We start from the raw sequence: 144179 nt of genomic DNA, 5'->3' as shown, positions 1-144179 counted from the left end.
ACCTAACCAACAATGGAATACACAAGGTCAACCAGGCTTTAATGTTTCGCCGCGTGGACGTATAGCCCCTGGTCCAACAAATAATAACGTACGGCGTCAAGGAAACAACTACGTACAAAGAAGACAGTATTTCAATTCCTATCGTAATGCACCGTATAGGAATGACTATTACGATAGACGTAAAATTAATGAGGACAATTTTCAGCGAACATCTAACAACAGTCGGTCATACCAACAGCAAAATCATACGCAAGAACATATTCTCATGAATGAACCCGACAGTAGGTACCATCCAGAGCGTAACACGTCTGGAAGAAGTAATAGGACAGTTCAAATAATCGAAATGCCACAGAATCCTCCTAATAATAATAACACGTCAGATAGAATCTGACTAGATAATGTACAGGACGCATCTTCCAATAATACAAGCACTACCTTAGACACGCAAAATGTTGTTCACGAAAATGTAATTACTTTTGACGACATCAGAGACACTCTTTTACAGGAAAGACCAGTTATTCAGAAAACCATTTCACATCCTGTTATCGAAATTAAAATTGGTTCATCGAAATTTTCAGCAGTAATCGATTCCGGATCACCTATATCAGTGGTTATTAATGAGGAGACTTTCAACGAGTGCAACAAAGAGAATACTTATCCGACGTTACCTTTAGGCAAAACAAAAGTGAAAGGAGCAGTATCGGGTAAAGGTGTAGACGTTAAATTACAGACGCATTTATCATTTTGTATTGGAGGTCATACTTTTCACTCTAATTTTTGGATTGTGCCTTTATTGACAACAGACGTTATTTTAGGTACGAATTTTCTGGTACAACACGACGCAGTCATTGATTTTCAGAATTCTTATTTAATGTTAAAGGATGAAAATGTACAACTTGCTTTAGAATTTCAGCACTCATTATCTGCGGAAGAACAAACAATCAACCGCACAGAGGTCATTTCCGCAACACGTGACATAGACTGTAATCCCACATTGTTAACGGATACGTACGTACACAACTATAATACTCCAGATGAAGCTGACTACGACGTTATGCAGTTAATTTCTGATAAGGTTAAAGAGAGCAGTGCAACTACAGACGACGAACGAACGCAATTACACAAAATTCTTTTACAGCAAGCTCCAGTTTTTGACAACATTCCTGGTACTATGTCCGGCTTTATGTATGAATTTCAAGTGAAACAGCACGACACATTTAAAGCAAAACATTATCCTATTCCATATATCCACAGAGAACAAGTTAAAAAAGAATTGCAGGATATGCTTGATCAAGGAATTATTGAACCAGCAGTTAGTCCGTACATAAACCCGCTACATATTGTTAAGAAAAAAGATGGCTCACTTCGCCTTGTACTTGATTCTCGTCACATTAATGACATTATTATTAATGAAACAGATCGACCACAGACACTAGAGGAACTTTTACAGAAATTTCATGGTACAGCTATTTATTCTACATTAGATTTGAAATCGGGATTTTGGCAAATTCAACTTCATCCGAACTGCAGAAAATACACCGCTTTTCTCTGTTTTGGCGACTGTTATCAATTTTGCAAATTGCCGTTCGGCTTAACTATTTCTTCTGCAGCTTTTATTCGCGGTTTGAACACAATACTTCCGCCGGAGAAGACAGCAAAAACAGGTTTGTACACGCCGCGACTTTCACGTTGGACAGAAGATATTGATACGTACACACTATTTATCCAGTAAATTAAAAGGTAAGTGCAGTAAATTTGAACTTCTATACGCAGGTCCATATCGGATTCGCAGCATCCCTCACCCCAATGTTGTACACGTCGAAACTTTGAGAACCAGAAAATCGAAAGGCAATCACCATATCTCAAACATTAAACCGTTTATTGAATGAAACCACTGTATGATTCAACACACTATGATGTCATTTACTAACGCAATTATTTCACGTGACTAATTACTGATGATTATCGTATTTTTTTTCTTGGCAAGTGCCCGGCAAGGTAAGGAGCAGGTCGCTTTTCTTGTCGTTACACATCAGACCGTGCACATTTTCCACTTTTTTTGTGTGTATGATTGTACTCCAGTTTTGTTTGTATGCACTATGAAATAGTTAAGATATAACACACACCAGTCGACTTTGACATTTTTTTTGCCTTATGACATCTCAACATCGTGACTGTTTCACATTTTTTTTTTTTTTTTTGCTACTGCATTGTATTATTCTGTGTACATTTTTGCATCTGAACACTGTCAACGTCTTTAACATATTACGTTTTCTGTCATGTTATGCTGTATGGTTAATTGTGTCACCATAAACCAGTCATTATTTAGTGGGTATATGATTTAAATGCAAGACATTAATCTCTGTTCATCAATTTCAGAAAGAAATGATGTATGTAAGAAATAAATTCAACAGAAATGGGAATTTAACCTACGGAATAAACGAAAGAAGATGCAATAACTTTATGAGGAAGAGTAAATGGATCAGGATTACCAAACATTAACAAGACTATACTATACTCATCACAGAATAGCAGTCTTAACTAATTTTTTCTTTCAGAATACAAGGTGATTGATGCAGGCTGTCAGACTGAACTACACATCTTAGTTTTAGTGATGAAATATGCTAGAGATAAGGAATAATTGTATAATGAGTAATGAAGTGATTTTTTGCAGATGATAATGAATACTGATGAATAATGATGAAGGATATGATGTTATGAATAATGAAGTTTTTCTTTACAGATGATGATAATAGTGAAGTTATGATGATATGGATAATGAAGTTTTCTTTACAGATGAGGATAATGTTGAAGTTACGTATTTATGTTATGTAGTTATTTAAGTATTTGTTGCAGTTTGCTTTGACAGCAGGTGTAATATTGCATAGTAGGATGACGGAAAGTTTTGGAAAGGACAGCTATGAAACACATTTTTATACACATTTCGCTACCTGTTAATTCGAAGTTCACTACTTTTCAGCATAGTGTGCGTTTCTTCTTTCAGGCCAATAATCCATTTTGTAATTTTTCCAGGAGAAGTTTTTCATGATACTTACTAAACCTGTTACTTATTATACCTGTTCTAGTACTTGCATTTTTATATTTTTACCCATTTGTGTCTATCGTTTATAAATGTGATCACATGTACTGCCTTGTTACATAATCTTGCTACAGCTGACTCATGACGAATGACGTTACCTATCCTCATTTGCTGCAATAGGTCAAAAGCAAATAGTGTTATGTTTCAGCAATTAATTATCGATCCCAACGCAATGCATTGCTACCAAAAAAAATGTATTACCAGTCCCACATAATGTCACTAGTTTATGATAATTCTGAATAATACTGATCAACTATGAATAGCATGTCACTTGAGTAATGACCTCTTAATGAGACTATATTCAAAATAATGCTTTGTCACTAGCTAATAACTGCCACTGTTTATTGTAATGATACTACTTATAGTGCCTGTGATTACTAATGATTTGACTGTAATTAACTGATTTTAATAATGACTTTGTAATGATCTGAATACTACTGAAGGAGGAACACTGTTTATTGTAATGATACTACTTATAATGCCTGTGATTATTAATGATTTGACTGTAATTAACTGATTTTAATAATGACTTTGTAATGATCTGAATACTACTGAAGGAGGAACACTGTTTATTGTAATGATACTACTTATAATGCCTGTGATTATTAATGATTTGACTGTAATTAACTGATTTTAATAATGACTTTGTAATGATCTGAATACTACTGAAGGAGGAACACTGTTTATTGTAATGATACTACTTATAATGCCTGTGATTATTAATGCTATGATTAATTAACTGATTTTTAATAATGACTTCGTAATGATCTGAATAATATTGAATGATGAACTATGTTTTATTATATTCAATACTTGCTGGCCACTGAGTGCCAATAATTAATGTCACTCCACGAATTGTTATTAATTATGCCATTGATTAGCTCTTGTTTCCAATGTTGATACTTTGTAACCAGAAAGGAATGTGACTGTTTAATAATGCTTTGTAATTAGGAGAAGACTAATGATTCTTACGTTTGGAATGACAAATGATTAATTAACGACAAATGATTAATTAACTGTAATTAGACAAATGATTAATTAACGACAAATGATTAATTAACTGTAATTAGGAAAAGGCTAATGATTATTATTGAAATGACAAGTGATTAATTAACTGTAATTAGGAGAAGGTTAATGATTCTTAATTATACTCTGTAACTGAAAAGAATGCGATTATTTCATAATACTTTGTAACCAGGAAAAGAAGGCTACTGATTCTATGTAAAACAATTAATGAACATTTTTCTGTAATACTACATACTTGGTACAGAAATGTTCAATAACTGGGCTATGAATGCCACAAACTATCAATGAAGACTGTAATTGTCAATATTATGTGACTTGATGTCCTTCACCTCATAAGCTGACTATCCTGAATTACTGCAATGTCCATTTGTCCTGTTTATCCTAGTGATCATGGAGCACTATATTTGGTTTTTGCACTAATTCTGCGTTGGTGTGCCTTGTAAGAGTGTGGTGTTGACACGACATGCTGTCCACCACCATGAGCGATGAAGACATTATTATGGTCCCACTGTTTGGTGTACGTAATGTACTGCCAAAATGAAAACATGGAACATTACTACGACAGTTCAGTGTCTTGGCTACACTGATAAATTCTGATGGGAAAAGAACTTCAAGTTGTGTCACTTGGTGTTGTACTACTGTGGAAAGATATGGACTTTCAGAGCAGCTGTGTGCAATCTAAAGTGCTACAACCATGATGCAATCCTTCCCTTTCCTATCCTGATTCTTGTCACATAAAGAAAAAAATTTTTTTGGTAACATCATTTATGTTCATAGGTTATACATTTTTTCGATTCCTAAACTCCAGTGCGAGTACACTTATGGCACTGGTCGACATGATGTTTGCCATTATGTTTATTTGTTGTGAAAATGCTAAAGACATTTTTCAGTGCATGAGCACTTTGGACATGATTTTCTTGCCATTAAGTTTATTCATTGCGAAAATGCTAAAGACATTTTTTTGATTTGTTCTGAAGTACAGTATATGTACACTCTTGTCTTTTATATTGTATATACATTTTTTTATTTTCTGAACTACAGTGCATGTGCACTTATGTTAGGTGTTAATATGTTTTTTTTTACTGAACTTCAGTGCCTGTGCACTTTTCTCATTTTTCAATATGATTTGTATAACTTTTATGATTTCCTGATATGTTCATTAAGTACACTCATGTCACTTGTCAACATAATATTTTTTGGCAGTCTGTTTATTTGTTCTGAATATGCTAAAGAATTTTTTCAGTGCCTGTGCACTTTGTTATCTGTCAAAAAAATTTGTATATACATTTTTCTGATTTGCTACTATGTTTTGTATTCACATTTTGTCTTTGTCTGATATATTTTGTACTTAGTGCGTGTGCACAACATTTAAATATTCTGTAAGTTGTAGAATTTTGTTAATTAAAGAAAAATTTTGCCGCGCTTGGCAAGTCCAAATGACTCACCATCGCTGCCAAATTTTTGCCCCCCCAGTGGAGGGTTATGAAACACGTATGTAACATAGCAGCGATGGCGAGGCATTGTAGCATCTGTGACCAGAGAGTATGCGCTTGACCGCGCGAGTGTTGCGAGCAGTTCGCTAGTTGTCGCTATGCAGAGCTGTACTCTGTCAGTAGTCGTTGCGAGTCTGTAGCTCTGTCTAGTGGAAAGCAGTACTCTGTCAGTAGTCGTGCAGTGCAGTACGCTAATAGTCGTCATGCAGAGCGGTCGGTCAGTAGTAGCAGCCCAGTGCGGTTGTGTGATGTAGGCGGTCGGCAACACTGGTCAAGATGGTGAATAAGGTATACTGTTAATTAATATAATCATTAGATAATGAAAAATTTTATTTATTGTAATTATTCTCCAACAAGTCCCCTAATAATAATTTTTATTTCAAAAGCATTTTTTCAAAAATTTAATTTTTTATTGAACTAAAGATTTCGTTGCACTTCCCATTTCATTCCACTTCTTTTGAAGAAAAATTTCACTAGAATCACAAAAAAGGAGAATATTATTATTTGCAATGCAGTTCCTCCAAGCGGTGTGCAACAACAAGAGCAGAAATGTGACATCCATTTATTCTGAGGTAAGACTTTAATTCTGATTGTTTTGCACAGGGCCAAAGACCGATATTTCGGTTTAATTGAATTTTCTTGTCACTGAATGGACTTTAATTTTTTGTGAAGAATTTACATTTGAGTCAGATTGCGAATTTCACATTTTGTTGCCATTGTCAGTACATTTCATTGTGGACAGGTTACGCTTAGCGCAATGTCCATTAGCATTTCTTAAATAATATTGTCCATACTTTTTCAAAATTATTGTGGGGAGGTTACACTCGGCTCCCATTTGTATTAAGTATTGTCCTTTATTTCTTATAAAATTACGGTGGGGAGGTTACAAAGTAGGTTTCGTAAACTTTGCTGCAGCCTTCGCCATCTCCACAACAACAGAGTTCTTACTGAATATGGTGACCCACTTAAAACTCGGTCTGGCAATGTATTTTCTTGTGCCATGACCCCCATTCCATTCCGTTCTAACCAAGCTTTCATGGCGTTCCTTCAAATTCTCCATTGCTTTGCCGAAAATTGAATTATTCGTTTATTTATAAAAATCTTTCACAGAGTCACATGTCGCGGAAGCTCCATGTCTTGTATTCAAACCAATATACTCCTTCAACCAGGGGGACTGCTTGGAGGAGATAGCCCAGGTGATTCTAACCAGCTCCATCTCCAAGCTGAGACTCTGCTGGAGATTACTGTATCTCCACTTATTCCCTAGCATTGTCATCAGTTTTGGGGTGGAGCCTCCTCACGGAACTAGTTGCTCTGGACACAGCCGCACATCAGCGAGCACATCATGCAAAGTAATAGAATATATGAGTTCTGCCTCCACAACATACCCTACCTCAGAATCAGCCACCATACGCCCTTGATTTTTCTACCTAATCCCTTCCATTGTCTTTGAGCACCCATCGAAACTCACTAATCGGCAGTGATTGTTGCATGGTGTGCCCGTATAAGTTATTTACATCCAAGTACATTATGTAACTCGCATCAAGGGATGCGTCCAGCCTGGGTTATTAACCTTCTCATGCCTATGGACACTGCGGCAAAGTCCCCCACGGATCCCTCACTCAAAGAATAACATGTCAGCATCGGTCAATAATTTGATGCCCGTTTTCTTGAGCATTGCATCCCAAGACAATCTAGGTGCCGTGTAATAAAAGGCGGGATACAGAGAATATGTGGTCATGCGTAGACTCCGGAATTTCTCGAGTACGTCCGCAAGCAAGTGCACAGCTGTGTCTATGTAAACTGTGCGTACTCTCCTAAAGTGGAGATGTTGAATTCCTGCCAGACATTCACAGCAGAAGAGGGCAACCAGGCCACGAGCGGTCGTCCGACACAAATGTTGCCAACCAGCCAACGGGATATCGTTCTGCTTACCCCGGTGAAGTACACCGGTATCTTTCCTCTGCGAAGGCCCTCCTTGCGTAGCTCGTGGCTTCGGCCACCTGGACCTCGTGACCGCCTCTTGTCGCGACGCTACCGCCAGTCCCCAAACGTGGTGCATCCTTTCTCGGGCCAACGAACCCGTATATACCGGGTGATCAAAAAGTCAGTATAAATTTGAAAACACAATAAACCACGGAATAATGTAGATAGAGAGGCAAAAATTGACACACATGCTTGGAATGACATGGGGTTTTATTAGAACAAAAAAAAAAAAGAAGTATTGCTAGACGCGTGAAAGATCTTTAGCGCGCGTCGTTTGGTGATGATCGTGTGCTCAGCCGCCACTTTCGTCATGCTTGACTCCCAGGTCCCCAGACCTCAGTCCGAGCGATTATTGGCTTTGGGGTTACCTGAAATCGCAAGTGTATCGTGATCGACCGACATCTCTAGGGATGCTGAAAGACAACATCCGACGCCAATGCCTCACCACCATAACTCCGGACATGCTTTACAGTGCTGTTCACAACATTATTCCTCGACTACAGCTATTGTTGAGGAATTATGGTGGACATATTGAGCATTTCCTGTAAAGAACATCATATTTGCTTTATCTTACTTTGTTATGCTGATTATTGCTATTCTGATCAGATGAAGCGCCATCTGTCGGACATTTTTTGAACGTTTGTATTTTTTTGGGTCTAATAAAACCCCATGTCATTCCAAGCATATGTGTCAATTTGTACCTCTCTATCTACATTATTCCGTGATTTATTCAATTTTCATATTTATACTGGCTTTTTGATCACCCGATATATCGGCAAGCAAAGAGCTTCCGAGGACACAACCCACAGATACCAACTCCTCCTCATAGATAATGGCAACGGGACCACAAGAGGGATAGTCGATACTACCCTTGAGCTAGTGGCACCAGACAGAACAGTCTACCAACTTAATGGCGCCACGGCTGAGGGTGGTTGAATTAAAGGGCAATTACTCACCGACATCCAGAGTGAGCTGTAGTCATCATATGGCAGCGAAACTTGGTACATATGCTAACGCGAATGACGAACCGATTTATGCAGCAAAAAATTTAGTATTATAATTATAGGATAAAATATTCTCCTGTGACATCTGATCAATGAGTTTGGCGTTTGTAGTTTTCTCTACTGCTTTTGCACTTTGATAATTTACCGGAAATTTGAGACGTACTGGCATCCTCTCATGTTTCACAGACAGAAATTTATTTCATGGGTAGAAATGTTCCGATTTCTCGGCGAAACCCCTTGGGTTTATGACAAAACTGTTTGGTTCGACACTTGAAGACTGCTGTATTAGTAGTTTGTCACACCACAGCAAGGGTGTGTGTTGGAACGGCGTGAAAATTGGTTCAGAAATAATTGCACAGGTCTTGGAGACACTATTCTTCTCAGAAGTCGTCTTGGAATGTAGTAATGGTTTGGTTTCTTCTGTAGATATTGTGTGCATTGCCGGTGAGGCGTATGCACGGTCTGTTCCACCATTCGGAGCGAGGAGACGATAACAGTACCACAGAAGTTGATTTACGATCCGTTAGTGGATCTTGGCGTGATTTTGATCTTGCCACCGATACCGTTGGGGGTATCTTGTGAGATGGATATGGGTTGTCCACGCCACAGGCGTGTTGATGGGTATGGTTTTTTTTCTCGCTGTGCTTCGATTAGGATCATTGCCAGTGGAGCGATGTGTTGCCGTTGGTGGTTTTCGAGTGTGGTTACTCTTATGATAATCGCCTAAGGTGCGATATTTTTCGCTGATTGTACCTTTTCATCTGTGGTCATCGCTTATGGATTAACGCCAGTAGTGCGATGACGTTTGCCTTGTGGTATTCGACTGCGGATCAGCAGCGCCAGAGGCGAGTCATCGGCGGAGTTTTGTAGCACGTGGCATGAGCACATGGAGTGCGAGTCACGGTAGTACGTTTTTAGATGAATAGGAAGGAAATGGTGAAGGGGTTCAGATGAAAACGGAAGATACAAATCCTTATGCACTACAAGTTATAAAGAACTGGTATTTTATGTCTTTGCAGCAGCTACTATTTTATAATATCTGTACATAGATTTTTGATAGTTGTTGGTCAATTTCAGAGGGAAAGGTGAATTCTTGCCCCAAGCCTGATCTATCCTGAGAGCACAGTAAGGAGTGTACAGATGGCGGTGAGCGGTATTCGACCCAGATTCTGCGTCAGATAACCACATCAGCGACACTGTCCAATAAACTGGCATCAAGAGAAGTATCAGAGTCCAAATTATCGTAAAGTGGAAAGGGTTAGAGATAGTTAGATTTGGTAATTGGTAGAATAATTAGAAGTAGGTGTTGCACGGTGTAAGAGTGTTTGAAGTATGAATGTGCAGGATGTGCCAGCTTAGATCATTGCAGTGCATAAGTGATGTTGGGAAACTAACAAAACACTGACATATACTACAGCAACACGGTTTCACCACTAGAAAATGATTAGTTTATGTCTTTTGGGCGAGCGATTAATTGTCAAGGATTGGAATTTCCTTAAGAGAACCTTCGTAGAATATTGTTTAACTGAATCCATTAATAAAATTGTAAACTTTAACTACAAACTTCATATTTTTGTTACGATTTTCTGTTGTGTGTTTATGTAAGCATTCATTGGCAAAACACAGTACCAAAATACGCGCTAAGGATTGTGCAGAGGCATACAGCGTTCCAAACAGCGAGTGAGAATCAAACTTGGCTGGGCGCTGAGAAGGCAGCCAGCAGGTAACGGCGGCTCGGCTCGCCCCTAAGGTCTCGCGACCACCTGGGACACAGCCTCCGGTGTGACGTCACAGCAGAACTACCCCCGATCGAGAGATGAGCTGAGGCGACAGGACAGGCAGCTGGCTGACGTGATGACACTGGGCAGCTCAAAGGCGACAGAGCCGCACGGCGTCCCGCTCATCCCTTTGACTCGTGACAGTGGGGAGTGAAAGCATCAGCAGGGGCGCCTGGCCTGCAGGTAAGAGAGACTCGGCTCGCGCCTGCCGCTATGTGACCACCTGGAACCACCGTTATTGACGCTAGAGTCTCGAGGGACCGGACCCGAATGTAACGCTGCTTCTGACCAGAAATGAGGGATTAGAGAGCGCCGGACCAAGCGACTGATGTCTCCGGATACTTTCCACAAAACTGACCACAGTTGCTGGAGGAGAGTCTTCAACAAGAGCGACAGTTTGTCAACTGCTACCCCATTTGTGGTCTGTCAGTAGTCAAGATACCTACCTGTTGCTGTCATAGCCAGAAGACAGATCCTGCCACAGACACCGCTGCCACCACTGATGCTGTTAAGTAAAGGGGTATAAATCTTCTCTTAGCACCAACTCACCCCCTTCAGCTGCCACGCCCAACTTGTTACAAACTCATGAGTGTACTGTTGTATTTATTTGTGAGACTTCCTGACGACTTTTGAGAAGGGACCAGTAGGAGACCTAAAAATGTGTTTGTGTTTTTCAGTTCATATTTTTGTGTGTTTTGCTGTATTTATTTTATAACAAGTAGATTAAATGTAATTTTTTCACTTTTCTTTCTAACTATGTATGCCGTGAGGGACACCACCCTTTTTAGATGTGTACTGGGATACAAGGTCACTCGCACCTAAAATCTAAGATTGACAAAAGGTTACACGCAACAAATACACTAATATTCTAACCATTTTTTGAAACTGATTCGTGTTTTTATTTTGTCTTTGTTATTTGTTGTTGCGAAGTCTTACTATGTTCCACATGTCACTTAAATGGTTTTTTTTTGTTAACACCATTTACTCCATTGTACTAAAAGAACTAGATTTGGTGGATACATGGAAGGATTTGTCATATTATTGGTGGTGTTTCTGGTTTTTGGTTGGCAAAACTGTCATGGTCCAGCATGTGATTCTCGAAGACTCTGTTAAAGTGTGATAATTTTTCTGCTCTGTGTCACACCAACGTCCTTATTGAAGTACGACACTCACAATGCAGGAAATACAGGCTAATGGGGAGGTAGTGGGAGGTGGCGCACCACTCTTTCTCTTTAACAACATCGTCAATCACATTAAGTTCCTATTTTAGGTGATGATCTCTGTGTTCCCCAGGTCTACATTTGATATGAGTGGCTTATGATCTTTTACACCAGGAAATTGTGAGCAGAATGTTCCTATAACTACATGTATAATCTGTAGAGAACTTGAACCTGAGGCGCTGCAGTGGAGATGATGAAGAACAGAGAGAGAGAGATCGAATGGGTGGCATAAATGCTTAGCGCACGACCAGGCTCTGTGAGCGATTCTGGAAAGCAGCGCTCAGTGGATCGTACCTGCAGAGGAACTTCTGGCCATAGCCCTCTCCTCCTTCCACTTAGGGTCGGCAGGAGGGAGCTGGTTCACAAAGCATTTCACCTGTGCTAGGCAGCAGTCCATTGTGAAGGGGGACAGTTGGTGAAAAGTGGGTGGAGGAAGCCATTTAAGAGAGACTACAGTAAACCAAGTCTTTCTGCATATGGCGGAAAGATCATATAACTGTGTATTCTTATGTGCACACATGTTTGGTGGAGGAAAGACTGTCGCCTCCTGATGCCAGGGAGTCGCCAGGTTCTTTTAGCGAGTGCAAAAAAAAAAAAAAAATACTTCTCTGGTATGACTGACTGGGAAGCTTAACAACATCCTTTCAGAAATGGGAATTGGTCGGGCTGGAAAGATTAGATCTCTCCGTAAATGAGGGGCTGTGGTCCCATCTAGTTAGATGTTTTTTTGCCAAAACATGGTCCTGCTTGCTAGTCAAAAATATCCTTTTCAGACAGAGAGATTTGGAGGCGCTGATTGGCTCCTCTCGGGATATACGGAGTGGAGGAGGCATGCTCCCTCAACAGTGGAACACCACTGCTGTGTCTGGATTGGCAACCAGGCCAACAGAACAGTCAAGAGGGGAGATTCAATGAGGAGAGGATAGTTGGTTGGTTGGTTGGTTGGTTTGGGGAAGGAGACCAGACAGCGTGGTCATCGGTCTCATCGGATTAGGGAAGGATGGGGAAGGAAGTCAGCCGTGCCCTTTCAGAGGAACCAACCCGGCATTTGCCTGGAGTGATTTAGGGAAATCACGGAAAACCTAAATCAGGATGGCCGGACGCGGGATTGAACCGTCGTCCTTCCGAATGCGAGTCCAGTGTCTAACCACTGCGCCACCTCGCTCGGTCGAGGAGAGGATAGTTCGGTTGGTTTGTGCAATGTGGGGGCGGTTTCGTTTCTGCTAATTCGGCTCCCGTATCGAGACTTGGTGGAAGGTGGTTTTGATTCTTTGCCATCTTCTTCTTCTTCTGGCCCTCCCCTGGTGGAGAACTTCAGGTCTTTCCCTAGTGTTTGAGACTTGTGATCTGTACCTTGCGGTGGATTAAGAGCAAGTGCCAGTTTCCAACTGTACCGACAGTGGAACTGCATATCTTCTCGGACACACTGTGTGTCACGAGGGTAACTTATTCGTCCTGAGTCGGCCGTCTGAGGTTTGACAATTCCAGCACGCACCGTCATGTCTGTGAGTCAAATTGGTTTGGCCAAAACAGCGAATCGGTGCACCTTTTCCCACGTTCGGATAATCAGAACGCCAGTCCACAGATTTTCGTGGACGCTGTAATGTGCCAAAATTTTTTGTTACATTTTTTCGTTTCGCATTACGTAAAGAGACGACTCAACTTAGTCTCGACAAGAAAATGGATGTTTAAACTTTGTAAAAGCTTTGTTTTAATGTGTATTCCATTGATATGTTATAGCATCTAATGACCGAGAGAGAAAAGCTGACGAAAACCAGGTCGCAGTCAGAGATCTTCCATCACCAGAGCGAGTGGGTAGCAGCGCGAGTCAGCGACGCTACAACTACTGCAGCTGGCCACCAGAAACGTTACCGAAGGCCACTAAGAATGAACTTAACACGTACAAGGGTTAATCACCGTTTTAAGATTGTTCGAAAAATGGTTCTTAGTTCGATCCTCGAGGAAGGAAGAGTGAGTAGTCGCTGTTAGGACGCAGACGGGTAACGGTCGGTCGTAGCGGTGAATACAGGACACTGATGTTTCATAGTTTGTTTCTGAATTCTCGTTCGTCATCAGTAATGATATACTCTGACAAGTTAATTGAAATTTATTTGTTCAAGATACGGCAGCCAGACTTGAGGTCGGGAGTTTAATCGATCGGAATGGTACTGAGAAGTGTTGGTGTCTGCGTGGCAGAGCAACGTGATTGCTATACAAGCGCATGATAATTTAGATTCCGAAGATAGCTAGGTGGGCGTCCGTGTCACGCTAAGCACTGTGGATAATGAGAACGGAAACACCATAAGCAATTATATGGTAGATTTGCTGATGACTTTTGAAGAATAGTTGGTCGTACCGGCTATTAGATGTTGCGGAGGTTTCTTTTCTTTGGTTAGGGATTTATGTGAATGTTGGAAAATTCATCCGTTAACTATCCAACATTTTGGATAGTTTGAAGTATTCATTGCGTGCACCTTAGAGGGTGACACAGATCATATAATAGTGGGTGTAGAAGAATGCGGAGTGAGTATCGGCCAATTAGGATTATTATTATTGCGTGTTCTAAGGTATTTGAACAACGCTTGAAAACCCCACGACCACCTACTGAGTTGAGAATTGTAGTTTTGGGTTCCGGACGGCGGAGCTTTACGTCATTATATGTTAATATACTGTACCATACATCGCGATTGTCTTTGGAAACAGACTATCTTCCTATATTTTGAAAGCGTCATGGCAGAAAACGACCCAATCAAGAACCATTTAAAGGAGGGACGAACAGTGATTATCTTTTACGGTTCAGGTGCTGTAAATGATGTAGTAACTTCAAAGTGTAGTGGGTACGCGAATGTCAACGCCTAAAGAGGTCTGAAATTTGCGAAAATCTTAAATTCGAATACAATGTGGTGGTGGCACTCAGGTTTTATGTTTGTGTTTTTTTTTTTAGTTTGTTTTCCGATTAGAAGGGGAATAGCTCATAAACAGCTACCAACCACTATAAACTGTGACCATTGAGATTTTTAAGATAAAAATAAAGTTATTTAATTATGTGAATGTTTAAAACTGTATACTGCGTACGTCATTTGTAGTACAGAGAAACTACTAAATAAAGTTTTCATTTTCTTAGTAAAGAGAAAGAACGAGATAAAGAGACTGGGATAAAGAAAGAAAGAGAGAGAGAGAGAAAAGGTGATTATTTTTTCAGAGTTTCTATAGGGAACGTTAATTAAAAAAAAGTTAAGCCCATTTATTGGACTTGCCACTGACAAAGAGTATTATATTACGTGAACTTAGAAAACCAAAGATTTAGCTCTAAGTTATTTGAGAAATGTATAACAGTAACTGGATTGAGTCGGACTTGGGCAAAAGAAGAAATCATTGGAAAGCAAAAGATAATACAAATACTTAAAGAGAGGCAACATTACGAAAGAATAGGTTCGCAATACTCTTGAAACTTTGGAATAAAAATGGTGATTTCTCAGGTTGCGAATAATACAGTTGCTGGTTCGCAGCAGAATGTAAGACGTAATAATAATATCGTTGCTCCATCAGTAACGAAGGGCATACAAATACCTAATATTTCATGAAAGTATACTAAAGCTCAGCACTGTTAGATGGTTTTTTTGAAAGTGAATAGAGCTGTTGGTTAAGTTAATATCAGTCGATCGCTATTACTGTATGTTCCATCATAATACTCGGAGAGTGACGTTGATACGTGGTGTCTATGTGTCGACGTGAGTTGTTATTTTTTGACTACGAAAATCTGCATTCTAGTGAGGAGAACATACTCAGGTTTCAGCGTCGTTGTATTTATTTAATACCTGCCAAACTAGTCTCATAGGTGTCGGTTATCGCAAACTGTAATTCTTCTTGTTAGTTAAAGTCAGATGCGTTATCCTAAAACTTTATCGACTGCGATATCTAACATCGGCCATCTCGCCCGAAATTAGTATTGTGTCAAGGTTCAGATTGGTATTGTGTTTGTCAGCGGCAATCTTCCTTCGGAGATCAGCTATTAGTTTCATCGTTGTAAACGTGCGAGGTGCCGGGGCAAGCAGTGTATTTAACACTAAATTCTTCTAGAATCTACATATGTAAATGGTGCTCTAAGCCCCCCCTATTCTAACTCCGACTTTTGCTGTTGCACATGGATTAAAAAATATACGCCCATATTCATCCTTGAAATCACCCAATATACCACAATCTTGCAGTGCACTGACGCGTGCCTGCAAGCATTGGTATGAACGTCTCACGAACTGGTTGTGGCCGCTATGGAGCGTATCACGACTTCTCAGAACGCTTCTAAGAGCACGTTCTTGTATGCGCCCGTTTGTGCGACATCTCGTCACTCATCTTTATCCCTTAACATGGACACCAGATAGGAAAGGACAAAAACATTGCTCATGGAAAGGTAGTGCCTCTTATCGCAACGACAGAGGAGATCGCAAACATAGACAAAAAAGTTAACAGCAGTAAATTCTTATGCGAGAAAACGCAGCGTGTTAATACTTTAACAATCTTAATCTATTAATGCAACGATTATTGTTCCCCGAAGAAAGTTTCATATATTTGCCTATTCTACTATGTACACCACTTAAACTACTATTATTCCACACCGAGCGAGGTGGCGCAGTGGTTAGACACTGGACTCGCATTCGGGAGGACGACGGTTCAATCCCGCGTCCGGCCATCCTGATTTAGGTTTTCCGTGATTTCCCTAAATCACTCCAGGCAAATGCCGGGATGGTTCCTCTGAAAGGGCACGGCCGACTTCCGTCCCCATCCTTCCCTAATCCGATGAGACCGATGACCACGCTGTCTGGTCTCCTTCCCCAAAAACAACCAACCAACCAACTATTATTCCACGAACTTCTTCGTGTGAGAGATGTGGTGGAGTCCTATGGACTAGCGCCAATCCCTTGTCAGACTCCCCCTCCTCTGACGTGCATTAGGATTTGCAGGTCTAATTTCAATCTCCTGGTTCTCCTGTGGTCCTTGATTTCGCTCTCTTCAGTTACGGTCGCTTTGCCGTTCGTTATTCATCCTGTCCCAGATTCCTTGTCTAGATTGACCTTGTTCCCTGACGTTCTGGTTTCCGTGTCTCTGGTTTCCATAATCTTAAATTGCGTGACCTTGATTTCCATAACCCTGATTTCCTAACTGACGAGCGCGATTATGCGATCTGTTGTCGTCTGCCCTTGCTGGCCCGTGGTATTTGTTATTTTGCGCCTTCTTCCTGTCCTTTGCGTCTTGTTTATCGAAGACTACTTCGAGTTCGCGCAATAGACTCTTGAATGCTTCTATGTCAGATCCACAATTGCCGACAAGTGTCTGTTGATACCTAACAGGCAATTTGGAAAAACAAAATTTGATGATTTCTCCCTTGCTATATGGACTATCTAAAAATTGATTCTTCTTGAGTAAATCATCAAAAAATTTGGTTGCGCTCCTTTGCCCGGACACTTCCAGTTCGGGACAAAATATTATTTCCTCTTTAATCCTGTCTTGCGTTTCCTTTGACCAGTAGATCCCCAGGAACTCATCAACAAATTCCTGATAAGTCTGACACGTCGCTGCCACACCCCACATCTTTTCCGCGGCTTGGCCTTCGATGTGTCCACACATGAATTCTAATTTTGCCAGGGTTGGCCATGATGACGGTAATGAATTTGTAAACTGCATCACCCAGCTCTTGGGATGCATCGACCCTCCATTATCTCTGAACTTTTGGAATTTTAGTATCGACAGGAAGTGATTGTGATCAAAATCCTGTACGATCCTCGCACTGGTGTTGTCACTCGTTTCGGATACTTGCACGTCTGCTGAGTGTCCTGATCTATCTTGCTGATAACTGTGATGTGCTACCTCTGTATCACAGTGGCAATGGCACTCAGAATTCACTCTCCTAAGTGGGCTATAATTATTGGAGCTATTACTAGGTGTTTCTGCGTGTGCACTGTTAGTTCCGCACTCTGTCACTGGGCTAGAGCACGGCGGGCTTTTCCTCGGAGACACAATTCTGTGTACTCCATCATTGGTATCCGAACGCGCAGTGCTCGTGTGCCCGTTTCGCTCTAGTTTTGCTATCCGACTCTCTACTTCTTTCATTCGTTTCGTGATGTTCGTAACCGCAATATTACCTTGGGTTTTTAAGAACGCTAGGGATTTTGAGTGGGCTTGTGTCGCACGTCGCAAGCGACCTGCAAGTTGAGAAGTTACTTTTGCGATTCTCATTGCCCCTGTTGCTGCCGTTTTGGCTAGGCCTGCTACTTTTTGTGCTACCATTGACAATTGTATTGCTTCTACACATTCTTTCTTTATTGTTAGTAACTCCCCACGAATTTCTCCTATATGCGAAATTATAGTCTGAGTGTCCTTCTTACGCTGTTTCTCATCTTCTTCCTTCATTGATCGTAGGAAGCTCAGTATTGGGTTAATGTCATCTTTGTGATCCTCGTCACACATGGGCGATGTAACTCTGGACACCTGGGCACTAGAGCTCTGACGTGACCGAGCTGGCCCCTGTCTGCTCTCGTTCGTTTGATTATAAACTTCTGCTGCCGTCTCGACCTGTGTGCCTGTCTCTGTTTCATCCTCTACCTCACTATCATAATCACGGTCGCGACGTTGCTCTAAGATCGCGTCCAAATCACCGTCCTCATCAATGACCCTGTCGTCCTGTCCTGCTAAAAATGTCCCCATCTCACCTCCAAACCTATCCCCGTCAGTAACGTGCCCCTTATCCATTATAGTATCCACTTTTGTTTTAGCTTCGCTCACTAATAGTCGTGCCTTACTTCTCGTGGTCATTCATGAGAAACAAAATTTATCTAAAATACACAGTAAAAATAATCTACTCCCTGTATTTTTACACATAGACATAAAATTTCAACAAAGCCCTTCCAACGCTGTAACTACAAGCACGATTTGTTGTGCTACAGAAACTGCAAACAAACCCGACAAGTGTGATGAGGTACGGATACCACATCAAAGACACACAAAAAAAACAATGAACAAACAAAAAAATATATTCACTGAAAACAAAAACTGTAATCATGCGCCGCTAATAAAAACTAATCGCGCAACTACAAGAAAAAGAACTTGGGTACTAATCATAAAAATAGTAGAGAAAAAAAATTTGAATGTTCCTACTAACGATACTGTTTGTTAATCAGTGATTCACAGGAAAGATCCGAGGGTAAGGGTCGCCATTTTATGCGAGGTGCCGGGGCAAGCAGCGTATTTAACACTAAATTCTTCTAGAATCTACATATGTAAATGGTGCTCTAAGCCCCCTCCCTATTCTAACTCCGACTTTTGCTGTTGCACATGGATTAAAAAATATACGCGAACTGACTTTAATCAACCCTGCAAGTGGAGTAGAAAAGAGTTTGGCACCTGCAATAATTTAATTTGATAAATAAGTTAAATAAAGGAAGGTTTCATTAACGTAGTGAGAAATGATGGGTTGCTCTACCGATTAACAGAATGAAAGTTCTGTCCAAAATAACAATATGATTTATTAAGACTAAACACAAAATGATAAACAAAAACACATGAAACATTTATAATACATCAAATTGGCTCAAATTGGATACTCAAACAAACGCTGTGAAGGTGAAGTTGTCCCTAAACTAGATTGTGAGGTTTATGACGAAGTGGCATGTGGAGCCAATTCCTTGCCACTCAAATCTTAAGAGAGACACACAGCTAACCCAACATTAATTGCTGCTACTCAAGACAGAACAAAGTTAGAAAAAGACGAACAGGCGCGCTCTGCTGAGCTCTGATTATCACCTAGGAAAATCCCTATCTGCCGTGCTGCAGACATACATTACCAAACTGTCTTCTTAACTGCCAGAACACGATCTGGCGTACCGGAGGCGATGGCTGGTTGCTTCGACGTCCTCGACCGAAAGGCGAGAGCCGACTACATAGAGCACCCGTACAGGCCGAACACACAACATTCCCGCCCCCACGACAGTGGCCATGGTTAAACGTTCCAATCAGCAACTCGAAAACCGGCGGAAAATTCCACTCCATTGCCGGAGCACTACCATTCCACCAATGGAGATTCTTGGCGCCAATTTCTGCGCTGATTTTGCTACGTCACGGAGCCATGCCCTGAGCAAGCCAATCACAGTTACTATTTTGCAGAAAGCGCGGGAATTTTCCCGCCACAACTGCCTGGGTACACAAGTCATTCCCACGCCTCGCTGGTAGCCCGCCAGAAAGTGTTTTCGCTAAGTTTCTGCGAAGTAACGGAACCTCTAGCCCAGCCGCTACTTCAGGCCCCTCCGGGCGTGTCTTTTGACAATGTCGGCGTCTGGAAAGCATTCACTCAACTCCCTCACACTCGTCGGCTTAACCCTCTCGAGATCCGGAGTGCCCGCCTGTCAGCGGACCACCTGGGTGACGAGAGACGCTGCGTGGGAAGTCCGCGTGTGAAGGAATAGCAACTTTTCACCGCATGCAATTAGAAACGAAAATCGTAAGATAGAAATATGAGAGGGGGCTCATGCCACCTCTCAAACGAAATAACCACAATTCACTTTTGAACAGGAGTGGCTCGTCTAACAAATTGTAACTGATCTTCCGACAAGTTTCATCATATGCAATGCGGTGTACCATCCATTGTTCGTTGTCAATTGGACTGGGTATACAGGGATTGGGAAGGTGGATTTTTCTAATCTGTCCACTGCAATACGAGGTGTCAATCTAAAGTGCACGGCGCATTACAATGCGTCAGAACATTACAGCAGCCGCAGCTCACCGCTCCTCTCCCACAGCCCTCCGTTTTCTGCTGCCGCCTGAATCAAGGTGAAAGGGTCTAGTATTGCTGCATCGGTGTAGGTTTGTTAAACAGCGTTCACAGCTCCCTGTTCTCTGGTGAACCATAGTTTGTGGTATACCTGGTCGTACGTAGTTGATTCCATTTGAATAGAGTTGGACCTCACACTGGATTAATGTAAACAAAGTCAAATTGCTTTGTAACAGGGATTAATTCACAGGAGAATTTCTGTAGCCTGTATCCCAATGTATGATTTGGCAACCATACACTATTCCTTTTCTGGTAAGTATTTGTCATTTTTCTGTAAGATTTATCAGCGAGTTGTAGTCACGAAAGGATTATTAAAACTTGTCTTTATTTTTGAAATTCAAATACGCCACTATTCTCATTCATAGTCCCTCATATTCACTGTTTTTATTTTATCATTGTGGTACATGGGTACACCAGTAATTTAAAGCTCAGTCTTATTAAATTAATTAGTTTGATTAACAACAAAAGTGCCATGAAGAAATTCGCTAATTCATACATAAAAATTAAGGGTGTAGCTCATGATTTGAAGGTCACTGAGAAGCTAATACTTCTCTTTATGTAAAAATTATAATATTTAGCATTATTCAGAGATATATTTATGATTAAAGGAAGTGACAGATTTTAACATTTACAAAAGTACATTTCTGTCTCAGACTTGAATAACTCTTTAATGCTGCTCTATATGCTGACTGCTTCAACTGAGGTCACGAACTGGGCACAGCACTTCCAGGCTCGGTTCTATATTGACCTCTGTGTGAGGGCACTGTTACACTGAGAGAGAGGCGTGGTGTACAGGAGCGCCTACGATTCGTCATCATGGATTGCAGCGAGACCTCTTTAAGTCTGTGGTATCAATGTGCGTTGTCGACTCCAGTGTGACACTGCAATTTCTGGTCGATACCGCATTAATCACGCATTCTTCCTGCTACACTGTGTACGCACAATGATTCAATCTGCGTTATTTGCTCTTCTTACAAGGTATTGCAGTTTCAGAGACCAGCAACGAATTTTCCATACACACCTTATATCTTATCAGATGGGTAAGGATTACTAAGCTACGCTACGATACGATGCGGTACAGAACACACCGACAGTACGCCTGCACTGCGTGTCGGCGCCTCCCGCGGCAGTCAGCGCACCAGAGCGGCTCTACAGCGCAACGGCTCGGCAACCTCCGCCCCCCCCCCCTCCCACCCCCTTCTCCTGTTCCCAGGCCCCTGCCGGAGCGCGTTAGCCGCTGTTAGCGCCCGCTTCCGCGAGCCAGTCACGTCCGCTGCCGGCCTCCTTGTGAACAAACATGCCGCCATTATTGGAACAAGGAGCCTGCCTCAGCGCCAACTTATCCTCCGCCTCCGTCAGTTTACCCTCTGTGGTCAGAGCTACACGGTCCTGAGAGCTTGTTCCTTTCACTTGCAAATACAGTAGTTCAGTTTTCTCACATACTCCTCTATGTCTGTGAACATATTTCGCTTCCAAGAGTGTGTTGTTATTACGTATCTGAATTACAAACAAAGGTAGTCAAAAATTTTGTCCCTGCACCATGTCTTACACCAGTGCACACAGATAATATGAGGCGATCTCCAGGGTTTAGTATTAGGACCGATACTATTCCTATTATATACCACTGGATGTGTCGTGAGCTCTGTACCATTGTAAACAAATTACATATGCTCTTAAGCATAACACCAACCACCCAGCAGAAAGCTGTCGAGAAGAATATCATGCATCCCCCACATGCATTGTCCCTATGGGCACAAAATACAGGGTGATTCAAAAAGACTACCACAACTTTAGGAATTTAAAACTCTGCAACGACAAAAGGCAGAGCTAAACACTATCTGTTGGCGAATTAAGGGAGCTATAAAGTTTCATTTAGTTGTACATTTGTTCGCTTGAGGCGCTGTTGACTAGGCGTCAGCGTCAGTTGATGCTAAGATGGCGACCCCTCAACAGAAAGTTTTTTGTGTTATTGAGTATGGCAGAAGTGAATCAACGACAGTTATGGGGGTATGTTAAGGATATGGTGTTTCGACCACCTCTCCCGCCCACCATTGATGATTTGAAACGATAAATAACAGCAGCTATCCAAACTGTTACGCCTGATATGCTACAGAGAGTGTGGAACGAGTTGGAGTATCGGGTTGATATTGCTCGTGTGTCTGGAGGGGGCCATATTGAACATCTCTGAACTTGTTTTTGAGTGAAAAAAAACCTTTTTAAATACTCTTTGTAATGATGTATAACAGAAGGTTATATTATGTTTCTTTCATTAAATACACATTTTTAAAGTTGTGGTATTCTTTTTGAATCACCCTGTATAAATTTAAAAATCAATCCCTCAACAATCGAAGCAGTACTGGGTGGCCATTCTTGGTTCATTAGTCCGATCTTTCGAGAATCGTTGCCCTACATCGTAATTCTTTTCGAACTTAAATCCGCAGCTCATGGTCAAGTGGCTAGCGTTGCTGCCTCTGGATCACGAGGTCCAGGTTCGATTCCTGGCGGGGTTGGGGATTTTCTCTGCCTGGGCACTAGGTATTTGCGTTGTCCTCATCAGTTCATCATCATTATCATCATCATCATTTGTGACCATGACTAGATTGGACTGTGTAAAAACTGGGACTTTGTATGGGCTCTGATGACCGTGCAGTTGAGAGCCCTACAAACTACACATCATCAAACTTCTTCAACAAATTTATGCATTTATATAATTCTGCAAGATTTAGTGACAGTTCTCGTCTGTGACAAAGCCTGCTGAGTCGTTATGTCGCATTTTATTCCTCTTCTAACTTCTTCAGTGCTCGACGTTTCGATAGTTCTGCTGGGATCTTCTTCAGGATTCCCCTGATCATCAGTGAGAGTGAGACAGGGATGCGGCCGATCCTCGATGTCTTTCAATCTGTAGACTGTACACTGATACACTGAGAAAGCAGTAAAGGAAATCAAGGGAAAATTGGGAAGGGAATTGATAGGAAGGGTGGGGGGAGGGAGGGGGGTCGGGATTGGTGGAGGTAAATGGACTTACTTTGGAACTAACGACTTTTTTTTAAAACCTTTACAGCGGGATAGCTTGGACACAGTGATCCTTGAGTGGAAAACCATTGGGCGATATATTTAGAAAACATTTATTAAAATCATTTAAGAAACATACATTGGTACTTAGAGCCTTCACAGGATTCCAAATCATGACCGTTTTAGTGAAAACACACACACACACACACACACACACACACACAGAGTTAACATTACCCAGGTGCGGCTCGTAATTAAAGGCTCTGAGGCGGAGCTGTCCAAAAATATATATTACAATAAATTTCTCAACAACGTATTACAGAATTTAAATCATCAGAAAGCATTTCACATGTTTCCCAAACGGATTTAAATAATGCGGGTCAAAGTTTTTGGAACCGTTGATATGTGATACAAAACGATGTCTTTCGAACAGGTGGCGGCTAGTCTTAAGGTTGCCTATTGAAGTGCCGCTTAACTCTAGGTAGCAGGGTTTTGGGGGGCATGGCTTTTTCGGAGTGCAGTCCTCGTGGGCGTCCCGAAGTCTCTGGTGTTTCAGCCTACGGATGTCTTACGAACCTGCACATAATTTTCGCGTTCCACTGTTTACATCAAAAGGGAATGAACACAGTTGGTGAGACTCCGCTGTCGAATCCCTGTATCTATATATCTCTATTTTGCTTTGACGTACTATTTATCGACGTTTAGTGTTATTGTTTTGATAGTGTTTTTTTTTTTTTTTTTTTTTCTTTCTAGCATTGGTTATTCTATCTACCATTGGAATAAGTTTGCAAATGTTCCGCCAGAGTGCTCTAGCGTACGGTAACCTAAGTCTTACCATCTAGTGAGAATTTCACGAATAATTTGAGGAAAAAGGGCGCGAAATATATCCCGTACGCGAAATACACTGAAGCGCCAAAGAAACTGGTATAGGCATGCATATTCAAATACAGAGATACGTAAACAGGCAGAATACGGCACTGCGGTAGGCAACGCCTATAGAAGACAAGTATAGGGCGTAGTTGTTAGATCAGTTACTGCTGCTACAATGGCAGGTTATCAAGATTTATGTGAGTTTGAACGCGCTATTATAGTGGGCGTACGAACGATGGGACACAGCATCTCCGAGGTAGCGATGAAGTGGGGATCTTCCCGTACGACCATTCCACGAGTGTAGCGTGAATGTCAGGAATTCGGTAAAACATCAAATCTCGACATCACTGCGGCAGGAAAAATATCCTACAAGAACGGGACCAATGACGACTGAAGAGAATAGTTCAACGTGACAGAAGTGCAACCCTTCCGCAGATTGCTGCAGATTTCAGTGCTGGGCCATCAACAAGTGTCAGTGTGCGAACATCATCGACATGGGCTTTCGGAGCCGAAGGACCACTCGAGTATCCTTGATGACTGCACGACACAAAGCTTTACTCCTCACCTGGGCCCGACAAAACCGACATTGGACGTGTTGCCTGGTCAGATAAGTCTTGTTCCAAATTGTATCGAGCGAATGGACATGTACGGGTATAGAGACAACCTCATGAATCCATGGACCCTTGCATGTCAGCAGGGGACTGTTCAAGCTGGTGGAGCTCTGTAATTATGTTGGGCGTGTGCAGTTGGAGAGATATGGGCCTCCTGATACGTCTAGATACGACTCTGAAGAATGACACGTACGTAAGTATCCAGTCTCATCGCCTGCATGCCTTCATGTCGGTTGTGCTTTCCGACGGACTTGGGCAATTCCAGCAGGACAATGCGACACTCCACACGTCCAGAATTCTTACAGAGTGGCTCCAGGAACACTCTTCTGACTTAAAACACTTCCGCTGCCCACCAAATTCCCCAGACATAAACATTATTGAGCATATCTGGGACGTCTCTCAACGTGCTGTTCAGAAGCGATCAGCCACTCATACGGATTTATGGAGAGCCCTGCAGGATTCCCCTCCAGAACTACTTCAGACGTCAGTCGAGCCCCTGCCACGTCATGCTGCGGCACTTCTGAGTGCTCGCGGGAGCCCTACACGATATTAGGCAGGTGTACCAGTTTCTTTGCCTCTTCAGTATATATCCATTTACTGTAGTTTCCTTGCCTGGTGACTGCGAGTAACGTACGTTATTAGCAAGTTTCTTTTTCTGAGTGTGTTATGGATGTGATTTTCTTTCTTGCGAGTAACAGCAGCCTACCGCGAGTTAAAAGACAACAAAATACGAATTCAGTGTGCAATTTATCAGGTAAAATTTTGGTACATGCGGTTAGGATGAAAGTGAAGGAAGTAGATGCGCGCGGACCCGATGTAAACATGAATCAAGAACAAAAACAGGCAAGGGTATACACGAAATTTTAAGAAAGTGATGTATAAAATGCATGTTTTCGTAATACATAAGTATAAATACGATAATTACTGTGTGTGAACTGCCTTGGTCGTTGCTTTGGTCGCGCTTATCAGCCCATTATAGCACAAGATTCGTGACGTCAGGGCAACGCCGCTGTTTCGTCAAGCGAACTCATAAATACCGCGGTTTGAGGGCACAAAACATTAAACGTCTGAAGCTTAGAAATAAAAGTACCAAGAACATAAAGCGTGCAGCGAAACTAACATACACCGCGCTAAAGATCTCTCCTAAACGTGTCTTTGGCTACGATTTGTTGTGGTAAATTGTCGGGAAATGGAGTTAGCTTTTGATGTTATTTAGTAGGCCTAGTTCATTATGAAACGGAAGGAAGACACAATATGTAAACGTTTGGCTTGAGTGTGATATTAACCCCACCCCCCCCTCCCACCCTGAAATTTTGGTTGCGGTGACAGACTGATTTGCAGCGTAGCCCGAGGTCAAGGCTGGTTCCGATCGATAAATGTCGCACCCTTACCCATTATGGAAACCACGAGCCGCACGTGGCATTACCGATTAGCGGTACTCAGTCGAACACAGGTACATCACTGGCCCGCTTTCGAAGCTCTCCGGTACGAGAGAACAACTGCCGAATACCGACTGCCGAGCCGCGGCCACGTCTACCGCACGGGATTCCGTCAAACCTCCTTACAAGGGACCTCTGCCGTTGACGACCGACGGCTCACTGTTTAAGCGCACGGCCAGAGGACTTTTTCTGTGCAAGGAACAGGTACGACCTCTGACTTAAGCCACAGCCACACAACTACAAGGCCGTGTACCTCAAGTCTTTAGAGGAACGGAAGGTTCCAAATGATTGGAAAAGAGCACAGGTAGTCACAGTTTTCAAGAAGGGTCGTCGAGCAGATGCGCAAAACTATAGGCCTATATCTCTGACATCGATCTGTTGTAGAATTTTAGAACATGTTTTTTGCTCGCGTATCATGTCGTTTCTGGAAACCCAGAATCCACTCTGTAGGAATCAACATGGATTCCGGAAACAGCGATCGTGTGAGACGCAACTCGCTTTATTTGTTCATGAGACCCAGAAAATATTAGATACAGGCCCCCAGGTTCTAACATTCTGCGTGGTGTCTGTTTGTTCTAAGTCGTGTCTCCCTACCACTTTCGCGCAACGACGCTCTGAGCGTGTTTTTTAGGGAATTGACTAGTTTGAACCTGGGACCTGTTGCTGGCAAGGAGACGCCAGACCACACATGACATGTAGAGTTCAGAAGAGTTCAGTGAGACTAGCGATGATATAATCAAATAATTAATTATTTCAGCGTCACCTCCACTGCACTCCCTGTAAAAGAATCTTAATACTAACTAAATTTAGTGGAAGAGGTTCAAGGCTTTCCTATTTTTAGTTAGCTGGTAAAATAACGTCGAAAAAGCAGTTAAGTTTACCATTGGAAATTTTATTCTACTCACAAAACATTGTTTATAAATTGCACTATTGATAAAAGGAAATATTTTAATGCAGGATGATAAAAACCAACTGCGTTCAACAAAAATGTGAACGAATATTCCCTGAATGGGTTTCCAAGTTCTACACTGGATCGAAGGATGACCTACGCCATATCACATCTATAATCTAGATTTAAGTTAAGTTTCATAAAAGAGAAAACTATCAAAATGGTCTACAGTGACCCTCAATTATCTTTAATTACTTATCTAACTTCTCGTAAATTACAATGGCTGATGTGGCTTCTCAATAATTATATAACAGAAAAATCATGGCGTTTCAGATTTTTACTTCGGGTAGCAAATGTGAACACCATGAGATTTAATTGACGATCGACACTAGTATTATGTAAAGAGGGGATGTAACAGATGAGACTTCTGCAGTTCTGAGTGAAGCCTTATGCGCTCAAAAATGCGGCAACGCGTGCGTTCATTACCTTGATGGTGTTTAGGCAGCGTCAGGGGGCGGCGGGCGGCACAGCTCCACCTCTCGCCGTCTCGGAAGCAACTCTCTCCTAACTTCTCCTTACTACAATTTACCGAAGTAGGTTTAAAAAAAGCTATCTGGCTGGGTTTTCAACTAACCAATCAGGATCTCAATGTTAACCTTAAGCTCCACCTACCAAAATTCTGTCTATCCAATGAGAAACGTTATACTTTTCGTGGTGGGGCAATGTTTTTAACGTTTGCAACGTAACAGAGACGCGAAAAAAGTCTCACGTTAAAACTTGCAGCTGGTGTGGCCCTTTTAGTGTTATCGTAAGATCTATACTGTTCTTCTGGAGGGCTCTATCTTTTAACATGGGGGGGGGGGGTGGTTTTGGCGGTCAGCTGGCGACGTGGGTGTCCGTCCGTTATCGTAGGGCCTCCTAGCCTACACGATTCTGCTCTCGGCTTCTGTTCTCGTTTCTCCCCTTGGAACTGCGTCTGTTTCACTGTGGGAAGGTATGACATGCATTTAGGCGTTCTTGTGTTAGTCTGTGGTATTCCATTTGCTGACTCGTTGATCGTATTACTTTGGTTAATTTAATGTCAGGATTTATTTGGAGCTATGTGAGATACTGCCGTATTTGTATCATGTCACGGTTTTCATGGAAGGTGTTGGATTTGCCTGACACCTTACAAGGTAGATACCATTTTCCTTGACTTCCGGAAGGCATTCGATACAGTTCCGCACTGTCGCCTTATAAACAAAGTAAGAGCCTATGGAATATCAGACCAGCTGTGTGGTTGGATTGGAGAGTTTTTAGCAAACAGAACACAGCATGTTGTTCTCAATGGAGAGACGTCTACAGACGTTAAAGTAACCTCTGGCGTGCAACAGGGAATTGTTATGGGACCATTGCTTTTCACAATATATATAAATGACCTAGTAGATAGTGTCAGAAGTTCCATTCGGCTTTTCGCGGATGATGCTGTAGTATACAGAGAAGTTGCAGCATTAGAAAATTGCAGCGAAATGCAGGAAGATCTGCAGCGTATAGGCACTTGGTGCAGAGAGTTGCAACTGACCCTTAACATAGACAAATGTAATGTATTGCGAATACATAGAAAGAAGTATCCTTTATGGTATGATTATATGATAGCGGAACAAACACTGGTAGCAGTTACTTCTGTAAAATATCTGGGAGTATGGGTACGGAACGATTTGAAGTGGAATGATCATATAAAATTAATTGTTGGTAAGGCGGGTCCCAGGTTGAGATTCATTGGGAGAGACCTTAGAAAATGTAGTCCATCAACTAAGGAGGTGGCTTACAAAACACTCGTTCGGCCTATACTTGAGTATTGCTCATCAGTGTGGGATCCGTACCAGGTCAGGTTGACAGAGGAGATGGAGAAGATCCAAAGAAGAGCGACGCGTTTCGTCACAGGGTTATTTGGTAAGCGTGATAGCGTTACGGAGATGTCTGGCAAACTCAAGTGGCAGACTCTGCAAGAGAGGCGCTCTGCATCGCGTTGTAGCTTGCTGTCCATGTTTCGAGAGGGTGCGTTTCTGGATGAGGTATCGAATATATTGCTTCCCCCTACTTATACCTCCCGAGGAGATCACGAATGTAAAATTAGAGAGATTAGAGAGCGCACGGAGGCTTTCCGGCAGTCGTTCTTCCCGCGAACCATACGCTACTGGAACAGGAAAGGAGGTAATGACAGTGGCACGTAAACCCTCCGCCACACACCGTTCAGTGGCTTGCGGAGTATAAATGTAGATGTAGATAGGTCCAATCGATACGCACACCAGAGAGAAGGAATAAAAACTTTGAGGGAGCATTTCGCTGGTCTCCTGTGTCACGAGTACCAGGTGGGATGGTTTGTTATAATTAGTACTCCTAAGATTTTTAAAAATTTGATGGTATGTTGCCTGCTCCAGGTGCCTTACTCCGACTTAAACTGAAGACATGCGCGGAAAAAACAGGCTAACCCTCAAATGTAAAAACTTAGAGATAAGTGTTGCCATCTGTTGCTGGGTAAGAGAACTATCAATATTGGCATTGGAGTCACCCCTACATATCCTAATGTGATATTTAGGGGTGAGACCAATGTCAATTTTTGATAGTTCCCGTACCCAGCAACAGATGGCTCAAAAATGGCTCAAATGGCTCTGAGCACTATGGGACTTAACTGCTGAGGTCATCAGTCGCCTAGAACTTAGAACTACTTAAACCTAACTAACCCAAGGACATCACACACATCCATGCCCGAGGCAGGATTCGAACCTGCGACCGTAGCGGTCGCGCGGTTCCAGAATGTAGCGCCTAGAACCGCTCGGCCACTCCGGTCGGCGCAACAGATGGCAACACTTATCTCTAAGCTTTTACATTTGAGGGTTAGCCCATTTTTCCGCCCTTGCCTTCAATTCTTCTCACTGTGCTTCACTTCCCTACCCCTACCCCCACCCTCACCGCCAAGCTTTAAAGAAAATGTAATTCATCCACGACTGAGATTCATAGGAAGAATCTTTAAAAAATGTAACTGATCCATGAAAGAAGTGGCGTAAGGGCGCTTAATCGTCTGATTCATGCTTATTGTTCATCAGTCTGGGACCCTTACTCGAAAGGACTGATAGGAGAGATAGAGAAGATCCAACGAAGAACGGCGCGTTTGTCACGAGGAGATTACTGTTTAACGTCCCGTCGACAACGAGGTCATTAGAGACGGGGCACAAGCTCGGATTAGGGAAGGATGGGGAAGGAAATCGGCCGTGCCCTTTCCAAGGAACCATCCCGGCATTAGCCTGAAGCGATTTAGGGAAATCACGGAAAACCTAAATCAGAATGGCCGGATGCGGGATTGAACCGTCGTCCTCCCGAATGCGAGTCCAGTGTGCTAACCACTGCGCCACCTCGCTCGGTCACGCGTTTGTCACGGGGTCATTTAGTCGGCACGAGAGCGTTACAGAGATTGTCAACAAACTCCGGTAGCAAAAGCTGCAAGAGAGGTTTTGTGCATCACGGAGTGGTTTACTATTGATATTTCTTGATAGTGTTTTCTGGGAAGAGTCGGACCCATTATTACTTCCTTCCTCGTACATTTCACGAAATGAGCACGATGATAAAATTCGAGAAATTGGAGCCAATACAGAGACTTGCCTAAAATCAGTCTTACCACGCGCCATTCGCGAGTGGAACAGGGAAGGGAAGATCAGTTAGTGCTGCCAGAAGTTCCCTCCGCCTCACACCATCAGGTGTTTTGCGGAGTATTGATGTAGATTCCTCTGTTCCTTCCCTTTCCATAACATTCCCTTCAAGCTTCTGTTCTTTATATAGCCGTTTTACACTTTCCTTTCACCTTTCGCCCTTCCCTTCGTTGCGTAAACTTGAAGTTCATAGAGCTGATTCTCTTTTCTTCAAATGTTTCTACAACTTTGCTGTATGCGGCATTTTACTTTCCCCTAGTCATGTCTGCTTCCATAGCTTTGTAGTTCTCCTGTGGGCATTCCTGATTTGCTAATGTGCACTTTCCTACATTTTCATTAATTTCCTTTAATGAAATAAGTTTAATATCACATGTGTGAGCCAAGTATTTCTACTGGGTCTTACACTTTTGCTTCGTTGTTTCTCTGCAGCCTTCTCAGTCGTTGCCTAATGCTCCCATTGAAACCCTCAACAACCTCTGATTCTTCCCCTTTATCCAGGTCATATCTCCTTGATTTCCTATCTTTCTGTGTATCTTCAGCCTTAATTTGCATCTCATTACTAATAAATTATAGTCGTAATCCAACCCCCTACTGGAAATATTTCGCATTTTAAAACCTGATTTCTAAAATCTTAACATTATATAGCCTGCGTAAACGTTCTGATGCGTCCTGGTTTCTTGCGCGTGTACTACCTCCTTTCATAATTCTTAAGGAGTGTTAGCAATCATTAAATAGTGTACTGTACAAAATTCTACCAGTCGGCTTCCCCTTGCATTCTCTTCTCCTAGTCCTTGTTTTCTCACAATTTTGCCTTAGCTTCCTGTGCACCATAAAATTACATTTTCGTTCTTTTGACTTACTGAATAATAAGTTTTGTTCCCTCACACATTTCTCCAGTGTCTTCATCATCTGCGGAGCTATGCATATATCTTTGTTCTCTTGCAGTGGGTCTTGGATTTGTGCTTGTCATGGCTATGATGATCTATTCAGTATACTGTTCATAATACTTCATCTACATTCCTTGCTCATTGTTAGGTCTACTGCTACGCAGCCTAATTTTTTTATTTTTTTTTTATTTTGATAATCAGAAATTCTGTTCTTCCTGCCATCAGTTCTCACTAAATCTACCTTCAGCCTAACTCTAACTTCATTTCTCTTTTCAATTTTTCTAACCTACCTACTAATTTCCCGTGCTCTGACTCGTAGAGCACCATATTTTTTGTTTTCGTGATAACATCCTCCTGAGAAGTGACAGCGCGAAGACCTTAAAGAGGGAGTGTTTCACCTCCGGAATATTTTATCCAGGAAGACGCTATCACCATTAAAGTTAGAGCAGCATGTCCTCGGGAAATATAACAGCTTTCATTCCCCCTACACCTTCACCCTAGCGCAATACCACGGTGCCATGTTGGTTGATGGTATATTAACTAGATCAGTCAGTCATCCAGACTGCAGCCGTTGCAACATCTGAACTGGTTGCCGTCCCTTTTCAGGAACCATATGTTAATCTGACCTTCTCACAGATACCTCTTTGATGTGTTGTAACAACGATACGCAATCAACCCACCCTAGCAATGTCAATGGTTTGACAGGGGCTGTACAGTCACACAAATTAGCCCTGCGACATTAATTCTTTATTGCATTGTACCTCGATATTATTGAATATAAAAATGTCTCCTATTAGTGTGGTGGTACTTATCTATGAAAAGTAGCTGCTTCTCCTTACAGGCATTTCCAGTTGCGTCAGTAGCAGTGATAATAATTCTCCATTGTTGTCACTAATAAAAATGTATTTAAACAGGGCAAATACGTGTAATAGCAGAGTTTAAGTCTTAGCTAAAAATGTGAACAAACAGCATTACAGAAAGCCGCGCGGGGCAGCCGAGCGGTCTGCGGCGCCTTGTCACGGTCCGAACGGCTCCCCTCGTCGGAGGTTCGAGTCCTCACTCGGGTATCTATGTGTTTGTTGTCCTTAGCGTAAGTTAGTTTAAGTTAGATTAAGTTGTGTGTAAGCTTAGGGAACGATGACCTCAGCAGTTTGGTTCCATAAGACCTCACCACAAATTTCGAATTTTCAAGCATTACAGAAATCATGAGAAAATCCTTGTTTGAAGATGAGGACAGGCGCAATACGCAATACTCACCCGAGAAATATCTCTACTATATGACATTGATGGCTCCAACAGAAGAAGTACTGTATATATTGTCCTTAGCAGCGTATGGGAGAGTACAGAACCGTGTTGCTATAACAGAATGATTATCACTGGGTTACATTGTGGATAATGGCACTGAATCCATATCGAGTTGAGAGAGACTGACGAAGAAATTATTCGTTCATTTATAGGATTCGCTGGCCGGGGTGGCCGAGCGGTTCTAGGAGCTACAGTCTGGAACCGCGCGACCGCTACGGTCGCAGGTTCGAATCCTGCCACGGGCATGGATGTGTGTGGTGTCCTTAGGTTAGTTAGGTTTAAGTAGTTAAAAGTTCTAGGGGACTGATGACCTTAGACGTTAAGTCCCATAGTGCTCAGAGCCATTTGAACCATTTTTATTGGATTCTTTTACTCTTTCTATTTTTTGAGTACTCCGCTGTTCCCTATTACCACCATTTTTGGCACACAGCTTCGAATTGTTTTAAACTCGCTTACTACAGCACAACGTGAAGTGAAAGCTCCCTGTCAACGAACGGACTGTCAAAGTGAAAGCTTTACTGTTTGTGGATTCTGAAAGAAAATTTACTCGAATTCCTTCACACTCTGCTGTATTTTCACCCATAAAGACCGAAGAACCTTTTGACTGTGTTCTGTATAAAGGTCCAGTTTGTAAATAATTGGTTCAAATGGCTCTGAGCATTATGGGACTTAACATCGGAGGTCATCAGTCCCCTAGAACTTAGAACTACTTAAGCCTAACTAACCTAAGGACGTCACACACATCCATGCCCGAGGCAGGATTCGAACCTGCGTTCGTAGGGGTCGCGCGGTGCCAGACTGAAGGGCCTAGAACCGCTCGGCCTAACCGGCCGGCAGTAAATAATTCCTCGTACTTTCAAGCACTTATGTTTTATTTTTGACAGACCTGCAGGAAGGCTCCAGGTATCGATTCTATACCCACTCTTCCTGTGGTGTCACCGCCAGACACCACACTTGCTAGGTGGTAGCCTTTAAATCGGCCGCGGTCCGGTAGTATACGTCGGACCCGCGTGTCGCCACTGTCAGCGATTGCAGACCGAGCGCCGCCACACGGCAGGTCTAGAGAGACTTCCTAGCACTCGCCCCAGTTGTACATCCGACTTTGCTAGCGATGGTTCACTGACAAATTACGCTCTCATTTGCCGAGACGATAGTTAGCATAGCCTTCAGCTACGTCATTTGCTACGACCTAGCAAGGCGCCATTATCAGTTGCTATTGATATTGTAAAGAATGTACAGACAAGAGCTACGTTCAACATTAAGGGATTAAAGTTAAGTATTCCACCAGTTACTTCCTTTTTTTCTAGTCTAACTACCTTGTCCTGTTCCAGACCTCACGCCAGCCTGCGTGAGCTTAAACGCGTGTCTTTCGGCTTCCTCCAAACCCCGTGGGTTGGCTCCTGCCAATCCACAACACTTTCCTCTGCCTTACGCGGCTGATGTGCCTGATTAATCTGTTACGAATCACGTTCTTCAATGTGCTGATGGCACCCTCTGCCTGAACAACTGTGCTTACTGGTGCAAACGTTAGCACATAAAAACTAATTCTATCAAAAATCAAACAGTAATCGTAGTAAAAATCACGTGTCGGGCTCATCCTCTGAGTTTGATATCTCTCTCCACAACCACCACAAATATGTTACCAGTCTACTAAATTATTTTAGACAATTCTCGACCGCCACCTAGTCTGACGAGCTTGTCTACTAATCATCCAACATATAACTCAGGATAGACCGTAAGTAACGGTAGGTGGACATCCGGCCACGATTCACCACCTATTAATAAGATATTGATGTAAAATTAAAGCCTTCAGATGGATAAACCCGTATTTTTAATATACGGCTGCCATTAATTATAAAAACACCTGTCATTTCATTGAAAACAGAAGCACAGACTTTTATAAGCAGCAAAAATGATAATTAAAGGGAGACAGGCAAAACAGCTGCTTTCAATAAACAGCTTTACCAAATTACCTTATTAAACAACCAGGCAAAGTTTTCTTGGGGGGAGGGGGGAGGGACAGTAACCACTTAATGCACTGAAAAATCTCAGCAAAATTCTTGATATACAGATACCATTAATTATAAAACATCTTTTCATATGTTGAAACCAAGTACAGGTTTTCGTAAGCAGCAAGCAACTATTTTGAAAAGCAAGGAGGAGGGAGGGAGAGGGGGGGGCAGGCAGGTAGGACAGCAACCTTCAATAAACAGTTTTAACAACTAACTTTATTACGCAGCAAGACCTGGAATTTCTGGACAAGAGCAATAACCACTAAACGGACAATAATAGACAGTTAACTGCACTAAATAAATTGAGGATAATATCTCATACACAGCTGTCATTAATTATGAAACGCCTTTCATACCCTGAAACAAAGTACAGGTTTTTCATATGCAACAAACAACCATTTTCGAAAGGGCGAGAGGGGAAAGCAAGACAACAGCCTTCAATAAACAGTTATAGCAAAAACCCTTATTGCAGTGGGATTGATTATGCTTGTAAGTAACACAAAACCCACCAGAAGTTGAAAATGGAGAAGGAGAGGCGAGAGGCAACGGCAATTCAGTTATATTGGGCAGGACGAGGCTGTTCTTCCGCTGCTTAAGACGCCAAGAGATTGGGACGCCTCTTCTACCGTCGAACCGGTTACAAAGATTTCAAAGTACCTGTCAGCTCCAAGCCACTCAAGGGTGGCTTGTAGCAGAAAACACTTGCAGGGGCAAACAGTGACCGCTTGTGAATCAGCAATTCCATCGTCATCAGGGTTTTCCGTTGAGCCCTGCAACATCAAAAGCCTCGAGCCGCTCGCACTTCCAAAAAAAGCGCCAGTTTCTCATCGACCTCATTGATCATGTAGTCTTCCCGCATCGCGCTTTTATCGCTAGCGAGGGCGCCACTCGAGAGGTCCAAAGTTAAGAAGTTAAGAGGCAAGGACGGTCCTGGAAGGAGGAAATCGATTGAGTATCGAGCCTACACGGCTCAAAATGTATCAAGCAAACGTTCTTTAGATACCAGGGTCATATTAACCAGCATGAATGCGTTTCTTGTACCTTCGTTCGTTACAAGTGCATGCACAGCAGTGCGTCTTTTTTACTCGGTAATCCACCTCCTCTCTTCAACACCTATTCAAAAACGTACCTCGTATCCACATAAACACAACATTCAACGCGATAAGAAGATGAAATGAGGATCTTTCATAGCATATTGTAGCGCTGTAATACGTCATAGGAACAAAACACGGGAGAATATTCAAAGCTGCTCAGAGTGGTATCGAAGCACAAGGATACAATGTTCCACGCATTGGTTGAAAGAATTCATCGCTGCTACCAGTGTTCCCAGAAGAAGTGAATTCAAGGAAGCACGATATGTTCATACATGTTCTCTGTAGTTGTTGGAATATCGTGATAGACAACTTCTTTTATGCATCCCCAAAGGAAAAAAGTCCACAGGAGCTAAGCCAGGAGACAGAACAGATCAATACATTCTTTTTCCACGAACAGTCAATCTGACAGGTCGCAACACGACGTGCACGCTACACATTAAACATTAGACATCCATCGTGTTGGTACCACGTAAGCATTCTGGTTCTTTGGAATCATGCTGGTTAATATCCACCAGGTAGCTAAAGAATATTTTTTCTTCTTTAGGGCCAGCAGCGTAACATATGTCTGATAACGGCATGATTGTTAGAGTACATATACCAAATAGCTGCTTACAATTAGTAATCTTTATTTACGACAGACTGGACAGACTGTTTCCGCTTAATTGCAATTTTCAAGTACGTCTAGACTGATGTGAGGTCCATATTGCGTCGTTAGTGGACTGTTTTGTAACTGGCCCTGCTTTATTAGGGTCGTAAACGGTGTCAATATGTCGAAATTGGAAATGGAATTGAGCGTTTGGCATCATTGGCCGGGAGGACCCTTACGGGGCAGGTCCGGCCGCCTTGGTGCAGGTCTTATTACATTCGACGCCACATTGGGGGCGACCTGCGCGCCGGATGAGGATGAAATGATGAGGAAGACAACACAACACCCAGTCCCTGAGCGGGGAAAATCCCCGACCCAAGCGGGAATCGAACCCGGGCCCCTTAGGACGGCAGTCCGTCACGCCGACCATTCAGCTATCGGGACGGACATGTTGAAAATAAATGTTAGTTACGAAGTGACAGCAGTTTGACAGTACCACTCTTACGACGCTATATGTTTACAAAGTAAACATATAGCATCTTTGTAAACATATAACGTAGTAAGAGTGGAACTGTCAAACTGCTGTCACGTCGTAACTAACATTTAATTTCCACATCTTGACACCATTTACGATCTTAATAAAGCAGTGAAAGTTACAAAGCAGTCCACTAGCGACGCAATATGGACGTCACATCAATCTAAACCAACTTGAAAATGGCGATTAAGCCGAAACAGTTTGTCCAGTCTGTCGTAAATAAAGATTACTTATTGTAAGCAGCTATTTGGTGGATATACTCTAAGAATCACGTCCTTAAAGAACATTTGCTTGATACTTTCTTTATTTTGCTTCTGGACAGAATGTTATTTGGGATTGTCAAAAAAATGGTTCAGATGGCTCTGAGCACTATGGGACTCAACTTGTGAGGTCATTAGTCCCCTAGGACTTAGAACTAGTTAAACCTAACTAACCTAAGGACATCACACACATCCATGCCCGAAGCAGGATTCGAACCTGCGACCGTAGCGGTCTCACGGTTCCAGACTGCAGCGCCTAGAACCGCGCGGCCACTTCGGCCGGCTGGGATGGTCAAGAAAATCGGCTACCCTTTCACCTTGTTTCATGATCTGCACCAGCAAACAATGCTAATGACTTTGTATTCTAATATTTTGCTGCGTATTTAAATTTTCCTCTCTCGAAGATGAGAATTAAATTCCTGAATCTCCTTGCGTTTATGTCGACGAACTGTGGAATGAACTGTAACTGAAGCTGTTCCTTTGATTTGTTAACAATCACGAATAATTACTCAACAAAGAATACGCGTCTCAGTAAAAGCTGTGGAAGTTGGAAGGGATGCTTCACTTCCTCCGCGTACGCGCTCCCCCTCCCAAGATGGTTGTCCATCAGAGACTTGACGATTGCAGACGCAGACTGCCCGGGTGGTTGTCTGCGGTTAAAGTAGCCCCGCGCGCCGCCTGCTGTGAATTAATCAGCCGGTGTGGCGGCGCCGTCTTGTAATTGAGTTTATAACTCCGGCAGCGGGATGAATTATTCTGTGCACCATAACCGGCGGAAGTTGGATCCTCTGAGCCTGCCTGCTCCGACGTCACTAGCGAGTCTCCAGTTAAGAAGGCTGCCGCTCCGGGGACAGCTTAGTCTACCCACCTGGCGCCGCCCCACATGCTTATCTCGAGAACTCCCGTGACGGATACGTCGCACTATGAAAAGACTTCGGCGTGAAAGAGATCCTCTCAGATGCAATTAGACATGGAAACGGTAGTTTGGTAATGGATACGGTGTTCTGTGCGGCTCATTTATAAACTGCCTGATAAAAAAAAGTGAAACATCTAGAATGGGAGGAGGAAAAGAAATGGACGTTACGAGAGCGTGTGGCGTTATTTTAGTGATTTTGTTTAACGTAATGTTGTGCCATCAGAGTTCCTTCAGTCACTACCAGCTGTGGCCTGTAGTCACACCCAACGGCTCCCCATAACACAACACAAGGAGTAACGCTGCTGTGATTCTTCAAAACACTGAAAGAATGGGATCTCTCCCCATGTCACCGTCGTCCTCCCTTACGATGGCCATCTGGGGCTGTGCAGAACAGCGATTGATTGGTGAACCCAACGCGACGGCATTAATCAGCAGTTCATGCTTCCCAGTCACGACACCACTCCAAACGAAGCCCTTTGCGTTGTGGTGTTAATAGGAGGCCTACGCTTTGGACGGTAATTCCCTAGTCCGAAAACATGATATTTCAAAAGTTATTCCTATTCAAAAGTACTGTATTTCAAAATATTCGAATCTTAACATATAATCCTTTAAACATTAAAATGGTACAATTTTGTAGCCCTAATTTTATTGTTTCCAAGAAATATACTTTTACGAAAATGACATGTTACAGTAGTTAACAAGACATTCCAATTACAAAACTTATCTTTACAGAAAATTGTTGGCGGGCTTTGGAATGCCTAGTGCGCGTTAAAACGTTCCTCTCATAAAATAGCGTTTACTATTTTTGCCATTTTTAGGGTTCCATACTTCAGTTGGTAAAAACAGGAACCCTGTGGGTCACTTTGTTGTCCGTCTATCTCTCTATGCTTCTTTGAGGAACGTGAAGAGGTATAAAGTTGAAATTTACATCACATACTAAGGTCTGTTGTCCCTTGACAGTGGACAAAATTTAAGCTGCTACGTTAAAGCAATCAGAAGATACGACCATTTGTGTCAGATATTTAGATACTCCCAAACTCACGGATCAAAACCCATACAGTGCTTCCCGTCGACCTAGAACCATAAAATGTGGCAAGAAGCAAGTTTTCAGACTAAAAATAATGGAAAAATTAGAAAATTGTTAATCTGTAATTACATCACATAAAAATATACTTTTGCCATTTTTTGTCCGTCTCTTTGTCTGTCCACCTGTTGAAGACCGCTTTTTCTCAGAAACGGATAGACGTACCAAGCTTAAATTTGTGTTAAATAGTAAGGCCTTCGGTTCCTTGGCAGCGTAGATAATTTAATCTTCCAAGTCAGTGCAATAAAAAGATACGGACGTATGTCGATAGAACACACACAAGGGCGTGGTGATCAAACGGTAAAGCGTGTGCGTCGAAAATGAAAGTTCGCCGGATCGAATTTCGGTCGGACCGCGGACTATGCAGTCCTCGTTTCAATCTAGCCTTCACATCTCGGCAATGTGAAGAGTCGCCAAAAACAATATATGGTTCTGGTTCACGTTAAGCTGTAGATCACCTTTCCCCGATTGGACAGTAGTGACAGTTTAGGGACACGCAAGTGGAAGATGTGACATCCAATAGAAAGCCTTGCACCAGGCCACTCAGACACGCACTGTTATTGTTATATGCAATTAAGTCTGTACAGAGTCTTCAGAGCGCTAGCCCTTCTCAAACATGTCCGTTTTTTTTACTGCAGTTTATAGATAAACAATATTACTTCATTGTCTAATGTGTATAGTGCACTATCTGATCAAAAGTGTCCGTACATTGCTGTGGGGTGTGGTCCCCCTTCGTCTTTATGACGCTTAAACTCTGCTGGGAACACTTTCAATGAAGTGTCTGCAGGTCTGTAGAGGAGTGGTAGCCCATTTCTCCACAAGAGTGGAAACCAGAGAAGATGGTCATGTTAGACCCCGGCGTCTGGTGCAGAGTCGACGTTCTAACTCACCCCAATGGCGTTCCGTTGAGTTCGGGTCGGAAACTTGGACAGGTTAGTCCATTTCCGAATATTACTGTCCACAAACCACTTCCCGCAGATGCCGCTTTATGACAGGGTGCATTATCGCGCTGACAGAAACAGTCGTCCTCTCCGAACTGTTCCTCTGCTGTGTGCAGTTCACAGTGCTAAAAAATGTGTTCACATCCTTCTGCATTTAGCGTTTTCTTAACCGCAAACGTGGACCAAAGCCTGGCACTCGCCAAACACAGACCCTGCCACAAGGTTGCCGCGAAGTATAACGTGGTTCATCACTCCAAAAAAAACTTGTTCACAATCGTCCACTGTCCAGTGGTTTCGCTCTTTGCACCACTTCAAGAGTCGCATAGCGTACAGAAAACTGTGGCTTTTGAGCAGCCGCTCGACCATTCTTTTTAAATCCCTACGTAGTTGTTGTGTTAACTGTACTGCCGGTAGCAGTTTGCAGCTCATGAGTGGTGCGGGTACAGCGTAATCAAATACTGGTTGCAGCCAACTGGAATTTTAGCTCATTCAGGAGTTACGTAACTCCGTTTAGCATATATCGTTGGGTCCGTCACAAACGATATTTACAAACTTCGTTATATTCACATGTTTATCAATTTCATAAATTTACGACAGCATTGGCAATGTGGATCCAAGAAATAATTTCAAATCACATTTTGTGTGCTATCAAACATGAATGGGCAAATTTCACCAACGAGTGCCTCCATGATCACACAACAGTTTCACGCGTACACTTTCCACATCTACAGCCATATTCTGCCACCTATTGTGAACTGCATGGCATAGCGTATTTCCCATTAAGGCCACGTATTAGCTTTTTTTCAGGTCCAGTTGCGTGCGGAAAGCTGGAAAAACATCGAAATTCTGTGCGAGTAGAAATCTGTCTGATCTTGTGTTCGCGGTTCCCACGAGAGCGACACACAAGACGCAATATTTCTAGGTTGCCCACTTAATACTGGTCCTCGAAACTTTGTATATAGAATTTCGCTGGATACTTACAATCCATTTTTAAGCGCATACCGTTCATGTTGTTCAGCGTTTTCGTGGCCCTCTCCTGTGGGTCAAACAAACCTGTAATCGTTCCTACTGCGTTTCTTTGTATACGTACAATATCCCCCATTATTCCCATTTGATATGAGTCACACACACTTTAGCAGTATTTCAGGATGCCACCCGTATTACTCACAACTGAGCCTATATGATTGTTCTATTTCGTATTGCAACAAACTTTACACCCAGGCATTTGCATGAGTTGACTGATTCCAATTGTGATTAATTGACATTGTGACACTGTGCTTTTATGTAATTTATTTAGCGTATGGCTATTGCAGACATATCATAAAATTAAATTACATATACATATGTATACATTTACACACAAGAAACTTAAGTTTTTCTTTACAACTGAATATCCAGTCCTTCAATCCAGCGCACTGCATCTGGAGTTGCTAGCTGTAAGTCCTCTTCAGCACTGCGATAGGCTCGACTATTACTAACAATGTGGTGAACAGTCTGGTATGGAGTCCCGCATTCACAGGCTGGATTAGACAGCTTCTTCCACTTAAAGAGAGCATCCCTGCATCGGCCTTTGCCGGTACGTACTCGGTGGAGTGTAGTCCAGGTCTTGCGTGGTAGGTCGAATCCACTTGGAAATTTAGCAACTGAGAAGACGTTATGCAGGCGCACCTCTGTCACTGCTTCCTACCGACTTTTCCGTTCTTCAAGGAGTTAGAAATCCTTAGCAACCATGTCAGCAGCTTCGTACAGAGTTGGATGGCGTAATTTCAGTCTCTTACGATTTAAAAGTAGCAGGTCGCTATGCACGGGTAGGTTAGAATTCCTTAACATCTTGTGGAATTTCCTCATGAGGGCAGTACGAGGTGCATTCAAGTTCTAAGGCCTCCGTTTTTTTTCTGATTAACTACTCACCCGAACTCGATGAAACTGGCGTTACTTCTCGACGTAATCGCCCTGCAGACGTACACATTTTTCACAACGCTGACGCCATGATTCCATGGCAGCGGCGAAGGCTTCTTTAGGAGTCTGTTTTGACCACTGGAAAATCGCTGAGGCAATAGCAGCACGGCTGGTGAATGTGCGGCCACGGAGAGTGTCTTTCATTGTTGGAAAAAGCCGAAAGTCACTAGGAGCCAGGTCAGGTGAGTGGGGAGCATGAGGAATCACTTCAAAGTTGTTATCACGAAGAAACTGTTGCGTAACGTTAGCTCGATGTGCGGGTGCGTTGTCTTGGTGAAACAGCACACGCACAGCCCTTCCCAGACGTTTTTGTTGCAGTGCAGGAAGGAATTTGTTCTTCAAAACATTTTCGTAGGATGCACCTGTTACCGTAGTGCCCTTTGGAAAGCAATGGGTAAGGATTACGCCCTCGCTGTCCCAGAACATGGACACCATCATTTTTTCAGCACTGGCGGTTACCCGAAATTTTTTTGGTGGCGTTGAATCTGTGTGCTTCCATTGAGCTGGCTGGCGCTTTGTTTCTGGATTGAAAAATGGCATCCACGTCTCATCCATTGTCACAACCGACGAAAAGAAAGTCCCATTCATGCTGTCGTTGCGTGTCAACATTGCTTGGCAACATGCCACACGGGCAGCCATGTGGTCGTCCGTCAGCGTTCGTGGGACCCACCTGGATGACACTTTTCGCATTTTCAGGTCGTCATGCAGGATTGTGTGCACAGAATCCACAGAAATGCCAACTCTGGAGGCGATCTGTTCAACAGTCATTCGGCGATCCCCCAAAACAATTCTCTCCACTTTCTCAATCATGTTGTCAGACCGGCTTGTGCGAGCCTGAGGTTGTTTCGGTTTGTTGTCACACGATGTTCTGCCTTCATTAAACTGTCGCACCCACGAACGCACTTTCGACACATCCATAACTCCATCACCACATGTCTCCATCAACTGTTGATGAATTTCAATTGGTTTCACACCACGCAAATTCAGAAAACGAATGATTGCACGCTGTTCAAGTAAGGAAAACGTCGCCATTTTAAGTATTTAAAACAGTTCTCATTCTCGCCGCTGGCGGTAAAATTCCATCTGCCGTACGGTGCTGCCATCTCTGCGACGTATTGACAATGAACGCGGCCTCATTTTAAAACAATGCGCATGTTTCTATCTCTTTCCAGTCCGGAAAAAAAAATCAGAGGCCTTAGAACTTGAATGCACCTCATGCATGTGCGTAGATCAGAAGGCATTATACTGGTTAACAGTGGAAGGCAATAAACTGGAGTAAATCTGACTGCGTCAGATATTATGCGCATTGTCGTATTCAGCTGGGTGTCAACAAGCCTTGTATGATGACTGTTCATCCAAACAGGTGCACAATACTCAGCACTTGAGTACACCAAACCCAGAGCTGAAGATCGCAGGGTGGTTGCTGAAGATCCCTGGGTAGTTCTGCATAGCTTATGGAGGATGTTGTTTCGAGTCCTCAACTTTTGAGCTAAGTTAAGAAGGTGTTGTTTGAAGCATAGTGTACGGTCCAGGATGACACCAAGATATTTTGGGTTCCAGTTATGACGAAGAATTCTGTCTCTGAAATTTACTTCCAGTTTTACACTCGCCAAATGATTATTTAAATGGAAACAACACACTTCTGTTTTACTCACACTGGGTTGGAGTCTCCAGATTTCGAAGTAATTGTCCAATACAGACAGGTCACTGGTTAGAATCTCTTCTGTTGTTTTCATTTCCTGGTGTTGTACAACTAGGGCCAGCCCATCGGCATAGCAGAATTTTCTGGATGAAGCGTCAGATAGATATAGGTTGAGCAGTAATAGTGAGAGAACTGATTCTTGGGGCAATCCGTTGTTTAGCTTCCTCTCCTTACTTACGTCGCTTCCAGTGACTACCTGGCAATTCCGATTGCTTACCGTGAAGTTAACCAGTCGAACCATTGTTCTGCAGGGTATGATGAGGAGAAATTTGTAGATAAGATCTTCCCCCCACACGGTGTCGTAGGCGGCCGTTAGATCAAGAAACGGTGCAGATGTTTTCTGCTTCATTTGGTATCGTGACTCTGTGGAGGATTTGAGAGACAATACTTGATCGCAGCAGCTACGCCCTGGTCTGAAGCCTGCCTGATCAACTGGAACATTCTCTAGGATAGCGCTACTTATTCTGTTATATACTAGCCTTTCAAAAAGCTTGTGCGCTTTTACGTTTTGTGAAGTGCACAGTTTTACATTTCTGAATATTTAAAGCAAAAAGTCAATCATTGCATAACTTTGAAATATTATCAAGACTTTTCAGGCAGCACTTCATTGTAGATAACTGCAGAAAGGCTGAGGCTGCTTTTAATAATGTCTGCAAGGTCATAAATATGCAAAATGAACAGCAAGGGGCCCAGCGCATTTCCACAGAGCACTCTTGAATTTTTCTTCTACGTCTCTCATGTCTCGACATCCAATATAATATGCTGTGTCCTCTATATCAAGAAATTCACGATCCAGTTACAACTTTCTTTGGTACTCCCTACCATGAGACTTCCGTTGCTAAATGTTAGTGTGATACTGAGTCAAATGCTTTTCAAAAGTCAAAAAATAGTACTTCTGCCTGCTTTTCTTGATCTATGCTTATCAGTATGTTATCTGAATTGGGTTCCACGTTACTGTTTCTTTTTTCGGAATCCAATCTAATTAGAACGGAGGCGGTCATACCGCCGTTGCGTTTGAGTTCAGAACATGTTATAATATTTTGTAGTAATTCGATGTCAATGATAATGGACGGTAGTGTACTGAATCCCTTCCGCTACCTTGCTCGTATGAGGGTGTGACTTGCTCTTCCTTCTAAATATTACGCATAGTTTTTTGTTCGAGGGATCTGTGTATCATAGTTAAAAGACTAGCTAACTAAGCTACTAAGTTAATGTACAATCTGAGAAGAATTCCATCGTCTCTGGGGCCTTGTTCACTTGCAACAATATCTATTGTTTTTCTCCGCCAGTGACACTAACATTTATGTAACTCACCTTTGCTGTGGTGCGACAATTAAACTGTAGCATTACTCCCCTACATATCTTCGTGAAGGAACATTTGTAAACAGTTCAGCATTTCTGCTTATTATTTGCTGTCCTCAATTTCAGTTCCTTTGTCATCCATGTCTGGACACTAAATTTGGGGCCATTGGCAGCATTAACGTAACACTAAAATTTCTTTTTTGTGAGAGACCTTTTTTTTACGGCTGTTGTTGAAGGCCACACATTGATGTTTTAACAGCCAAACTATTTCATGTTACATTTCGCTATCTATAGCGCTATACTTAGTTTGACAGCTATTGTGCAATAGTCGTTGTTTCTTTAGAATATTGTTTTTATTTTTTCAGGTATTGTACTCCATGGTGTATTCGTCCCATCATGACCTGTTCTACTAGCTACATGCCTATCCAGTGCTTGACGAATTATTCGTGTAATCTTGATTACCTCTATTGCTCCTAGCCAGAGCCACATGTTTCATGTTCCTCCGCAAGGTATCGCAATCCTGCCTCTTTATTGTTCAGTAAACATGTCAATACATTGGCGGGAAAAATAGCAGCACCAGGAAGGAGTTGTGCGACATAAACGAACGTTGATAAGCGTGTTTCTGCATGTGAAAGTTGATGATGTCTATTCAAATTTCGCATCTGTTGCATAAGAGTGCAAATCGGGATTGCTTTAAATATACACTGCGGTCATCGTGAGCATTAGTTATCTTTGAGATTGGAGGTGGTGAGTTGAGGTTAGTCAATAGTGCCTTTAAGGAGACAAAGACGCCGTATCAGCAACTCACTGAGCTTGGACGAGGTGGTGTAGTAGGGCCACGAGTAGCTGGATGTTCCTTCTGCGATATTTGAGAAATACTTGGCAGGAAAGTAGCCATTGCACATAATTGTTGGCACCGGTGGTTACGGAAGTATGCGGTCACAAGAAGACCGGCTCCAGACGACCAAGTGGCACTACCGAGGGGGAAGACCATCGAGTTCAGCGCATTGCTCTGGCGGATCGTACTGCATCTGCAGCAATTTGAGCGGGAGTTAGCACCACAGTGACACACCGAACCGTTACAAATCGCTTACTTCAAGGACAGATCCATGCCAGACGCCCTACAGCGTGCATTCTACAGGTCCCAAACTACCACCATTTGCGACTTCAGTGGCGTCAAGCAAGAGCTCATTAGAGGGGAGGATGTGGTCTGTCGTGTTTTCTGATGCCCGTATGTTGGTTAGAAGGAGGCCAGTTGAGGACCTTTTACCAACCTGTCTGAGTGCTCGGCGCTCTGGACCTGTGTCTTGGGGTCAGATTTCGTACGACAACAGGAATACTCAAGTGGTTATCCTACGCACCCTGACTGTAAAACTGTGCATCAGTCTGATGATTCATGAACAACATTCCAGGGGGTGTTTTCCAACAGGATAACTCTCGCCCACATACCGCTGTTGTGACCCAACATGCCCTACAGAGTGTAGACATGTTGCCTTGGCCTGCTCGATCACCAGATCTCTTTCCAGTCGAGCACGTATGGGATATCATGAGACGACAACTCCAGCCTCAAACAGAATAGCCGTCCCTGTATTGACCGACCAAGTGTAACAGCAAGGAACATTCCACAAACTGAAATCCGGCACCTATGCAACACAATGCATATACATTTGCATGCTTGTACTCAACAGTCTGGCAGTTACACCGGTTATTAATGTACCAGCATTTCACATTTGCAATCGCTTAACTCGCGCTTACCTTAACCTGTGGTCTTGCAATGTTAATGGCTTAAATATGTTACCTAGATCACTGTATTCATAAAAATTCATTACTCTACATTAATTACTTTTTGGTGTTGCGATTTTTTTTGTCAGAGTGTATATGTTTATTTTATTTGTCCTTTGTACTTTGATAATCATTACTGCAACAACTGTCTGACGGCCATTATTACCGGTGTCAGTGTAGATACCCTCAAAGATCTTTTCGTTCCCATTAGATCTAACACATTTTTGTCATCAGAGGACTTCCGAACCATCTATTTCTACCAGTTTTCAGAAAAATTATTTATGATTGCATCACAGATTCTCTTATCACGACCTTCACTTATGAAATTGTAATTACCACAGTATATTGGTGGGTGGTAAGTCTCCTTCAATATGGCTAGGGAAAGTATGAGCTAACGAGACAATGTTTCTCTAAAGTTTTTGATTACAGCGTTGGACGAACCTAGTTACCAATAGAAGGAGTAAGTTACAAGTTTTATACTGATACATTCAGAGAAAAAACTGGTATCCAACCAGTTAGAAGTAAAGCCCAACAGTTTCTTCGTGCGTATTGATTGTGCAGTGGGAAACCAGAATCAAAAATTTAAATATTTTAGTTTTGGCAGTTATATGGGTGTTGACATCTTTTATTTGAGCCAAACCTGTTCCAGGATACCGAAGCAATTTGAAAGTGAAAATAAGGTTCACATCACCTCTTTTTGGGCAGCGCGCGATCACTACCAGATGTTATATATCATTTGTGACAGAGATCAGTTATTGCCATCTCCAGAAGAGTTGTCTAGCAAGTATGTGACTACAGGCGCAGACTGAACGTTACAACACGGCGTCTCTGTCATATGCGAGGCGTCTGGGAGGAGAGATGTCCCTCCACCGTTAGCAAGAGCGACACGGAACAGGGGTTGTCCATCTCTTACACGTTTAGGATGCGCCTTACCGTTTGTGTCTCGTATATGGGCAGCGGTGGCTCGTGACACCTGATGGCTTATCGAGACTGGATATCCCTTCACAGGCACGATCATTGTTACTGTATCTCTCTCCGACCGAGTGCTGAACTACCACATATGTGACACACAGTGGCAGTGGCAGCGGTAGGGTCTGTGCTCGAGTGACCCCTAGTTCCTCGTAGACTTGGTACGTATTTCTTATAGTGTGTTCATTGTTCTCTCTAGTATTTACTTGCATCTTTGATCGATGACCGGGTATTTGGAAAACCAGGGGGAATGGGCTGAAATAACGTAAATAGCAATGTGAAGAGCTTAGAAAATGCTGTTAACATGTGGACAGCCACCTCTATCCAGCAACCCGTGGCTACACATCTTTACAAAACGTTTGAATGACAGGATGTGATGGAAGAAATAAAAACAATTTTGTAGGAAGAATTTTTTATTATATGTTTTTCTGTACATGATCATTGATCATAATCAAATTACAGTCATTGAGTTTTTTGCAATATTTTGCGAATTATCGTTTACTGTATGCTTTAAATTCACACTGTACCGCATTCAACCCTACAGGTGCAACAAATAACATGGGCATTCTGTGTGTAAATTCCACTTCTATAGTTCTGTACTTAGAGGAGCAAAAGTTACATACCTTGGCACTGGATGAACACAGGAATTTATAAAATGCTCCAATTGACTCATATTTACACTACACTCACGGGGTCAGATAATACCGCTCCTACATATGGTCAACAGTGACTCAATGTGTCTGTCGCGATAACTAATGCACTATGAGGTCGCGCAAGTTCATAACACTTGAATGCACAGTGTAAATACGAGTTTCTCCAGAAGTTAATCATAGTAGTGCTTCTCTGTACACATCGACTATGGGACCTTCCTTCCAAACATATGAACCTCAATAGGTGCATGAGAAGCGCCATAATCGGTCGTCATTTTCCTGTCAGTGTATTCCATCACGCTACATAGAAACTCCCACTCATACCACGTCTGCATTCTAGCACCAAAACGTTGAACGTTTTTAATTTCAATTATTGGATCAAAGTCACTATTAGATGCTTGCCCTACATTCACGTATTTCGGTCTCTTTGAGAACACTGCATTCTGGCGACTATGATGGGACTCAGAATAGTTTGTGCTGAAAATCAATGCAAACTGAGAAAGACGTGAAATGTAAGAAGAAACTGATACTTAACTGATATTTAACCGAAGAATTATTCAAGGTTATTGCTGTTGTCGTTAGCAACAAATCAGCAACAAAACGTTATGACAAAATAAATAAATAGTTAATATCCAAGACAGGTAAAGATATTTGAGAAGAAATAATTTGTCGATGAGTAATAAACAAATTAACTGACAACAACTGCGACTACGAAGAATTTATAAACTCCGTGAGTCGGGAAGATCGACGGCAGAGACTGCAAAGAGCTGAAACTGATTTTGTCAGCTCCATAACTATGCCATAATGATTAACGGAATCTGTGGCAGCTGCTCGCCGCCGCCAGCTGCAGTTCTAGCAATCTAGCTCCTTGGCTCCCCGTCACTGTTGCGATAGTCTCAGACACGCAAACAACTCTTGTGAGTTGTGAAGCCAAATTAATGTGTGTATGTGTGTGTTATGGGGTAATTAAGAGCGCATTTTGTGATCAAAACGAAGTTATCTGCCCACTGCGACAGTCGTTAGTAGGAGAAGATTATTTTCAATCTGAATATTGTTTCAGACTGGAAATTTGTGGAAAGGTCTTATGGGACCAAACTGCTGAGGTCATTGGTCCCCAAGCCTACACTCTACTTAATCTAACTTAAACTAACTTACGCTGCGCACAACACAGCAAATATGAAAGATCAAATAATAAAAAGACATGGTTATTACTGTGTGCATTATATCTCAAAGTCGAACCTGGGCATATCATTTAAGAGGAAGTGCGCCGGCCACGCAAAAAATCGGTACATTTAGAACGCTGATATCACTTTCTGAATACTTTCTGGTAGAGGTTAGGAAGGGGGCCTTTCTGAGATCATCTTCTAAAAACTTGCCAAATGGGGACGCATAGAGTATATCAAGAATTGTTTCTTCTTTGCTATTGTTGTCGGTAACAAGGGGATGTGAATCGCAGCGAAACAATCGTTATGTATAGGACGAACTTCGAGATCTATCGCACGCAGAGGAGCACTCTCAAAAACTCCGTAATACTTTATTTAAAAAACAAAGTTTAAACATGAATTTTTTGAACAGCATTAACTTGTAACTAATACTATTAGACCAAAGCATCTTTTTCAATTTATTTTACATTTTTCTACTATTGTAAACATAAACGACCAAGTACTGTTCCAAAGGCTCGGTAGTAAGATTGTGTCTTCGATCACTCAAAACATTTTTTTAAGCAGAAAAGGACCGTTCTAAATCAACTGAGGTAATTGGGCAGTATTTGAATTTGGGTGCTATCTTGGCACTTACTGTTTCTGGTCAAAGTTTACCTGTCCCATTACTAAAACTTATCAGTTTGAGACAAGCGTTATTGTTAAAAAATGTTTTCAACTTTTCTTTAAGTTTTTTTTGGGAATACCTCCGGCAATGAGGAGTTCACTACAATAATTTTATTCATTAATTGAATAGATTCATTCAACGCCAAACCTTGAGTTTCAAGCTTTTTAATAGTTGCAGGTATAAGGGAAATATGAGTGGTAATCGCAGCAATGTCTTTTTTAATATCGGTATCGTTAAATGTTTCCTTGCATTGGCGAACTGCCAAAGCGTCTGGACTATCGAAGTCGTTTACTACCCTCTAGTGGCCTCCAAATTTTCATGGTAAAACAACACAGCTTCGACCCACGTACCCCAACGAGTTACCACTGGTTCGGGAGGTAAAGGCACATTTGGTAGTTTTTCTCTTTAGGTCTTGATGCGAGCAGGAGCCTTTAGAAACAGTTTCTTTGTGGATGAAATCTGTTTACATTCACTACCGTGGAACGAACTTCTTCAGCAAGGCGATGTACTCCGTGAAGCACGTCATATGAATCAAATTGGGATAAAATACTTGGAGGGCTTTCCTGCTTTGATCAAATAGGGAGCAGCATCTGAAATAAACTCAAACACCCTTTCATCTGCAGAAACTTCTGGAAATATTTTTCTAATACCATCATTCACAAATCCGGCTATCGTAGAATGATTTACTATCTCAAGTTCTTTGAAAGAAGTAGCCTCTTCTTATAAAGCACCAACAACTAAATTTGTAATGTAACGGCCACAAGTATCGGTAGTTCCGTCAACTGAAATCTAGATAATACTGTCCTTGAGTTGATTGCGTGTTTCTTCCAGAATATTTATGTAAATTGTCTGTGTGTAATTTCTACGCAATGTTGATTCATCTGGTATATTTTGATTTAAGGAATATTTGCGCAGGAAGCCTTTGAGGATAGGGTCTGTAAGTTTGTGAAGAGGAATATTGCTTGCAACGAATGTTTCACATAGATCCATGTTAAACCGACTTTTTTGGTTACCTTTGGACAAATCCCTGCTACTGCAACTTGCTGTTGTCAGATGTTGTTGTCGTTGTCCTTTCTTCCGCATTCCTGCGATGAAGACTTGTCTTGACATGCTGGTCTATTTGAAACTTTTATTTGCACGAAACGTTTTTCTCGCAAACTCGACAATATAAAACAATTCCGTCATATGCAAATGTTCAAGGATGGTCAGCTATCCAAGCAACGACATTTCATTTTTCGGGTGGCATGGTGGACAACACGTTACACACTACACGTTGTAAACACGTTCAACTGTGTACAAGTAAATAGAAAGCTAAACTGGAAAAGTGGACGTGCGACTGAAAGCTTGAGTAGTTTAATTTAATTGTTGCCGGCGCGTACTGTATGGCAGCGGAGGGGATTAACCGGGGGCGCGGGCGCAGGAGCATTGACTCTGTCTGCCTGTTCCTGTTCCTCTTCTGTAATGACTTCCCTAGGCAGTCGCCTCTCGGTTAGCGGCTGCACGCGGTTCTAGGTCGCGGTCAATCTGTGAGGCACCAAAACTAGATCAAGCTCGAGGCCGCCCGTCTAAATTTTTAAAATATTGTAAACATAGGGCGAAAATATGCGTCGTCACTAGTCGTTAGTTAAAATATGCAGTAACCGGTGAAGAGGAGCCAAATATGTAAATGTATATGCAACAAGCAAGTGCATATAAGCCGGTCTCTAATAACAAGATACCTCAATCACTATCTACAATTTCTAATTCAGGTTCGCTGGAAGTACTACAGCAGCGGTTTTTATGCCTTCTCAATGCCTTAACCTTGAGCTATTGCACCACCGTTGCAATTTATTCCATGACGCTTACTCGACAATGTTAAAGTCACTCCACTTTCTTCGTTTACCTTTATTAGTTACTTTCTGAAGTGTCAGCATCGAGGTGCTGTAGGTTGTGAAAAGTCTAACGCGTACCTGCTGGTGTGACAGTTTAAGCTGTGTTCTAGGAGTCAGTATGCAGGGGTAAGTGTAATAAACAGTAAACTATATTTATTCACTACTTCTTATTTAACATTTTATGCAGTGTATGTAATAATTTGTTCAGTGCAGGCTTGGTTTTTCTTAAAAATATCCATGTCGTAAATTTTACAATATCCGCCTGCTCGTGTGTCGACTTCAGGCGTGCCTACCGGAAGTTTAACCCTCCAGCGGGTGTGCTGTTGCGTGACGGACGACAGCAGTGGTTTTTATGCCTTATCGATGTCTTGACCTTGAGTTACTGCATCATGTTTGCTTTCACTTAAAAATGTCCATCTTGTAAATTTTACAACGCTCACCTGAACACGTGACAATTTTTGGTGCGCTTGCTGGAAGGTTAAGAGAGAAGTTACATTCTGAAATGAATGAAAAAGATGTCGTAGTAAGAAATGACATTGATGAACAATTTAGGGACATAATAAGGATTTAAAACAGATTTATTTCACTGAACAAGAATTCACAGAAGCACATGAACAAATATCATACACTACAGAAAGATAAAAAAAATTAGAGCAAAATATAGATTCCGAAGTAACTGCAATCACAGGCTCTAACGTCGCAACTTTGGAGGAGCATGATGGTTATTTTGCTCAACAGAAATTTCAGGAAAATTTTGACTCGTCTGTAAGCACACCTCATCCATCTGCTGAGTGAGAAAGGACAGAAGCCGAGTTACACAGTTGCGGGATGAATGAGCTAAAAAAAGGATGAGGTTAGCAAAATGAAGTGTAATGGCAGTTGCAGTTCCCTCTATTAACAAGGGAACTGCACTTAGAAAATTCGACAAACTTATGCAAACAATTTCCTAAATTTAAACTGGAAGAGAATGTTCACACTCAGAAGATTTCGCTTCTTGGAGTGATTTCCAAGAAAATTAAAAAAAAAATTGTCATCCAATAATCAAGAGAAGTTGACACACTTGAGTTATTGGACCTTAAATGTTGTAGTAATAGCTGGGGTAGTTTTAAAAAAATTATCGAATGGCACGCAACAAGGACAAAATATTCAGATGATTCTACTGAACAAAGTCAGTTAATAATAGTATTTGTTACGTTACCGAACCATATGAGAGAATAGATATGGTACTGTGATTGGTCCACGTCTTTCCAACAAGCTCCCCCCCCCCCCCCCCCCCCCAATGGAGTATCATATTACATTGGATAAAATGACTTCAGAAATCAGCGAATATATTACTCCAACAGATTCAATCATTTTTTTGTAATTATGTAGCAATATACGTTGCAATATATTTCAAATACATTTTAACAAAAGAATAAGAGCGCAAATAGCTTCCTGTCTAAACCAATAAATATCATTTAACTTAAAATGGGCGTCTTATTAGTTATTAATATACATTTTTTACCCTGAACTCCAAAACAGTTACCAAAAACTACTTTCAGCAAAACCAAATTTTACCGGTTTGTCGGTGGAGGACCCCAACTCTCCTTCTGTTAAGCGATATACCATTTTCACAAACCCCCTCCCCCCTCCATTAGCTCACCCTCCCTTCACCGACTTCTAGAATCGCCCCTGGGTAGCGAAGAATGTCATCTTGCTCAGTGCTGAGTGTACGGTTTCCAGTTCGTAGGCCCATCGTTCATGAGCTATGGTAGAATAGGGGATGTAGGTTTAGTTCAATGTTCAAATGTGTATGGATTGCTAAGGGACAAAACTGTTGAGGTCATCGGTCCCTAGACTTACACACTACTTAAAGTAACTTAAACTAACTTATCCTAAGAACGACACACACACACCCCTGCCCGAGGGAGGACTCGAACCTCTGGCGAGAGGGGCCGAGCAAACAGTGACATAGCGCCTCAAACCGCGAGGTCACTCCGCGCGGCGTAGGTTTAGCGTTCTATGTCAAGCTAAGGTAAATAGAGACGGACCTTTGTTCGGATTTTTTGTTGTTGGAGGGGAAGGAAGCGAGCGTGGCCTTTCAAAGGAATCATCCCATCATTCACCTAGAGTGAACAAAGAAACCACGGAAAAGCCAAATCTGAATGGCCAGCTCTAGGGTTGAACCCTGCTCTTCTGAAAGCGAATCTAGTGCGGTAGTCACTACGCCACCGCGTTCAGTACTACGAGAAAAATGACTAACGAAAATCATAAGGTTTCTCAAAGGTACATAATAGGAACGCTTCTGTTCAAGTGAGATCGTTATAGTAATGAACACGAAATTAAATTAAGCGTGTCGTATCAATGCTAGATCGCTAAGGTTGGTAAGGTTCCTTAGTTCGCCGTCAGCACAAATGACCACATTCACGATATGGTGGAAACCGTTTTAATCACTCAAATAGGCCTATATGATATGAATAATGTGAGTTTTCCCGTATTTATGAGAGTAGCTTAAGCCGTGATGGAAAGGAAACAATAAAAATTTCGGACTTTTTCTACGTTTTCTCAAATTCTTCCGAAATTAACCGTTTAATCGCAAACCTTAATATTACCAAATACGTACAGCATTAAATTCTGCATCGAATCATGTGTAGTTAAGTTTGCACGAGCACTTCGTTACACATAATGCTCTAGACTTATTCTGTGAGGCAGTATTTAATTGCGTCTTTACTGTGAATTCATGTGTAAATAGCTTAAGTAAAAATAAATAAAAGCTTTTACTTTAACAATAAAATTCGAGGTAGCTTTAGATTGTACACGAAAGATAACATGCTTCAAAACAAATTGATGTTTGCAAGGAAAGAAGAAAGAGTATACTCCAGATATGGTACTTCATTTTAAAGGAACTAGATGGTAAAGATTAACTATGGTATGCAAACAACTTAAAGAAACAGCATATTCTCTGTAATACGTACAAGGTAAACTCGAAGATAGGCAAATTCTGATCGAAACACCGGTGGCTGTCAGAAAGGCATTCCGTGAAGCATTCAATAACTACCGAAGCAAAACATTACCACACCGGTTCTGCCTAAATCCTAAAAAAAATTGTCGTAAACTAAAAGAGTCAGTGGTAAAAAATAAATGTTCATACACTCGTTGTCGAGACAGGAACCGAAGTACAAAATAGGAAAATTAAAGCCGAAATGTTAAATTCGGTCTTGAGATGCCCCTTTTCAAAAGAAGATCAAGAAATATTGTCACCTTTTAAAAATCGTACTCATACAAAGATGAGTAACATAATAATCAGCACTAGCAATGTTGAGAAACAGCTCAAATCTCTTAACACAATAAATCTCAGGGCCCTTCGGGGTCCCTGTCAAATTCTACCCTGATCGATTTTGCCCCCCATCTTAACTATAAATTACCGTGGGTCGCTTTAGAAAGGAATTGCTCCTAGTGATTGGAAAAGAAAACAAAACCACACCCGTCTATATAAAAGAAATTAGAACGGATCCACAGAACTACAGCCCTATATCGCTCACGTCTATCTGCAGCAGAATACTATAACATACTCTGAATAAAAAGATAATGACCTACCTGGAGCAAAATAAACTTCTCCATGGAAGTCAGTATAGATTCCGAAAGTATCGATCAAGCGAAACCCAACTTTCGCTGTACACTCATGATATCCTCCTAAGCGACAGCAGCAGCCAGGTGGATTCAGTGTTTCTGGACTTCCAAACGGCGTTTGATTCGGTGACACATCATACGACAGAAAATACTCTCGTACAAAATATGTAGACAGATTTGTGACTGGATCGAGGATTTCTTGACAGGCAGAACACTGCGCGTTATCTTTACTGGAGAATCTGCCTCAGATGTTGAATATCCAGAGGGCCCAACGGGAGTGTAATAGCACTATTACTGGTCATGTTTATTAATGACGCAAGGGATAAGACTGAAAGCAGATGACGCGGCTGTTTACGAAGAAATTCTGTAAGCGAAGAATAATAGTAGCATCCAGTTAGAACTTGACGACATATCTGATAGTGCACGGTTCTGGCAAATAACTCTAAGCGTAGATAAATGTAAAATTGTGCATTTCACGAAACGTAAAAGCGTAGTAGCCTCTGATTACAAGATAAATGGTTCGTTTCTGGAATCAGTCTTGTCTTACAAATACTTAGGAATAATTATGTATAAAGACGTGAAATGGAGCGATCACCTGGGAGCAGTTGCTTGAAAGGCAAACGGCAGACTTCTACTCTTAGGTAGGATACTTGAAAACTGTGACTTGTCTACGAAAGAAATTGCTGACAAGATGCTTGTGCGGAATAGTTGAATATTGTACAAGTTTGTAGGGGCTCATATCAGGTCGACTGACGAGGGACATAGGGCGTGTACAAAGAAGAGCAGCGCGAATGGTTACAGTTTTGTTTGACTGTGAGAGAGCGTGTCGGATACGCTGAGAAATCGGAACTGGGAACACTCGAAAAAAGGCGTCGCATATCTCGATAAAGTCTACTTAAAACTTTCCAGACGCCAGATCGTAAGACGGAAACGACATGCACCTACGTATAAATCCCGCGAATATTACGAAATTAAAATTAGGAAATAAGAGCTCACACAGAGGCGTATAACCAGTCCGTCTTCCCACGTTCCGTTCGTGAATGGAATAAGAGGAAACTATGATATACAGTACAATATAAAGTACCTTCTGCCATGCACCTTGCGATAATACGAGAAGTCTACCTTTAGATGTACATGTGCGGCATGAGAAGTGGCCAGTGAAGATTTTGACAACCAAATTCGGGTCAATATATACTTTTTTATTAATATGGTTCCATCGTCGAAATCCAAGGGCATACCCTTACCATAATCCACTTTCTATCATTGTTTATCACCGATGTGTGGCCTTGCGTTGTCATGGAGAAGGAGACCTTCGTTTGCGTTCTTATGACAACGAAGAAGATGAAGTCGTTTATTCATTTTCCTGAGGATGGCACAATTCACTTCAGAGTTGATCGTTGCACCATGAAGGAGGACATCAGACGGAATAACCCCTTCATAGTCCCACAAGACAGTCGCCACGACTTAACCGGCTGAGAGTGCTGCTTTGAACTTTTCCTTCGGTGTGGCATCACTCCACAAATTGCCGTTCTGTTTCCGGTTCGAAGTGAGGAACCCATGTTTCATCGCCTGTTCAGATGTTCGCCAAGAAATTGTAACGATCGGCCTCGTAATTCGCAAGCAATTCCGCACAGATGGTCCTTCGTCGGCGTTTATGGTCTTCTATTAGGCAACTAGGAACTCGGCATTCACGCAACTTTAAGAACCCCAACTGGTGGACGAGTGTGTCTGCATTACCAACAGAGACGTCCAACAGTGTAGCGAGGTGTTTTGACTGTGATCCGTTGACTACTCGAACGAGAGTGTCCGCACATTCCAACATTGCAGGAGTCGTAGTTCTGTGCGGCCGGCCAGCTCGCGGGAGATCGGACAGGTTTGTGCGACCTTGTTGCGATGGTGAGACACGCCTCGCCCGTCGACTCACCGTGCTTTTGCCCATTGTCAGGTCTCCGTAAACATTCTGTAGGCGCCTATGGATATCTGCGATGCTCTGGTTTTCCACCAAAAGTAACTCAATCGCAGCTCTCTGCTTGGAATGCAACTCCGCTACAGACGCATTTTTGAACGCTACGTATAGCGCCGCCACCAATCGGAACTTCATGAAACTAAAGGGGCTGAAGCAGGAATATTTCACAATGTCTCACAACAAATTCTGCATTTTTTCAACTGAAATTGACCGAAAAAATAAATATGTTGAATTACTTATTGAATACTTCTCAAACGAAGGTAAATGTAGAATAGTAATCATACGAAAATAGAGAGATTGTCATATTGTTCATACCAGCCGTTCCGCTCTCCTACATAACGATACAACATCAGGAAGCGCGATGCCCTGTGAACGAATGTTTGCTCAACGCACGCATCCCCATCATCTGTGACAATTAGGTTAGCCCACATGCAAGGACAATGCTACCTGTAATTCCCAGGACTCCAGACAAACCATATTCCTTTGAGGCTCAGTCCACACAGTGATGCCAATATCATCACCAACGCTGGCTCATCTCTGCCGTAATTCCCTCGCGCACTACTTCACGCTGGCAACAGTGGAGGTTTGAAAAACAGGTAAGTTTCAAATAAAGATTAAATTGCAATCGATTTTAAGATCACTTATCCCTTTTTTTAGCTTTGTCAACCATTCGGGAGGGATCTGAACCTCCCAACCTACCCCCCCCCCCTCCCTTCTGGGGACACCCAAGATAAACTTTAAACGTGAGCAAATTAGTAAAACCTCTACACCTAGAAGTTATGACAAATATTATAGTAGTAGAGAAACAGAAGTAAGGAGGAGAAGAAATATTAGACAGTTTAAAATTAAAAGCACAAAATCTAACATATACTGATGTGACAAAAGTCAGGGGTAGCGATATGCACATATGCGGATGGTGGTGGTATTGCGTACACAAGGTGTAAAAGGGCAGTTCATTGGCGAAGCTGTCATTTGTAGTCAGTCGATTCATGTGAAAAGGTTTGTGATGTGATGACACCTGCATGACGGGAATTATCAATCTCTAAATGTGTTATAGTAGTTGGAGCTAGACAAGTGGAACATTCCATTTCTGAAATCGTTAGGGATTCACTATTCCGAGATCCACAACATCAAGAGTGTGCTGAGAACACCATATTTCATCCATAACATCAAGAGTGTGCTGAGAATACCAAATTTCAATCATCACTTCTCACCATGGGCAATGAAGTAGCTGACGGCCTTCACATAATGACTGAAAGCAGAAGCGTTCACGTAGAGTTGTCAGTGCTAACAGACAAGGAAAACTGCGTGAAAAAACCACAGAAGTCAATGTGTGACATACGACGAACGGATCCATTAGGACAGCGTGGTGAAATTTGACATTAATGGCCATGGCAGCAGACGACTGACACAATGCCCTATCACATTAGCATCAAACATTTATAACTGTTCCTCTTGATGCGCAACATGTTACCAATATTAATTCACATTGCAGTGCTGTGTGTGTGTGTGTGTGTGTGTGTGTGTGTGTGTGTGTGTGTGTGTGTGTGTGTTACTAAAATGTAGACTTTCACGGCCAGAAATATTATGTCCATTATAATTATCCAGGCTGTTATGCCGTGGTCGGTTGACGAATTCTGTGTTGATTCCCAATGTTTCATCTCCGACTGCGGGAGACATCTCAATGGAAGGTCCAACACACCCACTGGCTTGCTCAGAGACAAAATTTTACTGACATTTCCCAATAACATTAGGAGTAATTTGGTATTCATCAGGCCTGAGCGGCAAGATTTCACTGAACTAACAGGGTCTACTAACCAGGTGTGTGACATACTTCCTCCCCCAGTTAATTGATAGAATGATTTTTAGCAAGAAACCTTAAGAATGAGTGTCTCTAATTAAAGAAAAGTATTTAAGAAAGAAATCAGGAACTTTAATTTTACTGGGCCTATCCCCTTTTGTATGGAGTGACAACTGGATTAAAGGTAACAAATAAGGCATACATATGCTGCAGAGTGTCTACATCCTGCCGCATCTCAGGAGCACAAGCAATACAAAGGGATGTCTAGCATCACTGGGAAGCATCAGCGTCTACGACTTTGATGCAAAGAGAATGAAACACACTTACTCACCATGTAGCAGAAATGCTGAGTCGCAGATAGGCACAACAAAAAAACTGTCAAACAAAGCTTTTGGCCAAACAGGCCTCTATCAGAATTAGACAACATACACACATATTTTTGTGCAAACGCAACTCACACACACATGACCACAGCCTCTGGCCGCCAAGGCCAGACTGCGAGCAGTACCCTATCATGAGACAAGCAAACTGGGTGATGGGGGTAAGGAAACTGGTGTGGGGAAGGATAGCAGAGTAGGGACGAAGGCAGTAAAGCACTGCTTGTGGGAGTATATGGGGACAAGATTTGGAGAGGGTAGGGCAGTTAAGCGCAGTTGGAAGGTTAAATGGAGGGTGGGGGCAGCAACTAAGAAAAGACTGAGGCCAGGAAGGTTACAGGAACATTGGGTATGTTGTAGGGAGAGTTCTCACCTGTGCAATTCAGAAAAGTTCATGTTGGTGGGAAGGATCTAGATGGCATAGGCTGTGAATCAGTCATTGAATTGAAGAAAGATGTAACGGGCAGCATGCTAGGCCACAGTTTGTTGGTGGCCATTCAAGCGGACAGACAGCTTTCATGCTAATGTAGGAGTATGTGATGATTGAGACCGGACTGGAGGAGGTGGTGGTGGGAGGGTGTATGGGCCAGGTCTTGCATCTAAGTCATTCTCCTACCCCCACCTATGCCAGTTTTGTACAAGCATCACCTATCTCATCAAAGGCAGGGCTACCTGTGAAAACAGTCATGTGATCTACATGCTAAACTGCAGCCACTGTGCTGCATTCTACATTGGCATGAAAACCAACAAGCTGTCAGTCCACGTTAATGGCTACCTGTGAACTGTGGCCAAGAAACAGCTGGACCCCTCAGATGCTCAGCACACTGCCCAAAATGATGTTCTTCACTTCAATGACTGCTTCAGAAGCTGTGCCATCTAGATCTTTCCCACCAACACCAGTTTATCTGAATTGCGTAGGTGAGAACTATGCAATATATCCTAAGTTCTTACAAACCTTTTAGCCTCAGTCTTCATTAGTCATTGTCCTTTACCCACCTTTCCCCTTCCCTGTTCCCATTCCAGCACTACACAGCCCTCTATTCCATCAATGCACCCACAGTCTTTGTACTTCTCTCCTTTTCCGTTACCTCCCCCCATCCCCCCCAGTTCTGCCAACCTTCCAACTGCACCTAGCTGCCCCCTTGCCCTATCCTCTTCCCACCTCATCCTTGTATGCTCTCGCAAGCTGCACTTTACCTTCCCCCACCACTACCCTGCTATTCCTTCCCCTGCACGACCCAGCCTCCTCCTTACCCCTCTACACAGTTTGCTTATCCCATCATGTGCTGCTACTCACAATCTGGCCTCGGCAACCAGACTATGGTCATGCGTGTGTGCTGAAAGCTTCGTTTAACAGTCTTTTTGTTCAGCCTATTTGTGACTCTGCATCTTTGCTATATGTTGAGTAGCAACTATCTTTTTCATAATATTATCATTTTCTCATATTTGGGTTTTGTATATACAAAAGTGTAACTGCACTTGTCACTTTACAAATGAAGTTAATACTTACTGATAACTGAGAGCAGCATTCCTTCTGTCTGTGACAGATTCTGTCAGTTCTGCCATCTCAGCAAGATTCCTGCTCACAGTTAAGGATCAGTACCATGATAGAATACATTCAAAGAGAACATTTAAACTTTAAATTTTTTTTATTTCTCACTGTTTACTTGGTATCATCTGACTTACATTTCTTAAAATAATATAACATTAGCTAACTATAGACATTGTGCCTTAGATACCCTATTAACAAATTAAATTAAAATTTTTGTGTTGTAAGCACAGGATCATTCTTTTTTCTTCACAAGAGGCACAGCATACTTCTCATAAGCTGCAGACAAGGCCTTTAGTATGGGGCCAACATATTCCAATGATCTATAACAAAAGACATTACGTATTGATAAGTACCTCTGTTCTGTGTGAGCAAATGAATTTTTTTCTGATTAAAAATCTTACATAAAAATTAATAATGCTTTTTATCACAGGGAAAAAAATAATAAAATTAGGAAAACAGAGGGGTGGGTCAAGTACTCACCGTCAGCAGCCAAAATACCTGTATTCCCAATGGACATATTCAAAAGTGAAAAAACTATTCACAGCATTCAAAACAGTTATTAACATTGCTCTTGAAGATGTAAAAATATAGTTCCATCAAAGGGTAACCTTGAGTTTCAATATTATTTTCACATGAAAATTAATTTGAAATATCAGACATAAAATGTATAGGCTCACATTGTATATACAGGGCATGAAAATGTAGTTCAGATATACAGTGAAGGGTCAGAAACACATCTAATGCTGCAGGCGGGTCAAAATTAAACTGGCACAGGAAATATTTCATGCACTTTAAAACAGACAGCCCAACTTATGTCACCCAGACCTGATGTGGATAATGTAAGTAGGGTTGCCTGTTTTAAGGTGCCAACCCTGTAGAAAGGAACTGTGCTAGATTACCGAAGTAACAGCAAACAAATTCAAAAATTTTACGTAATCAATTACAATTAAAATAACTCAGTTACATTGTGATTAACTTTCACTCTAATGATTTAACATATAAGACTTGGTGGAATGTAAGCAATGAAATGAGAAAAGATAACTACCAGACATGCAGAGAAGTCATGTATCAATCGATTGGTATAAGAAAAAGAACTTAAAATTGTGGTACAAGGTTAGAAACTTGAGTCTATCTTCTGAGCATACAAAATCAAGCAATGAAAACACAAAGTGGCAACATCAACAATGTAAGGAAAAGATAAATTGCTACTTACTGTAAAGATAACATATTAAGTTGCAGACAGACACAATTAAAAGACACTTACACATCAGCTTTTGGCCACAGCCTTCATCAGGAAAAGAAAGAGAAAGATACACTCATTCATTCACACAAGCAAGCACATGACCACCATCTCCGGCAGCTTGGGCCAGCATACAGATAATCACTTAACATGCAGATCAAATTCGTAAGTGTAGCTGTGTATGTACATGTGCATCAGTGTGCTCTGAAGAAAAACACAACAGGGGATATTCAATGTGTATCAAGAACAGCACGGAAAAGGATCACAGAAATTCCGGAAAACCTGAATTACAGGCTCTTGAAGATAGATTCCAGCTATCCTGTGAAATCCTACTTGCAGTTTAAAGAGCAAGTATTGAGTGAGGAACTTAGGAACACACTACAGTCTCTTATATATTGCACCCCAAGGGATTGCAAAAACAAAGTTACACTAATTACAGCATGCTCAGAAGCATGTATCAATCATTCTTCCCATGCTCCAATCACAGATGGAATGAGGCAAAACCCTGCTAAATGTTGGTACACAGGAAGTACCTTCTATGATGCACTTCATAGTGTTTAGTGGAGTACGGATACAGAAGTAGATTTCCACCAGTCGACAATTTACTCCACTGTATGGTGAGTGGTTGCCTCCACTAATTTTTATTTTTTAATTCCACACAGTCTCAACTCCCCCCCCTCCCCCCCTTCCCCCTCCTCTGGTACGTTTTAAGTGGGAACACAAACAGAAGTTGGTGGAAGACAGATACTTGATTTCAGAAGGATTGCAAGAAAGAGGATGTGTTGGAGGGACAGTTCCCACCTGCATAGTCTAGAAAAAAAGAAAGGAAGAATAGAGTTTAACATCTTTATTTATTTTCACCAATTAGTCATCTTCTTTTTATTGCTGTCAGAGCCTCCTTCATAGAAAGTTCTGCTTCATGTTCTCCCTAAGCCTTCACATAAATACCTCCATAGGAAATTCTGCTTCTCATTCCCCCTAAGCCCTCACCTGTAAACTCATCCATATTTTCAACAATTTTAAACTGTCATATAATTAGCTAACATTTCAAACTTGTATGCATCAATGGATATGATACGCAACTGCAGGTGCCAAATAATTCTCTTCTAAGAGGTATCTGAGAACAGCAGTCTTGGTTTATGGTGAATCTCAGGCATGTTATAATCAGTACTAATAAATACTGGTATTTTACTCTTAGTCTTTATACTATTTAAACTGATTGCTGACAGGATTGTTGTGGCAACAACCACAGACCAGACTTTGCAATGTGTGAAGGGGCATGCAGGTGAGCAGCCTACAAAATCCTACCACCAGGCACTAGAACACTGCTGGCACAGCAAGCTGTAACTTCACAGTCTGCTGCAGTTGTGGGCTAGACTTCCACATGCGGTGGCATAGCACTGTGCTTCTGTAGTCAAACCTGTTTGATCAGAGGTGGTCTCCTGTCACAACATAGGTGGCCCAAGCAACTATAAATACTTGCCACTCAGCTCTTGGCAGAACTTGAATTTGTACTATGCCCGATTCCAGGACTACCAGCTGCAGCCGACACCTTGACAGGCTTCACATCAGCTGTGATCCAAGTAGCCCAAGCAGCTTCAGCTTCATCTAGCAACATCATCATACAGCCACTGGTCTGCAAGCCACTGATAGATCTGAAGAAGGTTCTGTGTCTTGAACCATAGCCACGAAGTGAAGACCTGTTGTAGGATTTCTTTGACTGACACTTTAGATGACTCTGAGGACCCCCAGTTTGGTGCCGGGTGTCTGAAGTGCACAGCCACCAGTGTGTTAGTTCAGTGGCTACTGGGAATGTATTCCTTGCATCAGCCCTATGGCCTTGCTGGCCATAGCTCTTCTGCTGTGGCAGCTCTCCCCTGCTTAACACATACACGCACTGCCGTGGTACCTAGCACATCGTGAAGAGTTATGCTGAGGTAGCAATCCACTGCCTGGATGACCACACACAATACTGAGATGTTGACAACAGTCCCTGAATAGAAGTGTTGCTGAATAAAGTATGTTAATACTGAACGTTCTCTTGTGATTCGTCACTCACCATGGTAAGGTAGAATGCAACCCCCAATTCGTGCACGTGCCATTGTGGGGCAGAAATGACTATTCTGGCTGATAGTAGTAACCACATTGCACATTTGGTGTCAGAAGAAAGCCAGTAACACAATGATATCAAGGGACAGCAGCATCATTTCAACACGGTGATTGGAAACAAGATATTTTTTGAGTTTTTTCGTGTGATTGCACTGACGTGCCAAACTGCCTGGATTGCAGGATCGAATGGAAGGTTCAACTGGTGAAAGTTGTAACAACCCAAGGGTGATTTTCTCTTTTCCAGATTGCCTGTACTGATGACAGTCTCTTGGTTTATGAATCATCTGATACTCTTTTGATCAACATTTGCATGATTATCAACTTTTGCAAAGAAGCTGATTTTTAAATTTATTTATCCCTTATTTCTACTTCTGTATCCTAATGGATAGTTATGAAAATCATTGGTATTTTTTGGTATGCATATAAAGATTTATTGCACTCTAAAAAGCTAGTCATCCGGATTTTTTGCATTTAATTTTAAAAAATCACATAAAATTAATTATTAATGTTAATCCAAATTATATTTTACATTAATGCATGCATCTCTACTTTTATAATTTACAAAATTAATCAAAAGACAGAGTCATTTTCCAATTTTGCTGTTTTATTACTATTATTTTCCACTTTCTGTAGTAATACAGCAAAAGTGGGAAATGACATCATCTTTTTACTAAATTCATTGCTTCAGTATCCACTATGAAGAAAATACAAAATTAATTTTATAGTATAGATCAATGTAACTTCTTTGAAAATTATCTTTGGTGTATTATGGGCTTTGGCCAAAAGTTGAAACCATGTGAGGCAGTTTGTTTTCTATTGTTGTTGTGGTTATGGCTCTGCTTGGCTAAGTCTCATTTCAAATCTGTTGTGTGAAGTTATGCAGGTGTACATTGTCTTTGCGACTCACAAAGACATAAATTCACTTCACAGAACTATGTAAATCAAAGAAATATTATGTGATAGAAAGTGTGGCATGGAATGTGTTTGCAATCAAGTTTATGATTAAATACATCAGCAGCAGCAAATACAGTGTTTAGCCACTTATAAAGCAAACCCCTGACCTCTATACTGCAAAGTTTTGCTCAAATGAGTTTCAGCCTCTGGACCACTGAAGCCACCAAAACGACAGGTAGAGGTTGACATTTTACGTAACTACCATTCAATGGACTATTTTTATTTTGCAAGAATGATATGATTCACCAGAGTGGCATGCTACATATTTTTCTGATTATTTTTCATAACACATTTATGATGGATAACTATAAATTGGACTCCGTCAGTGATTTAAGTGAGGAGGAGGAGGATATTGGTGTTTAACATCCCGTCGACAACGAGGTCATTAGAGATGGAGCACAAGCTCGGATTAGGGAAGGATGGGGAAGGAAGTCAGCCGTGCCAAGGAACCATCCCGGCATTTGCCTGGAGTGATCTCCTAAATCAGGATGGCCGGACGCGGGATTGAACCGTCGTCCTCCCGAATGCAAATTTAAGTGACTTTAGGTGGCACACTAGAGAATAGGTGGTGGTTTGTGTCCAGTTAGGTACAGGAAGTGTAACTTGTCAGGGCACAGTGCTCCATATGCCCAGGCCTTCCAGTGATTTGTTTTAAATGTATGAGGCTTGGACGTTATGTCAGAGAATGCTTTCTTCCAGGAGTGCTAGTTCAGCAAGGTTCGCAGAAGAGCTTCTGTGAAGTTTGGAAGGTAGAAGATGAGGTACTGGCAGAATTGAAGCTGTGGGGATGAGTCTTGAATCATTCTTGGATAGCTCAGAGGGTAGAGTAGCTCAGATGGTAGACCACTTGCGCACGAAAGGCAAAGGTCCCAAGTTCGAGTCTTGGTCCAACACACAGTTTTAATCTGCCAGGAAGTTTCATATCAGTGCACACTCCGCTGCAGAGTGAAATTCTCATTCAGTAAACATATTGTATGTGGTTGAGCCACTAAAAGTGAATTAGATAAGACATGGCATTGCATGTGGTACGTGTACTTGGTGAGGATGTACTATCTGTCAGAACAGATTACTTTGGGGCCAATGACATAGACTTGTCTTAAGTGTTGATGGTTGCCAGTTTGGAGATTTTAGAGGAACATGATCTGGACAGAATGAATTCAGACCCTTCACCTGTTAAAATACATTACAGCAAAACATAAAACACTTGAAAGGAGTCATAAAGTTAGCAATGGCACTGTTGTTATTAGAGTTTGAAGATCTGTTTGATCCTCATTACTCTTTGCTTGTGACCCTAGAGACACAGCATCAAATCACAACTGGAAGGTCATTGCCCATGCATCATAAACTATATAGAATACAACGTCATCTGCAACCAGTGATGGAATAGTCCATTGATCAGGCATTAAAGGACAGTATTATTGCAGAAAGTAATAGTCTTAGGGGAGCACCATTGATGACCATTCTAAAAAATAGTACAGATGGCACAAAGGCCACAGCAGTTTTGTTGCGATTACAGTACCTAAATAGTTGCAAGATTACAGACACTTATCCAATCCCAAATATAATGTAACTTTGGATAATCTGGGGCAGTGCAGGTATTTCTCCATCATGTATCTGTGGAATGGCTATCATCATCTAGAAGCAGTATCAGAGAAACAACTGAAAACATTTTTGGTTCCTTCCAGACACTACCAACATCAATGCATGCTGTTTGGATGAAAGAATGTACCAGTCACGCTTCAATGTTGTCAGGTGGAGGTTTTTGAGGGTTCAAACCAAGGCAATGTATGATATTTTCCAAGGAAAATGGCAAGTGTTTAAGTGGTTGCATGCAGCACATCTGACACTCAATGTAGAGAAAAGTCATTGCGCACTGCTGGAGTACAATACTTAGGACATCTGATTAGTCATGAGAGACAATACGTAAATAAAATCAGTGCAGGAACTAAAATCTTGTTTGTGCCTAGCAAATTATTGCAGAAATTTTGTACCAAAATTTTCATAGATAAGATGGCCTCTTACTCACCTACTGAAAAAAGGAGTGAAGTTTCACTGATCATCAGAATGTCAAGATGCATTCAGTAAATGGAAAGAAATGTTGACAAGTGGTCCATTGTTGGTTTTTACAAATTATGAGTAGGAATTCATATTGTCATGTGAAACAAATAATCATGCATTTAGCTGTGTATTGGGTCAACAAGTGGATGGAGCAGAATATCTGGCTGTCTTTGCCTCACATCAGTTGAATAAATTGGACAGAAATTACTATAGAACAGAGAGACAAATGCTGAGTCTCATACATGACATTACATACTTTTGATGTTATTTGCATGTTAGGAAATTTAAAGTGAAAACTGATCATGCAGCTTTAAAATGGCTATTAGATTTGAAAGATCCACCAAGCAGTTTAATATATTGTGCACTGAAATTCAGAGAGCTTGATTTTGAGGTAATCCAATGACTAGGAAAAACACATTAGAGTGCATATTGCTTCAGGTGGAAGGTTTGTATCTTACAAGGAGTGGGTCACACTGCTGGAGAATGGCAAAAAATTTTGAGCTCGGGCAAACACCATAAGCTATTTGCAATGCAGTCACAATTCATTGTGACAGTGTTATGTAAGCAAACAAAACACAGACTTAGTGTTGTGGTTGCAACTGTGCTGTGGAAAGAAGTACTGAGATAGGCACAAGGTCATGTGTCAGCAGGCCATGGGGTTGAAGAACCTCAGAACGACATGAAGTCAAATAGTATTGGTGGCAAACACAAAAGCAGGCCATGGAGCAGTATGTCAAAAACTGTGTACAGTGTGTAAAGTGGGCTGAATTGAGCCATCAGCACATTCCTCTCCAAAGTTTACCAGAAGCCAGTAAACTATTTTAAGTGATTGGTTCAAATATCTTAAGTTCTTCTGGGGAAAATGCTGGCAGGGAATCACTATGTACTAACAATAACAGATCACTTTTCATGCCATGGGAATGGTGGCTATCCCATATCAGCAATCTGACATGGTGGCTCAGATCATGGTGAATAATTCATTGTTGAAGTATGGTATTCCAAAAATGTGGATATTTACCAGAGTACTAATAGTATGTTAGTGTTAATGAAACAGTTTTGTCATTTGTTAGATATTTATAAATTAGGGGCAAGTGCTTTACACACACAAGTAAATGGAAGAACTGAGTGAATTCATTGTACAATAGGGAAAATGTTAAGCCATTATATCAACAGTCATTATAATGACTGGGATACCTTATTATCCTACAGTGTGGCAGTGTAGAATTCTAAAGTTCGTGAGAGTATGGGTCTGTCACTGTATGAGGTAATATGTGGCTGGAAAATGCCATCACCAAAAAAGGGAAAAATGGGAAACTGATACAAAATTTCCTGAGAACTTAATCAAGTGCAAAAAGTAAATATAAAATCCCTGGAAAATCAGGTACAGGTGCAGCAACAGACTGCTAAGGTATCTGAATACTGTGTAGGACAGTGGGCAATGTTAACAAGCCTTATAACCTGAAAGGAAAGACAAAGAAATTGTTCACTTATTATCAGGGTTCATACCATGTAATCGAGATGACCTCATCAGTGAGCGTGAAACTGCAACTTCCTATTTGTATAACAGTTGCCCACATTTGGCATATCTGAACTTTTTGTGGTATGCTGAGGTCTCTGCCACTGTTACCAGCTTCAGCCCCAAATATGAGGGCAGCAGCAAGTGGAGAAGACCGTTCTTGCACAATCCATGCGCATGTTGTCTTATACATTAAAACGTAGGGTGAATGATATAAACGAGACTTGAGAGGGTTTGATGCTTCCCTGCTTCAGGGAACACTGCCTGGGGAGATGTCCATGAAGGGAATCATGTTACTGATGCTGCTGCACTTCTCAAGCTGCAGAAGGATCAGCACCATGCAGGTAAAACCAATAGAGGGTGGGGTGCTTTTCACCTGGCAAAAATATGTCATCATGATGGATCTTTGAAAGACATTGAAACTGACATACAATGCTGAGATTTGAAGAATGAGGTTGAGTAGCTGTCAGTAGTGGGTACCAACACAAGGTATGAGTGCTATGCAATTCACCTGTATCCCATAAGATGGGTGAAACTTTCATGTGTTTGGACAAAGGTGATTGTCCTGGTTACACCAGACGGGGAGAGGCATACTTTGGTGACAGCAAATGAGCTGCAGCAATGCCAGAGGGAACATATTATGGTATGTCCTTCCATGGTGGCCCAGACTGTCACAGAGACATGCAAGATAGAATGTTTTTTGGGGGAAGAAGTGCGGGAGGATGTCCACATGACAAACTCGCAACACAATCATGTTTTCAGAAGGCAAGCTCTCATGATCACATATACTCCTTGTATGATTCGGTTGTATCTATCACCACTTGCTTCAAGCAAGGATGTTCAAGGGGAACAATACACTTAGAACTACATAACAGTGGGATATTACTGGATGGAATGAAGTATGATTTAATAGTGGATATGCTCCAGAACCTAATCGATCCTTAACTGTATTTATGTGATAATACTTTAGAAATCTGCCAGCCAGGAATCTGACATACCTGAATAATATCCTAGTCACCACCATACTCAGTTCTCTCAATGAGCTTATAGCCACCCAGAATTGGCTTATTAGGGTAGAACAGATGTTCCAACATCTACAATAATACTGCAGTGAATAACAGCACAGGGTTCTGGTAACAGAAATTTCATCCTTGGGTATAATCTTAACCCCAGCCTTCACTTATATAGCCTATGTCTGTCAGTGGCAAAGAATCATCCGACCATCTACACTTGCACGACCACTCTGCAGTTCACACTCAAATGCTTGGCAGAGGGCTCATCAAAGCACTTTCACAAATTTCTCTGCTGTTCCGCTCCTGAACAGCACACAGAAAAGAGAACATTTAAATCTTTCCATGTGCATTCCGATTCCTCTTATTGTATTACTATGATCATTTCTCCCAATGAAGGTACACTTCAACAGAATATTTTTGCCTTTGGGCGAGAAACTTGGTGATTAAAATTTCATGAAAAGAGCTCACAGCAGTGAAAAATGCCTTTGTTTTAATGATTGCCACCACAACTTTTATATTGTATCCATGTTACTCTCTCCCCGTCCTTCTTTGAACTTTATCAGTCCCATCATCTCATGCTGCACAGCAATACTCTGGCAGAGGACAGACAAATGTGGTGTAGGCCATGGATTCACTGTATCACCTGAGTGTTCTGCCAGGAAACCACAGTCTTTGGTTCACCTTATCCACAATATTATCTGTGTGATCATTCCAATTTAAGTTGTTCATATTTGCAATTGTTATAATTGTTAGGTTTCTTTTAGTACTCGTGTGTATGACCTCCATTTTTCATTATATAGGGTCATTTGCCACTTTTTGCACCATAAATGACAGGATCATCAGATAATAATCTAAGAGGGCTGTTCAAATTGTTTCGTAAATCATTTTTGTAGATTATGAACAGCAGGAGGCCTATAATACTTCCTTGGGTAACATCAGACACTACTCGTTTCACGTGATGACTTAGCATCAATTTCTATCAACTGTGGCCTTTCTGACAGTAAAACACAAATCCAGTTGCACAACTGAGATGATATACTCAATAGGCTTGCTATCAGATTTGAAGACAATTGCAAGGAACAGTCTCCAAAGGAAATCAGGAAATCTGGAAATATGGCATCAATGTGAGATCCCCTGTCAATAGCACTCATAACTTCATGAGAGTAAAGTGCTTGCCTTTATTAAGTGATTTGAGTTGCTGAGGATGTCCTATTCTAGGTTAGGTTAGCAGCTGTTTTTGATTCAAGTTCTGGACTATTTACCTCATATTCTTTGGTGCAATAATTTTGGAAAACTATATTAAAACTACTTTTGTAGTACTGTCATTGGTAACATTACCAGCACTGTTGGCAATGCAATCATGTGAAACCCAACTCACATTTTTCTCGCATGATACACTGAAAGCTTTGGATCAAGGCAGTTAGATAGATGCAGTATTTCTTGATTCCTGAGAAGCATTTGACTCAGTACACACCTATGCTTATTGTCAAAATTACAATCATATGGGGTATCAAATGATATTTGTGACTGGATTGTGATTTTTTTTGGGAGGGAGGACACAGCATCATCTCTTGGATGGAGAGTCATTGTCAGATGTAGAAGTAACTTCAGGTGTGTCCCAGGGAAGTGTGTTGGGATCCTTGCTGTTCAGGATGTATATTAACAACCTTGCAGGCAATATTAATAGCAACCTCAGACTTTTTGCAGATGGTGCAGTTATCTATAATGAAGTGCCATCTGAAAGAAGCTGTACAAATATTTGGTCAGATCTTGATAAGATTTTAAGGTGGTGCAAATATTAGCAACTTGCTTTAAATGCTCAGAAATGTAAAATTGTTCTCTTCACAATACGAAAAAAATTAGTATCCTATGACTATCGTATCAGTGAGTCGCTGCTGGAATTGGCCAACTCACTGGGTGTAACACTTTGTAGAAATATGAAATGGAATGATCTTGTAGGCTCAGTTGTGGGTAAAGCAGATCTTAGACTTTGGCTTATTGGCAGAATTCTGGAGAAGTGCAATCAGTCTACAAATGAGATTGCTTACAGATCACTCGTGTGACCTGTCCCAGAATATTGCTAAAATGTATGGAACCCATAACAAATAGAATTAACAGATGGTGTTGAATGTATACAGAGAAGGGCAGCATGAATGATCACAGGTTTGTATGATCCATGGGAAAGTGTCACAGAGATACTGAAAGAACTGAACAGGAAGACTATTCTGAGAAAGTCTATTAATAAAGTTTCAAGAACCAGCTGTAAATGATGACTCTAGGAATACACTGTGTATCACTCACACAAGGATCATGAGGATAAGATTAGAGTAATTACTTCATGTGCAGAGGCATTCAGACTATCATTCTTCCCATGCTTTGTACATGAATGGGATAGGAAGAAACCCTAATTATTGGTATAATGGGATGTACCCTCTGCCATGCACCTAATGGTGGTTTGCAGAATATAGATGTAGATGTAGATATAGAAGTACTGATTGTGTCTTGCTACTGGTGTACTTTACATATGAGCAGAATCTCTTTCGATTTTCTGCCAAATTTCGAGACAGTTTCATTGGGGAGTCCTTGCTAAATTTTGAGCTTCTGCAAAACTTTGACAATCTTGGCAGTTTTGTGTTGTTTTAAATTTAGCATGCTACTTCCATTGCCTCTGTGACTGCATTCTAATAAGTTTTATGTACCATGGGGAATCAGTTCCATCTCTTATTGATTTATTTTGTGTAAATCTTTCAATTGCCGCTGATACTACTTTCTTGAATTCAAGCACCATCTGTTCTATGCTTACATCATTAGTTCAGAAGGAATGGAGACTTCCTCTTGGGAAGGTGCGAAGCAAATTTTTACCTACTCTTTTAAATAGATATATTTTAGATTTATTTCTGGTGGGTTTGGATTTTATGATATTCAGTGTCACTGTAACTACCTTGTGGTCATTAACCACTGTACCCATCATGATGCTCCCTATTTGTTCAGGATTATTTGTTGCTAAGAGGACAAGTATGTTTTTGGAACCATTTACATTTTGAGTGGGCTCATAAACTAATAAATCAAAATAATTCTCAGAGGAAGCATTCAGTAAAATTTTGGATGAAGCTTTATGCCTACCACCAGCTTTGAACATGTATTTTTGCCAACATATCAAGGGTAGACTGAAGCCATCACCATTTATAACTCTATGAGTGGAGTATCTATTTGAGATGATACTCAAGTAATCTTTGAATGTTTTAGCAACTGTATCATCAAAGTCAGGGGGTCAGTAAAAGTAACCAATTACTAATTTATTCCAGTTTTCAAGTGTAAGCTCTACCCATACTATGAGTCACACTCTCCCGCAAGTCACATCATTATCAAAGGCACCTTCAGTGCTGGGTGAGAGGGTTTGCATGTTGCAGTGCAGTCAAGTGCAATGTCGGCAGTAGCATAGCTGCTGGCAGGTCACCCAAGCCAGACAGGCTTTGACAGAGGAGCAGGATGAATCATGTCTCACATAGAGCACGGGGCACTCTGTAGGTGAAGGGAAGCCAACCTGGTCCTCAAAGTTGGGGGCTGGGCATTCGGCTAAAAACCCCAGCTCGTAAAATGGAATTGTTGCAGATACTGCACATCAGCCTAGAAGGATATGGATTACAGGATGCTGGCATGCCAAAGAAAAAGGTTAACAAGAAGTAAAATGGATATCATGATAACCACCTGGAACCTGAGGACACTTAAGAGACCTGGCAAATTGCAAGCGATTATAGAAAAAATAGATAAGTATAGAGTAAAACAGCTGTACTACAACAAATACAATGGAAAGGACAGGGAAAGACTGATTCAAGGAATCGTATATTGATGTATAGTAGCGGGGATACAGGCCGTCACAGTATTGGCTCTCTTACATGTAGCTCAGTGAAGTCAAATATAATTAGTTTCAAAGCAATTAAAAACACATTGCATTCTTTGAGAGTTAGGGCAACATTTTTCAGTGTTCAATGTATGTGCCTATGTCCCTAAGGAGAAATCAGATGAAGATGAGAAGGATGCAATTTACTCCAAACTGGAAGAGGAAATCAGCAAAGTCCAAAGGCATGATACAAAAATCTTTGGGGATCTGAATGCTAAAATAGGGAGTGAAGAAGTGTATAGAAACATAATGGAGAAAGAAAGCTTGCATGAAGACAGTAATGACAATGGACTAAGGCTGACAGACTTTGCCAGCGGTAAGCAGACAATAATAAAAAGCACATGGCATCAGAGGAAAGATATTAAGAAATGCATGTGGGCATTACCAGATGGAGTTACAAGAAACCAGATAGACCAAGTAATTATAGATAAATGGCACACATCAGACAATATGGAAGTAGTATCTGTAGAGGGGCAGATCGACACACAGTCCATTACTGTACTTAGTGTAGATCTGATACAGACAGTATGCAGATATGGCAAGAAACAAAAGGAGTAGGGGGAAAGTGGAACACAGTATAGAAAGTCTCCAAAATAAAGAAAGGTAGGAAGAATGCAAGAATAAATTAGAAGAGACTATTGATGCAAAAAAGACTGCATGGAAGGAAGGGGGTGTAGAAACTGAATGGTGGGAGATGAATATTGGAAACAGAAAACAGCCATCATGCAGCTGTGGCAAAAGTACCAGGAGGGCAGGATACCAGAGTAGAGTGAAATTGTTCAACGTGAAAGTGCCCACTGGTACTTCAAGAGACAAATATAGGAAGACAACAAAACTGGCAAAGGAAGACTATAGAGAGAAGAGGAAAAGAGTGGATAAGTAATGCAAGGTGAAGAAAAGGCTGTATGAAAGGAGTAAGAGCAGTTGAATGAAATGAGAGATAATAATGAGATACAAAAATTCTTTGAAAGATCTAGAGGAATGAAGAGAGGACTTCTATAAACGAAAAGATGGAAACTTATTAGCCGGCTGCTGTGGCCACGCGGTTCTGGCGCTGCAGTCCGGAACCGCGGGACTGCTACGGTCGCAGGTTCGAATCCTGCCTCGGGCATGGGTGTGTGTGATGTCCTTAGGTTAGTTAGGTTTAAGTAGTTCTAAGTTCTAGGGGACTTATGACCTAAGATGTTGAGTCCCATAGTGCTCAGAGCCATTTGAACCATTTTTTTTGAAACTTATTGGAAATAAAAGCAAAGCTTTAGGAAGATATCAAGAGTGTTTCACAAGTTAATTGATGGAAAGGCAGGTGGGAAGAGAGGGGAAAGCTTGAGTGAACAACAGGAGGAACTGAATTTGGAACTGGAATTAGAATCTGAAGTGGGATGCAATTTTAAAATTAAAGAATAGTACAGCAGCAGGAGAAGAAGACTTAGAGGCTGAATTATTACAATTAGGGGGAGGGGGGGGGGAGAGGGAAGAAAGTGGAGATGGCTGTTAATGAATTAATAAAGGAAATGTGGATTAAGTAAGGAATGCCTAAGGACTGGAGCATGGGAATAATCTGCACATTACTTAAGAAAAGTGTGCAACGAGTGGTTCTGGGACCTTTGACTGCAGCAGATGCTAAGAGATCCTCCATGCCAGCCATTGGTCAAATGTGGGGCAAGCAACTTCAGCTTCAGCTAGTATCATCATCAGCTAGCCTCTGTTCTGCAAGTTGCTACTAGATCTGATAGCTCCAGGTCTTGAGTCAGTGCCAATGAGTGAAGACCTTCTGTAGTGTGTCTTTGTCCAGGACTCTGGGCATTTCCAAGGCTCCTAGACTTGATGCAAGACCTCTGGACACCTGGCCTATTGTTCAAGGCTGCTGCCACCTTTGCTCACTAGCTGCTGGAGACACCTTCCTTGCATCAGCATGGTGACCCAGCAAGCCATTGTTCTTCTGCTGAGGCAGCACCCCACTGCTTAACACACACACACACACACACACACACACACACACACACACACACACACACACACACACACTGTCGCAGTGCCAAAAACTGCACTGAGAATTATGCTGAGGCAGCAACCTGCTGTCTGGATGACCACACACCCCACTGAGACACTGATAAAAATCCCTGTATGGAAGTCTTGAGTATTGGAGAATTTTAGTACTGAATTAGCTCTGCCCTCACCATAATACTGATAGAGCACAACCCACATTTTCTGCCCATATGGTTCTAGGGCAGAGGCAACTATCCTGGCTGATAGTGGTGTCCACATTACTGATACCATGACAGAACTCAAATGACATATAATTTTCTTCTTTCCTTTTTTAAAACTAGTAAACTGTTTTCCTGAAATGATTAGAAATAACTGACATATTTCATTTAAAACATTTTAAATACTGAGTTTTGGTAAATTAGTTGTTACACACTCTATACAAGTAAGTGGAGTATCAGTGTCATAAAAATTGTTGTGCAAATTATTTTAACTTATTTACATCTGCACTACACACTTACTCTGCCAGCCACTTATAGTGTACGGTGGAGGATACCACATAGTACACACAGTGCTCCTCACTTCCTTTCCTATTTCACTCACAAATGGAATGAGGGGAAAACAACTGTTATATGCCTCCATACAAGCTCTAATTTCTCTTATCTTGTCTTTGCAGTCCTTATGCAAAGTGTACATTGGCAACAATAGAATTTTTCTGCAGTCAGTTGCAAGTACCTGTTCTCTAATTTTTCTCAACAACATTTCACAAAGACGAATATCATCTTTCCTCCAGGGATTCTCATTTGAATTCACAAAGCATCTCCTTGACACTCACATGTGGATTGAACCTACTGATAACAAGTCTAGCAGTATGCCTCTCTATCGTTTTGATGTCTTGCTTTAATCTGACCTGGTGAGAATCCCAAACAATCAAACACCTCTCAAGAATAGGTCACACAAGTTCTCTATATATAGTCTCCCTTGTAGATGAGCTACAGTTTGTTAATACTGCCAGTAAAGTGAAGTCAACCATTCATCTCCCCTTCTACCATCCATATGACTTTGTTCCATTTCATATCACTTTGCAACATTATGCCTAGATATTTAATCAATGTGACTGGCGAGCAGCACACTGCTAATACTGTATTCAAATTTTACAAGATTGTTATTCTTCCTCATCTGCATTATCTTATATTTTTCTTCATTTAGAGCAAGCTGACATTGCTTAAATATACAGCTAACAATTATTTGAATTTACTAAAACATTATGTTCACTTATAAGTAGGTGCCCTTCTGCTGGTGCAGACAGTTCAGCACCATATGTGCTAAATAAAAGTGCTTTCAGTGTGAAGTGTTCTTGTTAATTGTGCTTGATTCAGATTTAAGAAAAAGCCAGTCTGACAAATAATCTGTTCAGCTTGCTCGAACCAACCAGACATTAGATTTTAAAATGTAATTATATTGAAACTAGATTTTTTAGCTCAGTTAGATAAATATACTTTGTTGTATCTTACCGCTTTTGGTACGCTGATGACGAATAAGCAGTTGAAGGAACTGGATTGTTAAAAGTGGCACCATTGGCATAAGCATCATATTGAGTTCCCACAGCACCAAGAGGCTGACTGAAGTAGGTGACATGTTCACAGGTGCCCAACAGGTAGCACAGCTTGATGCCAAAGAGTGGTAAGATAAGAGAGAGTATAGCACCTATCACCAGTACCGCGAGAATGATAGCGCCAGCAGAAGCCAGGAAGTACATCACGTTGGCTGGCAGGTCTTCTGTAACAGTCCTCAGGCCCACTGATGACATGCATATGGTTACACTAGACTCTGGCTATTTCTAACTACATTAATGTTTATATGATAAAAGTCTAGCTGAGCATATCAGAAAAGAAAACCACGCACTGTACAGAGGAGATGTTGGGTAGTGGCCAGACACTTAAACAAAAGAGTTGAACAAGGCAACTATGTGTGTGTGTGTGTGTGTGTGTGTGTGTGTGTGTGTGTGTGTGTGTGTGTGTGTGTGTGTGTGTGTGTGTGTTTGTGCACACATGCACGTGTGTGCTATATGAAGTTTATCCTCTGGAAAACATAACATCACAAGTATACAGTAATCTTCCACAGCTGTGTCTTCTTTAGTTAAAACTTCCAGGCTGAGAAGCCATGGTCAATGTACAAGACTGTTTCCTTACATTTCATCTCTAACTGTGAGAGACATCTTCTGAGGTAAAATGACTACTGCCACTAAGGTTTGAGGGGCTCTCACACTTATTGGGTGCATAAAGGACACAGCCATACGTCACATAATGCAGACTGTGTGACTCTCTCTGGATGGCATCATCATTCTTGATCAAAAATAAATGATTGTCATTCTGTTGGTGCAATGTCGACATCCCTATTTTATCTAACTTCGAAACTTCTTCTTTTCTATTTAAAATTGTTATGGTGTTTATGAATCTCTATCTCTTATTTATACGTGTGCACATTATAATGTGAGATGGAAACCACAAAACAAAATTCAGTGAGATGAGCATTTTAGCGATGACATTACATTATCATCAGACATGTATAGAGAAGCAATAGTGATTCATAAACACTGTAATAATTTTAATATAAAAGAAGAAGGTTTGAAGCTAGATAAAATACGAACATTGACTTTGTGCCAACAGAATTACAATCAGTTATTTTTGATTGAGAATGTTGATGCCTTCCAGAGATAATCACATAGTCAGCTTCACATGATGTCTGGTGGATCCCCCTATGACTCTATAAATGTATAAACGTGATATCCCTTGAAGCCTTAGTGGCAGTAGCTACTTTACCTCCTGCAGTTGGAGGTAAAACATCAGAAAACTGTTTTATACATCAACACAGCCTCTCAGCCCACAATTTTTAACTTAAATAACATCAGAAAGTCGGATGTACTACTTAGTGTCTATTTTGTGCACCTGTTCAATGTTTTTACTTAAATTTGTGTTTTAACATCTAATAGAAAGCTCAAAATATCTTCACAGAGGCAACCTTGATGTGAATAGAAATTTTATGAGTAAAATTATATATTTAATTACAAAAACAAAGCAATGATATAATTACACAGTCAAATCATCTGTAGTCTCACTTTGTAATGTACCAATTCTATGAATATATTTGTAAAATGGTGTCACACCACTCACACGACAACAATGATAGAAGGATTTTATTTAATGGCAAGTTCATAGAAACTGTGAGTCATATCTAGACTCATGACACAGTGTGCATTTCCTTGACTCTGTGTGTAAAAAAGAAGATTGAACTTTAATTTGAACTGGTTGGGTTTTTGGAGAGGAAGAGGAAAGCTGTGATTTATGCTCGGCTCATTCAGAGAATTTTCTTGGTTAATTGGGTCCCATGACTGATTTTCATTGCACCTAAATGTGTAACTAAACTCTACAAGCATCATTTCATGTAGAGAATTGCTGTGAATCCAGGACACCCATACCTACACCCTAGCTCTCAGGAAAGCAAAAATATTATTTAAAAGTCTGTATTGTGCAGACAGGTTCATAACTGGAACTTTTCTGTGGCTAACTACAAGTCACCATTCATCTTCCAAGACATTAAAAATACTCCATAGTTCCAGATCTAGCTAGCCCCACCTCCCCCCCCCCCCCCCCCCAAAAAAATCAGAAACTCTCATATGGGTGTCCTTGCTACGAATGCTATGAAACAGTATTAGTTGTGCAGATAAACAGAAATATTGTTCAAAGAAGAGATATTTACAAAATCTACCATGACTCTTGGAATGTTTAAGAGTTGGATGGTTGCACATATAGACATCTCCACACCAAGAAAAGAGATCACTGGTACGTGCCTGCACCCAGTCCAATTCTGTCAGCTTAGGAATTCTCTTTAATTACAGTTGTGTTTTGTTTTGTCCAAATTCGTATACAGCACTCTCAATTGGAACTGCTGATCATTATTCTGGAGAACAGATCATATTGCACTAAAGCAATTTATGATATGTTTGTCATGCTACTTTGAAGAGACAAGTTCAGTTCTAGAAAGCCAGAGAGTTCACAAGCTGCAGCTAGATGGAGCAGAACAGAATGTTTGCTGAGTAGCAAATCTTATTTCAACTGTACAAGGTTGTGACAGGTGGTTTGAAACCCTCCCATGAATTATGGTCAAGTAGTATCTAATCAAAAAGCATATATCTATTCACGGATTACTTAGGGGCTAAGAGTGAACTTCTGCCACAATTTTATGCCTAAGAACCTAATTGTTTTTACTAAGTACAAACTAGTAATCTCCTTTCATAGAACATATTTGAGAGTGATCCAGGTTAAATGTTGAAGCTCAGCAAAAATACTCTGACATATTTAAGGCTAGCTAACTTCTAGTTGGTAGTGTCAGAACATTTTCATAGTTAACCCTGATTTTTGAGTTAAAATATTGTCCAGAGTCATTGATCGATAAGAATTTTTTGACTCAGTGAGATAGTTTGTAACATATTCCACCATTGAGTGAAATACAATCCCAGTGATGCTCTTCATAGGGGAAATTTCCTAGAGCAATTAGAATATTTAAGTATAAGGACATAAGGCAACTGGTCAAGAACATATTGAGACATGTATGCCAATTGTGATTAAAAAATTCAAGAGTGTGGTATATTCAGTTGTGAGATCCTGTCCCTCAACAGGCCCATCATTACTGTGTCTGTATTTGAAAAGAGTATGTTCAATCTTTGTATGTTAAACCTTGCAATTGTATGTTAAACCTTGCTATACATGACATATATGAAGGCTACTATATTCACAGAATTTCATGAAAATGACTGTACTTGTGAGCATACAACCAACAAGTAACTGTCATTGTGGGGAATTTGTGCACCTAACACACCAAGTGAGGTAGCCAGTGGTTGCCATACTTGACTCATACTTACCAGGAGCAGGATTCAGATCCCCATCTAACAATCATGTTTTAGATGTACTGTGGTTTCCCCACGTCAATTAATGCTAAATGTTGGGACAGTTCTTTCAAAAAGGACATAGCCAATTCCCTTCCCCAACATTACACTGTCTGAGCTAGTGTTTTATTTCTAATGACCATACTGCTGATGAGAAATTAAATCCTAACCATACCTTTTCCATGGGTAATTAATGACATTGTTATCTTTTCTGCTGAGAGACTGTCATATTTATTGATAAGAATATAACATGTAAGGTGGCTAAAACATCTCCAAAATCTTGACACTGTTAGATAGAATGATGCATATGATACGGCATCCTATTCAACATCAATCATTATCCTGCAGTTCTAAGCCCATAATGATAAACTTTTTTTTCATTCTTGCCAACAATTCAAGGCAGCCAAAACTAACAGCAGTGTGAGTACAAACCTGAAAAAGTTTTCTGATGTCACAGGCTAGGTATTTGCATAATAGCCCAATAATGTTTTCTTGTATAAATAAAAATTTGATAACCTGTGACTATACTGTAACATCTCAATGCAACACTTCAAATGTGCTATTTCTTAATGATAAGGAATAACATATTTTTTGTGACATAATCAATTTATGCATGTTGCTTGATTGTCAGTGCTGATTTCATAGTGTGTTTCATTATTATTGACACACGGGTAATAATTTTTTACAGTTTTAAATCCACACTGCCCTAATTGTGTCCCCTACATATGGAGTGTAGCCATGTATGGAAGTGAAACATGGACGATAAATAGTTTGGACAAGAAGAGAATAGAAGCTTTCGAAATGTGGTGCTACAGAAGAATGCTGAAGATTAGATGGGTAGATCACATAACTAATGAGGAAGTATTGATCAGGATTGGGGAGAAGAGAAGTTTGTGGCACAACTTGACCAGAAGAAGGGATCGGTTGGTAGGACATGTTCTGAGGCATCAAGGGATCACCAATTTAGTATTGGAGGGCAGCGTGGAGGGTAAAAATTGTAGAGGGAGACCAAGATATGAATACACTAAGCAGATTCAGAAGGATGTAGGTTGCAGTAGGTACTGGGAGATGAAAAAGCTTGCACAGGATAGAGTAGCATGGAGAGCTCCATCAAACCAGTCTCAGGACTCAAGACCACAACAACAACAACATTACTTTAATGGTCCACAAATGCTGTTTGAATATGAGGGTCCTACACCACAAACTCCCTCCCAGTCCAACTAAAAATTACGAATCATGATGCATGTACAATAACAACAGAAAATTGCAGTCAGCTATATCTGTATATTGTTAAATGAAACTATCTGATTTTCAAATAATGTAAGGTGTATAAATCTTGTGTATTATGCAAAATCAAAACTGCAGAAATAAAGTTTCTACTAATATGAATAAGGCAAAAAATAGGACACTTGCAAATTCAATGCAATAACATACCAGGAAGATTCATCACAGGAAGAGAGTGTCTGTCAAGTGGTTCTGAATCATCTTCTGCTGTGTCATCTGCATATGAAGAAGCACTTATGCACAACAGAAGAATGACATAAAAGACGTGGAAAGCCATTCTGTAACAAAAAAGAAAAAAGTTTGACATTAAAACTTTCTCTTAAATAATAAACAGTAATTTCAACATTGCAACCAAGGCTGTTTTCTTCTCCACATCAAAACTTAACCAGTAAAATTACTGGAAAGACAAATACATCTATGGACTAGAAATGGAAGCTGAAACATTTAGGCTACTGCATAGAAATCTAGTTAACATAAAAGTTTTTAGAGCACAGACTAGCAACAAGTTCTACAATAACTGTCACTAAATGTCCATCACTTTTAGTAACTGACTCTGTCCAAAAATTCTGTACTCTTTCATGAATACAGTACAAAAAATATTGAAATACCTTAAATACTGCAAAAGAAAATTAACACAAAAGAGGTACTGAGATGTTTACAAAGCACATATAGCCATGTCATATAACTGGACAGATAAAAATAGTGTACTCACCAAGCGGCAGGGGCGTTGATGGGAAGGAAGAGCGGTGAAGGAAAAGGACTGGTGAAGTATAAGCGATGACGAGGGAAAAGTCACCCAGAATCTCAGGTTAGGGGAGACTCACCAGTTGGGATGAGAAATCCAGTAATTCTTCACTGGCCAGGGTTCTGGTGGCTTTTCCAAGCCCTCCCGATTTCCTACACCACTCCAGCCCTTTTGATTAACCACTCTTCCTTCTTCAATCTTTCTGATGAAAGAAGGAGCCATTTGCTTTGAAAGCTTGCAAATTTCAATACCTTTACATGTGCGTTCTCCTGCTGCCACTTGGTGAGTAGATTTTTTATGTATCCAGTTACATTCCATTCTCAAAAACTGATTATTTTTGTTCATATATACGAATGTCAGTGATTTTAAGAGGAATGATAACTAATATTGTGAAGCAAGATCACTGTGTTCCAAAATTATATTGTGTTAAATTAGCTATCAAAAATGGCAGAAAATTTTATCATCTAAGGAGAGACAGAAGGCACAGAGTGGTTCAATTACAGAAGTTACTAATAAAATTGAGAGAGTGTTGAAGAGTGAAGACAGCAGGGGGAATGTATTTCTGCACAAAAGAAAAATACGGTTATATTCATAATAAGATTATAAATAATATTATTATTAATAATAACACTCCCAAACATGCTATATCTTTCAGACTTTTGCTAAGCAGACTACTGCTGGCTGGAAAGGAATTACAGTGATATCAAATGCCTACCTGATACTTCTGTCAAGTTATTGCTAAGCCCTAGGAAATTAATATGAGGTTGGAAGGCATTACAGGGCTGGCAGTCTTTACAAGTGCTTCTTTGGAGTTTTAGTCATTGTCTTTCAGTCATGAGATGTGATACTGTTGTGAGGCATTTCTGAATTCAGTTCTGGAACTACTGTATATTTTACTTCATTGTCAGAGTTCTTCATATTGGTGCAAAGGTTTTAAACATGCTCCCACAAATCAATATACATTCAAAAGGAAATTAAAAACATACCATATTAGCCACTCTTTCAATTCATCTGAGTATCTAAATTTATGAATAGAAGATTCGGGTTATCTTCATAAGTCATGTAGGGGGCTATTATTGTATGATTAATATTAGTGTTTTCATTTAGATATTATTGCTGTTGAGGTCTTCAGTCCTGAGACTGGTTTGATGCAGCTCTCCGTGCTACTCTATCCTCTGCAAGCCTCTTCATCACCAAGTAGCTACTCCAATCTACATCCTTCTGAATCTGCTTAGTGTATTCATCTCTTGGTCTCCCTCGATTTTTACACTCCAAGCTTCCCTCCGATACTAAATTGGTGATCCCTTGATGCCTCAGAAAGTGCCCAACCAACTGATCTCTCCTTCTAGTCAAATTGTGTCACAAATTCCTCTTCTCCCCAAGTCTATTCAATACCTCGTCATTAGTTACATAATCTATCCATCGAATCTTCAGCATTCTTCTGTAGCACCTCTTTTCAAAAGCTTATATTCTCTTCTTATCTAAACTATTTATCATCCATATTTCACTTCCATATACGGCTACACTCCAACTTTACATAACTGAAAATTCCCTCTAATTATTAAGATCCTTGGAAGAGCCAGTGGTGATTAAACTGTTCCACCTGGTGTGTAAATTATATGAGGCAGATGAAATACCCTCAGACTTCAAGAAGAATGTAATACCTCCAGTTTCAAAGAAACCAGGTGCTAACCAGTGTAAATATTAATAAGCCATGGTTGCTAAATACTGACACAAAATTATTTACAGAAGAATGGAAAAACTAGTAGAAGACAACCATGGGGAAGATCAGTTTGGGTTCCAGAGAAATAGATTAACGCATGGGATAATGTTGACCCTACAACCTATCATAGAAGGAAGGCACACCTATGTATGTTTATAGCATTGGCAGACTTTGAGAAATCTTTTGACAATATTGAGTGAAATACACACTTCCAAATCCTGAAGATAGTAGGCATAAAATACAGGGAGTGAAAGGTTATATGCAGCTTGCACAGAGACCAGACTGCAGTAATAAGAAGCAGAGGATATGAAAGGGAGCCAGTAGTTGAGGAAGGAAGTGAGATAGGATTGTGGCTTATCCCTGATGCTATTCAGTCTGTACTTTGAACAAGTAGCAAAGGAAACTAAAGAAAACTTTGGGAAATGAATTAAAGTTCAGGTACAAGAAATAAAAACTTTGAGATTTGCCAGGAACATTGTAATTCTGCCAGAAACACCAAAGGACTTGAAAAAGAAGTTGAGTGGGATTGATACATCAGGTAAAGGACTGTAATTGAATTAAATCAGACAATGCTGAGGGAATTAAATCAGAAAATGAGACGCTGAAAGTACTAGATGAGGTCTGATATTTGGGCAGTAAAATAACTGATGACGGCCAAAGTAGAGAGGATATAAAATGCAGACTGGCTTCAGCAAGGAAGGAATTTCTGAAAAAGAGGATCTCTTAACACTGAACATAAATGTAGGTAGTAAGAAATCTTTGGAGAAGTTATCTGTCTGGAATATAGCCTTGTGGGAAGTGAAACACAGACGATAAGCAGTTCAGACAAGAAAAGAGCATTGAGTTTTGTAATGTGGCACTGTGGAAGAATGCTGAAAATAGGTTGGGTAGATCATGTAACTAATGAAGAGGTACTGAATCGAATTGGGGAGAGAGGAAATTTATGGCAAAACTTGACTAAAAGCAGGGATTTATTGATAGAACACGTTCTGAGGCATCAAGGAACTGTCAACTTGGTATTGGATGAAAATTTGGACAGTAAAAATTGTAGGTGGAGACCAAGGGATGATCACTGTAACCAGATTCAAGTGGATGTAGGTTGTAGCAGTGATTGGGAGATGAAAGGGCTTGCACAGTATAGATTAGTATGGAGAGTACATGAAACCAGAAGACTACAACAACAAGTGAAAAATCTTGTCACCAGCAGTTAAACTGTGTCAGCTCCTGATTCCAGACAGGAAGGCAGTAAGCACTTATGCACACATAATACTATATTTCATGTGGTTGATGCACTGGGACTACAAAACTACCAAGAAAAATTGGTCATTTTATTGCTCTTCTTCATGAAAAATATTAAAAGCTAGGGTTTCAGTCTACTTAAAACCCTATTTATCTTAGTTCGGTTGCCTTGATTTTCAATGTCAGATGCAAATAAATACAGAAAGGGAAGCCCAAACTGTCAAAGGCTTGTTTGTCTCATGGGAGGTATTCACAAAAGTTCTGAAAAACTAAACTAGCAGATGCATGAAGACAGATGTCAACTATTTTATGTAATCTCTTGTATTGCATCCAAAGTGATCATTAGGGCAAGATTTGACTAATTACTGCATGTACAGAGACATTTAAGCAGTCTTCCCATAGTCCATGTGTGACTAGATTGGAAAGAAACCTTAATCTGTGATATAATAGGAAGTACCCTTAGTTGTGTACCTCATAGTGGTTTACAGAGTATGGATGTAGATTTGGATGTGGAGGAAGAAGTGTATCATCATTTGAGTCAAAATTAGTGGTTGTCTGCATCAGGACCACAGATGTGAATCAGCATTTCCTGCTAGCAGATGAGTGCATTGTCTACGCTGAAGTTTAATGATCAAGATACTGGATGCATCTCATATAAGTGAGATTCAAATCCATCTCCAGCTCTCCTGATGTACATTTCAGTGGTAATCATAGACCATTCATGGTGACTGCCCATAAAAATGTGGCTTCTTCTTTGACTATTATCCACCAAAGACACTTAATTATAACACTTATTTTGAAGGAATGTGCATACTGTATTCTGTAGAGTCCAACTTGACTAAGAATTTTCATTTATACTGTATGAGTCAAGGAATATAGTACTTGTAAGAAGACACCATTGCCTCTTTACATTGCACTGCTATCAAAAATGCTACCGTCCTTTTGAGTTACTGATTAATGGCATGAGGTCTGTTATATATCTGATGTCACTGTGAACAAACACACAGAAAAGTCGCTACCTTAACATGAGCAGACTCTTCCAACTATAATATTAATTTATGTTTATCTTCTGTTACACGTTCAAAATTTATGTAACTACATGAATAGCTTCAAAACTATTTTGACTTGTTTATTGTGACTATAATCACATGGCTGATGTATCGCTGTTAGTTTAGAAACCTAGTTTAGAAAACCTAACAAATAAAAACCTTTCCCCGTGATTATGCTGTCTGCCTTGTAACAAAGTTTATAGCAGATTTTCACAAGTAATTTATATGACTTGTTGTATGTATATCCACATTTCATTATTGCACTTTACTGAAATTATCTACCTTATATGCACTTTAATAAAATCCTACATGAATAGCTTCAAAACTATTTTGACTTGTTTATTGTGACTATAATCACATGGCTGATGTATCGCTGTTAGTTTAGAAACCTAGTTTAGAAAACCTAACAAATAAAAACCTTTCCCCGTGATTATGCTGTCTGCCTTGTAACAAAGTTTATAGCAGATTTTCACAAGTAATTTATATGACTTGTTGTATGTATATCCACATTTCATTATTGCACTTTACTGAAATTATCTACCTTATATGCACTTTAATAAAATCCTAAAAGTGCTTACCAAATGTCACTCGAGCCCCAAGAAAGTAACTGAGATATAACAGCTATTCAAATGTGAAACAACTTTCACGTAAATGTCTCCAGTTGTTAATAACTAGAGTGTAAACGTTAGCCTTTCTTTAAGTTCTGTTGCTCTTCAGTTATTCGCGTGCTGTTTTTAAATTTCCTCCTCAGTAGTAATGCGGAACAAGCGAAAATCGTCAACCACGATGTATGAAAGGTTTTGAAATAATGCTAAGGTTGACTGGAGCTGCAATTCAGTGTTATTTTACTGTGCATCATCTCCCCTCCCCCTCCCCCCTCCAAGCGCGTCACATTGGTGTAAAAATTCAGACATCTATGCTTAACATTCTTCTTTTCGTACATTTTCCTTCCTTCGGCAAAATCAACGCTGCTCCTTCCTGAACACGAGTTTTGCTTCTTGGCTAATGAAGCCTCCGTGTTGATTAATTATTAGGGCCAAAGATCAACACAGCGTTCAGAAACCCATGGTTCAGGGAAGTCCGGTAGATGCATTGTTCGTCGTTTTTCTACAAGCATTTGACTACAAGTTGTCTTGGACACAGAGTCATCGACAGATGTAGAATTAACTTATGGGATGCCCCAGGCAAGTTTGTTGGAACCTGTTTTATTCACAGGGCCGGTTCCGGAACATTTTTACACACAAGCAACATATCATTTGGCGCCCGCGCCCTTCTCCATTTTTCTACTACACAAGCGGAAAATCATTCTTCCCGCGCTCCATACGTGAACGGATCAGAAAAAAAACTCTAATAACTGGTACAATGGGACCTACCCTCTGCCATGCACTTCACAATGGTTTTCAGAATGTTGACGTAGGGTTGGCACGTCTTGCTCGGTACCTTGTGTTGTCTACTGTCCCCCCTAGTGTATACGCTTGTTCACAGGTACAAGCGATGGTAGTGAACAGTGAACAATGACAAAATGTCTGCAAATGCTCTCTCCATTCCATCCCTTACGCTGTAAAGGAGGCTTAAGGGGGAACAACAGGGTGACGGTCAAAAAAAATTCGAAATTTTTTAATCACATGATACGAATTTATGTACATTGAAGAATTATTCCCCAAAATATTATGCGCAAACTCCAATAAGAACGATTATGTGAGCGTTTGAAGCCGAGCATGCACGGCACGCCTTGGCGTTAGAGAACAGGTTCAGCGTTCACGCTCCCTTTGTTGAGCGTTGAGCGTCCATGAGATGGTTATGGCTGACTCTAATGGTGCAAATGTTCACCAATGTCTCGAACACACAATTTCATGTAGCGCCCCCCTGTTCCATGGCTGAGTTAGCGTCAGTCGGCGTCATGCAGAGACGAGTGTTTTTATTGGTATTTTTTACATTTAAAAAATGGTTCAAATGGCTCTGAGCACTATGCGACTTAACTGCTGAGGTCATCAGTCGCCTAGAACTTAGAACTACTTAAACCAAACTAACCTAAGGACATCACACACATCGTTGCCCGAGGCAGGATTCGAACCTGCGACCGTTGCGGTCACGCGGTTCCAAACTGAAGCGCCTAGAACCGCACGGCCACACCGGCCGGCTTTTACATTTAATGCACGTGGTAAATGCCCTTCAAATCAAAACCGGCGATGAAATGCACCAATTCTCTGAAGATTGAGATGCCAGCGGCGATGCGCTCAACGATGAGAAGCGCTGTGAGGACGAAAATGAGGGCTTATCAGGTCAGGGTAGCAGAAAGCGGCCATCCACTAGTCGGGGCGATAGTTACTATGGATCGGGCATCGATTATATCCCGTAAGTTTCAAGCTTTGTCACTCTTTTATATAATGAATGTTTGTCAAACTTTAAACGCGTTTTCCTCAAAACAATGTTTTTCGACATGGTTATCATCGCCCACTATACAATTTTCATCCGATTTAAATGATTATTGAGTCTCCCTTGAAGCAAACTGAATTCTCGTCAGTGTATCACAGCCGATGTTTTTTATGTTGATATTTTCCAGTTTTTCGGGCAAAAAAGAGGTTTCTAAAAATGGCCATTTTTTATTTTGTTTTTTGCAAATGCTTACTATGAACTAAAGTTTCAGATAACCACAACCGGAGTTACAGCGACAACCGTCGATCTACCTCCTTTCAGAGGTGCCTCGGGAAAATCCCAATTACACAGGGAAGTTATTAATATTTTTCAATGAAAAATATCCAATAAAAGCTTCAATGTATGCTTTTTCCATCGCAGTAAACACCATTTGTCTACTACATTCCAGCACGGAGAAAAAAATCCTGAATTTGAGCAATGTTTTGGTGCGTCACCCTGACGTTTTCCCTTAACACAAATAACGTATAGCATGTGATGCGTAATTCAGTAGTGATGAGAAGATCAAACAGAATGTGTGGATGTATATTTCGAAGTGCGTCTGGAGCAGTATTTACCTGACTGCTTACTTACTAATTGAACAAAAGTACTATGAGGATAACATTGTCGTAGTGTGTGGGGGAGGGGGGGGGACAATATGAAAGTGTTTACATGAAGCGAAAACTAACGACATTAGTATCAAATCCTCAGTTTTCATGGTCTCTAGGCTGATTGATAACATGTCTTAGTTTAGTCGAATAGAACATTATGAAAATATTTATAAACGAACAGAACTCATTAGAAAGTTCTGTTAAGAAATGAAATACAAGACATTTTGCACCGTTATGTCCTGAAACATCAGTCATCTTCCCCTTACACGTAAAAACACAGATGAATATAAGTGGTCCGGCCGGGGTGACCGAGCGGCTCTAGGCGCTGCAGTCTGGAACCGCGCGACCACTACTGTCGCAGGTTCGAATCCTGCCTCGGGCATGGATGCGCGTGATGTCCTCAGGTCAGTTAGGTTTAAGTAGTTCTAAGTTTTAGGTGACTGATGACCTCAGAAGTTAAGTCCCATAGTGCTCAGAGCCATTTGAACCATTTGAATACAAGTGGTAACAATTTCCATCCAAATTCCTCGGATATTATCTTCAACTTGAGTAGGAATGCCTCAGGTAATATCTTCAATTCGTCGAGTAAGAGTGATTGCAGAAAATTAGCTGCGGTTTACCACACATAACTGACAGTGCACTTAAAAATTTTGACTATGTAATCGCAATACGCAGTGCAAACACTGCATCTCGAACGAATACATTCTTCTTTTAACTACGTAAATGAGCGCAAATAGAAGAATGAATTGCTTTAAAAAATTGCTATTGTACGTATCGAAGTTTTGAGTTCTTGGATGTTTGTTCGATTTCTTTTGGTTTTCGAGGAAGGAGTTCTCGATTCCCTTAAAATATCATTTCTGCCCATTTTTAATCTGGATACTAAATAACCTCAAATATGGAATTCTCTGCCATGAAGGCACTGTTACCTAACTATACATGACGCATTGGTTAGGACACTGGCTTATTTTGGAGAGGAACGAGATTCAAAACCCTGTCCAGTCATACTGACACAGGCTACCCATGATTAACCCGATCCGCTTAAGAGGAATGCTGGGATTATTCCTTTCTTTTTCAAGAAAGTTCTGTATTGACCTCAATTTCAACAATACGTTAAATCCTACCTGTTTTCATTTGTAAATGTTTAGAATTCCACAATATCCTCTCCTTCAAAAATATTCTTCTGAACTTGTATACACACAGCGTCGCGTCGCAAGAAAGGCAATTTCGGTCATAGCCCAACACATAACGCATAAAGAGGCCAGTGTTACGATAATAAATCCATACATACACTCCTGGAAATGGAAAAAAGAACACATTGACACCGGTGTGTCAGACCCACCATACTTGCTCCGGACACTGCGAGAGGGCTGTACAAGCAATGATCACACGCACGGCACAGCGGACACACCAGGAACCGCGGTGTTGGCCGTCGAATGGCGCTAGCTGCGCAGCATTTGTGCACCGCCGCCGTCAGTGTCAGCCAGTTTGCCGTGGCATACGGAGCTCCATCGCAGTCTTTAACACTGGTAGCATGCCGCGACAGCGTGGACGTGAACCGTATGTGCAGTTGACGGACTTTGAGCGAGGGCGTATAGTGGGCATGCGGGAGGCCGGGTGGACGCACCGCCGAATTGCTCAACACGTGGGGCGTGAGGTCTCCACAGTACATCGATGTTGTCGCCAGTGGTCGGCGGAAGGTGCACGTGCCCGTCGACCTGGGACCGGACCGCAGCGACGCACGGATGCACGCCAAGACCGTAGGATCCTACGCAGTGCCGTAGGGGACCGCACCGCCACTTCCCAGCAAATTAGGGACACTGTTGCTCCTGGGGTATCGGCGAGGACCATTCGCAACCGTCTCCATGAAGCTGGGCTACGGTCCCGCACACCGTTACGCCATCTTCCGCTCACGCCCCAACATCGTGCAGCCCGCCTCCAGTGGTGTCGCGACAGGCGTGAATGGAGGGACGAATGGAGACGTGTCGTCTTCAGCGATGAGAGTCGCTTCTGCCTTGGTGCCAATGATGGTCGTATGCGTGTTTGGCGCCGTGCAGGTGAGCGCCACAATCAGGACTGCATACGACCGAGGCACACAGGGCCAACACCCGGCATCATGGTGTGGGGAGCGATCTCCTACACTGGCCGTACACCACTGGTGATCGTCGAGGGGACACTGAATAGTGCACGGTACATCCAAACCGTCATCGAACCCATCGTTCTACCATTCCTAAACCGGCAAGGGAACTTGCTGTTCCAACAGGACAATGCACGTCCGCATGTATCCCGTGCCACCCAACGTGCTCTAGAAGGTGTAAGTCAACTACCCTGGCCAGCAAGATCTCCGGATCTGTCCCCCATTGAGCATGTTTGGGACTGGATGAAGCGTCGTCTCACGCGGTCTGCACGTCCAGCACGAACGCTGGTCCAACTGAGGCGCCAGGTGGAAATGGCGTGGCAAGCCGTTCCACAGGACTACATCCAGCATCTCTACGATCGTCTCCATGGGAGAATAGCAGCCTGCATTGCTGCGAAAGGTGGATATACACTGTACTAGTGCCGACATTGTGGATGCTCTGTTGCCTGTGTCTATGTGCCTGTGGTTCTGTCAGTGTGATCATGTGATGTATCTGACCCCAGGAATGTGTCAATAAAGTTTCCCCTTCCTGGGACAATGAATTCACGGTGTTCTTATTTCAATTTCCAGGAGTGTATTATAAACATGTGTGTGTGTGTCTCCCACGTCCCCTTCTAAACCACCGGACCGATTTTAACCAAATTTGGTATACATATCCCTTACTGTCAGGCAATAATCGCTGTGGGGGTAAGAACTGCCTACCTATCGTAGTTCAGGAGATATGACGTCATGAACAGTGACATGCGTGAAAAATTGCCGCATCGTACATGACGTTTAAATGTATTACTTCTTTGCAAGTACCTGTATTCGCAATAAATTTCGCAGGCAGAATCCACATTTGCTGCTAAATGCACCTACAAAAGTATATCATGGTATGACACATAGTTCAGAAGATGTGGCGTCATAAACAATGCGTGCGTCAAATACTGCCGCGTTGTGGATGACATTTAAATTTATTACTTCTTTTCTGCCAACTCTATTCGCAACACATTTTGTAAACAGTATCCACATATGCCCCTGAAAATACTTACAAAATTAGATCATTGTATGACACATAGATCGGGAGAAATGACTTCATAAAAACTGACATGCATGAAAAACTGCCGCATCATGCATGACGCTCAAATTTATTACTTGTTTGCTACTAACACTATTCGCAACATATTTCGCTGACAAAAATTCGTTGAATGTATCTAACAAATATATAATTGTAATGGCTCTGAGCACTATGGGACTTAACATCGAAGGTCATCAGTCCCCTAGAACTTAGAACCACTTAAGCCTATCTAACCAAAGTGTATCACACACACCCATGCCCGAGGCAGGATTCGAACCTGCGACCGTAGCGGTCGCGCGGTTCCAGACTGAAGCGCCTAGAACCGCTCGGCCACACTGGCCGGCTATATCATTGTACAAACAAAGTTCAACAGATATAGCATCATACACACTGAGTTCGTAAAGAAGTGCCACAAAATGCACAATGTTTTAACACTTTTTTTCTGCTTAAGATATCCCTGCAATCGAGTCACCTAACGGAAGCCCCGGCACCTGGCAGCGCTCTTGACAGCTTTCAACTGTGAAACGCAAACGGCTGTAGAAGAAAACTGCAGCCGTCAATAGAGTTATGAAAAAGCGTTGCCATTGAGACGGTTACAAGATCGCGTTGTAGACACGCGAAGCAGCTGTTCCCAGCGTACAGAAGCTGTCCGGAATCATGTTTCTTACTTTGGATACCGTACTTATACATTTGTACGACTGTTTCATAATTTCAAAGGCTTTATCAAAAATACATGAAAATGAAATTTTTTCTCGATATTCCAACACAAAAACAGTTAAGTTTTTGTTTGCGTCTCCAGTAGAAAATTACAAAAACAAGAGCAGGACAATGCCGAGCTTGTCAGCGACTTTATTACAAACCGAGGTAGTCTTCTAATCAGGTAATAATTGTAATATCCAGCCGAATCTTGCCAAGATATTAGTCCGATGCAGTAACTAGCAGTTGATGTACGGAAATATGAAGTTGTGAACTTCACAAAACGTAAAAATGTAGTAGTCTTCAACTACACGATTAACGCAGCTTGAGTCTGTTATCTCTCGATTAACACAATATGAGACAGTTAACTCTTACAAATAGCTGGAAATAGCAATATGTGCAGACAGGAACTGGAAGGGTTCCGTAGACCCAACAGTAGGAAACCGAATTCACTCTCAGTGCGTCAGGAAACTGCTGTGAGCCGACAAAAGCGATTGCTTACAAAATACTTGCGCGGCCTATGCTCAAGTGTATGGGAACAATGTCAGATCGACCTATCACGAGACTTGCAGCGTGTAAGTTAGAAAGGACAGCGTGTATATGGTTACATGTTTATTTTACAGGCGTAGGAGGTTTCTTTTTTTTTGTTGTTTGTGATCTCCAAGGTTGATCAATTAGGCCCTCAGTTAAAAGAGGGTACGCCGGCCGGTGTGGCCGTGTGGCTCTAGGCGCTTGTCTGGAACCGCGTGACCGCTATGGTCGCAGGTTCGAATCCTGCCTCGGGTATGGATGTGTGTGATGTCCTTAGGTTAGTTGGATTTAAGTAGTTCTAAATTCTAGGGAACTGATGACCACAGATGTTAAGTTCCAGAGTGCTCAAAAAATGGCTCTGAGCACTATGGGACTTAACAGCTGTGGTCATCAGTCCCCTAGAACTTAGAACTACTTAAACCTAACTAACCTAAGGACATCACACACACCCATGCCCGAGGCAGGATTCGAACCTGCGACCGTAGCAGTCCCGCGGTTCCGGACTGCAGCGCCAGAACCGCACGGCCACCGTGGTCGGCCCAGAGTGCTCAGAGCCATTTAAAAGAGGGTACTGTCGGCTGTGAATATCTGACTGAAGATGAAAAAACGTAATTACATTCTCAAGGAGGGCCGGTTCGAGAACGTTTTTCCACAGAAGCGACTTATCATTTGGCGTCCGCCCCCCCCCCCCCCCTCTTTCCCCCGCGCCTGTGCCCCTTTTCCTGCGTACATCACCACTCGTGTCAATTTTCGTTACCATTTGCGGAATGCACGGTATACAAATCTTGGGTCTGGCACCAGGGGCGCCGCTAGTGGCCGCTGCTGGCTGTGGTACGCCCTGTATAGAAATCTTACAGTTGTGCCCCTCTGCCACCCCTCTCCAGCATGGCGCCCCAGGCGGCGGCTTTTGTAGATTGGACCTACAACAGGCCCTGTTCTCTAAAGTTTTCGACAGCAATATCGGCCATAGGCATCTTAATCAGCCGAGATCAAGTTAATTGTTACTGGTCTGTGAAGTATCGTGTGCACGTCTGTGACACATTGAGGCAGCATTAGGACTGTTGATGAAGAGTGTGCGGAGCACTCACTGTCGCTCCGTATAAGTATTTCATTGAGCCTTGTCACCTAGCATGAGTGACTTTTTCATGCTTTACTTAAAATGTAAGTTACCCTGGATTCGTTGTCTTGAATATTATTTGCATTTTCCCCGCAACAGAGAGATGCCGAAGTTGTATCCTATTTGCCTACTCATTTATGTACAATTAATATGAATTTAATCATTTACTCTTTTCCGAATATTACTCGTCAGTTTCATAGTATACAGATAGCTAAAGATTAGATGGATAGACCACATAACTAAGGAGGAGGTACTGAATAAATGTGAGGAAAAAAGAAATTTGTGGCACAACATGGCTAGAAGGAGAGATCGACTGATAGGGCACGTTCTGAGACATTAAGGGTTCACCAATTTATTGCTGGAGGGAAATGTGGAGGGTAAAAATCGTAGAGCGAGACCAAGGGATGAATACAGTAAGCAGATTCACAAGGGTGTAGGTTGCAGCAGGTACTCGGAGATAAAGAGACTTCCGCGGAATAGAGTAGCATGGCGAACTGAATCAAATTAGTCTCCGGACTGAAGACCACAATAACATAGATAACTAAGGCAACATAAATGAAGTGCTTTCGTGAAAGCTGAGGCAGGCGTTACGTCATCAGTCCCCTAGACTTAGAACTACTTAAACCTAACTAACCTAAGAACATCACACACATCCATGCCCGACGCAGGATTCGAATCTGCGACCGTAGCAGCAGCGCGGTTCCGGACTGAAGCGCCTAGAATCGCTCGACCACAGCGGCCGACGACTACGTTACTAACTAGTCACAATGGAGGCAGTAATTTCATACACATACCTGTAATTAACAGTGTGTTCATGCATAAAAGTGGAGCATTAACGTAGACTCAGTTGCGTGGAAAACCTGTTGGAAGGATGTTGAGTAGCTTTGGTTTCGCTATGTAAGACATGCGCGCGAGAGAGTGAACAAAAATACTGAAAGAACTTAAGTGTTAGGTACTTGAAGATATATATTGAAATATACCACGTATATTTGTTTTGAAAATTCCAACAAATTGTTTTCACAGCGGGAACTGTGAACAACCTTCAGCCTCCTACGTATTGTTGCCTCAGAAACAGTACAAAATACATTAGATCAATTATGGCACTCACGAAGGTACATTGACAGTCATTATTCACAATCTTCATGCTCGGGTGGAATGAGAACAAATTGTAATACAGATACGTTACAATGTCACAATTAAATATAACCTCTGGTATGCACTTTTCAGTGATTAGCGGAGCATAAATGTAGATGGAGACTTGTTTCGTTTCTTCGATTAACTACCGGATGCCGATTTAGGTAAAAAGATATGGCCTATGAACAGTTTTGCTGTCACGTAAAGGAGATTTCCATTATTACTTTGCCCTACCAAAATATAACACCTTACACTAAATAGGAAAGTAATAAATTTTCTGCTTAAAATGCTAGACTTGAGTTATCACGATTCACTTATGCCAACCTTCAAAAACATTAAAAAAAAGAGAAACGTACACACGTTGAAAGTATTTTAAAGCTACTCGTAAATAAACCTGTTACACCTCAAGAGCTTGCTGAGCATCTTATAAATGCTTCTTTGTCCTAAAGGAAGCTTTACTTAAAAATTTGTACTAAAATAAATAATAAAAAAGAATTAAAATCGAATGGAGAAAAAAAATATTCTTCGGAAAATTTGTACAGGAACATAGAGAAAAGGCAGTTACATACTAATAAGCAACATGGAGCTCTGTAAATGTGTCTTGAAAATCTCAGACTCAATCCAGGAGAGGTGTGCTATGTTCTCTCCTCACTTCGATAGTTTAGTTTGCGATGCAAGGGCGTTCTGGTCTGCGAGCATTATACGATGCTGAGCACATCCTGGCGCGCTTAGAGTAAGGCCCGTCACCAAAAAGTCGCCAATGATCGGTATCGTGGCATATGGTAACAAAAATCTATAAAGTTCGGAGCTCGAGCAGTGTTAAGGGTGTGCTCAGTTGAACACCTCAAAAGAATGAGAGGATAATGAAACAAATTCCCTGATATTTCGATAGTGAAAGTAAGATAAGTAAATAAACCAACGGAACTAAAAACCAGAAGAAACGCAGAACTAAAATTAAACACTTCCAGAGTTTTTAAGGAATGGAAAAAAATCTTCGTCTTGGCATAAGGAAAACAACATAAAAGTGACGAGATGACGAGAAGAGAGGTAACAGAACAGCAACTGAAAGGACAAATTATGAGTAACTGTTCGAGTTGGTTCACTATTGGCCGGATGCGAGTGAAGGGAAGGTTAGAAAATTCAGTACGATGTGCAGAGAATCTACATGAGCGACGGAAATCCACTACAAAACTACCCGTCAAGAAGACTGCATACCTTTTAGTTCAGCAGGACACGGCGCCAGCAGCGAAGCTCCCCAGACACGTACGAGAGGCACCGAAACCCCTGTGCTTTTAAAGCGACACCCCCGCGCACCGCCCCTTAAAGGGTCCAGCCAATGGGCTGCGGATGCGACCACTGCCTACCCTCTTCTCGCTTCCCGTGCTCTTCCTCTTACATTTTTAAAGTGGTGATTCCCAGCAAATCACGGGAAACTATTCATGATGACACTGTTTCTATACTCAGACCTCTTGTGAACTGTCCTACCCTCGCAATTTAAGATCTTGTCCCACAAGAGAAGATAAAGTACAGAAATGTGAACGCAATGAAAGCTGTCTCGGGGCAGACAGGTATCCAGCGGAAACTATTGAGGAAATATTGTAGACTTTTCCCGCGAAATATTCTAACTCGAAAAGTGATCTTACAAGGATCTCACACATTTGAGCGTTGTCAGAGTACGTACGCCACAGCTCTCCTGAGCCTCCTCTGTCTCAGGTGAACCGTAGTCTCCAAGTGCTCTTATTAATAAAGAAAGCAAATTTTCTGAACAGTACTTTCAACCGTTGTGGGTGTTTTGTGAATAAGGCCATTTAGGTCGCTTTATTGTGTTTCCTCTTCTTATAACATCGCTTCGGCTGCTGCCATCATAAGATAAAATTTAATAAGTAAAGTATCTTACAAATGAAGAGATACATCAAACGATCTAAGGCGCTGTTTTCAAAATATCTGCAAGCAGTCTACAAAGAAATCGGAGTTTTACACTTGCTTTCACTATCACTACTATCGTCGAACTTCATATCTTCACCCACTTCTCTCCCAGAAATGTGTAATTCATGACTAAGGGCAGGATATTTCGTTTTTTTAATGGATTTCAGTCCTTTTTAGGTATGTACAAACTATTTTACCCTATTATTTATTCGAGTTTCTGTCATAGCTACACGGAATATCTTGGTGATGTCTATTTTAGAATGTTAACGTTCATCCTCATACCGTAGCCTCCATTTCGAGTGTTTGTTAGATCATTGACTGCATTTCCTGACTTTTGGTGGTGTTCGGCATAATACATAGCTCCTCAGACCCAGATGCACCAACGTATAAGTTTGGACTCAGGTAGGAAGGGAATGTTTGGAGCTATTTCATAAATGGACTGAACGCGGCTGCAGCTCCGAGTAATACTTTCTTAAGAGAGGAAATGATGCTGTTAACCTCACTAAAATTATCCTTGACATCCTCTGTAAGACGCTGTAGGCCATAGACAAGACATGTACAATGGATCATATTGGGATAGATTTCTTTCAGTATTGATCCCGCTTTTAGCATACAGGCAGTATGGTCTGTCGTCAACAGGAAAAATTTTCCATACCTGCCTTCTGGTGGCCATAGTATATGTAGGGCAAACCCTGACAGGGGAAAGAAAACCTGTAGATAAAATTAATAATAGAAAACTTATTAACTTATTTGTTTTTGACAGGCTTGGTAAAAAATCAGTTGTGACATTGGAATCTTCCTCAATCCACTGCCGGAAAAGACCAATTTTTGATTATATCTGTCTAGGCATGATGAAATTACATCTATAGCTCACTACTCACTGCGAGTCAATACGCTACGCAACTCTACTTAGTAACTATAAAAATAAATAGACTCAAGTGTTACCTGTCTCTAGTGTCCCACATCATTTAAGTAAAGGCTGTCTGGGTTTATCCCAATGCGCGGCGACTTGTAAACATATTCTCAAAGGGACTATGCATCATACAGTGTTGAATTCAGTGCGGGCTAAATTCTTATATGGGTGGGTATAATTAAAGTGCAGCTATTCAAGATGTCGAGTGTGGGCTGTAATTATGGTATGGCAGCGACAGTAGGTAGATGTTCTAATGTGTTACTGCGGAGCCGATTTACGCTGGAAAAAATTAGTTCCAATTTTGGCAACCATGTGCAAATGTGGCGCTGTGAATACAAGAAAGACGTATAGAAATATTTCCCTATGCGATGGATTAGGAAAGGGACTTGTGTGGAAAACGTTAAATAAATGAGGAAGGCATAATGTCCATTTTATTGTTAACGGCTACTTTCACAGAATGAATTGTTCAGAATGAGCACCAGAGACGGCGATGAAATGCTGTACGACGTCAGATTTGCGCTGGGTGGCCAAAACAGAAACTATTTTTTTTCCAGTGTAAATCATTTCCACATTAACGCATTAGCCTATCTATCAACCCCTCCCCTTGCAGACTATTATGGACATATGTATTGTGAAATAGTAGTCAAAACAGCAAGGATTTCTTTTTTTTTTTTTTTTAGTGCATGTCCACCATCAGATATAATTCTTACGACACACTTACACACTTCTCTGTATTCTGAAAATACTGCCCTTGTATTATTAGTTTCTTCATTGTTATAAGAAAAAAGAGGATTGTGATTTAACCTCGTGTCGACGATGAGGTCGTAAGAGAGTGAGAAAAAGTTCGGAGCAGCAGAAAGGAATCCACCATGTCCTCTTCGTAGGAACCATCCTGTAATTTTCCATTAGCGCTTCAGGGAAACCACTGCTTATCTAAACCTGAATGGCTGGATGTGAATTTGACCCGCCTTCCTCCCGAATGCGAGTCCAGTGTGCTAACTACTGTGCCGCACCATCTACAGCTGTACTCGGCAAACTACTGTGAAGTGCTTGACAAAGGGTACGTCCCATTGTAACAATTATTAGTGATTTTTTCCCGTCCATTTGCGTATGGAGTGCAGGAAGAGCGATTGTTTCAACGCGTATGCGCGCACTGTAATTGTCTAATCTTGTCTCCACGATCTCTGTGGCAGCGATACTTGGGGGGCGGGGGGGGGGGGGGGGGGGGGCAGTAGTAAATTCCTAGAGTCACCTCTTAAAGTTGGTTCTAGAAACTTTCTAAGTAAGTTTTCACGGGATAGTTTTCGTCCATAGTCAAGGATCTGCCAGTTCAGTTCTTTCTGCATCTTCGTGATACTTCCCTATGAATCCAGCAATAATGTGACCTTCTTTGTATCCACTCGATATCTCCTGTAAGACTGTACGCGTCCCCCACGCTTTACCTATATTTAAGTCACCTATAGTAAAAATCTTGCCTATCGCAAATGAAACTGAAATACGCGTGTCGTAAATTCTAGGATGTGAGATGTAGAATTAAGGGTGTGATATATCCACAGGCTCAGAAACTTAACAGTCTCTACTCCTTGTGAAGTAATGCATGAAGTAACGAAATATCGTGCATTTCCGCTACGCAGATTGATATGTCTCCGCTCCAAGACCGAACGCTTTCCTCTACATCTTGTCTCAGTGTAGTGTGAGTGCCAATCTAAACGAGTTGTAATTACACATTCTATGATTGTGTACGTTCTGTGAGGTCGAGATGTTATTCAATCTTTGAATGCTCGGAAGTTGAAACCTGAAAACTTTTACCATCAACCACTCGAAGTATGAGGTGATACACGAATCACTGTGATAAAGTGGTGTCAGATGTTCAATTATAGAACATATGCCCTTGAAGAAAATCAACTCGGGCGCCCATCACACCATTAGTGTTTCGCTAGGTTCAAAAAATGGTTCAAATGGCTCTAAGTACTATGGGACTTAACTTCTGAGGTCATCAGTCCCTGGAACTTAGAACTACTTAAACCTAACTAACCTAAGGACATCACACACATCCATGCCCGAGGCAGGATTCGAACCTGCGACCGTAGCAGTCGCGCGGTGCCAGACTGGAGCGCCTAGAACCGCTTGGCTAGGTTCCTGGCTAAACGTATATCTGTGTGTTTTGTGTATGTATTGTTATCAAATTATCCGCTAGTTTGGTTTTCATTTTATCAACAAAAAAAGGTCTTTTGACCTGTGCTTTTCTGGATGTCATAGGATATCACACAGAAATGTGTAAGTAAAAATCGCGCTTCAATATGTTTCGTAAAGAACTTTTTAGAACCATAAAATAAATCAAAATTGTAAATATGTTTCATTCAGGACCACTGAGGATATTTTACGTCAAAGCAAAATTCGTGTGATACAATAAATACGCATTTTTTTAATAATTGCAAAGACCGATTTCAAATAGCTTTAATTACAGTACTGTGGGCACACAAATGAAGATTTCTATATAGTTTTCCCGAGGCCTCTCATCATCTTCACTCTTCTGCTACAACTCCTCCATGTTTCTTTGCTACCGAGAAAGATTTCGATGATCGAAAAAGAAAAAGCCCTAAAACTGTTTTATGGACCTCCCACTGAAACAGCCCCTTTGTTGCAGCTGAAGTTCGTGAACGTTGCATCGGATGGTCTTGCTGAAACTATTAAGTATTTTGAGCCATCTGTTCACAGCCTTCAAGTGACGTCATTGACTGTCTGTGGAATCGCATCAGGGCGTCAACTGCCTGGCGAAATGGGCAGCCGGCAACAACGAATCCGCCTTCATAATCTACTTCAAGTAGTTGTTTGACACGTATAGGGGGCACCTCGTGCATGAGCAGATCTGCAGCGCCGAGTCTGATTTTTATCCCCAATTATTACTGTATGGAAAACTGGATGACGGTGCAGAGTGTCGCCGAAACTGCTCGCATTTGAATAAAGAGATTTAAACACGCGGCTGAAGGTGTTACAATTAATTCTCATACGCTGACCATCAGTCGTCCCACTCTCCATCCGAAGTAGAAGACAAAAATACGGAGAAAAAGCTTTGATCCCTGGCTTTCCGCATGACATATGAGAAAAGTGGAAGTATCGCATTATAGATTTTTTTCGGTACACAAGATGGTTTGCATGAAGTTCGAGATACCTTATTATGTTTGTGTTCACAATAACCTTCCGTATTCTTGTCGATTAAGATCTTTTTTTTTCTCTAAAGACGGCCAGTTAAACACTAATCTTTCTACCTTCAACAATGAAATATATTTCGGAACACACAGTTCTATCATCCGATAAACGTTGCTTCGATTTTATTTGTACTGTGGAGTAATTTAGAAATGTATCAAAAGTGATATTGCACTCATTCATTATCGGATTTATAATGCGACATTCCTGAAACCTAACGTCAAATATCTAATGAAATAGACACGAGTTTATACTTTCTTATCATTTTGCTGCTGTCTTAGGTACACACACGATACCACGATAGGAAGCACTATTGAAAGGGCTTCTTTCGGTAGAACACTTACTCGTATGACAATGTACAGGCTGGTGTAATAACATTTTCAACCTAATGATTACGGTTTTTTAAATACACCAGCACCTGTCAAAGACAGAACTGTTGTCGATAACGAGACAGATTGGCGTTCTCCTCGGTTCCCGGATATGAGATCTCGGCGTAGCTTCTCCATCCCCCAAGTTTTTGTCTACCTGCCTAACGGATCTGCTGGTGGAGGGCAAAAACTCTCGGCGCAGAATAGGAAGAGATAATGTTCGTGCAACAGGATGTGTGGACCCCTCCACATAGCTGACCTCGTTTCCCAGGTATCCCTCGGGCCCGTCGCATCTCCAGTCGGGGTTATTGCCCTATATCTGCTCTGCTCTAACAGCTAGTCTAAAAAAACCGCAGAAAGCCAGAAGGCGCCGCAGACTGTAATGAAAAGACATCACATTAAGTATACTGTGTATTTCCTAGTCAGTTGCAAAACCATAATTTGAAAAAAAAAAAAATGCTTTCAATTCCTTTTCAAGGTCATTTGCTGCTAACCCGATGTAATTATAAGGAGCAGCGTCTATGGATTCGTTTTAGCGTGTGTATGGTCCTATTGTAGTACTATATTTTTGGACTATGTAATGCGCTACGGCCGCAGGTTCAAATCCTGCGTCGGGCATGGATGTGTGTGATGTCTTTAGGTTAGTTAGGTTTAAGTAGTTCTAAGTTCTAGAGGACTGATGACCTCAGATGTTGAGTCCCATAGTGCTCAGAGCCATTTGAACCATTTGACTATGTAATGCGTTACGAAAGAGAGTAAACCATTTAGGTCTTGGACATAAATCTGAACTGAATATTCGTACCTGCTTACTCATCGGTTCGTCCCCGCTCTTTGACACAATCCTGAATAAAATCATCGAACTTAATCACTCATTGCTTCGTCCCATGAACTTCGCGTATTTGGCACTGAGCGTTTGCAATTGAAATGTCGGCCATATTCAAAAAAATGGATATAGCAATCGTTAGACAGATAAGATGAGTCAGCAACGAAAATGACTGCGTGATGCTACTTGAATCGTCCTGTCAAGATAGGCCAATGATGATCTGACTATACTCTCCTAACATAGTGTAATATACATTTTTCTCAAAATCTATTATTCAAGTAGGTAAATATCTATTAGCAGTAATTTTATTTTTCCGCTAAGCATTTCGAAGAATTACACCTCAGCCATCAGCTGGAATTATTTTAAAAACTCAACGTAATGTAGATGTCGACTATTGTGAGTGCGATTTTCTGTGCATCTAGCGTACTGCCCTGTACCTTTTCTAATCGTGTGCCTACTACAGGCTTCACTGTTTATTTTCCGATCGTGTAATGGAAACATATAGATACGGGTGCATTTTATCTAATATTTATAACAGTCACGGTTAAGCGAACTGTAACGAAAATTTTCTTGTTCTAAGTTAATTAATTCCTTCAACCAATCTTCATCATTACAACAATACTTTTACGAGGAAAGTAGAACTAAAACAACCAGACGTATCTAGTTACAGCTGCTCTTAGAAAGTGTGTATGAAAATTAATTTTATACGTTTGAGTACAAAAACGTTTGGACAGATGCGGCAGACAATCGTGATATTAATTCGAAAAATAGGCGTGGCTGTTAAATTGAACGCTACGATTCAAGCTCCTTGCAAGCCATCGTTCTTGCAACCAGTCTCAGTAAGTTCTTACGAATCAAGTATCTGTGCAGCGCGCGGTTCTCAGGCGTATTTTACTCTAATATGCCCAAGCAACTAACGTTAGGGGCTTTTTGAGAGTGTATACTTAAAGAGGCAGTAATATTTTAACATGTGCATAATCGTAATTGGCGTGAATTCGACTGCGCTAAGTAAAGTCTGCCGCGTACGTCAGGGATAGCGTAGGCTACTATAGGCATAATAGAAGTGAGAGGGCCGGCCTTTGTGACCCAGCGGTTCTAGGCGCTTCAGTCTGGAACCGCGCGACTGCTACGGTCGCAAGTTCGAATCCTGCCTCGGGCATTGATGTGTTTGATATCCTTAGGTTAGTTAGGTTTAAGTAGTTCTAAGTTCTAGGGGACTGATGACCTCAGATGTTAAGTACCATAGTGCTCAGAGCCATTTGAAAAATTTTTAGAAGTGAGAGGGAGGAACATTTTATTGTTTGTCTTCCAACGCTGACACCTAATGAGCGTGCGCTTCTATAGCCCTATTAAAATTATTTGATAGTTGACGTACGTCACTTGCTGCTACGGTGTAGTCACGTGGGCTGCCGGCTACTGCTCTGTTATAGTAGACACACCAACATGGCGCGTCATTTCACAAATGATGTTAATGTGCAACGCGGAGCAATGCTGGAAGCGGCCGCCGCGAAGTATGACGGAAATGCGAGGTGCTCTGTCAGCAGCTGATGTTAAGTGACCAAAGACTGAACTGCGGCAGACATGTTTTGAAGCTTCAACTTCGTGGCGCGCTGTGTATCTGTTACCGGCCAAATCCGATTCTAGGATGAACTAGTTTCGCCTAGGTCAAACTCATTCATCCTGTTACCGATAGGATAAAACAGTTTAGTTTAGGTCGAATCGGTTTATCCTAGTTAGAATTTACATGCTTTAGGATAAACTGGTACGTCCTACTTTGAACTAATTTCACCTATTTTGTATCTTCAATAAGCTTTTCAAAGTAAACTGAATAAAGGAATAGAAATAAAATAATCATTATAATATAATTCATTAAAGTTATTTATTAACTAATCAGTAATTTCACATCTATCACTAGATCAGCTTACATACACTACTGGCCATTAAAATTGCGACACCACGAAGATGACGTGCTACAGACGCGAAATTTAACCGTCAGGAAGAAGATGCTGTGATATGCAAATGATTTAGCTTTTCAGAGCATTCACTCAAGGTTGGCACCGGTGGCGACACCTACAGCGTGCTGACATGAGGAAAGTTTCCAACCGATTTCTCATACACAAACAGTAGTTGACCAGCGTTGCCTGGTGACACGTTGTTGTGATGCCTCGTGTAAGGAGGAGAAATGCTTACCATCACGTTTCCGACTTCGACAAAGGTCGGATTACAGCCTATCGCGATTGCGGTTTATCGTATCGCGACATTGCTGCTCGCGTTGGTCGAGATTCAATGACTGTATGCTGAATATGGAATCGGTGGATTCAGGAGGGTAATACGGAACACCTTGCTGGATCCCAACGGCCTCGTATCACTAGCAGTCGAGATGACAGGCATCTTATCCGGATGGCTGTAACGGCTCGTGCAGCCACGTCTCGATCGCTGAGTCAACAGATGGGGACGTTTGCAAGACAACAACCATCTGCACGAACAGAATGAGATTTTCACTCTGCAGCGGAGTGTGCGCTGATATGAAACTTCCTGGCAGATTAAAACTGTGTGCCCGACCGAGACTCGAACTCGGGACCTTTGCCTTTCGCGGGCAAGTGCTCTACCATCTGAGCTACCGAAGCACGACTCAGATACTGGCAGAAGTAAAGCTGTGAGTACCGGGCGTGAGTCGTGCTTCGGTAGCTCAGATGGTAGAGCACTTGCCCGCGAAAGGCAAAGGTACCGAGTTCGAGTCTCGGTCGGGCACACAGTTTTAATCTGCCAGAAAGTTTCATCTGCACGAACAGTTCGACGACGTTTGGAGCAGCATGGACTATTAGTTCGGAGACCGTGGCTGCGGTTACCCTTGGCTGCATCACAGACAGGAGCGCAGGCGATGGTGTACTCAACGACCACCCTGGGTGCACGAATGCAAAATGTCATTTTTTCGGATGAATCCAGGTTCTGTTTACAGCATCATGATGGTCTCATCCGTGTTTGGCAACATCGCGGTGAACGCACATTGGAAGCGTGTATTCGTCATCGCCATACTGGCGTATCACCCGTCTCGGTCACCTCTTGCTCGCATTGACGGCACTTTGAACAGTGGACGTTACATTTCAGATGTGTTACGACCCGTGGCTCTACCTTTCATTCGATCCCTCCGAAACCCTACATTTCAGCAGGATAATGCACGACCGCATGTTGCAGGTCCTGTATGGGCCTTTCTGGATACAGAAAATGTTCGACTGCTGCGCTGGCCAGCACATTCTTCAGATCTCTCACCAATTGAAAACGTCTGGTCAATGATGGCCGAGCAACTGGCTCGTCACAATACGCCAGTCACTACTCTTGATGAACTGTGGTATCGTGTTGAAGCTGCATGGGCAGCTGTGCATGTACGCGCCATCCAAGCTCTGTTTCACTCAATGACCAGGCGTATCAAGGCCGTTATTACGGCCAGAGGTGGTTGTTCAGGGTACTGATTTCTCAGGTTCAAAAATGGTTCAAATGGCTCTGAGGACTATGGGACCTAACTTCTAAGGTCATCAGTCCCCTAGAACTTAGAACTACTTATACCTAACTAACCTAAGGACATCACACACATCCATGCCCGAGGCAGGATTCGAACCTGAGACCGTAGCGGTCACGCGGTTCCAGACTGTAGCGCCTTTAACCGCTTGGCCACACCAGCCGGCGATTTCTCAGGATCTATGCACCCAAATTATGTGAAAATGTAATCACATGTCAGTTCTAGTATAATATATTTGTCCAATGAATGCCCGTTTATCATCTGCATTTCTTGTTGGTGTAGCAATTTTAATGGCCAGTAGTGTATATCCATCCACAGAAGTCATCTTATCTGTAATTTGCTTATTTACTTATTTTTGCAAGGTTTACTTTGGTGGCGCTTAGAATTGCAGAGTCCTTTGTTTTTCTTACAATTGCATTTGTGTGTTGTACAGTTTTTCATGCAACTGCATTTCACAAAACCTTGCCCTGATCCAACAGAATGTTTTGTGGCTGCAGTCCGTAAAGATATTTCGATATCTTGGTCAATATCTCCCGCATCTAAATTCTTGTGAATGCAGACGTCGAAATCAGTTCTAAGAAAATAAAAAAGCTGTTTTTAATATTTTATTACAAAAAATTATGGAAAATTTTAATAAAATTATACCTGCAATAATGTTCTTGAAGTACGCCATGTTTGGTGCCAACTTTGTAGAAGCCCTCATCAGTCTTTTGAAGTATTACTCCAATTACGTTTCGAAGGTCACCTCTGCCTACATCTGGAATAGGTATGGTTGCGTTGTCTCCAATGTCAGCTGGTGGATGGGGTTTGTCAGAGGAAGCTTTCATTCTTTTAGCTTGTTTTTTTTTTAGCTTTTTTTTTTTTTTTTAATTTCTGTCGCAATTTTTCTAGCATTCTGAATGTCGTTTGTGTCAGTTTTCACAATGTTATCATCACCACTGTCTTCGTACTATTCAGTATTGCTCTCATCTACGATTGCCTTCTGTAGATCATCTTCATCCTGAATATCATTTATGATTTCTTGAGGCAACGAAGAAGCGGGAAGTCCTACTCTAGGTTCGATTCCGAATAATGCTTTGTAAGGTGATTGTTTTATGCCAGAGTGGGAAGCTTGATTTTTCATAAATTGGACAACCTTAATCCTTCAGACCACTTCGTCGAATTGTTGTCCTTCAACCAAGAACTTATCATATTTTCAATGTCTTGGTTGGCACGTTCAACAGAACCCTGACTTTGGCTGTGCCTTGGTTTTCCATGCACAATTTTCAGTTCTGACCAAAGCTTTGCGAGTTCACTTATAGCATTATTGACAAAACATTTCTGACAAATTCTCTGCCATTAACAGATAGAAGAAAGCACCGCGCCCCTACGGTTAGGAATATGTCATTCAAATGATAAGCCACTTCTTCAGCCCTCTTTGTGTTAACGCACGAAGGAGAGCAAATTTTGTGAGATGGTCTTGGTAAACTAGAATGAATTTTAAATTCCCGTCTGGTTGTGTTTGGAACCCAATCAAATCGACTTGGTATCTGCTATTCATTTCCGAATGGAGAACTGGCTTTGAAACTAGCCCTCTTTTCTTTTTTGTCTTCTTTTGTTTACAAACATCACACATTGATAAATAGAGACATATCATTTCTTTTGTGATATTGGCATAGTTTTTTTCATGTCTCGGCTAACATCCTATCGCGGCCACCATGACCCACAACTATATGAGCTGCGTCAATCACATCATAAAGTTCATCAGCTTCATCAGCTGGAACCAAGTATTTTATATTTCCTTCACACCGTGCAATGAGTTTTTTCACATCGCCAATTTTCAAAACAGCAAATCGTTTTGGTCTTGTTTTCTGTAATGATGTTCTTTTTTCAAACTTTTCCGCGTCTTCTACTTGTTTAACCAGTTCCGCATATTCGTCTACTGGTAACATATTATTATGAGAAACTTTTTGTTTTCACTCTGCAAAATTTCCTCCAGAAACTTTTCTCTCCACAGCTTTTGATTGGCTTGTCTACTAAGGTGCGCGGGGTAGCCGAGCGGTCTGGGGCGCAATTCACGGTCCACGCTGCTCCCCCTGTCGGAGGTTCGAGGCCTCCCTCGGGCATGGGTGTGTGTGTTGTCCTTAGCGTAAGGTAATTTAAGTAGTGTGTAAGCTTAGGGACTGATGACCTCAGCAGTTTGGGCCCATTAGACCCTACCACAAATTTCCAAAAATTTGTCTACTACACGAAGGCTCATCCATGATGATGTTTGTTGTACACAATAATTATATTAGGAATATAATAAAATCTTTTAAACAGAACCAGCAACTTAACACGCGCACTCATCGATGCAAAATACCGTTCAAAACAAAGAACAGTGCAAGCGAAGAGAGGTTGAGAGGCGGGAGGGGCGAGCCAGAGATGATTCGGGGATACCCCGTTCGTACAGGCAGCGACATTCGTTCCGACTAGGTAAAATTAGTTCAGACTAGGACGTACCAGTTTATCCTAAGCATGTAAATTCTAACTAGGATAAACCGATTCGACGTAGGCTAAATTGTTTTATCCTGTCGGTAACAGGATGAATGACTTTGACCTAGGTGAAACTAGTTCATCCTAAAATCGGATTTGGCCGGTAAGATATACATTGACGGTAATGGAGTGTTGCACCACGTACACCTTGACTGCACACTACGAAGCTGAAACTCCAGTATTACCAAACTTGGGAGATATGTTGATTAAAGTTTCATCCTTACACTAGCTTATTTCCATTATTGTCAGAAAAAAATCCATTCCTGCAGGGAAGAATGGTATGTGTACATGATGCTATTGGATGTCTAACGTTCCTGGAACTTTTCAGCTAGAGGTCGCAAACAGCATAGCAAGAAGACGTGAGCGTGTAATTTATCATTGTCTTTTGGTGTTTGAAAAATGTCGGATCATTGGCAATAAGGGACATGAGCGAGTCATACCGATAGATCACGCTGAGAGCTGGCTGTAGCGCAATGACTGCAACACGACTGGTAAAGGACGTGAACTTAGGCCGGCGATATGACAACAACAGTGGAAGGGAAGGAAGATTAGGTTTGATGTCCCATCGACATCGAGGTCTTTAGAGACGGCGCACAAGCTGAGATTGGATCAAATATGGGAAAGGAAATCAGTCGTGGGCCTTCAAAGGCATTTGCTTGGAGCGATTTAGGTAAATCACGGAAAACATAAGTCTGGATGGCCAAACACGGGTTTGAACCGTCGTCCTTCCGAATTAGAGTCCAGTGTACTAATCACTACGCCACTCCCTTCGGCGACAATGAGAGTGGGCACGAGTCTGACCAGAAGGACTACAGCTCGAGGAGATCGTAGGATTGTTCGAAGGGCTCTGACGAATAGACAGTTCAAATCCGGGCAGTGGTTACAGACAGAACCGTCGGGAACAGATTCCTGGAAGCTGGGTTGAGATCTCGATCTGCAACACGTTGTTTACTGCTGACGCCGTGCCACAGAAATCAGTGAATTGCATGGTGTAGATCCAGACTCAGATGACATAGAGTGACGGCTGTGACAGTCGGTGGTATTTAGCCATGAGACTTGCTTCTGATCAACACCACCGTGTTTGTAGACAATCTGTTGAACGGTCACAAGTAGCAGCGAAACTCGAGAGCTGTACCTCCTGCAGTCGCGGTGTATGGAGCTGTTGTATATGACAGTAGGAATGATTTCATAATTATGTATTACGCTATGAACCAAGACGCTGCTGTATTCGATTAAAATTTTATTTCAATTTGTCTATTTCGGTTTGTTTGCAATCTTCGCGTTCTTTGTGGAAATACATACTTTGGTACAATATTTCATATTTTGAAGTAGATAATTTAATGTATTGTGGAACAGCATTATGCTGTGCTACGTACCTCAGGTGGTCTTCATGTCCATATGGTATCGCAGTCACTACTGTATAAGTTTGCTCCGTTGATGTTAGTGGAGCTATACAAGGTGTTAAACTTTAACTGGAACAGTTATTTCTCAGATTGTCGAATCAAGAATGTTTATTTCATAACGACTTTATGTGTTTATGTGGTTCTACACTCTTACGTAATTAATACTACTTTTTCTTTTTGGAATTGATTATGCCAGCTAGTGCTGTAGTGTGCGAGGTTCATCACAATTTTCCCCTGTTGTTTTATTCTCAGTGACATGTTTGTAGATTTTTTTTTTCCACTCGTCTCGTGTTTGCGAGGATAAATTCAATAACATTTTCAGTGTAATGTTTGTGTGTAAATCGATTCGTTCATTCAGAATTATTTTAGGATGATCTTGGGTATGTGAATATATTTCGATCTCTTCAAGAATATTTATTAGTGATCCTGTTTGAGCAACGTATGAAATATCGACAGGCCGTTCTATATCGTCCGGTGTGTTTCGTTCTGTCTTTGTGGCGGAAGAAAGTTGACGTGTTACTGTTGCTCTCTCTAACGTCTTCTCGGTATCAAATATTGAAATTCCGCCCGTTTTGACCTATATAGACTTTACCACACTCTTCACATTGAATTTTATATACGCCAGAATTAGAGTGTATGGTTGATTTTGTTAGTCCGGAGTGTAGTAGTGTTAGAGGATAGTGTCGTGTCTGCTACGCAAATTTCATGTTACTGTATTTTAAACATGCGTTAACTGTGTGAGATATTCCTAGCTATGTAGTGGATATATATATGTGTACATTTTTGTTTTGTTGGTAATTCTGTTGCCTGAGTTATTTCCATACGTATCGTGGATTTTATTGGCTTATTGGGTTTATCGTATAAAAATAATTTCATTCTGCAACGTATTTTAGGATTTGCAACTTTTTTGCATGGTATTTTGTCCCCAAGGCAGGTTACCATGAAGTTAAAAACAACCACTGGAAAGCATACGTTTGAGAATAAAAGAACATCGTAAAAGTTATCATTAACCTCACACACTACAACAGTATCTGGTACAACCAATTTTTTAAAAAAAGGAAGTAGGATTAAATTACGTATGAGCGTAGAACCACATAAACACGAATCATGTAAACAATATAATGTAGCTGATAAGAACAAAAATGTGACCTATAGAATATGGTTCAAACGGCTCTGAGCACTATGGGACTTAACATCTGAGGTCATCAGTCCCCTTGAACTTAGAACTACTGAAACCTAACTAACCTAAGGACATCACACACATCCATGCCCGAGGCAGGATTCGAACCTGCGACCGTAGCAGTCGTGCGGTTCTGGACTGAAGCGCCTAGAACCGCTCGACCACCACGGCCGGCCCTGACCTGTAGACTATCATAGAAACAAACAGCCTGTGACCATATAACATCGCTCACTCAACTGTCAGTACAGCAGTCAAGTAACGTTAAAATGAAATAAACTTTGATAGTTCGATAACTTCAGAAATTACTGCTCTGGTTAAAGTTCAACACCTACTATAGCTCCACTAACATCAAAGGAACAAACTTACACAGTCGTGACAACTAAGACAGCAATATCATTTGGATATCAAGACCATCTGCTGTACCTAACAGAGCATAATTCTATTCCATAATACGTTAAATTATCTACTTCAAAATCTGAAATATTGTGCCAAACAATGTATTTCCACAGAGAACCTGAAGATGGGAATCACACCGAAATAGGCCTATTGTAATAAAAATATAATGGAACAAAGCAGTGTCTTCGTCTCATAGCATAATGTATAATGTCCTTATATGACGTATGCGACGCGGCGGGCCCGGATGAGTATAGATTTGATAATTGTTGCACGTGGCAAGAACGGCAAACCCTGTTGTCGCACTTCTCATGGCCGTGTCAACGAAACCAAATCAAATGATTCGTATCCAAATCAATAAACGACTATCCCGGAACCCGTGGTGCGGTACACTGACCATTTTGCGGGCTGCCTATCTAGCGGATTCCAGAGGCAACAAAATTTTGATTTTCAATATTTCGCGAAATTATCTGCCGAATTTAAAAATTTAAAACGCTGTCGTAAACACTCACAAAGAGGTACAATCTTATATCAAAAGTAGAGCAATAAGACAAGTATTACGATTAGAAACTGTGTTCGTCTGTAGGCAACGTAATCGACAGCGCGCAAATGCCCGGACTTTCCTCATCCAGTATTTGGGAATGACAGCTTTTGGAGATTTCCAACTAACTTGACATATAGTTTCAAACATTTTAGAATCTTTTTCTCGTTGACACCACCCTCAAAATGATGAAATGAAAAAAAGTTTATCGCTTACTACATTTCGGCCGTTCATACAATAAAAATGGCTCTGAACACTATGGGACTTAACATCTGAGGTCATCAGTCCCCTAGAACTTAGAAGTACTTAAACTTAACTAACCTAATGACATCATACACATCCATGCCCGAGGCAGGATTCGAACCTGCGACCGTAGCGGTCGCGCCGTACCAGACTGTAGCGCCTAAAACCGCTGGGTCACAACGGCCGGCTCATACAATAAAACAACAGTATCAGGGGTGACGTTTTGAGTTATCACTTCTTTACTACTAACCCTGTTCGCAACACATTTTGCAGTCTGTATCCACATGTACCACTGAATGCTCCTGCAAAATTATATCATTGTACGACACACAGGAGATATGACATAAACATTGAGAGGCGTGAAAAACCGGCTTCTGCTTAAGATTGAGCACAAATTATCCAGTTTATATACATCTAATATTTCATAATGACAGCGCATAGTGACTTCCAACGAACTTTAAGTATAATTTCAAACTCTACGAAACTTTTTCTCATTTACACGCTTAAAGGTATATATTGAAAATATTAACTTATTTGTAATCACACGTCTGAAGCTGCTTTATACATGCGAGTTCGATTCTTTAAGGAATCGGTAGTTTACTGGTATTTTAGAAGCTTCGGCATTAAGCTGTAACTTGGACTCGTTACATTTTGGGACCAAGTCGTGAAAAAGCTCCGTTTTACTGTAACGCTTAATTTGCAGTATATGCTTTGAGAGTGGAGAGCCCCCAACTGCTGCTATTACTCGTCTCGCAAATACAATCCTTTGATAAGACATCGTTGCAAACCTGACCTACCTCTTCTACCTGGCCCCCGCGTTCCCACCAGGGACCACCAGCCTTCAGCTTGTCTGAGCTAACAGCACATCGACCCCTGATTCAGGGCTCCGGAACGCGCGCAACCACAAAAAAATGGTGCGCAAGGTGCGGGGGGCTGTCGAAACACCCTCTACGCCCGTCCCCTACACCGTTAGGGCAGACAGACGCATTCCACTCGGGTCGTCTGCTTAGCCCCTTCCTGGAGCGAACAATATCACTGGACGATATTCAGCTTCTCGGACATCTTAGTCCTTGCTTGCCCAAAAACTCTACAAAAATATATGCGTAGTAAACATTCAAACAATGTTTTACCCAGAGGAAGTAGTTAGTATATGATAATTAATTGGATTGCCTTCAGTCGTGTGTTTAAATCTCTTTATTATTATTATCACATCTTGACCCAATAGGACCACGCGAGGTAAAATCCAACGTCACTTTTGATGGTTGGCCTCCTTTTATGTCCAAATTTCTTTCATCCTCTGAGAATAAAATCTCCTTCTTTCATCAGATATTGGTGTTCCCGTCCGTTTTCTAATTTCCCCCTGACCAACTTTCCATAACAAATATCATTTGTCTGAATGTTTTTCTGTCTGTAACGTTTGCCTGAGTTATACCGGCTACTTTAAGATCCTCCTTATTGCAGCGATCCATTTAATTGGCTCAGTTTTGGCCTTAATTCAGTTTTCGTAGAGTTCCATTATTTGTTTTGTCAACCTAATGGGTGCCATTCTTTTAGTGTGGCCGTAAAATTTAAGACTTCGCTTTCTCATATCACCATGTATGCCTGTGAATTCTTCAATTTCCTTATTACTTCTCAGCCTATAAGTTTTTCTATCAGAAATTTTGTGGCCTAATATTTTCCTAGTAATCTTTATTTCTTTCTTTTGAATTTCTTCATTGTCCCTCTTTCTATTTTAAATTAAAGTTTCTGCTCCATAAAGACATCCCGATTTGATTATAGTGCTGTAATGCCTAAGATTACTGAATTTAGAAAGTGATTTTTTATTATAAATATTTTGTGTTAATCTTAATGAGTTGCCATTTTTTGACAGCGATCTTCGTTTGCAGCTTTTTGCAGACCGTTTTCTTGCATGATTACCCCCAAGTATTAAAACTGAGAAATTCTTTTTATTTTCCATGTTTTGTGTTCAAAAACTTTGGTGCTTGTTTGTCGCATGCCGTGTATTCCTTTTTTTCGAATTATATTTATAGCCCTACTTTTCTCGCAACTTCTTTAAGAATTTCAATTTGTTTTTGAGCTGTGATAATATCCCTAGTTCATATTTCCAGATCATCTGCAAAGGCGAAGCGATCTACACTAATATTACTTCTACCTAACTTGATTAATTGATCTATATTTTGACTTGACTTTTGCTCTCGCCATTCTGTAATTACCTTTTCCAAAACACAGTTAAACAGTAAAGGGGAGCGTCCATCTCCCTTTCTAACACCAGTCTTTATATCAAATGGTCCAGAAATTTCTCCTATGAATTTAACTTTAGAGCTGGTGTCAGTTAACGTTTCCTTCATCAGTGTTAGAGTTTTATTATCTATCCCTTGTTCCTTTAAAATATGCAAAAGAGATTCATGATCAACTGAGTCGTAGACCTTTTTAAGATCCACCAATGTACATACAATATTGTTACCAGAAATCCTTTGGTACCTAAGGATTAGTTTTAAATTAAGAATTTGTTCCCAACAAGATCTGTCTGGTCTAAAGCCTGCTTGGTATTCACCAATTTTTGGTTCTAACTGTTCTTGGGCTCGATAAAGTAAACATTGCGAGAGAATTTTGTATGTGACCGGAAGAAGAGAGATTCTTCGGTAATTTTTAACATCGATTCTATTCCCTTTTTTATGCAGTGGATTAGTTGGGCAGTTTTCCAGTCCTCGGGTATTTTCTGTTTGCCTGATATGTTCTATTAGTTGAGTGATCTCTTTTGTAGTGTTAGGGCCAGCTGATTTTAGTAGTTCTGCAATTATACCGTCTTCCCCGGATGCTTTATTGTTTTTAAGTCTCTTAATTTGTTAATTATTGGATTTCGTCAGGTTCTTTAGAGTTAGGGTTGATGTTATTAGTTTGCTGTGACTGGAATTTATTCGCTGATTCTGGGCAATTTGTAGTTTTTCAAAATAATTAGCAAGTTCCTTACAATTTTCCTGGTTGTTAAGAGCCATATTGCCATTTTCATTTTTGAAACAAAGACTTTGAGGTTGGTAGCCATTTAGTTTTGTTTTGAATATTTCATAAAAGTTTCATGTATTGTTCTTTCGGAAGTCTTTTTGTATTTATAAAAGTTGGGGATTTTCGTAGTTTCTTTTAGTCTGTCGGATTAATTTAAATGTTTCTTTTCTCACAGTAAATAAGGTGTTGTACGTATTTTCAGTTTTGTTACTATTCCAAATTTTGAATGCCTCATGCTTAGACTTAACTGCCATTACACAATCCGCGTTCCACCAAGGCTGTTTTTGTTTCTTTCGATGCGGAATGAAATTTTGTGCTGTTTTGATGAACTTTTCTTTTAGGCTTTGCCAATTGTTGGATTTTTTTGTCAAGTTCGCTTGTTAGAGTTGGGGTTATTTTAGCAGTGTGAAATTTTGGGATTTTTTGTTTTGAAAAGCCTTTGAGGTTGAAGTTTTATTTTTATTCGCTTTAAATAATGGTCAGAATTAACATTGGCCCCTTTCCTAACTTGGAAATTTAAAATTTCTTTGTTGTTAGGGTATGATCGATTTGAAATTCCCCAACAAATGTATTGGGTGCCCATCAAGTTTTTTTGTTAAGAACTGCTCTTTTTAATTAAAATTTTTGCAAATTTCAATAAATCTTTGGCCATTTTGGTTTGTCCATTTATGCGCAGGAAATCCATTCACCGCATTTTTATATTTTTTCTCTTTACCTAACTGAGCGTTAAATTCACCCATAAAAATTTTAAAATGGTTTGAGGGATTTTTCGAGATGATGTGTTCTAGCTTTTCCAAAGCTTGATGAACTTCTTCAGGTTTTTTACGATTTCCTCATTGACTGACATATCGACATTAATTAAAATGTATGCTTTATTTGCGCTTTTAAGAGAAACTGTCATTAGTCTATTATTCATGGATTATTACCTCTGTTATTGAATTAAAAATATTTTTGGAGACTGCAAAAGCAACACCCAGACATGGTGTATTATTAAGTATTCTTTTATCAGTTTTACTTTTAAAAAGACGATAATTAACGAAATGCATGGTGTCATTGTCCGTCATACGCGTTTCTTTATGTGCCAAAATTTGAATCTTCTTTTCTTTTAATATATCTCCCAATTTATGATGTTTGCTTGGTTGCAAAAGTGTTTGTATATTAAGTGTTGCAAAAAATGTATTTGTTTGAGGTTTTAAGTTGGCCAGAGGACTCTTAACTTCCTGTGTTAAATCACATAGTAGTTTAACCTGGCGGCCCCAAAATCCGCAAAACAAGTTGCATTAGTAATACTGGCGGTGGATCGAGCACCTGGGGTAATACTGTGATTATCAAAATGTTCTATGATGGTTGTACCTGGAATCAGGTGGGATGGAGTAAACTCATTGAGTGAATTCAGAGTGTTAAGAGTGGAAGGATTAGTTCCAGAATATACATTTCAGCCGCTGCACTGGTGAACAGATACTGGACCACTTTACCGCTTGCTACAAGACAGACGCAAAGTGGATTTGGTTTTATTTTGCCTCGGTCTGGGACTGCTTATTCTGTAATCGCAGCTGTCCACCATATCTGACAGAACGTTCACTATCCGCCACCTGTGACCCGTCCAATACCCTGGGCAAGGTGGGCTTCTTAGACTTTTAGCTACAAATTCTTGAAGCCTGAATAATTCTCGTATACTGACCAGCCGTTGTCCCACACTCTATCCGAAATAAAAGACGGATGTACGAAAAGAGTAGGTGGCGGGTCAGTGCAATATTTTTATCTGGGGTGTCTTGTCTTGTCTTCTGGCAACGATGATGGTGGAGGGGTGGGGGGGAGGGAGAGTGTATGCGTTCCGTAATGTCGCGGACGTTTTCAAAACTGATTGTTCAGTCGATTGTTATTTCGTTCAGTTTTTCAATCGAGTGAAGTAACTAAAATGAAACTAGTCTTTGCGGCAGTCAGGTGCACGAATGTTTTTCACTCTCCGGGTTTCAGTGGTTTAACTTAATGTGAGACGACCCATCGGCACAAGACTCCCATGCCTGCATCGGTGTCTGAATATTTTCATTCAGAGCCCAGGCAGGAGTGTATTCACTTTCATACTTATTAAGCCATTTAGGTTGTATATGAGCGGCGATTAGAGTTGTCTACTTTTTAGACACAAATAATGAAATTTATTTTAAGGAGAAGTAGAAAAAAAGCATATTTCTAAAAATTAATCCTTTTCATAATTTATGTACCCCCCCCCCCCCCCTCCCCCATGAACCACGGACTTTGCCGTTGGTGGGGAGGCTTGCGTGCCTCAGCGATACAGATAGCCGTACCGTAGGTGCAACCACAACGGAGGGGTATCTGTTGAGAGGCCAGACAAACGTGTGGTTCATGAAGAGGGGCAGCAGCCTTTTCAGTAGTTGCAAGGGCAACAGTCTGGATGGTTGACTGATCTGGCCTTGTAATAATAACCAAAACGGCCTTGCTGTGCTGGTACTGCGAACGGCTGAAAGCAAGGGGAAACTACAGCCGTAATTTTTCCCGAGGGCATGCAGCTTTACTGTATGATTAAATGATGATGGCGTCCTCTTGGGTAAAATATTCCGGAGGTAAAATAGTCCCCCATTCGGATCTCCGGGCGGGGACTACTCAAGAGGACGTCGTTATCAGGAGAAAGAAAACTGGCGTTCTACGGATCGGAGCGTGGAATGTCAGATCCCTTAATCGGGCAGGTAGGTTAGAAAATTTAAAAAGGGAAATGGATAGGTTGAAGTTAGATATAGTGGGAATTAGCGAAGTTCGGTGGCGGGAGGAACAAGACTTCTGGTCAGGTGACTACAGGGTTATATACACAAAATCAAATAGGGGTAATGCAGGAGTAGGTTTAATAATGAATAGGAAAATAGGAATGCGGGTAAGCTACTACAAACAGCATAGTGAACGCATTATTGTGGCCAAGATAGATACGAAGCCCACACCTACTACAGTAGTACAAATTTATATGCCAACTAGCTCTGCCGATGACGAAGAAATTGAAGAAATGTATGATGAAATAAAAGAAATTATTCAGATTGTGAAGGGAGACGAAAATTTAATAGTCATGGGTGACTGGAATTCGAGTGTAGGAAAAGGGTGAGAAGGAAATATACCCTCCTGGAAATTGAAATAAGAACACCGTGAATTCATTGTCCCAGGAAGGGGAAACTTTATTGACACATTCCTGGGGTCAGATACATCACATGATCACACTGACAGAACCACAGGCACATAGACACAGGCAACAGAGCATGCACAATGTCGGCACTAGTACAGTGTATATCCACCTTTCGCAGCAATGCAGGCTGCTATTCTCCCATGGAGACGATCGTAGAGATGCTGGATGTAGTCCTGTGGAACAGCTTGCCATGCCATTTCCACCTGGCGCCTCAGTTGGACCAGCGTTCGTGCTGGACGTGCAGACAGTGTGAGACGACGCTTCATCCAGTCCCAAACATGCTCAATGGGGGACGGATCCGGAGATCTTGCTGGCCAGGGTAGTTGACTTACACCTTCTAGAGCACGTTGGGTGGCACGGGATACATGCGGACGTGCATTGTCCTGTTGGAACAGCAAGTTCCCTTGCCGGTCTAGGAATGGTAGAACGATGGGTTCGATGACGGTTTGGATGTACCGTGCACTATTCAGTGTCCCCTCGACGATCACCAGTGGTGTACGGCCAGTGTAGGAGATCGCTTCCCACACCATGATGCCGGGTGTTGGCCCTGTGTGCCTCGTTCGTATGCAGTCCTGATTGTGGCGCTCACCTGCACGGCGCCAAACACGCATACGACCATCATTGGCACCAAGGCAGAAGCGACTCTCATCGCTGAAGACGACACGTCTCCATTCGTCCCTCCATTCACGCCTGTCGCGACACCACTGGAGGCGGGCTGCACGATGTTGGGGCGTGAGCGGAAGACGGCCTAACGGTGTGCGGGACCGTAGCCCAGCTTCATGGAGACGGTTGCGAATGGTCCTCGCCGATACCCCAGGAGCAACAGTGTCCCTAATTTGCTGGGAAGTGGCGGTGCGGTCCCCTACGGCACTGCGTAGGATCCTACGGTCTTGGCGTGCATCCGTGCGTCGCTGCGGTCCGGTCCCGGGTCGACGGGCACGTGCACCTTCCGCCGACCACTGGCGACAACATCGATGTACTGTGGAGACCTCACGCCCCACGTGTTGAGCAATTCGGCGGTACGTCCACCCGGCCTCCCGCATGCCCACTATACGCCCTCGCTCAAAGTCCGTCAACTGCACATACGGTTCACGTCCACGCTGTCGCGGCATGCTACCAGTGTTAAAGACTGCGATGGAGCTCCGTATGCCACGGCAAACTGGCTGACACTGACGGCGGCGGTGCACAAATGCTGCGCAGTTGGCGCCATTCGACGGACAACACCGCGGTTCCTGGTGTGTCCGCTGTGCCGTGCGTGTGATCATTGCTTGTACAGCTCTCTCGCAGTGTCCGGAGCAAGTATGGTGGGTCTGACACACCGGTGTCAATGTGTTCTTTTTTCCATTTCCAGGAGTGTAGTAGGTGAATATGGATTGGGGCTAAGAAATGAAAAAGGAAGCCGCCTGGTAGAATTTTGCACAGAGCACAACATAATCATAACTAACACTTGGTTTAAGAATCATGAAAGAAGGTTGTATACATGGAAGAACCCTGGAGATACTAAAAGGTATCAGATAGATTATATAATGGTAAGACAGAGATTTAGGAACCAGGTTTTAAATTGTAAGACATTTCCAGGGGCAGATGTGGACTCTGACCACAATCTATTGGTTATGACCTGTAGATTAAAACTGAAGAAACTACAAAAAGGTGGGAATTTAAGGAGATGGGACCTGGATAAACTGAAAGAACCAGAGGTTGTACAGAGTTTCAGGGAGAGCATAAGGGAACAATTGACAGGAATGGGGGAAAGAAATACAGTAGAAGAAGAATGGGTAGATTTGAGGGATGAAGTAGCGAAGGCAGCAGAGGATCAAGTAGGTAAAAAGACGAGGGCTAGTAGAAATCCTTGGGTAACAGAAGAAATATTGAATTTAATTGATGAAAGGAGGAAATATAAAAATGCAGTAAATGAAGCAGGCAAAAAGGAATACAAACGTCTCAAAAATGAGATCGACAGGAAGTGCAAAATGGCTAAGCAGGGATGGCTAGAGGACAAATGTAAGGATGTAGAGGCCTATCTCACTAGGGGTAAGATAGATACTGCCTACAGGAAAATTAAAGAGACCTTTGGAGATAAGAGAACGACTTGTATGAATATCAAGAGCTCTGATGGAAACCCAGTTCTGAGCAAAGAAGGGAAAGCAGAAAGGTGGAAGGAGTATATAGAGGGTCTATACAAGGGCGATGCACTTGAGGACAATATTATGGAAATGGAAGAGGATGTAGATGAAGATGAAATGGGAGATATGATACTGCGTGAAGAGTTTGACAGAGCACTGAAAGAACTGAGTCGAAACAAGGCCCCCGGAGTAGACACCATTCCATTGGAACTACTGACGGCCTTGGGAGAGCCAGTCCTGACAAAACTCTACCATCTCGCGAGCAAGATGTATGAAACAGGCGAAATACCCTCAGACTTCAATAAGAATATAATAATTCCAGTCTCAAAGAAAGCAGGTGTTGACAGATGTGAAAATTACCGAACTATCAGTTTAATAAGTCACAGCTGCAAAATACTGACACGAATTCTTTACAGACGAATGGAAAAACTGGTAGAAGCCAACCTCGGGGAAGATCAGTTTGGATTCCGTAGAAACACTGGAACACGTGAGGCAATACTGACCTTACGACTTATCTTAGAAGAAAGATTAAGGAAAGGCAAACCTACGTTTCTAGCATTTGTAGACTTAGAGAAAGCTTTGGACAATGTTGACTGGAATACTCTCTTTCAAATTCTAAAGGTGGCAGGGGTAAAATACAGGGAGCGAAAGGCTATTTACAATTTGTACAGAAACCAGATGGCAGTTATAAGAGTCGAGGGACATGAAAGGGAAGCAGTGGTTGGGAAGGGAGTAAGACAGGGTTGTAGCCTCTCCCCGATGTTGTTCAATCTGTATATTGAGCAAGCAGTAAAGGAAACAAAAGAAAAATTCGGAGTAGGTATTAAAATTCATGGAGAAGAAATAAAAACTTTGAGGTTCGCCGATGACATTGTAATTCTGTCAGAGACAGCAAAGGACTTGGAAGAGCAGTTGAATGGAATGGACAGTGTCTTGAAAGGAGGATATAAGATGAACATCAACAAAAGCAAAACAAGGATAATGGAATGTAGTCGAATTAAGTCGGGTGATGCTGAGGGAATTAGATTAGGAAATGAGGCACTTAAAGTAGTAAAGGAGTTTTGCTATTTGGGGAGCAAAATAACTGATGATGGTCGAAGTAGAGAGGATATAAAATGTAGGCTGGCAATGGCAAGGAAAGCGTTTCTGAAGAAGAGAAATTTGTTAACATCCAGTATTGATTTAAGTGTCAGGAAGTCATTTCTGAAAGTATTCGTATGGAGTGTAGCCATGTATGGAAGTGAAACATGGACGATAAATAGTTTGGACAAGAAGAGAATAGAAGCTTTCGAAATGTGGTGCTACAGAAGAATGCTGAAGATTAGATGGGTAGATCACATAACCAATGAGGAAGTATTGAATAGGATTGGGGAGAAGAGAAGTTTGTGGCACAACTTGACCAGAAGAAGGGATCGGTTGGTAGGACATGTTCTGAGGCATCAAGGGATCACCAATTTAGTACTGGAGGGCAGCGTGGAGGGTAAAAATCGTAGAGGGAGACCAAGAGATGAATACACTAAGCAGATTCAGAAGGATGTAGGTTGCAGTAGGTACTGGGAGATGAAAAAGCTTGCACAGGATAGAGTAGCATGGAGAGCTGCATCAAACCAGTCTCAGGACTGAAGACCTCAACAACAACAACAACAACAATTTATGTAATTATTTACGTAAATACAAATGTCCCATAAATGTTGCCACAGACTTCTAGGGGAGGTGGGGCACGTCATAAGGTTTCAGAATTGCATAGCAAAACATGGTCGCAGACGTTGGGGATAAATGGTATCAGAGATCGAAAGTCGGAAAGGAAAGAAGAGTGTCACTAATCTGAAACATTTATTGGGCATAATAAGTACACATATAAGACGCACCATGCTGTTGCAACGTGATGGAGCTAGCTGCTCGTAGGCATCTGAATAAATCATTCCCGCATCGATGGATGGGCGTAGTGGACCAGTGCCCTGGCTCTCACGTGCACCGGATCTATCAAGGCCTGATTTCTTTCTGTGAGAAGTCATGAAGTGTCTCATGTATCGCGTTCCTGTGGAGTCTGAAAGGGCTCTCGTCGCAAGAATCGTCTGCGCAACTGATACAATCAAAGACATCCCGGTGTGTTCGTGCATTTCCGGCAACCAATGCTCCGTTGGTGTCAGGTATGGGTGGCGTCTGATGGTGCAAATTCCGAGCGCCTGCTGCAACATTAGTATTGTATTCATGTCGTACACGATGTGTACTCTTTACGTCCAATAAGCGTTTCAGATGACTCACTCTTTTGTTTCCTTTCCAATCTCCGACCTCTGGTGTATCGCTGACATTTGCGACCTTGGATCGCTATGCAGTTCTCAGTTCTCGTGATGTGTCCCACCTCCTCCAGCAGTTAGCCGCAAAATTTCTGGGCAACCCTATAGACGGAATGTAGAAGACTTTACTTATACTCACATTGTGCAATTGCACTGAATAACTAATCATCTGCATAGCCAATCATCTAGCACGCTTCATGACGATTTACCTTTTATTGGATGACTTTCTTCATAGTTTGGCTCTGTACATAAGAGCTTGCACTTGACAACGCCCTCTTCCTGTTAGCTTCTATAATACTCTTCTCCTTCACGACATTTTTTCCCATTTAGATAAAATTATTCTGGGTTAATGATCATATCATGGCCGACATTACGGCAGGTAACCTTCATCAGGAAAGTCAAGTGACTCTGACTGTCGTCTTTGTAAGTTGGAATGTGTTGGTTATATATATATATATATATATATATAAATAAAAATAGTGCATCGGTCTACTTAAGTCGCGGAAGAACATCTGTGCCGTGATGTACCGCTTCCTCCCATGCGACAGCAACGAATCTCTAATACCTGTATCAGCGAAGGAATTATTAAACAGACGGACCCGGATCAATATTCCGCGCTGCTATCTTAGTGAAATAGATTTTTCGTTAACATAGCCAGCCTTGTATGAAACCGCCACGTTATCCCACCTCGCAAAGCTGTTTTTAGGGTCCCGTGCCCCAACCAGTAAAAACGGAATATTTATAGGATCGCTTTGTTGTCCGTCTATGTATTACTGTCTTTCTGTCTGTCTGCCCGACTGTTAAGAACCCTTTTTCTCAGGAACTGGTTGACGCATCAAGTTCAAATTTATATTACGTATTAAGGTCTATCGTCCCTTGAATGTGTAAAAATTTTAAGCTTCTAAGCCACTTCAGTCAAGAGATACGGCTATTTATATCAATACTTTGATAATGGAAAACTCAATCATCAAATCCTACATTGTGCTTCCTGTTGACCTAGAATCATGAAATATGCCAAAAAGCAAGGTTTCACAGCACAAGTAGAGGAAAAAAACCGAATGTTGTTCATTTGTAATTATATCACACGAAAAATATTTTTTGGTCATTTTTTATCCGTCTGCCTGTCTCAAGACCCATTTTTCTCTGGGACAGGTTGGCGTATCGAATTCAAATTTTTGCCAGATACTTAAGTTTATGGTCCCTTAGCGGTGTAAAAAATTTTGGCTTCCAAGCAAATGGAACCAAAAGATTGGTCATCTATGTCACATATTTCGATACTCGCAGACTCACTGATCAAAATCTGTAGGGCGCTTCCCATTGACTTAGAATCATGAAATTCGAAAACAAGCAAGGTTGCTTAGCACAAGTGAAGTAAAAAATTAGAAACTTTTAAATTGTAATTATATCCCATACAAATATCATTTGCCATTGGAAAATACATTTCGCCCACCATCCGTCATAAGTACAACGGACGAACATCACTGCATGCAAACATAAAATACAAGTTGCAGTCATGTTTTAGTAAGTAAATAAAAATGTTTTATTTAATCTTCTATCTTTACATATATAAACTGAAGTCCCCTGCTAGCTTCTTTTTGTATGCCTCGGAACAAATATCTCGCCAGTACCGTTATCGGTAACAGGCAAAAATCGTCGAACTTCTCGATTCCCAGGATGGGTGGACTATGTACACTGTATATTATACAGGGTGAACGTTAATAAAACCGACAAACTGCAGGGACGGATTTCTGACTGGACATGGAGGAGAAAAGGTCGTGGTGTACATGTGTCCAGATATGCATCGTTGCCAAGGTAGATGGCGCTGGCGAACGGAAGTTCCTCTGACCACGTGCCGTGTGTTACTTGTGTTCTGCAGACGTCTGACTGACGCAGCATACTGTAAGCAGCAGGAAATCCGGTATTCGTATCGGAAAGAAGCCGAGGCGGAGTTTGTGTACTCCCAACCAGATAAAAACGGTTGAGAGGCAGCACAGCTGTACCATAACAAGTACGCTCACAGACACCATCGCCGCCACACAAATTTTCAGGCCCTGTTTGGTCGTTTGTGTGATTATGGGTCCTTTCAGACAAACGAACGTGCAGGGAGGCGGCGGTCTTTGCGTGCACCAGATGTGGAGGACCGGGTTCTGCGATTCTTACTCGCACCTGGCGAATTTTTCTTTTTTTACCAGCCCTTCCTTCACCTAACCATGAAACCATGACTTATCACTCCGAATAATAACGACCAAGGCCTAAGTCAGCTTACAAAAAAATAACTATAAGGAATATGGAATTTAACATCTGAGTCTGGAACCGAACGACCGCTACGGTCGCAGGTTCGAATCCTGCCTCGGGCATGGATTTGTGTGATGTCATTATGTTAGTTAGGTTTAATTAGTTCTAAGTTCTAGGCGACTGATGACCTCAGAAGTTACGTCGCATAGTGCTCAGAGCCATTTGAACGATTTGAACTTAACATCAGAGGTCATCTGTCCCCTACACTTAGAACTACTTTAACCTAAGTAACCTAAGGACATCACACACATCCATGCCCGAGGCAGGATTCGAACCTGCGACCGTTCCGGACTGAAGCGCCTAGAACCGATCGGTTACAGCGGCGGGCTAAGTCAACTTACAGTCGAGTATGGAAACCACAACTGCCCGTTAGCTGTTACTACAGCAAAGCTGCCGCCATAAAAGAACTTCCCAGCATTTGCCTTAAGCGGTTTCGGGGAATCCCGGACAACCTATGGGTGGCCAGGCGAGGATTTGAACCGTCGTTCTCCCGAATGCATATCCAGTGTGCTAGAAACAGCGCCACCTCGCTCGATCTTTCACGTTATAAAATGGTAACAATTATTTTAACTGAAAATTTTTTTGCGTACCTAACACCAAGATATTATTTTTTCTCGAAATCTGGCAAATGATTTGATTTTTTAAAAATCTTGATGCTACTGCTACTGCATTTGTTTTCTGCAATGATGGCTGGCGCACATTCATGTTCTTTGAAAAAGTGGTTCGGATCTGAATAAGTTCCAGTCCCGATGCAAGGTTATAATGTTCGGTGAAGCATCTTTGTTGAATTACCGAACATAAATTAACACGCATTCTACTGCAGCTTTCTAATGTTAAACACAACAGAAATGATGTTTCTCCTTTGGAAAATGGAGTCGTTGGTCGGTAAGTGCCACGCTTAAGAAGGCCTGAAGACTGACACTCAGTAGTTAATCAGTCCTAAGACTTTTTTCGTGCCATGAAAAAGATATTTTTCTCTCAGAAATTCAATTCGTCGTTCGGTAAGTGCCACACTTCAATGTCCGAAAATTTGACATTCAATCACTGGTCAGTCCTACGACTTTTTTCCTGTCATATAATCGCCCTTGGAAATTCAATTCGTTATTCGATAAGTGCCACATTTAAAAGTCCGAAGGTTTGACATTCAGTCATTAATCAGTCCTACGACTTTTTCCTGTCACATAATAGCTTCTTTCTCATCTGGCAATGTTAAGTACAATAGAAATGATATTTTTTCTTTGGAAATTCAACTCGTTATCAGTATATGCCACACTTGTAAGTCCAAAGGTGTGACATTCAATCATTAGCCAGTCCTACGACTTTTTTCCTGTCATATAATCGCTTCTTACTCCTCTATTAGTGATATATGCGTATGAAAAATCCCAAGTGCCGCTGCAGCTCGCTGTTCATGTCGAGCTGTAGGTCCCCCTGAAACTGGCTGAAGAAGTCAGTTCAAAGATCGGAGGAAGGAACGGTATAGCGCCTTCTGGTTGAGGAAGCTTTACTTTTACCAGTTCTTTTTATCGCACAGTAGTTATTTTTGTGTACCTACGTGACTACACTATCGTAAAACATTTGTGATCGTTATACCACTTTTTCACAGACACAGTCACCCTGAAACTGTTTCCCACACAAAACAGGGTTTGAATCGTCCGAACAGATAGAAGTCCGACGGAATTAGCTTTGGACTGTAAGCGAGTTACGGTTCAGCTGTCCAACTCAGTTGACCAGTCTTCTGTACAGTCATGGAGACAACAGGCAGCTTTCTGTTGTCGCGATAAGTTTTACGCCCCTTACGAGTGACTACAGCGTCCTTTGGCTCTTACAAATACCTGGGTTTACAATTTGTATGGATACTGAATAGCTCAGTCGTAAGTAAAGCAGGTGGCATACGTCAGTTCATCGGTAAAATATTAGGGAAATATAGTCACTCTAGTAAGGAGATTGTTAACAAAACACTTATATGATCCATCCCAAAACTGTGCTCAGGTGTGTGGGATTTGCATCAAATAAGACTGAAACGGGTACTGAACATATACAGAGAAGGGTAGCACGAATGTCCACAGTTTTGGTTGACCACTGGAAGAATGTCACGAAGGTGCTGAAGAAACCCAATTGGCAGACACTTAAAGTAAGACGCGAACTATCCCGAGAAAGCCTATTTACAAAAGGAGCCACCTATGATTATCCCCATCCCAAGCCGTCAGCATTCCGCTTCCGTAGGGATCGTGAGGGCACGACTGGACTAACAAAAAAAGGACGCACCAGGAATGAATTATCCGAAAGGGACGGAAATCAGTAGATGTGATGCGCATGTACAAACAAACAAAAGATTACCATTTCAGAAAAACTGCATCATTTATTCAAGACAATGAGCTTCACATATTGAGCGAGTCAGTAAAGCGTTGGTCCACCTCTGTTCCTTATGCAAACATTTATTCGGTTTGGGACTGATAGACAGGATGTCCTCCTGAGTGATATTACGCCGAATTCTGTTCAGTTGGGCGATAGATTGTCAGAATACCGAGCTAGATGGAGGGCCCTGCCCCTAATGCTCCAAACATTTTCAACTGGGGAGAGATCCGCGACATTATTGGCCAAGGCAGGGTTCATTAAGCATGAAGACAAGCGCTAGAAACTCGCCAGAATTATCTTGCTGAAATGTAAGCCCACGATGACCTGTCATGAAGGGCAACAAAATGGGCGTAGATTATGAACGACGTACCGCTCTGCTGTATGGGTGTCCCGGATGATAACCAATGGGGTCCTGCTATGAAATGAATGGAACCCTAGACCATCACTCTTTGTTGTCAGGCCGTAGGGCAGGTGGCAGTCAGGTTGGTACCCCACCACTGTTCGGGGCGTCTCCAGACACGTGGTATCTCTTTAACTGGAGTGACCTTCGTATTATTCCCACACAGAAGCCTTGATAATTGGCACAACGGGGAATACACTGTGTCATGCAGCATCTTAATCAACAGTCTCGACAAGTAACGAGCTACATGAACGTGGCTAATCCTATACACCGCAAACACCATTATAAAATCTCTGAAGACATTAGACCATATTGTTTCAATTCATTATGTTGTCCCTGTCAACTCACAATACATTGTTGTGAACAGATGTTGCTGAGTGTTTTCAGGATTTGTAGACGCATTGAATCTTTGCACGTTTCTTCAGCTTTGACGTCTGCGGTGGCTTTCGATAGGTGAAGCCGATCTTAGGTATGTGTTAGATGCTAAAGGGCCAACGCTTCTAACTATAAACTATCATTTCCTTAGTGCGCATTATTGCAGGGCTACAGAGAATTGTGCGCTACTTTCGGACCGACCTTTGCATACATCAGTACGAAAATCTTTAAAACATAGGTACGAGGGTCATTCTAAAAGCAAAGAACCTTTGTTTTTACAGATATTTTTATTCGAAATAATCAAAGAAAAATAATTTTACAACATATTTTGATATGTTAACTGTTTTTCTACACAGTCGCCGGTTAAATTATGAAACATTTGTCGTAGCGCTCCACAATCTTTTCTATGCCCTCTGCATATTTAGTTGCCGCCAGGTCGTTGAACCAACCACTAACGCGTTCTTTCAGTTCCTTGTCTTTTCTATAGTGCTTTCCGAATGAGTGGAAAGCTCTTTTGATCCCAAAAGTGTGTGACCATAAAACTGCTCAGAATTTGTTCGGCTTTTTTGGTTTTGTTATGGATCACGAATGATGCCATTCATTGATTAGCTCTTCGTTTCTTGACTTTTAGGCGAATCCCAGGTCTAATAACCAGTACAAATGTGGTTCAAAAACTCCTCGCCTTCCTTACCGTAATGAGTGAGAAAAGTCCGTGCAGCCCCCATTCGTTGTTTCTTGTGTTCACCTATCAATAGTCGAGGAACTCACGTGGCACACACTATATATAAAATAATCATCACTAATATTTTGATAAAGATCGTATGGAGTATCAAGTGAACTTTGTGACTGGACTGAGGACTTTTTGGAAGAGAGGACACAGCACGTTATCTGCAACGAAGAGTTATCGTCAGATGTAGAAGTAACTACGGGTGTGCCTCAGGGAAGTGTGTTGCGGTTGTTGTTGTTCATGTTCTATAATAATTGCCTTGCGGGCAATATTAATAGTAGCCTCAGACTTCTCGCAGACGATGCGTTTTTCTGTAATGAAATACTGTCTGAAAGAAGCTGCAAACATATTCAGTCTTGATAAGATTTGAAAGTGGTGCAAAGATTGGCAACTCGCTTTAAATATTCAGAAATGTAAAACTGTGCAATTCACAAACGAAAAACCATGGTATCCTATGACTATAATCAATATATCAATGAGTCACAGCTGGAATCGGCCAACTCATATAAATACCTAGTAGTGTAACACTTTGTAGGATACAGAATTGGATGATTACCTAGGCTCAGCTGTGGATAAAGCAGGTTGTAGACTTCGGTTTATCGGTAGAATTTTAGGGGAAGTGCCGTCAGTCTACAGAGGAGACTGCTTACAAATCAGTTGTGAGATCCATTCTAGAATAATGCTCAAGTGTGTGGGACCCATACCAAATAGGACTAACAGGGATGTTGGACGTATATATATAGAAGGGTAGCACGAATGGTCACAGGTTTGTATGATCCGTGGTGCTGAAAAATATGAACTGGAAGACTCTTGGAGACAGACATAAACTATCCCGAGAAAATCTAGTAACAAAGTTTCAAGAACCGGCTTTAAAAGATGATTCCAGGAACGTACTACAACACCCTACAAATCGTTCGCGTAGGGATCGTGAGGACAAGATTAGAATAATCACAGCACGGACAGAGACATTCAAACAATCATTCTTCCCAAGCTCCGTACGTGAACGGAACGGGAAGAAACCCCAATAACTGGTACAGTGGAACTTATGTCATGCACTTCGCGGTGGTTTGCCGAGTATGGATGCAGACGTACATGTAGATCGCGAAATTTCAGGAAATCATAAGCTCAGTCCATCAATAGTGAAACGTCTACCCTGCTGAATTTTTTTCTTACTCCTTGATTTGAGCTCGCGGGTCACTACTGAAGGTCAGCCTCACCGTTTCTCGTCATGAATATTCGTTCGTCCGCCATTAAACATGATGCACCACTTTCCGTATAGTTCAGTAATATGTAAATTTCGACAGGATGGACTTTTTCGCATTCAGAAGCCGTATTACCAACCTCACTCACACTTGTCGGAACCGTCAATTCCGTCAGATATTTTAAAATGGCACAAATAAACAGTGAACGACCGTTTCTGCTCGCTGTTAGCGTCACACCCGTGCCAGCGATCAGGGGGATCTGAGACGAGGCGTTGGGACGGAGGAAGAATTGCGTGGCTCGTGAGACCGAAATGTTTTAAAATGTACAAAACTTTTGATCCACTGCGCCTATCTGATCGCCACGTGTCTTGTGTACTTATAAGTTATTAAAGATCAGATTTCTGGAAAGTACATGAATATTTTGCACTTTCTTTGAATTCGGCACAGGTAACGAGGCCAACGGACTAGGTCAGTAGAAGCAAACTTGAAGACTGCACTTGAAAGCCGGGAGGTTCTGGTGAGTTACCGCGCCGGAGGTGATAAGTGGCGGTAAGTGACGGGGAACACTGCGTCACAGTGACCAGAACACGGCGAGAGTTGCCTCCTTGTAGCTTATAAAGGCACCTCGAGTCGTTATCCCAAGGCAGTCCTTGATGCTGAACACTACAGACTTGCGTTTTGGGCGTCAATACTTCTTCCCCCAGGTAAGGGTGAAGACGATGTTTTCATTTTGCTATCGCTCGGGCGTTTTTTCCAAATTGTGGTTTGCTATACACTGAGGTGTCTTGGTACAACGATATGCACATATACAAATGACGGTAGCATCGCGTACACAAGGTATAAAACGGCAATGCATTGGCGGAACTGTCACTTGTACTCAGGTGCCTCATGCCAAAAGGTTTCCAACTTGATTATGGTTGCACTTCGGAAACTGACAGACTTCGAACGCGGAATGATAGTTGGAGCTAGACGCATGGGACACTCCATTTCTGAAATCGTTACAAAATTGAATAATCCGAGATCCACTGCGTCAAGAGTGTGCGGGGAATAACACATTTCACGTTTTCAGGCACTACCTGATGCTACTGACAACGCAGTGGCCGACGGATTTCATATAACGTCCGAGAGCAGCGGCGTTCGCGAGGAACTGTCAGTGCTAACAGACAAGCAATCATGCGCGAAATTATCGCAGAAATCAAAGTAGGGCGTACAATGAACGTCTCCATTAGGAGACTGCTGCGAAATTTGGCGTTAATGGGCTATGGCAGCAGACGAACGACGCGAGTGCCTTTGCTAATAGCACATCAAATTTTTGTTTTCAAATTTTGGTTCAGGTGGCTCTGAGCACTATGGGACTTAACATCTGAGGCCATCAGTCCCCTAGACTTAGAACTACTTAACCTAGCTAACCTAAGGAGATCACACACATCGATGCCCGAGGCAGGATTCGAACCTGCGACCTTTGCAGCAGCGCGGTTCCGGACTGAAGCGCCTAGAACCGCTCGGTCACAACGGCCGGCTCAGCACGACATCGCCTGCAGCGCCTCTCCTGTGGTCATGGTTTGGTTGAACGCGTGAAAACTCGGGTCCTAGTCAGATGAGTCCCGATTGCGCTTGGTAGGAGCTGACGGTATGGTTCGAGTGTGTTTACACGGAATGGACTGGATTCTCTGGTCCAACTGAACCGATCACTGACTGGGAATGGTTATGTTCGGCTACTTGTACTTTATATTCCCAAACAACTAAAGAATTTTTATGGATGACAATGCGCCACATCACGGATCAAAATTGATACCGACTGGTTTGAGAACATTCTGGATAATTCGAGCGAATGGTTTGGCCACCCAGATCGTTCGACATGACTCCCATTGAATATTTATAGGACATAATCGAGAGGTCAGTTAGTGCACAAAATCCTGCACTGCCAAAACCACCTAGTCGTCATTATGAAAATGGTTTCTTCATGCAAGAAAAGAGGAAGAAGTGCCATGTCAGGAGAATATGAGGCATAAGGCAAAATCTGATAGCCAAAACAAACAGCATGGGGGAGTCTGTTGTGTGCAGAATGAGCTGGGGCATCGTCGGGAAGCGGATACGCTCCCTCGTACAGCTTCCGTGACACTTCCTCTTGACTACCACCCGTAACCTAGTCAGGAGATTTCGGTAGTATGCTTCTGTGACTGTTTGACCCCTACGAGCATAATCTGTTAGCACCACACCGTAGCAGTCCCAAAATTCGCCGAACACCTTACCCGACGGCGGTCACGTATTCGCCTTTTTTGGCGGTCGTGAATCCTCCGGTTTCCACTGCTTGCTTTGCTCCTTTGTCTCGAGTTCACAGTGATACACCCATCACACGTCCACAGTGATCAGCCGGATAAACAAGTCATCTTGATTGGCCTCACACAGCTGCACCATTTTCGTTGTTGCCTCGGTTTTGCCGGATGGGCGTGGGCAGTTGCGGCGACCGGCTTCGTGTCCAAAATGCCGTGCAACATGTTGATAACGGATCCGTGACTGATTTTCACTTCTTCCACTATTGCCTCGATTGTGATACGCCGGTTTTCTAGCACCAGAGCCTTCACTTCCTTTGCGATTTCCGTTCTTCATAGAGAGATGGCCTGCCATTTCATTCTTGGTCAGTCAGACTCTTTGACCACACTCGAAGCGTCTGCGCCACTTAACCACTGTATCATATTATGGTACAATGTTGCCATGTACTTTCGCTATATCAGCATAGGTGTTATAGCTCTGTACCCTTCAAACGAAGAAAACTAATCACCGCACGATACTCCACTTCATGAACGGGCTGCACCACTTTGTTTTGGAGCCTCTACTGTTGCATGGGGATTTCAGTCAGGGTGACCAACTCTCACGGGATCTCTCGTATTGTCGCAATATTTTTTAATGCTCCCGGCTGCCTTATTAACCGCCTGTTTCTCCCACTATCGCCAGTGATCACTGACGTAAATTTAATCCCGCGAAGTTTGGTTCAAATGGTTCAAATGGCTCTGAGCACTATGGGACTTAACATCTATGGTCATCAGTCCCCTAGAACTTAGAACTACTTAAACCTAATTAACCTAAGAACAGCACACAACACCCAGCCATCACGAGGCAGAGAAAATCCCCGACCCCGCCAGGAATCGAACCCGGGAACCGGGGAGTGGGAAGCGAGAACGCTACCGCACGACCACGAGATGCGGACGCGAAGTTTGGTGACCGACAGATCTCGAAACGTTTTCGTATAATAAGCAATACTGTTTGGTTTCTGTTCGTGCTTCTGCTAAAAAAAAAAAAAAAAAAAAATCTATCGTGAGGGGAGGAATTTCGCTTGTTCCACGATCAGTACTGACAACGGATGCCTCCTATCAATCAGCAGCTGTGGTACAAAAAACACACTAGGATTCGCGAAAGAGGACTTTAGAGACGTCCGTACACAAAGGTGGCTAAAGTGTTGGGATAGCGATATGCACAAATACAGACGGCTGTAGTATTGCGTACACAGGGTATAAAAGGACAGTGCATTAGTAGAGCTGTCATTTGTACTCAGTGATGACGTCAAAAGGCTTGCGACGCGATTATGACCGCACGACGGGAATTAACGGACTCTGAACGTGAAATGGCTGTTGGAGCTAGACGAATGGGACATTCCATTTCAGAAATCGTTAGGGAATTCAACACTCCGAGAGCCACAGTGTCAAGAATGTGTCAAGAGTACCAAATTCCAGGCATTACCTCTCACCATACGGATAACGCAGTGGCCGATGGCCTTCACTGAACAACTGAGAGCTGCGGCATTTGTGTAGTGTTGTCGGTGCTAACATACAAGCAGCGCTGTGTAAAATAACTGCAAATCAATATGGACTTAACGGCGAGCGTGTCCTTTAGGACAGTGCGGCGAAATTTGGCGTTAATGGGCTATGACAGCAGGCGACCGACACGAGTGTTTTTTCTAACAGCATGACATCGCATGCAGCACCTCTCCTAGGCTCTTTGCCATATCGGTTGGGCTCTAGATGACTGGAAACCATGGCCTGGTCAGAAGCATCCCAATTTCTGTTGAAAAGGGGTGATGGTAGGGCTCAAGTGTGGTACAAACTCCACGAAGCCACTGATCCAGTTGTCAACAAAGCACTGTGCAAATTATTTGTGGCTGTCTCTACACGGAATGGACTGGGTCCTCTGCTCCAACTGAACCGGTCACTGACTGGGAATTGTTATGTTCGGCTACTTGGAGGCCACTTGCAGCCATTCATGGACCTCATGTCCCCAAACAACGATGGAATTTTTATTGATGACAATTCACCTTGTCCCCAGGCCAAAATTGTTCACGATTGGTTTAAAGAAAGTTCTGAACATTTCAAGCGAATGGTTTTTGCCAACCAAGTCACACTGCATGATTCCCATCAAACATTTATGGTATATAATCGAGATATCAGTTCATGCACAAAATCCAGCGCTGGCAACACTTTCGCAGTTATGGATGGCTGTAGAGGCAGTGTGGCTCAATATTTCTATAGTGGACTTCCAGTGACTTGTTGAGTCCACGCCATGTTCAGATGCTGCGCTACGCTGGGCAAGAGGAGGTCCAACACGATATTAAGAGGTACCACATTACTTTTGTCACTATGTATTCCTCAACTGACACGCACAACACAACATTTCTTAACGCTTTGAAAGAGTTTTTTTCCGCTTATGAACAATCAGAGGACTGTTCAAAGAAAAATCAGCAGCTTAGACCTCATTAAGTCAGAGCTTATGATTGAAATCGGTTTTGATTATAATTGAAAGAATTTTTAAATTTATACAGTAATACACTACAGGATTCTGCAGGTTTTATAAATAAGTCCTTTCAGGGCGCACGTAATAGATATGTGCGAATTTGTTAAATTTTATTGTGATTATATTTGTGTATTATATGCGATGAACAATTGAATAGTTCCATTTAGATTACATTAGATTTACTTTTCTTTCCATAGACCCAAAAATGTGAGGACTAAAAATGGCTCTGAGCGCTATGGGACTTAACATCTGAGGTCATCAGTCCCCCAGAACTTAGAACTACTTAAACCTAACTAACCTAAGGACATCACACACATCCACGCCCGAGGCAGGATTCGAACCTGCGACCGTAGCGGTTCCAGACTCAAGCGCCTAGAACCGCTCGGCCACATCGGCCGGCTATGTGAGGACTCTCATAGGTGTGGAGCGTGTGAGAAAACATGACATATATATTTAGAAGACTTAAATGTAACACTAATTTCTGAATTTACATCATAAATGAGTCTTATTACATACTTATGCGCCCTAAAGCATTTCTCTCTCTCGGTTTGCGGAGTTATGGTACCCCAAATTACGATATCATAACACATAATACAGTGAAAGTACGCAAAATATTCTAGTGTTTTTTTAAATATTTATATCTCTGTTGTCACCCACTTCAGGAAAATGCGACGTAGAGGTGTGGCTGAAATTTATTGCGACCAAATCTCCCTTGAAATCGTGGTCAGTTGTTGGTCATTTCCCTTAAAACCATGATCAAACGTTGGTCGCCTTAATTTCAAAGTGTGCCAGACCAGCAGACATGTACTTGCACACAAACCAATAATTAATTACCGGTAAGTCATTTTAATTTTTGAATTAGTTATTAAAACTTTGGCTAACCTCAAGTACCTTTTATTTGCATTATATTTTGGCGCACGAAAACCTGAAGCTTTTTCACTAACTTTTTAAGGTATTGGCACAGGAATAATTTTTCGGCAGCTACATTTTGCCTAGATCGACCGGACAAAAAACTTTGTTTCTGAGAACATTCCTCTTTTCAACACCTTTTCAATGTGGCCTCTAGGCCACATTACCTAGACACTAAGGCTTTGCAATAGGAGTATTGAATGATTTCTTCACAAAACGCAACAGAAGCATGCGAAAGGCGAAAACGAAAACCGTTTTTCGCTGTCGTGTTTACTAAAATAATACTTAAGGTCTGAAGCGGATATGCTAGCCCAGTTAAATCAGTTAAATATGGCGGCTGGGAAACAGCTAACCCAGTTTCTCATTCAGTCAACACAATCAATTCTCTTCGCTTAAATATTACAGGTGCTCAGTCTAACATTTCCGCTTCTCCTTCACTTCACAGTAAACTCATGTTAACCGAATGTTCTGAAAACAAGACGTATCTTGACAACCCACGACCTTTTTAAAACCAATTGCGGAATTGGAAAACCGGCAACTAGAAGCGGATTTCCATAATCGAATTTGAAGTGTTTACATGGCCACCGAGAAGCGGTATTGGGAAATCGGTTTACAAAATCTAGTTTTGAGAGCCCCATGTAAATGGGGTGATTGTTAGTTCGTCTGATAGAGGGCCACGATTTCAAGAACAACAAATAAAGGTCTGTGACTGAAATCTCGACAAAATTGGCGCCATATAATATTCATCACTGGGAAATATAACTGGTCACAGTCGATCGCCAGCAATAGTCCTCGTGATATTCGAGATCCCATATCATGATAAATGGATGCTTAGTCAGTAACAGTATTGTCCAGGAATATTGAGGTCTTAGTGCAGAATACAGTTTAATCGTTCACGAAGTATCAAAACAATGCGCACTACGCTTTGTACATTGTAAGACTCATTCTGGATAAATTCCCCAATATTTCGTTGAATACATGCTTTCGAAATGGTGGTGAGTTGCCTTATTTAGCCTGTGAATAGAAAATTGAATAAAATTGTAGTGTATTTTGGATCCGATCATAAGAAAATTCTAATGATTTTCCATCTTTCATCTCAAAGTACAACCCATTCTTCGCATTTAATTAAAGTTGGTAAGTACAATTCAAAGCATGAAACTACAAGGGGTGTATAATAAGTAATGCAATACATTTTTTTCTTAAGGCAGGTAGGTTTTATTTCGGTTTCCAATACACCATATTATTCTCCATTCTTTTGGCTACAAAGCTCTGTTTTTCATCATAACCTTCAATGTGATGGCCTTACGCCAACTCCTTGGGAAGGACTGTATACTGTTTGACGTTGGAGCCAGTGTCTTGCTGCATCAAAAACCTCCCCATCATTAACGTACTGCTTCCTGCAGAATGCATCCTTTCATTTCATCAGACAGATGTAAGTGGGAATGTGCGAGATCCCATTTGTAGAATGGATGAGGAAGAACAGTCCAATGAAGTTTTGTGAGCTCCTTTCAGGTTTGCAGACTTTTCTCATGGAAAAGGAGAAGTTTGTTTGCATTTTTATCATGATGAGCACGCAGAAGTCATTACTTCAATTTCCTAAGGATAGTACAATACCTTTTAGAGGTGATCATTGCACCATAATGGAGGACATCAAACAGAATAATCCCTTGAGAGTCACAGAAGACGATCACCATAATTTTAGCGACCGAGAAGAAGGCTTTGAATTCTTTCTTCACGGTAAAGGTAATGTGGTGGCATTTCGTGGACTGCCATTTTGTTTCCAGTTTGAAGTGATGAACTCATGTTTCATTACCTGTGATGATGTTTGACAAAAAATTGTCACAATTAGCTTCGTAACATTCAAGGAATTCCTCACAGATGGTCCTTTGTTGCTCTTTATGGTCTTCTGTTAGGTGACAAGGAACCTAGCAGGCAGATACCTTTCAGCATCCCAGCTGGTGGATGAGTGTTTCAGCACTACCAACACAGACATCCAGCTGTGCAATGATGTATTTGATTCTGATCTGTCGATCACCTTGAATGAGTGGCACTTCAAATGAGAGTGCCCATATGTTCCGACGTTGCAGGAGTCACAGTTGCACGAGAACGGACAGATCTATGCAACCTTATTGCTAAGATGACAGACACCTTGCCCAATGACTCATGGGGATTTTGTTCACTGTCAGGACTCTGCAGACATTCTGCAACCGCCTATGAATATATGCAATGCTCTGTATTTACAACAAAAGAAACTCAATGGCAGCTCTCTGCTCGGAATACACCTTGATTACAGATGCCATTTTGAAGGCTATGTATAGCACTACCACCTTTTGGAACCTCATGAATCTATAGGGGCTGATGTGGAAATATTCCACAATGTCTCACAACAAATTCTGCATTTTTCCAACTGAAATTAGCCATGAAAAAAAAAAAGAAAAATCAGAGGTTAGTTACTTATTGAACACCCCTCGTACAATCAGCATTATCTGTTGAGAGATCATCTACATTGATGTAGAAGTGAGACATATTACATGGGAATTTTAGAGTTCACATTTGCGGGAGGCAATTTGCACTTAAGTCATGGGAAGGCAATGGACATGATGTTAATAGTCGACAGCTGAAGACCACATAGTGCTTTTGTCTCTGTATAGCCTTAGTACAGATGGGTTCCTGACACCTCACATTCAAATTTGCAGTTATCCGACTCAAAAATGCAAATTCTTGTGTAATCTCTGATATGCTGTGACTCAAGCACCTTGCAATCGTCATCATTCCATGTTCATGTTTTGTTAACTAGTGACATGCTGCTGTGTTCAATACATGCTTGAATGTAACAGACCATTCGTATATTGTGTCTACACTCATGCCATATGCTGCATCTAGTTGCAACATTTGTGCATCATACATGGCACATCTTCAAATGGATGCTGTCATCCAGCTAAGGAATGATGTTTTAGACAGCTGCAGTAGTAAGCTCGTAGTGCTTCTCAAACAGCAAAGGCAAGTGACACTCAGCGCTGAGGGTGAGATACTTTCTAGGGTGCTCATATCTGCGGACAAGCTCTCAGGGAATGGAAAAAAATATAGTACAGTCAGGTGTTTTTTACTTCAAGAAATGATTTAAAAGTTGGTACTATCCAGGTTTTTAACAGGGTTGGAACTGGAACTGTTTCGTGGCTACTGTACTTACAAGTTGCTGTTCATCTTCCGAGATATTAAAAATGCTCCATACCCACCGGACTGCACCCCCCCCCCTCCTACCATCCATTGTATGGGTGCCATTGGGTACCTTCCAGCTAATACACAATTATTCCTAAAACAGGCCTCAGTATGGGGCCAGTAAGCGTAACTTGGAAGGACACATGTGGAACTAGGTGTCTATGAATTTGGAATTTGCCTGCACAAATATTGCCACATATCTGCTCTACTTTTACTTGTTAGAGATGGTTGTCTGGACTAGCTTTAAGAGTTTCCCATGATGTAAACCAGAACTTTGATGCATTACAATCTGCCTGATGGTTATCAATCATAGACCCAACCAAAAACATGTTTCATGCTCAAGTTGGTGCAGATGCCAGATTGCAGTTCATAATTCACTAAAAAAGATTAGAATTTGCAAAATATTTGTTCAACTACTTATTGATAACTCCTCAGCAGTCCAGATAAGATTAACAGGGGTGATACTGAAGATTCAAGATTAAGCTCCTTGCTACAGCATAGATTTGTCTAAATAAAAAAGGTCAAGTAGTCCTCAATCTGATCAGTTTGAACATGGCATTGTTTAATAGGTGTGGTCCTATTAGAGGTTGTATGCCCTTTCCTTATTCTGACTTCTGGACTGACAGTTATACGGGAACCTAACAGATTATATGAATTCCAGACCACATTGCACCCTGGTATTTTTCACATTAACAAAAGCAAATCATTACCAGAGATCAAGAGGAAAGTCACAGATAAAATACGTTGAGAGGCTGGGAGTCAAAACTCCAGGTCTTTGGGTTTGTAATTCAGAACTTACCAACTGAGCCATCAAGCAATGGAATATTCATCAAGCAAACACCAGAGCCTTGCAGAGTTGCTCATCTAACTCCATCAGAAAACACCGCAAGAGAGGTGATGTGTATCACAGAGAGGTTTAATGTTTGAATTTTGAGAGTTTACATTCTCTGAAGAGCAAATCAACGCTTTGCTTCTTCTATTTACTTCTAGCAAAATGATGATGATGGCAAAATCAGAAAAACCAGATCTCATTCTATGACTTCCCAACAGTTATTTTTTCCACGCACCATTCATGATTGGAATAGGAAAGGATAGGGGAAATGATAGTGGTACATAAAGTACTTCCACTCACACTTAGTAAGGTGACATTCAAAGTATGGATGTAGGTGTAGAATCAATGACTGCAAGTATTTGTGCCTTATAAATAATTTAGTTGCAAATTATGTTGAAAGTGGAGGCTAATTGAAATAGTTCGGTGATTTCAGAGAGATGCTGGCTACCAGAATACAGTAGGCCTAGTGTGCTGTTGTTAGAGAATTGGAGGAGTGGGATCTTGTGGGACTCATGTGGCCTGACATGTGGGAAGTAAGATGATGGGAAGCTGAGGGCATGAATGTTTATTAGACTTAATGTAACATAGAAGATAATTGGAATAACAGAGCAGATTCAAGTGATGGTATTGAGAAGACTCTGCAGATGGATAATAGTGCACCTGCAGACGTTAACTAAATAACAGCAGAGAGGAAGAGCTCCATCACAATATGTCACGCAAGTGGACTTCTGCAGGTACACAATGATCACACTTGAGGGCCTTATCAAGGGGTATCCTTATCGCTCAAAGGATATTACTGGCAATACATTGATAATTCTTGGAAGAAGATGAAACGTTGCAGAGAGCTCATGAAAAAACAGATTTTGATATCAGATACTGGATTGTAAGACATATCCACAAGCAGATACTGACTCAAATCACAATTTAGTAATGATGAAAACGGATTAAAAGTTAAGAGAACCATCAGGAAGAATCTCTGTGAAAGGAAGTGAGATATGCAAGTATCGATGAATGATGATGAGTTTTTGCAGTTGTCCAAAACTATGCATTGTAACAATGAGTAGTATAATATGTGAATTGGTGTCCTTAAAAGGGCAATTATAGAAGTTAGACTGACAAATGTGAGTACAAGGCAGGTTACTGTGATGGAACCGTAGATGACACAAGAAATGATTCAATTGATCAACAAAAGAAGAAAATACAAAACTATTCAGAAAGACAAGAGCATACATCAAAGTAAGTCACTTAGGAATGAAATTTGTAGAAAGTACAGGAAGCTAAAGCAAAACTGCTGCAGGAAAAATTGAAAAAGTAGAAAAGAAAATTGTCACTAAAAGGAGTAAGCAAGCATACAGAAAAATCTAGCCTACATAACTTTCAGCGAAATTAAAAGAAAATGTGTCATATTACAAGTGCAAAAGGAATTTCACTGCTAAACACCAAGCAGAGAGTGGGAAAACGGTAAGAGAACATTATGGGCTTCTACAAGGGGGAGGAACTACTAGCTGACATAATAGAAGAAGAAATAGGAGTCAATGCATATGACATGGGGGATGCAGTATTAGTCAGTGTGACAGAATGTTGGAAGACTTGTGATCAAACAAACCATAAAAGATAGTGTTGTAACTCACAACATAAAAGAAAACATGACAGGACACCTCCAGATCAAGAACATTTAATGGTCACACTGAACACTAGTTCACAATATATATAATGTGTGGCATAGCCATGTGGCAAGACAAGTACAGTTTTAGCTATGGTAGCGAGTGGCATGTAGAGTGTGAGCAGACAGTGTGATCTCCAGACAGCAATTGTATAAGTAGACAGAGTGTTGGAAGTGGCACTGAGAGGTGCCTGCGTAGCTGTCGCAGGTGGTCATTCGGCTACGGTGTCTTCTCTTGATGGTCACACTTTACCGCAGTGGATGCAGAGTGACTGTCACATCGTATGTGCCAGTCGTCCAATGATGGCCGACGTCAAGACTCGGCTGGTGGCCGACATGTAATTGGTAGCCTGGTGGGTTGCCACAGCCCTTCTTCCATGGGGAAGCAGTGAGCTGCTTCATGGCAAAC

At 41.6% G+C, this 144179-nt stretch overlaps 1 protein-coding gene across 2 annotated transcripts; it reads right to left on the bottom strand.

Moving 5' to 3' along the window:
* Positions 1-62083: 62083 nt before the first annotated feature.
* Positions 62084-94422, bottom strand: LOC126457691 (uncharacterized). Of its 2 annotated transcripts, none has more exons than XM_050094219.1 (4): positions 94365-94422; positions 83073-83200; positions 78208-78493; positions 62084-62239 (listed from the first exon to the last, which is right to left on the bottom strand). In XM_050094219.1, the coding sequence occupies exons 2-4, from the start codon at positions 83197-83199 to the stop codon at positions 62152-62154; spliced, it is 501 nt and encodes a 166-aa protein (XP_049950176.1). In that variant the 5' UTR covers position 83200; positions 94365-94422; the 3' UTR covers positions 62084-62151. The 2 variants fall into 2 exon arrangements, with proteins under 2 accessions (XP_049950176.1, XP_049950185.1); XM_050094228.1 differs by having other exon boundaries at positions 78208-78472.
* Positions 94423-144179: the final 49757 nt, after the last annotated feature.

This window comes from Schistocerca serialis, chromosome 1 (genome assembly GCF_023864345.2).
Source record: "Schistocerca serialis cubense isolate TAMUIC-IGC-003099 chromosome 1, iqSchSeri2.2, whole genome shotgun sequence".
Lineage (NCBI taxonomy): Eukaryota > Metazoa > Arthropoda > Insecta > Orthoptera > Acrididae > Schistocerca > Schistocerca serialis.
This window is presented reverse-complemented; position numbering and strand designations above follow the sequence as displayed.

Excerpts from the sequence above, each read along its gene's own strand:
- LOC126457691 (XM_050094219.1), bottom strand. The coding sequence starts at position 83,199 with ATGGCTTTCCACGTCTTTTATGTCATTCTTCTGTTGTGCATAAGTGCT. Across the intron at positions 78,494-83,072 it reads TCCTGTGATGAATCTTCCTG|TGGGCCTGAGGACTGTTACA; the intron begins GTATGTTATTGC and ends GCATGTCATCAG. Across the intron at positions 62,240-78,207 it reads TCATCAGCGTACCAAAAGCG|ATCATTGGAATATGTTGGCC; the intron begins GTAAGATACAAC and ends CTTTTGTTATAG.